Source organism: Narcine bancroftii, chromosome 14 (assembly GCF_036971445.1).
Source record: "Narcine bancroftii isolate sNarBan1 chromosome 14, sNarBan1.hap1, whole genome shotgun sequence".
In the NCBI taxonomy this organism is placed as follows: domain Eukaryota; kingdom Metazoa; phylum Chordata; class Chondrichthyes; order Torpediniformes; family Narcinidae; genus Narcine; species Narcine bancroftii.
The window spans coordinates 43,575,033-43,699,208 of NC_091482.1; the positions used below are offsets into that span (position 1 = coordinate 43,575,033).

The 124,176-nt window shown below is 42.6% G+C and overlaps 2 protein-coding genes across 7 annotated transcripts; both read right to left on the reverse strand.

Moving 5' to 3' along the window:
* Nucleotides 1-15,385: 15,385 nt before the first annotated feature.
* LOC138749275 (protein PIGBOS1) lies at nt 15,386-16,105 on the reverse strand. The gene has a single exon (XM_069910451.1). The coding sequence runs from the start codon at nt 15,999-16,001 to the stop codon at nt 15,795-15,797; it is 207 nt and encodes a 68-aa protein (XP_069766552.1). The 5' UTR covers nt 16,002-16,105; the 3' UTR covers nt 15,386-15,794.
* A 20,474-nt stretch (nt 16,106-36,579) lies between these two features.
* On the reverse strand, nt 36,580-121,606 carry ccpg1 (cell cycle progression 1). Of its 6 annotated transcripts, none has more exons than XM_069910631.1 (13): nt 121,399-121,606; nt 114,858-115,124; nt 105,967-106,042; nt 97,890-97,989; nt 96,165-96,247; nt 84,727-84,937; nt 76,023-76,265; nt 74,844-74,867; nt 68,311-68,349; nt 65,941-66,062; nt 57,284-57,409; nt 47,134-48,569; nt 36,580-37,553 (listed from the first exon to the last, which is right to left on the reverse strand). In XM_069910631.1, exons 3-13 carry the CDS (start codon nt 106,024-106,026, stop codon nt 37,367-37,369), a joined length of 2,631 nt encoding a protein of 876 aa, XP_069766732.1. In that variant the 5' UTR covers nt 106,027-106,042; nt 114,858-115,124; nt 121,399-121,606; the 3' UTR covers nt 36,580-37,366. The 6 variants fall into 6 exon arrangements, with proteins under 6 accessions (XP_069766732.1, XP_069766731.1, XP_069766735.1 ...); XM_069910630.1 differs by lacking the exon at nt 114,858-115,124 and adding an exon at nt 118,517-118,632; XM_069910634.1 differs by lacking the exons at nt 57,284-57,409; nt 114,858-115,124 and adding an exon at nt 118,517-118,632.
* Between the last annotated feature and the right edge of the window lie 2,570 nt (nt 121,607-124,176).

Here is a 124,176-nt window from a genome sequence, read left to right on the forward strand (position 1 = left end):
AGGATACATTTTTAGGTTTTACTTTTGCACAGTCTGTGAGTCTACGAAGCTTTCAGTAGAGCCCTTGTTGATCAGGCATTTAGTGGAATGTCCATTTACCTTCATGGTCACTATGGAGTTCCTGAGCTGGTGAGGTCTGTCCTGATCTAGGACCATTAAGGCTAGGCCCCTGGAGACTCCGTACTCTTCACTTGAGTGGTTCCCACCGTCCTGGGTTGCCTGCGTGGATAAGATGGCGTCAACCTCATGGTGTGGTAAGATGGCCGCCCTCCTTCCTCCGACGATGATAGTGCTGAGTTTGACTTTGAGTCATGGCAAGATGGCCACCGAACCTTTTTGCACCGTTTCCTCATCGTCACCCTCCATTGGTGTGTAGTGCAGCAAGTGGATTCGGGTGAATTCGGGGCAGATGGCTTGGGATTGGAATTGGATCTGGGAGCAGTGTAGGCTGCGGACATCCCCAGGCTTCCCCTCATGTGACAAACCCTTGCCCAACAAACCCTCGCCCAATGCCCTTTCTTGCCACAGCTGGAACACACTGAGTCTTTTGCCGGGCAACAAGATCAGGGACGCTGGCTCTTGCCACAGAAAAAGCCCTCTTTAGCATGGGAAGCGGCATCTGTTGGGGCTGGGGTAGTGGGAGCAGCCGGTCCTTGAAGGGGTCGCTTGGGTGAGTGAACTTGCTGGCTTCAAGATCATCGTTCTCGAGCTTGGCTGTTCCAGCAATTTGGCCAGTTTAATGTGGCTAGCCAGGTCCTAGTGCCTCATGTACCTCGAGCAGACCCCCGTGACTAGAGTATCCCGGATCTGTTCTTCCTCACGAACGTGGCCCGTAGCTGCTTCATACTTGCACTTCTCGGTAAGCGTCCACAGATCCAGCAGCTAGTCAATGATGGTCTCTCCTGGCCGCTGGTGACGTAGAGCAAGTCAGTGCCTCGCTAGGTCCTCGTTTTGCAACTTCAGGTACTTAGCCTTCAACACCTCGATGGCAGCGTCCCTGATGACTGCATATCTTTTCGATCCTACCCTCGAAACAAGTGTGGACCTCCTGATGTCATCGGTGTGAAGATGTCTCTGATCAAGTTCAGGTAGTCCTGGAAGCAGTCTAGCCAGTATGTGAACTCCTCAGCCGTGTCGAGGGACGGAGGGTCTATCAGTAGCATACATGGCTTGAGTAGAGCTTCCATCATTAGGGAATAAGCTAATAAAATTGTAGCACGAATAAAAGCTCTCACGACAGGATGGAGAACAAACACTTTTACTAGCTTATAACTAAAGGTAGAGTCTTACAGTAGTCTTCAGAAGGGTTCTGGGTTTAGGTAGGAAATCAGGGTTATAAGTGAGCCGATGGGGGCGGAGCCAGCCATCAGCAAAACACACTACCAGTGAATCCCAGTTCACTTCAGGGCCACAATAACGTAAATCACCACCAACAAACACAAGTTTAAACATGATAATTTGAGGTACATTGAATGGGGGAGGGCGAGAAATTACTACCATGTCATGCCACTCTGGCTCGTAGCGGCAGCCCAATGTGGGAGTGCAGAGCAATGCCCGTCTTCCTTACCCGTAATCCCCCATGCCACTAGAACCGCTCTGCTGCAAACCAGAGCGGCATTGGGGCAGCAGCAAATCATGCCCCCCCCCCCCCACTTCAGCCAGGGGTTTCACTGTGATGCACACAAGCGCTGATGTCTCCAGAGTAACCGGGACAGCCAGTTCCCCTTTCAATTTGCTGGAGCAGGACACCGGGTCCAGGTTGACCCGGTTGGACCCTTTCAAATGGTTATATACCTGGGTCGTCAACTGAGCAAATTGCCTGGTTTTTTTTTTTTTAAATTTTTTTATTTTTCACACCATAAATCACATTAGCCATGATATACACAATTTCTTTTTCACACATATACAGTGACTTTTTCTCCCCACCCCCCTTTCCTCCCAAACCACCCCCCCACCCCCCCCTCTCATCCATTTTAGGTATACAATCTAGGTTGCATTAAGCCAGTCAGACAATGTTGTCATTCAACAAAATTACACCAGAAATTCTACTGAGTCCATTCTTTTCTTTCCTTCTCCTTCCATCAACTTAGGTAATGTTTGTCCCCAGTAGGTTTTCGCTATTGTATTTAATGTAAGGCTCCTATACTTGTTCGAATATTTCAATATTATTTCTTAACCAATATGTTATTTTTTCTAATGGAATACATTTATTCATTTAAATTTGGTAGTTTATTCCTTTTAATTTGGTTATGTATTCCATTAATATTTAAAGACATATAGTTCAGCGTAGACCTTTTATATTTTGTTTATCTTCTCTTTCCGTTTTTCCATCATTACCTTTCCTCCTTTTCCATTTCTGTTTTCTTATTTTCAACTCTTTATAAGACAACATTCCTACAACATCCAACATTTTCCTTATTCTCCTATTTCTATCTTATTTATCCCCAATCTCCCCTTCACCTCCTGAGTTGTCCTTTATCCCTTGTCGGACAACCACATCTCCCCTCTCCATTTGGATTTGCGAATCCACTCGCAAGCGTCAACTGATTTTGCAGTGACCGCTATTTCCCCCCACCCCGCCTCCCCCAGAAAAGATTTCACTTTTCATATGTCACAAAGGTCCCTCTTTTAATTCCCTCCTTATTCTCTCTATTCCATTACCTTCCCTTATTAATTCTTGTCTATACTATCTATATTTTCCTCTAAGTACAGATACATTCATGTATGCTCCTTGTCTCTATTCACTCTTATACCTCTTTACCCGCATACATATCAATCGTGATCATTTTTACTCTCATTACCCGTCTTCATCCCTCAGTCTATTTTTGTCTTTACCCACATACATATCAATTGTGATCATTTTAACTCTCATTACCCGTCTTCCTCCCTCAGTCTATTTTTGTAATTGTTCTGCAAATTTTCGTGCTTCTTCTGGATCCGAGAATAGTCTGTTTTGTTGTCCTGGAATAAATATTTTCAATACCGCTGGATGCTTTAGTATAAATTTATACCCTTTCTTCCATAAAATCGCCTTTGCTGTATTGAACTCTTTTCTCTTCTTTAGGAGTTCAAAACTTATATCTGGATAAATGAAGATTTTTTGCCCTTTATACTCCAGTGGTTTGTTGCCCTCTCTTACTTTTTCCATTGTCTTCTCCAGTACCTTTTCTCTTGTAGTATATCTTAGGAATTTTACTACAATAGATCTTGGTTTTTGTTGTGGTTGTGGTTTAGAGGCCAATACTCTATGTGCCCTTTCTATTTCCAATTCTTGCTGTAGTTCTGGACATCCTAGGGTCTTAGGGATCCACTCTTTTATAAACTCCCTCATATTCTTGCCTTCTTCATCTTCCTTAAGGCCCACTATCTTTATGTTATTTCTTCTGTTATGGTTTTCCATTGTATCTATTTTTTGAGCTAGTAGTTCTTGTGTCTCTTTAGTTTTTTTATTAGATTTCTCCAATTTCTTTTTTAAGTCTTCTACCTCCATTTCTGCTGCTACTGCCCGCTCTTCCATCTTGTCCATTTTCTTTCCCATTTCTGTTAAGGTCATCTCCATTTTATTTATTTTCTCTTCTGTGTTGTTTATTCTTTTTCTTAAATCCTTAAATTCCTGTGTTTGCCATTCTTTAAATGACTCCATGTATCCTTTAATAAGAGCAAGTATATCCTTTACCTTGCCTTTCTTTTCTTCTTCTATTTCACCATACTCTTCCTCTTCTTCTTCCTCTGGGTTGACCATCTGTTGTTTCTTTGTTGCCCTTTCCTCCTCTTCTTTCTTGTTTCTATTGTCTTCTGTGGTCTCTTCTTGCTGCAGGTGTTCTGCAGCTGTCGTTGCCGGCTGTGGAGATCGACTCCCCAGCTGGTCCCCCCTCCCGTCGGTGTGTTTTTTTCGCGCATGCGCGGTTGCGCACTTTTACTCGGCTCTGCGAGCCATTTTTGTAGTCCATTATTTACCGACCTGAGGGAGCGGGTTTCTCTCTCCGCAGCGGGCCTCTTCGGACAGGTAAGGCCTTCACCTTTTTCCTCCTTTGTCTTCTCTTCCTCTCTTCTTACCGTTGCTTTCGACTTTTCTTTTTTTGTCGCCATCTTCTTTCCACCTTTATACTCACTTTTCTGTAACTTTTATTTCTGTGCCTTTGTGTTTTCTCTTGTTTTTCCCGACTTTTCTGGAGAGGGCTGGAGTTCACCGTCCGGCCACTACTCCATCGCGTGACTCCTTGCAAATTGCCTGGTTAACGCCATTTTATATGGCCATTTGAACCAGGTTTTAGAAAATCAATTCGACCTCAGATATTGAGGGTGATGTTTACCACAGAGGAGTCTACTCTGGGTCAGGTGTTCTTGCCAGCCTAACATTCAGCCTCAAAAATAAATACCAGCATTAGAAGAACTTTAATATAAATGTTTGAATTGTGAGTGAGATAAGAAGATAAAATCACCCATGATCTGCCAGGGGCAATTCTAACAGAACAGAACAGGAACAGGCCCTTCAGCCTACAAAGTCTGTGCTGACCGTGATCTAATTTAAAGTTATCCCATCCGTCTGCACATGGTTTCTATCCCTTCATTCCCTTCCTGTTTATGTGTCCATCTGACTGCTTCTTACATGCAGCTGTTGCAGGTTTCCAGCACCCTTCTGGGAGTGTATTCCAGGCACCCAGCCCTCTCTGAAGCCCTTTTTACACTTGTGTCCCACTAAATCGGTCGTTCAGTGTTCCGGGATAGGAATGGCATTTTTGCTGTTCACGCTTAACCACTCCTAACTGGGACATTGCACATGTTCACACTTGCAAGGAGCCATCCCCGGGGTTAAGACGGCTCTACCTGTAACATCATGATGCATTGAGCGATGGTGGAGCTGCCCTAGATCCTGATCTATGTATTATATAACCATGTAACAATTACAGTACAGAAACAGGCCATCACGGCCACTCTAGTCCGGACCGATTTAAATGAACTCCACTAGTCCAACCTCCCTGCTCCCTCCAATCCCCTCAGATCCATGCACTCATCCAACCCTCTCTTAAATGACAAAATTGACCCTGCTGCAACCACCTCTTCTGGAAGGCCATTCCACTCAGCCACCATTCTCTGAGTAAAGAAGCTTCCTCTTATGTTACTTCTAAAGTTCTGCCCCCAACCCTTAACTTATGACCTCTCGTTCCAATCTTACCTACCCTCAGGGGAAAGAGCCTATTCACATCTACTCTATCCCCCTCATAATTTTATATACCTCTATCAAATCCCCCCTCAACTTTCTACACTCCAATGAATAAAGACCCAGTCTACTCAATCTTTCTCCATACCCTGTATTCTAAATACTGCAATCCAGGCAACATTTTAGTAAATCTTCTCTGCACCCTCTCTACCTTATTGATATCCTTCCTATAATTTGGAGTCCAGAACTGCATACAATATTCCAAACTTGGCCTCACCAATGCCTTGAACAGTCTCAATATCACCTCCCAGCTCCTATATTCTATGCTTTGATTTATAAAGCCCAGCATACCAAAAGCCTTCTTCACCACCCTATCTACATGAGAATCCACTTTCAAAGAACAATGAACCATTATTCCAAGATCTCTCTGTTCCTCTGCATTCCTCAACACCTTCCCCTTCACTGCATACGTCCGGTTTAGATTATTCTTCCCAAAATGAAGCATTTCACACTTACCTACATTAAACTCCATCTGCCACATTTCAGCCCACTTTTCCTAAGCAGTCCAATTCCTTCCGCAGTCCCCAAAAACCATCCTCACTATCCACAACTCCCCCTATTTTTGTATATTTACTCACCCAATTTACCACTCCATCATCCAATTCATTAATGTAAATGAAAATCATGATCTTATATTCAAACAAAATTAATTATAACTTATTAAGCTCTGTGTACAACACTGTTTGAACCCTTGAGCCCCTGTTGTTGTTGTGTCGACCTATATAAGCCTTTACAAGGGACCGTGGGAAAGTGCTAGCAATAAATAGCAATAGCAGACAATTTTTAAACAGTGTGGGAAAGTTGATAGAGCTATCATGCACAATTTATAAAGACTGTAAGAAAAAGTGACGGCGAACCTGTAGAGAAGAGGCTATATGCAGGGCTGCATGCATGGAGCACTCACGGAGGGATTTCTCTGCCACATGGCCTTCTGGAGGGCAGGTCTGACATCACTTTTTCCCATGGTCTTTATAAATTGTGTGCTATAGCGCTACCAACTTTCCCATGCTGTTTAAAAATTGTCCTCTATTGCTATTTATTTCTTCTCTCTCCCTCTCCTGCTGCAACTTTCCCACAGAACAATTTGTACCTTATTTTTCATCTTTTCTTCCTTCACATTCCTGCACAAAAACTTGGGTCATTTCTAACCCAAGTTAGAAACTGTTCTACAGTTGCCTGATTGCAATGCCAGGGATTGTACTAGGGATCAAGGCAGTCTATCCCTACCATGAGAGGATTTTCCTTTCACAATAGACCCTTTTTTAGGCAATTGGCTGTTAATTGCTGGGACCAATTGAAAATGTGAAAGGGCCTCATATATCTCCTTTAAGCTTCCTCTTTCCTTAAATTCATACCCACCATCTTGGGAGAGACTCTATCCTATCAATGCCTCTCCATTATAAACCTCTATCTGGCCTCCCCTCAGCCTCTGACACGCCAGAGAAAACAATCCTTTCCTGCACGTTAATACCCTCTACTTCAGGCAGCATTGATGAACCCCCACCGTAACCAGAGCCTGTAGTGTGGTGACCAGAACAGATGTAACACGACTCCCTGATGTTTATACACAATGCCCCCCGACAGACGGCATTGTACGCCTCTTACATGAACTTCAGGGCGGAGGAATACAAGTGGACTGCCCTACAGAAAGGATAATCTCACTGAAATATTCCATTTGCTGCAATCAAATCATTCAAATGCAAGGCCAGGAATATGCTTCAATTATGGTTTTTTAGACTGTAATGTCAGGAAAATCGAGGAAAACATTAACATAATCACTGCCCATGTGATCGTAAACACTGGGCACTTTTTTAGACTGCAAGTACCTGAGTGCAATAGTCCCAGTGGTTGGACGTGCTGTAAAGTAGATGACTGTCACTGAATTTTTCCAGTATGATTTAGACTGCAGGCTTCCTCCAAAAAGTTGTAGGGGTCCTGCAGGATAGATCGGGGTAAAGGAATTGACTCCAAATTCCTGCACATTCTTTTTTAGACTGCCTGTGTTGGGGCAAAATTCCTTGATTTTATGCCTGCAGTCTAAAAACCATAATAGGTTGTCCACCGAGGAGAGCATATTAACAAGATTGATGTGCCCGACTCTTTGGAAGGTGGAGCTCACATCTTCCCTATTCTTATCCACTGCTGCATTCGGAGAGTTATTGAATCTTGTCCTCTTGCCAGAATCTCACTTCATGATTCCTGCTAAATGAGTCAGGGATTGAATGGGGTGAGACTTTGTTCCCTTGGCAACCAGCTGGTGACTGACCAAAGGCAGCATGTCACGTAATCATTGGCTGAGCCTTCCAATACTTGATGGTGTTGGTACAACTTGCTGCCTGCATACAACCACCACACTGCCCATTTGGAGCCTTTGCTACCAGCCGCACGGTGAACTGGCCGAGAAAAATAAATATGGGGAAGCAAAGAGGAAGGCAACTCATGCAAGTGAACAGCAAGAGGACCTGAACACAAAGAAATCCTGTAATGTGCATGTGATGCCAGCAAACAACCACCCCAATTCCCCATTTCAACCAGCTGAAACCTCATTATCCCTCTGTCACTGATCATACAAGGAAACAAGACACCAACAGTGGCAGTTGCCTTAGACATAGAGAAAGCCTTTGACAGAGTAGAATGGAATTATTTATTCAAAGTACTAGAGAAGTTCAACCTACCAGGGAAATATATTAATTGGATTAAAGCATTATATAAGGGACCATTGGTGATGGTGACAGTAAATGGATATATATCAAACCAATTTAAATTAAGCAGGTCAACTAGGCAGGGATGTCCACTATCTCCCTCACTGTTCGCGTTAACTATAGAACCCTTGGCAGAACTGATAAGAACAGAAAATAAAATAAGAGGGATAAAAATAAAAGAGAAGGAATGCATCTGTTGGTTTCAGAGATATTTGTTGTCTGTTGGACATACACACAAACTGATCTCCTTCAATCAGCCACTTGCTGATGAAACTTGCCCCCTCTTGGGTTTTCCAAAAGATAACCTCTTCTTCAGGTTACCACAGAGAGTTCTTCTTTTTACCCTGTTTCAGGAGAAACACATTAACCAGCCACTTCCTCTTGTAATTGACTACAAGGGTTTAGAATAGGCTGAACTTAGAATTCTAAACCCATCTTCAAATGGGGTCTTATAGCAGGAGTGCAAAACTTGCAGTTTCCAATACCGACTCCTGCTGTAAACTGACTGTCTCTCTCTCCAAAGAGTATGGCATGTTTTTTTTTTCTCTGGCTGTAAAACCACATGACCCTCTATGAACAACAGACTTCAACCCAACTTGTATCGCTGGCACTGGCAAAAGATTAGCCAGTTTCTAAGCCTGGACATCTGTCCCTTTAAAGACAATAGTCCATTTCAATTCCACAACATCAATCCAATTAATAATTACTTATGACATCTTCATAGGCACTCTTCAAAGTCACTGTAGACAAGGAGTCTCTACTTAGGCATAGTTCTTGCATTTCAAATGAGATGTCTTTTGTTAAATGTTGCTGAGATGTCTGTTTGTGAAGTGTTCCTAAACTAAGCTCCCATAATTTATACCTTTTAAAGATATTTTTATCATAATTTTATTAACCAATTCTGTAACAATTGTCTGCTTTAAACTCCTCAAGACTAATTATTATTTAGGACTACAAATAGTTCAAAGCAAGGTAGATTATACTTTGTGTACAGCAACTAACACTGAAAACACAGTTCTAAGAAAAATTGACATGATTAATGTTTAGTCCAAAATTGCTGGTCCTGTCAATTTGGCTGGTTTTCTGGTCAGATCCTTAATGCTCTAATGATAGGAGAATCTGTTAAGAGTGTGGATGAACAGAGGCATCTTGGGGTGCAAATCCATACATCCCTCAAGGTTGTTGGAATAATTAAGGACCTTGGGATGCTGGGATTCTTCATGGAGGGATTGAATTCAGGAGAAGAGAGCTCTACAAATCTTTGGTAAGACCGCACTTTCAGTCCTGGTCACCTCATTATACGAAGGATGTAAAAGCTATGGAGAGGGTGCAGAGGAGATTTACCAGGATGTTGCCTGGAATGAGAAACGAGTCTTATGAGGCAAGGTTAGCAGAGCTGGGACTTTACACTTTGGAGCGTAGAAGGATGAGAGGAGACTAGATGGATGTCTACAAGATTATGAGAGGCAGATAGGGTGGACAGCCAACAGCTGTTTCCCAGGGCAGGAACAGCAAACACCAGAGGACATATGTACAAAGTGAAAGGAGAGGTTTAGGGGAGACATCAGGGGTAAGTTTTTTTCTACACAGAGAGTTGTGGGGGCCTGGAATGCATGGCCAAGGATGGTGGTGGAAGCTGAAATAATTGAGGCATTTAAGAGACTCTTAGACAGGCACATGGATGGAAGGAAAATAGAGGGTTACGGGGTAGGTAGGGTTTAGAACTTTTTTTGGAAGGAATATATGAGTTGGCACAACATTGAGAGCCGAAGGGTCTGGACAGTGCTATATTGCTCTATGTTCTACATAGTGTTTGCAGCTCTGCCCTTGTCAACCTTCTTGGTCACATGTTCTCAACACTCAGATCTGTGAGACACCACCTTGTGGTTACTAAATTATAGCTGCTTTCAGGTGGAATCGCCTGGAGAATGCTGCTCCAGAGTAGGCTGCAAGGGTCTGTGAAGGAATGTTCAGGTGGCAGCGCTGAAGGAGGTGTTTTGCCATCTGAAAGGTCTGAAGCATGGAGAGGGGCCACAGAGCAAACGCCGGCTCCTGAGTCCAGGCCAGGGCAGCCATCTGACAGCTCACCTCCCCGCTGCCTGACGCCCCCCGGTGGGGACTACAGGGCTGGGGTGGCCGGCGGGGGAGTACGGAGCTGGGCAGCTGGCAGGGGAGTATGGGACTGGGTCGGCCGGTGGGGGAGTATGGGGCTGGGGCAGCCATCCCCGAGAATCATGACTTATTGAAAACTCTCACCTTTTAAATTTAGCGGGATTTTGTGTACGTGCGTAAGCCCCATAGTGTCCCGCTAGCTGCCCCATCCCCGTAGTTCCCTGTCCGCCGCCCCAACCCCGTAGTCCCACCCTGGGGGACTGTCAGGCAGTGGGGAGGGTGGGTGTCTGCAGCGGGGAGGGTAGGTGTCCGCAGCAGGGAGGGTGGCTGTCAGTGGTTCTCCAACTGACTGTCAACAGCCTGCCTGCTGCTAGGCACTTGAGCTAGTAGCAGCTTTGCCTGAGCTGTTTTCAGATGCAACGGGGGATTCTTGGAGCAGGATATTATACCTACAGGAGAAGGGTTCGGTAGGTAAATCTCCTGGCCGAGTTTTCCACTTTCAGGTGGCTATCTGACGGCCACATAGGAGTACAATAGGCTGCTTTACAGTCGGGAATTGTGGCCACCTGAAAGTGGCTTAAGCTGACTAACCTGAATCAGCCTTCGTCCATTGTCTTCTTCCTCAGAATACTCTCACACAGACATCAGGCTCTCTGGCCTGCACTTCCAATTTTCCAAGATGAGATCAAAAGTTGCCCTCTCCCTTTTGGGACCTTCCACATATTGCCAGAGAGAACTTTCTTGAACATATTTGTTGGACAAGGTGCATTTCTATTCACTAAATGACCTGGTCTTGTGTAGCAGCAGGAGATAATGGCTTTGCAAAGAAAGAAAAGGCCTGGATCTAGAACCAACACTATGTTAACGAAGACATCAACTGAATAAAGGAATACACTGTGCGTGAGTAAATAATCAAGCAGATAAGGGTTTGTCTGTAGCAACTAACCATGTACCTTCACATTTTGGTGAGAGCTGAAAACATGTACTGACGGAGAATCTCGAAACATAAAAATATCAGTGTTTGTGGACTGCTCTAATAAGCTGAACATGTCTCTCTTTCCTTGCTAGAGATAAAAGATCAATCGAATAACTATGTGACCTATGAGTGGATTATATGATCTTGCTCCAGAACCTATTCCTGCTTCTACATTCTTAAACCTGCTCAGTTTTCAATCTCTTACTCTCATCCACCAACATCCAGGGGAACAAGTGGCCTGTTTTACATTATAGAAACAAATAAAAAGATGATTTATTTGTATGGTGGTGTTTTATTATCTATTCTCAATTGTAGGATACAGCACCATTTATTGTCCATCATTAGGAAGGCAATGATCAACCTCTTTGAACCATTGGAATCATCAAACTGGGAGCAATTCCCACAGCTTTAGCCCAGCAGGGCAACGTTGTCCTCCCACAGGTACCATCCATTTATCACCCAGTAACTCCACTCTCTGCTGAGATGAAACTGCTTACAGTCTCAATGAACTTGCAAACTTCAGTGGATCTGAGAATAAACTGATTATTCTTTGGTTTGGCTTCGTGGACAAAGATTTATGGAGGTGTATGTCCACGTCTGCTGCAGGCTCGTTGGTGACTGACAAGTCCGATGCGGGACAGGCAGGCACGGTTGCAGCGGTTGCAAGGGAAAATTGGTTGGTTGGGGTTGGGTGTTGGGTTTTTCCTCCTTTGTCTTTTGTCAGTGAGGTGGGCTCTGCGGTCTTCTTCAAAGGAGGTTGCAGCCCGCCGAACTATGAGGTGTCAAGATGCACGGTTGGAGGTGATATCAGCCCACTGGCGGTGGTCAATGTGACAGGCACCAAGAGATTTCTTTAGGCGGTCCTTGTACCTCTTCTTTGGTGCACCTCTGTCTCGGTGGCCAGTGGAGAGCTCGCCATATAACACAATCTTGGGAAGGCGATGGTCCTCCATTCTGGAGACGTGACCCACCCAGCGCAGTTGGGTCTTCAGCAGCGTGGATTTAATGACTGATTATACAAATTACCTAAATACCATTTGTGCCAATACCTGCTCTCCATGGTGTTTGCTTTCTCAAATATATATTTTAAACTTATTTATATATAGAATCGTTAATTATAGCAAAATATAACAGAGCATTAAAGTAACATTATTAAACAAAATATGTTTTAAGATATGGCAATGCTTGAAAATAATTATTAAACATGGTATCTTGAAACAAGAAGGGTTTAAAACTAGGTAAAATTTTCAGTACAGGGTACTGAACAAAATGATAGGAGAAAGGGTCAGGGAGAAGAGGGAAGGAGGGGGGAGGAGAGAGGGGTCAGTCGGGGGATGTGTATGTACCTGCCTCCACCACTGTGTCTGGCACCTCCTTCCATGTGCTTGCACGCACGTCCATTTTAAACCCCACCCCTCAGCTTTTAGTTCTGCGCTCTCATCTTAGATTCTCCCACTCTGGGAAACAGACTGTCACTATTCACTTAATCTATGACCTTCATGATATTAGAGACCTCAGTAAGATCCCTCTCAACCTCCTACAGTCTCAGGAAAATCTTTAACCTTGCATTCAATCCTTTGAACATCTGAAAATGGCTTGTGAACCAGCATCAATTTTATTTAGTTGTCTCTAAAGCGTTTACTACTTTACTTTCGACTGGCAATCCTGTTTGTTTCAGAAAGACTATGAAAAGATTAGAGATAAAGTTACTTTGCAGAAAACAATAAAAAAAATTTTCTTAAAAGGAACAAAATATTATTCTCTAGTAAATCACAAAATTCTGCAGACACCATGGTTGAAGTAAAAAACATAAAACGCTGGAGAAGCTCAGCAAGTCAAACAGTGTCCTTTATATAGCAAAGGTAATGATACATAACTTAGACATTTTGGGCTTGAGCCCTTCATCAAAGTATGAGAAAATGCTGGCAAGTGTCTGAACAAAAGAGTCGGGGGGGGAGAGGAAGAGGGGTGGAAAGGCAGATGATAGGTGGAGGAAGGATTGAGGGAACAGCAGCAATGAGGGGGAGGGGAGATAGTAGGGCTGTGTGGATGAAAGAACTGGAAGGACAGGAAAAGGGGGAGGTGAAAGAAAAGGCAACTGGTTTAATGGAAAGTAGTAAAGTCAATGTTCATGCCATGTGGTTGGAGGGGGCCCAGATGGAAAATATGTTGTTCCTCCAATCTGCGGATGGCCACAGACGTGAGTGCAGGAGTGTGACTTGGAATTGTGGTGGTTGCCCACTGGGAGGCCGCTGTGGTTGCAAGCGGAGCAGCAGTGCTGAGTGAAGCGATCTCCCAGTCTCTGTAGAGAATGCCACAAAGTGTGCACTGGAGGTGAACAACTGAAAATGGCTTGTGAACCAGCAAAGGACATGAGGGGAGGTGATCAGAGGTGATGAGATAGGAGGTGGTGTTTCTTCACTTGAAAGGACCGTTTGGGGTCCTGGACAATGGTGAGAGGAGGTGTAGGTGCAAGTGTTGCACCTCCTGCGGTTACAGGGAAAGGTGCCAGAGGTGCTATGGGTGGGGAGGGATGAATGCACAAGGGAATTGCAGAGGGCATGGTCCATACAGAAGGCTGAGAGAGGAAGAGAGGGAAAAATGTGTCTGGTGGTGGGGTCTTGTAGTAAGTGCCAGAAATTCCGGTGGATGATGTGTTGGATATAGAGGCTGGTGGGGTGATAGGTGAGGATGAGGGGAGGGTTCTATGTTGGTTGTGTCTGGTGGCAGAGGGGGCCAGGGCAGTTGAGTAGGAAATGGAGGATTTGTGGGTGAGGGCTGAGTTGATAGTGGTGGAGGGGAAGCTATGTTTGTGGAAGAAGGCTGACATTTCAGAAGATCTGGTCTGGAAGGCCTTATCTTGGGAACAGATGGGCTGGAGATGGAGAAATTGAGAGGATGGAATCCTTGCAGGAGACAGGGTTTGAGGTAGTCCAGGTAGTTGTGGGAGTTAATGGGTTTGTAATATGTTGGTGGAAAGCTTGTCTCCCGAGATGGAGACAGAGAAATCCAGGAAGAGGAGAGCGTTGTTGGAGATGGACCAGGTGAATATGAGATCAGGGTGGAAGTTGTCCACAAAGTGGATGAAGTTGACAAGCTCATCATGGGTGCATGAGGCAGCCTCGATGTAATCGTTGATATACCGGAGGAAGAGTGGGGGGGGGGGAGGGTGTTCTTGCCTGTGACAGCTTGCAGCATGAATTGCTCCATGAAGCCCACAAACAGACAGGCATAGCTGGGACTTATGTGGGTACTCATGGTTACTCCTTTAATTTTGAGGAAGTTGGATAAGTTAAAGGAGAAGTTGTTTAGAGTGAGGACAAGTTCTGCCAGGTGGAGTAGGGTGGTGGTAGAGGGTGACTGGTTGGGTCTTTGGTCCAGGAAGAAGCGAAGTACTTTCAGACCTTCTGTGTGGGGTTTAAAGGGATTGGACATCCATCGTGAAGATGAGACAGTCCGGTTCAAGGAATCTGGTAATTGAGGAGATGGTGGGCATGTGAGCTGTCGTGGATGTAGGTGGGGAGGGATTGGACTGGGGAGAAGGAATAGAGTCAAAGTAGGATGAAATTAGTTCAGAGGTGCAGGAGCAGGCAGAAACAATAGGACTACCCAGATATTTGGGGTTGTGTATCTTGGGAAGAAGGTGTAAGAGAATGAGGTTGGTGGATGTGGAGGGGAGGTGATCAGAGGTGATGAGATAGGAGGTGGTGCTGAAGACAATGGCTTGATGTATAGTGGTGGGGCCCTGTGGGAGGGGACGATAGGAGGTGTCTAAGAGCTGTTGACTAGTCTCGGCAAGGGAGAGTTCAGTGGGCCAGATCACAACTGCACCACCCTTGTCTGCAGGTTTGATGGTGAGGTTGGGATTGTTGCAGAGAGAGTGGAGGGCAGAGCATTCTGAGGAGGTGAGGCTGGAGTATTTGCTCATCAAAGAGAACATGAGTGAACAAAGAGATGAAGGGCTCAGTGGCTCAGGTGCTTCTGTGGATAGAAAGGGTCTTGACCCAAAACAATGTCCACAACCATTTCTCTCTAGACGCTGCCTGACTCCCTCCAGCCTCGATTTTCTTTCAAGATTCCAGCATTTGCAATTTTTGTATTAGAACCATAAAACACTACAGCACAGAAACAGGTCCTTCTAGAGTCTGTTCTGAATTATTACACTGACCTGCACCCGGACCATATCCCTCCATACCCATCCTATCCAAGCACCTGTCCAAATTCTTCTTAAGTGTCAAAATTGAGCCCGCATTCACCACTTCATTTGGCAGCTCATTCCACACTCCCAGCACATTATGGTGATAAATGAGAAATACAACGGTTCAGTCCCACAAGTAGCCAGGTGTGATAAAAAACCATAATTGTCCAGCTGGATGACACTATCTCCTGGATCCATTTATTTAGGGCACAGAATCATTTGCAAGGTTGCAGCTTTCTGTTCTGATCTTGTTATGAGACAATCATAACAAACTTCCCTAGGATATAAAGGGATAAATACCGGCCAGGCCAGAGAGCTCTGTGGCTGGAGAGAAGTCTGCTGCTCTGTAGGGTAGTTACGACAAGATGAGGGTTGAACCAAGGCAGCAGCTCAGGTTACCCCCATACCTCCAGGAATGGGGCCTGGAGCAGACTGTGAATTCAATAGGTGAAGCCCAGAGGTACTGAACCGTCGCTCAGTAGCAGTGAGAGATGCAGTACAATCGGCGGGGAAACGCTGTACCATCAGGCCAGCGCTCTTCCATCGGCGGGGGCCGCTCTTCCATCGCCGGAGGCCGTGGTCCCATCAGTGGCGAGGTCCCGAGGCGCTGCCGCTCTCCGCGGGGACTGCCGCCTGGCAGTGGGGGCACTGACGCTCGGGATCAGGCCGCGGGCCCTTGGCCCGCTCCAGGCGGTACTGCTCGTACAGGGGTTTATAGATGTATATCCCGCCCGCCACTCCCAGAACCACCGCCAGGCACATTTGAGGGAAGGTCAGCCTGCCCGGCAGCATAACCACTCACGGGGCCTGGCGCGACCCGCTGCCTGCAGCAGGACGCATGCGCAACACACCACCTAGTCCCGTCGCCGACCCGCTGCCTGCGGAAGGACGCATGCGCAACACACCACCTGGTCCCGTCACCGACTGCGGCAGGACGCACGCACAATTTACGACGCTCCGATCACGTGCTCTGAGCCGGTGGTTTCCAGGGTCCTGAAGCTCGGGGCTGAGCAGCTGGTTGGTGTCCGTCCACTGACGAGGCCGCATGAACTCAATGATTTTACATCGTGTGTGGAAGGACCGGGGTTGCTGCTCCTCCGGTAATTGGGTACCAGGCTCCGGCCCCCCGCCCTGTCCCGGTTCCCTGGTTTCCAAATGTTGCCGACAGTTCTGTTCTGGGCCATTGCTCCTACTCGGAGCTGCCCCACAGTCCCAGGTGACATTCCCCTGCTGGGCAAGCCCTTCATAAACATTAAACACCTCGAATTTATTGGGAAGCTCTTTTTACAAAACCCATGACTATTAGGATAATTTCAAAGGCATTTTCCACTTCAACATTAAGCAATAGCTACTGTCAGAAATAAAACTTCTCACACATGAGTCTCTTTAAAACTGATGACACGACAAGCTTTATTTACAAGTCTGCAGAGTTGGACTCAACTGGTTTCTCACCAGTTAAGCCCCGATACATACAGTGCATTGATTTTTATACCTTTATTATTTGCCCTTCCCCTTCTTATTAATACTGTTTTAATTGGTTAGTATTACAAAAACATTCTAAGTATAACTGCATTATTAATTATCACGTTCGTTACGTACGCTGTGAACTCTACATTCACTGAATTCTGTTTCTCACACTTCTTATCAATCCTTTGTCTCCTGCATGTCTCTCACTATGACCATGAAAAGATAGGTTTAAAAAAAACATATTCAGCAGCTCCTTCTGTCCTTGACTGCTAGTAAACTCTCTGTCCGTTCTGGCTTCCCTGTTTATGATTAATCATCACATTTTAACTTAAGTCTTTTTAACCTAAATTCTCTATATCACAATCCACCCCTTTCTCTCTTTAAAATGTGTTGAATATATGTATAGATATGAATGGGGATTCTAAGCTAGGGAAGAGAAATGTTTTATGATACATTAATCTCACGCTGAAATAAAAGTCTTACAGGGTCTCCCATCCCCCCTGGTTGCATAGCTTGTTCGACCATGGAAATCACCAGGCTGCGTAGACAGGGAATAATACAGGGCAAAATAAGTAGGAGGAATAAAATACCTCCGATGACCCACAAGAAGGTACGCCACCAGGTTCCTCCAAACCATTTGTCCATCCAATTAAATTGTGGGAAAGGATGCCAGGTTTGAACCGGTACATGGGACAATGTACGAATATTATCAGCGATTTTACGAATGGCTTTTCCATTATCATCAATCTGTAAGCAGCAGTTAGTCAAATTAAGTTTGCCACATACACCTCCTTCCGTGGCTAGGAGATAGTCTAGGGCTAGACGGTTCTGATATATAGCAGAGCGCATTTGACCTTGCTGGGATGCAAGTAATTGCAGGGCTATAGCTGTTTGATTTGTAACAATTTCAAGCACTGCTTGTAAGCGAATTATGCGATTTAACATATATATAGGAGTACGATAACCCCAAGATCCATCTTGAGCCCATGTAGCGGGACCATAATATTGAATTATGCGCTCTGGAGGCCAATCATCTCTCCATTCTCCCAAATGTACCGTGGTAGAGCGGGGTTCACGATGTAATGTATCAAAGACCTTCACGCCTAATTTATGACCGTGATCGTGGGGTAGAAGGAAAAATTCTGGGCGGATTATTCCTAGGAAACAAGTTCCACTCCACTGTGAGGGAAGACGAGTATAAGCTTTATTACCACATACCCAGAATAATCCATTTGGGGATACTCCATACCCCCTTTCCCAAACTCTTTTAAGAACAGGATTTGATTGGTCCTGTGATGGTGGAAGTGGTACAATTCCAAAACTGAATACTGCTATTAGACAGGGGTAGGCAATTAGTTTTAAAAACAGTGGATAAGAACCAAGTCTGAGGTTTAGGAAACCAAGTGAAAACACCAGGCGAAATGCGAATCCATACAGCCTTGCAGGGACTTTCTCCTACTGGGTATTTGCCGGCTCGTGAGAGACAATAAAAACCAGAGGGGACATTAGAGAGAGACCAGGTTTCTCTTGATCTCGTTCGGTTAGTTGTCCAAATGCGGGAAATCATGGTCAATGAATTGAGAGGTTCTCCCCACCAAGGCCATTGTTCTGACATCCGTGGACCCCCGCAGACCCAACAATTAGTTACATTAAAAGTTCCTGCAATTTTAGTTGCCAGATCTACAAAAAGGTTATCTCCCCCAATTACATTACCGAAACTTACATGGTTATTTGGATGGACTCGAACTAAGTCCGGCTGTCTTAAAGGGACAGGCAATTTCGAGTGTGGAGTGTAACTTCTCATTGGAACAGTACGTTGGTGTATGCAAAACCAGAGTCCATCAGGGCATGGTGGGCTTGAGTCACCTTTCCAACCGTTAAGAGGGAAAGGAGTGGTATTAGGAATCTGTATATAATGACCCATATTATTTCCTTCTTTTTCCACACAAGGGGTATTTGGATGTTGGGTGGTATTTTCTGCCCATCATTTCTCAGGAACTGAGGTATGGGAAATGAAATTACCTTCCTTTCTTCCCCAAATGTGGTCCTGAAACAGGACCACTGTATCTCTGCATTTCTTACATTTCACACCTGATAAAGACATAGGCAAACTAAGAAAAATCAAAGAACATAACAATAACATTGTGAATTAAGTCTTTTTGCGAAATCGTAAGGTAAGAGGTTTTTCTCCAGGAATACAAGTCCAATCTGAGTTCGTATCAGGGTCCTGTGGCTCCTCTACAGGTCCCTTAAATCTGGATGCGTGTGTCCACCCCTTCTCTCTTGTTCGTGCTGCAGCTTCTGTAGTTAAGAGAACTTGGTATGGACCTTCCCACTGGGGCTGGAGTTTTTCAGTCTTCCAGGTCTTGATAAGAATCCAGTCTCCTGGTTCCACTTTGTGTAAAGAAAAGTCTAGAGGCGGTGTTTGTGCCAATAGTCCTCTCTTTCGTAAATCTGTAAGAGAGCGTGACAGTGCCTGTAAATAGTTCCTAACAAATATATCCCCTTCCCCCAAGGTGGGACACCCCTCAACTGTACTCCAGAAGGGAAGCCCAAACATCATTTCATAAGGGGACAGCCCTACATCTTTTCGTGGGGCAGTACGAATTCTCAATAAGGCTAGGGGCAGACACTTTATCCAAGGCATTTTAGTTTCCACCATTAACTTTGTCAATTGGATTTTTAGTGTTCCATTCATACGCTCGACCTTCCCTGAGCTTTGTGGATGCCAAGGGGTATGTAATTTCCAAGAGACCTGTAATGCATCACAAATCAATTGCTGGATTTTTGAAGAAAAATGTGGACCCCTGTCTGAGTCTATAGAATCCATTATACCATATCTGGGGATTATCTGCTCTAGGAGGAGGCGAGCTACTGTAGAGGCTGTAGTATTTATTGTTGGGAAGGCTTCTACCCATCGGGTAAGGTGATCTATTATCACCAACAGATATTTCCATCTTTGAACTTGAGGTAACTCTGTGAAGTCGATCTGGATACGTTGAAAAGGGCGTATGGCTAATGGTTGACCTCCCATGGTCCCTGTCCTCATTATCTTCTTATTAATTTTTGTGCATAGGTAACAATTTTGCACCTCTTGTTGGGCCAAGGTGTAGATTCCCTTACACACATATTCTCGAAGCACTGTGTCACATAAGGCTTGGGTGCCCCAGTGGCTCTGTTGATGCAGGTGTTTTAAAATATTGCGAGTTATTTCTTTATTTAGAACAATTCTTCCATCTGGTGTTTTCCATGTTCCATCAGGTAACTGGCTTGCGCCCAGCTGATCCATGTTCTTTTCTTCTTTAGCAGTGAAAATGGGAGCTGTCTTTATGCCTTGCCTTATTGGGATTAAAGTCAGCAAACGGACTTCTTGTTGCATGGCTGCTCTTTTGGCTTCTTCATCAGCCAGTCTGTTTCCAATTGCTGTCGGGTTATCTCCCCTTTGATGGCTTGGTATGTAGACCACTGCTATTTCTTGGGGTAATGTTAAGGCTTCTAGAGTCAGAGTAATCATCTGTTCGTGTGTCAATTCCTTTCCTCTTGATGTAATTAGACCACGCTCCTTCCAGATCTTACCAAAGGTATGCACTACTCCGTATGCGTATTTGGAATCTGTGTAAATCGTTCCAATTTTCTTTGCCAGTATTTTGAGGGCTCTCTGCAAGGCATATAGTTCACAGGATTGTGCTGACCAGCTTCCGGGTAGTCTCGTGGATTCTACTACTTTCCAAGTATTTCCTTCTATTATAGCATACCCATTTCTTCTCATTCCGTCAACACATCTGGCGGAGCCATCAATGTAGAATTCATATCCTTCTCCCAGTGGAGTATCGCAAAGGTCTTCTCGGGTCTTGGTCTGAAGATCTGTCAACTCGACACAGTCATGCTCCACCTCTTTCTCTGTTTCACTGCCGTATAAAAATTGAGCTGGGTTGCAGCTATTAATTTTTGCAAACTGTAAATCTTCTCCAACCATTAAAATGGTTTCATACTTTAATATGCGAGAATCAGTCAGCCATCGATGGGCAGTTTGTGTTAATAAAACACTCACAGAATGGGAGGTGTACACAGTCATCTTTCCTCCAAAAGTAAGTTTACGTGCTTCCTCTACCAACAGAGCAGCAGCCGCTACTCCCTGGATACACGTCGGCCATCCGCGAGACACTGGGTCCATCATTTTGGAAAGGAAAGCTACTGGGTGTCGCTGACCGCCTTTTTCTTGTGTTAAAACTCCCACAGCTGTTCCTTGGTTATGAGTGACAAATAGCTGGAAGGGCTGTTTTAAAGAGGGCAGAGTGAGCACTGGGGCTCGTGTTAGGCGATGTTTCAAGTCCTCGAACCATCCCTCCTCCTCCTGGGTCCATTTCAATGGATAGTCATTTTCATTTGTCAGTTTATCATACATAAACTTCACCAAAACTGAGTAGTCCTCTATCCATAACCTACAGTATCCTAAGAGTCCCAGGAATTGTCTTATTTCCTTCTTATTACGGGGTAAAGGCATTCTAGTGATTCCCGCAATTCGTTCAGGGGTAATCCGTTTCTGTCCTTTACTTATCTGGTGTCCCAGATATATCACAGTTTTCTCAACAAACTGTAACTTGTTTCTGGACACTCGTAGACCCTTTTTCCCCAGATAATTCAAGAATCTAATGGTCTCTCTCCTCATTTCTTGTTCCTTGGGTCCTGATAATAGTAAATCATCCACATACTGCATTAGTTGGGAATCATCAGATTGTGGATAGTCCATCAGGATTTGTTCTAGCATTTGTCCAAACAGGTTTGGAGATTCAGTGAACCCTTGGGGCAATACAGTCCACCGAAACTGTCTCCGTCTACCTGTCCATGGATTTTCCCATTCAAACGCAAACATATCTCTACTTTCCTCTTCTAACGGACAAGTCCAGAAGGCATCCTTCAAGTCGATAACACTAAACCACTCATGGTCTGGGGGAATCCGACTCATAATAGTATAGGGATTAGGCACCACTGGGTGGCGGGTCTGAACAATAGCATTCAAACTTCTTAGATCCTGAACTAGGCGATAGGATCCATCTGACTTTTTTACTGGGAGTATAGGGGTGTTATAAGGTGACATGCATTCTTCTAATAGTCCGTCTCGTATTAAAGTCTCAATTACCGGCTGTAGCCCTTTTCTCCCTTCCAAAGAAATAGGATACTGACGTTTCCTTACCGGCTGATGACCTGGTATTAATGTGACATGTAAAGGTGGGATGTCCAGACCTCCTCGATTTCCCTCCTTATACCAGACTCTCTCGTCAATCTGCCGTTCATCCTCTTCCTTTAAAGCGCAGAGGTGGACTCGCACTTCTCCGTCCACAGGGAGAGCACCCAAACCTAGGAGAGCCTGTAAGTCCCTTCCTAGGAGGTTAAATCCAGCCGAAGGTAATAACAAGAGGTCTTGTACCCCTTCTCTTTCTTCCAGTTTCACTGTTACTTGGGGAATTATTGATACCATTCTGGGAGCTCCTTCTATCCCAGAAATTGTCAAATTACTTTTTATAGGCTCAGTTCCGATTGGCACAGTTATTACACTACTTCGTTCCGCTCCTGTGTCCACCATAAACACCACCTCTTCTCCCTTGGGACCAATTTTTAGTTTTACCAGGGGTTCCCTCTTATATTTGGTCCCTAACATTTGGAACCCCTGACACCCCTAATCTTCTTCCATAAGTTCGAGGGCACGCAATTCCCTCTTGTATCGGGGGCATTCCCTCTTAAAGTGTCCTTCCTCATTGCAGTAATAGCACTTTTTTTTTTTTTTTTTTTTTTTAATTTTTTATTTTTCACACCATAAATCACAATAGCCATGATATACACTTTTTCTTTTCCACACATTTACAGTGACTTTTTCTCCCTCCCCCCTCCCTCCTCCCAAGCCACCCCCCCATCCCTCCCCCCTCTCATCCATTTTAGTTATACAATCTAGGTTGCATTAATTCAGTTAGACAATGTTGTCATTCAACAAAAATACACCAGAAATTCTACTGAGTCCATTTTTTTCTTCTCTTCTCCTTCCATCAACTTAGGTAATGTTTGTTCCCGGTAGGTTTTCGCTATTGTATTTAATGTAAGGCTCCCATACTTGTTCGAATATTTCAATATTATTTCTTAAACTATATGTTATTTTTTCTAATGGAATACATTTATTCATTTCTATATACCATTGTTGTATTTTCAAATTATCTTCCAATTTCCAGGTTGACATAATACATTTTTTTGCTACAGCTAGGGCTATCTTAACAAATCTTTTTTGTGCATCCTCCAAGTCAATTCCAAATTCTTTATTTTTTATGTTACTTAGGAGAAAGATCTCTGGATTCTTTGGTATATTGTTTTCTGTTATTTTATTTAATATCTGATTGAGATCATCCCAAAATTTTTCTACTCTCTCACATGTCCAGATTGCATGAATTGTTGTTCCCCTTTCTTTTTTACATCGAAAACATCTATCAGATACTGTTGGGTCCCATTTATTTAACTTTTGCGGTGTAATGTATAGTCTGTGTAACCAATTATATTGTATCATACGCAGCCTCGTATTTATTGTATTTCTCATCGTTCCAGAGCATAACTTCTCCCATGTTTCCTTTTTTATCTTTATATTTAAATCTTGTTCCCATTTTTGTTTAGTTTTACCATTTGTTTCCTCATTTTCCTTTTCTTGCAGTTTAATATACATATTTTTTATAAATCTTTTGATTAACATTGTATCTGTAATCACATATTCAAGGTTACTTCCCTCTGGTAAACTCAAGTTGCTTCCTAATTTATCTTTCAAGTAGGATCTCAGTTGGTAATATGCCAGCGCTGTATCTCCCGTTATATTGTACTTATCTCTCATTTGTTCAAAGGATAAGAATCTACTTCCTGAAAAACAATTTTCTATTCTTTTAATCCCTTTTTTTTCCCATTTTCTAAAGGCAAGGTTGTCTATTGTAAAAGGGAGTAGCTTATTTTGCGTCAATATTAGTTTTGGTATTTGGTAATTTATTTTATTTCTTTCTACATGTATCTTCTTCCATATATTGAGGAGATGGTGTAATACTGGAGAAGTTCTATGTTGTACCAATTTTTCGTCCCATTTATATAATATGTGTTCAGGTATCTTTTCCCCTATTTTATCTAATTCTAGTCTCGTCCAGTCTGGTTTTTCCCTTGTTTGATAAAAATCTGATAGGTACCTTAATTGTGCGGCTCTATAATAATTTTTGAAGTTTGGCAATTGTAAGCCTCCTTGTTTATACCATTCTGTTAATTTGTCTAGTGCTATCCTCGGTTTCCCCCCTCTCCATAAAAATCTCCTTATTATTTTCTTTAACTCTTTGAAGAATTTTTCTGTCAGTTGTATTGGCAATGCCTGAAATAAGTATAGTATCCTTGGAAAAATGTTCATTTTAATACAGTTTATCCTTCCTATCAGTGTTAGTGGTAGCTCTTTCCAATGCTCTAAATCGTCCTGTAGTTTTTTCATTAGTGGATTGTAATTGAGTTTATATAATTGGCCTAGATTTTTGTTTATTTGCACACCTAGGTATCTTATTGCCTGCGTTTGCCATCTGAATGGGGATTCCTCCTTAAATTTTGAGAAATCCGCGTTATTCATAGGCATTGCTTCACTTTTATTTACGTTTATCTTGTATCCCGACACTTCTCCATATTCCTTCAATTTCTTATATAGTTCTTTTATTGATAGTTCTGGTTCTGTTAAGTACACTATCACATCATCCGCAAACAGACTGATTTTATATTCCCTGTCTTTTATTTTTATTCCTTTTATATTATTATCTCTTCTTATCGATTCTGCTAGTGGTTCTATAGCTAGCGCAAACAATAATGGTGATAGTGGGCATCCCTGCCGCGTTGACCTGCTTAAGTTAAATTGCTTTGATACATGTCCATTTACTGTCACTTTCGCTAACGGTCCCTTATATAATGCTTTAATCCAATTAATATACTTCTCCGGTAAACTGAATTTTTGCAATACTTTGAACAAGTAATTCCATTCTACTCTGTCGAAGGCCTTCTCTGCGTCTAAAGCAACTGCTACTGCCGGTGCTTTATTTCCTTCTACTGCATGAATTAAGTTAATAAATTTACAAATATTGTCTGTTGTGCGTCTTTTTTTGATAAATCCAGTTTGGTCTAAATTTACCATTTTCGGTACCTGTTCTGCTAATCTGTTCGCTAATAGTTTAGCTATTATCTTATAATCTGTGTTTAGCAAAGATATTGGTCTATATGACGCTGGTGAGAGTGGATCTTTCCCTTGTTTTAGTATCACTGTAATTATTGCTGTTTTACATGAATCTGGTAAGTTTTGTGTCTCATCAATCTGGTTGATTACATCCAGGAGGGGCGGTATTATTAGGTCTTTAAATGTTTTGTAGAATTCTATTGGGAGTCCATCCTCTCCTGGTGTCTTATTATTTGGTAAATTTTTTATTATCTCTTGTATTTCTACTGTTCCAAATGGTTCTGTTAATTTATTTTGTTCCTCTATTTGTAGTTTTGGTAGTTCAATTTTAGTCAAAAATTCATCTATTTTCCCTTCTTTCCCTTCGTTTTCGGTTCGGTATAATTGTTCATAGAATTCTCTGAAGTTTTCCTTAATTTCTTTTGGATTATATGTAATTTGTTTGTCTTTTTTCCTTGTTGCCAATACCGTTTTCTTAGTTTGCTCTGTCTTAAGCTGCCATGCTAGGATTTTGTGTGTTTTTTCCCCTAGTTCATAATATTTCTGTTTTGTCTTCATTATATTCTTCTCCACCTTATATGTTTGTAATGTTTCATATTTTATTTTTTTATCCGCCAATTCTCTTCTTTTGGTTGTATCTTCCTTTATTGCTAATTTTTTTTCTATGTTTATTATTTCCCTTTCCAACTGCTCTGTTTCCTGATTATAGTCCTTCTTCATCTTGGTTGCATAACTTATTATTTGCCCTCTAATGAATGCTTTCATTGCGTCCCATAGTATGAACTTATCTTCCACTGATTCCGTATTTACTTCAAAGTACATTTTTAATTGTTTTTCAATAAATTCTCTAAAATCCTGTCTTTTAAGTAGCATGGGGTTTAATCTCCATCTATACATTCTTGGAGGGATGTCTTCTAGCTCTATTGCCAATAACAGGGGTGAGTGGTCCGATAATAGTCTAGCTTTATATTCCGTTTTCCTAACTCTCCCTTGTATGTGGGCTGATAACAGGAATAGGTCTATCCTTGAGTATGTTTTATGTCTAGTCGAGTAGTATGAGTATTCCTTTTCTTTTGGGTTTTGTTTCCTCCATATGTCCACAAGTTTCATTTCTTGCATTGATTTAATTATAAATTTGGTTACTTTGTTCTTCCTGTTAATTTTTTTCCCCGTTTTATCCATATTTGGATCCAAATTCAGATTGAAATCCCCTCCTATTAGTATGTTCCCTTGCGTATTAGCTACCTTCAAAAAGATATCTTGCATAAACTTTTGATCTTCTTCGTTAGGTGAATATATATTAAGTAGATTCCAAAGCTCTGAATATATCTGACATTTTATCATAACATATCTCCCTGCTGGATCTATTATTTCCTCTTCTATTTTAAATGGCACATTTTTGCTAATTAATATAGCCACTCCTCTTGCTTTTGAATTATACGATGCTGCTGTTACATGTCCTACCCAATCTCTCTTTAATTTCTTGTGCTCCAATTCAGTTAAATGTGTTTCTTGGACAAATGCTATATCTATTTTTTCCTTTTTCAGTAAATTTAGTAGTTTCTTCCTTTTAATTTGGTTATGTATTCCATTAATATTTAGAGTCATATAGTTCAGCGTAGCCATTTTATATTTTGTTTATCTTCTCTTTCCGTTTTTCCATCATTACCTTTCCTCCTTTTCCATTTCTGTTTTCTTATTTTCAACTCTTTACCAGACAACATTCCTACAACATCCAACATTTTCCTTATTCTCCTATTTCTATCTTCTTTATCCCCAATCTCCCCTTCCCCTCCTGAGTTGCCCTTTATCCCTTGTCGGACAACCACATCTCCCCTCTCCATTTGGATTTGCGAATCCACTCGCAAGCGTCAACTGATTTTGCAGTGACCACTCTTTTCCCCCCACCCAGCCCCCCCCAGAAAAGATTTCGTTTTTTATATGTCACAAAGGTCACTCTTTTAGTTCCCTCCTTATTCTCTCTATTCCATTACCTTCCCTTATTAATTCTTGTCTATACTCTCTATGTTTTCCTCTAATTACAGATACTTTCACATATGCCCATTGTCTCTATTCACTCTTATACCTCTTTACCCGCATACATATCAATCGTGGTCATTTTTACCCTCCTTACCCGTCTTCATCCCTCAGTCTATTTTTGTCTTTACCCACATACATATCAATCGTGATAATTTTTGCTCTCATTACCCGTCTTCATCCCTCAGTCTATTTTTGTAATTGTTCTGCAAATTTTCGTGCTTCTTCTGGATCCGAGAATAGTCTGTTTTGTTGTCCTGGAATAAATATTTTCAATACCGCAGGATGCTTCAATGTTAATTTATATCCTTTCTTCCATAAAATCGCTTTTGCTGCATTGAACTCTTTTCTCTTCTTTAGGAGTTCAAAGCTTATATCTGGATAAATGAAGATTTTTTGCCCTTTATACTCCAGTGGTTTGTTGCCCTCTCTTACTTTTTCCATTGTCTTCTCCAGTACCTTTTCTCTTGTAGTATATCTTAGGAATTTTACTACAATAGATCTTGGTTTTTGTTGTGGTTGTGGTTTAGGGGCCAATGCTCTATGTGCCCTTTCTATTTCCATTTCTTGCTGTAGTTCTGGACATCCTAGGGCCTTAGGGATCCATTCTTTTATAAACTCCCTCATATTCTTGCCTTCTACATCTTCCTTAAGGCCCACTATCTTTATGTTATTTCTTCTGTTATAATTTTCCATTATATCTATTTTTTGGGCTAGTAATTCTTGTGTCTCTTTAGTTTTTTTATTAGATTCCTCCAATTTCTTTTTTAAGTCTTCTACCTCCATTTCTGCTGCTATTGCCCGTTCTTCCATCTTGTCCATTTTTTTCCCCATTTCTGTTAAGGTCATATCCATTTTATTTATTTTCTTTTCTGTGTTGTTTATTCTTCTTCTTAAATCATTGAATTCCTGTGTTTGCCATTCTTTAAATGACTCCATGTATCCTCTAACAAGAGCAAGTACCTCCTTTACCTTGCCTTTCTTTTCTTCTTCTATTTCCCTGTACTCTTCCTCTTCCTCTTCTTCTTCCTCTAGGTTGACCATCTGTTGTTTCTTTGCTGCCCTTTCCTCCTCTTCTTTCTTGTTTCCATTGTCTTCTGTGGTCTCTTCTTGCTGCAGGTGTTCTGCAGCTGTCGTTGCCGGCTGTGGAGATAGACTCCCCAGCTGGTCCCCCCTCCCGTCGGTGTGTTTTTTTTCATGCGCATCGCGCATGCGCGACTCCTCGCGCATGCGCGGTTGCGCACTTTTACTCGGCTCTGTGAGCCATTGTTGTAGTTCTCTTTCTACCGACCTGAGGTAGTGGGGTCTTCTCTCCACAGCGGGCCTCTTCGGACAGGTAAGGCCTTCACCTTTTTCCTCCGTTGTCTTCTCTTCCTCTCTTCTTTCCGTTGATTTTGATTTTTCTCCTTTTGTCTCCATCTTCTTTCCACCTTTATATTCACTTTTCTTTAACTTGTATTTCTGTGCCTTTGTATTTTCTCTTGTTTTTCCCGACTTTTCTGGAGAGGGCTGGAGTTCACCGTCCGGCCACTACTCCATCACGTGACTCCCCCACCAAATGTGTCCCTTCAAGGCATTTATTCCATCTATAATAATTGGAAATATACTTAATAGTCACTCCTTGTTGGAATCAAGAGCCAAGTTAGGCCAAACAGTTCCATCTTCATAACAGGCTAATTTACTGAAGTATTTTATATTTATAGCCAACAAAAACTTTTGCACAGTAGCATAGTTCATTGATAAAGAATTGCAAGCCCACGTAACACAAGGGTTTACCTCAGTCCTTCCAAACACGTCACATATGAGCCCAGAGGACCCCAAAACTCACCAGCAATTCACCAAGACAAATGATCTTTAAACATGAAAACAGAACCACGCTAACTTATCTCTATTAACTTAACTAACCTAACTTAACCCCCTTCTAATTCTAATTGCATGTGTGTGTAAGTTCAGAAAAGTTCTTTGGTTCACAGTCCAATCTCACTTCTCATTCCTCCAAGTTCACTAGTTGCAGGCAATTCTTATACTGTGTACAGAATTTAACATTTATAAAGTTCACAAGAGGCTGTGGCTGGGGTTTCCACACGCAGTCATACTACAAGGAAGGCAACCAGAATGAAGGAAGGAATAGAAGATCCTTTGGAGAAGAAGCAGGAATCTGTTGAGCCAAAATCTCCTCCAATTGAAAATATTTTTGTGAATCTTGAATTTAAATTATCTTATACAATGCAGGGATTATCCAAGATTATGACTGAACTTGGAACTAGGTTTAATACTTTGGTGAAAATACATTCTCAACAGATGGCTGAGTTTGGAGCTTTTAAGCTTGAAGTGAGAGATAAATTTAATTCGTGTGAAGAAGATATAGACGAAATACGGGATCAAGTTTTTGATGTGACCAAAATGGTCGAAGACTTACAAACTCAAAATAAAAAATTTGGTGAAAAAGATTGATTCTTTGGAAAACCAATCCAGACGGAACAATATAAAGATTATCGGTTTGCCGGAAGGTATGGAGGGACCAGACCCAAGAAAATTTTTTACTGAATGGATTCCGCAGGTGCTGGGTCAAGAACATTTCCCGGAAGGTATAGTATTGGAATGTGCTCATAGAGCCTTGCATAGAAGACCTATTTCAGGTCAAAGTCCAAGACCTGTTTTGGTTCGTTGCTTGAATTATTACGACAGAGAAATAATTTTACGAGTGGCTATTAGAAATGCACAACAGAGAAAATCACCCTTGATGATTCAAAATAATCGAGTTTTCTTCTATGCGGATTTGAGTCAAGAAGTTATGTTCCAACGACGGGAATTCAATCCTGCTAAAGAGTTGTGGAAGAAAGGTTACAAGGCAACCTTTAGATATCCAGCTGTTTTGAAGGTTTTTCAAGATGGTTGCCAACCAAAGTTCTTTGATTCTCCAAAGGAACCTATAGCATTTGCTCAAGAGCTGCCAATTACTCAGTTTCAACAGAGACATAGTCCGCCGCGATCTCTAAGGAGACAAGAGATGGAAGAAAAGAGCCGTGCTCCAAGAAGGAATGGTTGTAATGGTGACTTGGTGTTGGAGCTGATTAAGAGTTGTCCTTTTTTTTTCTAATGTTTTTTTTTAAAAAAAGGGATATTAAATAATGAGGATGTTAGTTTAAGATGAAGTGAGAGTTGGGGGAGAGAACTGGATAGGTACTATTTCCTGAAAGTCATCTGCTACGTGTGAGTTATCTCACACCCATTTTTTTTTGGGAGTTACCGCATTGTGCGGTTTAGACGGGAGGGGGTATTTTTAACCTCCTACCCGTTTTTTTTCCTTTTTTTTGTATTATTAGATTAAAGAGTGAAGGGTTTTTTTTTTGTTTAAATATATAAAAAAAGCATAAGAAAGTATTTGATTGTTTAAAAAACTAAAAATTGATGTGGTTTTTTTTTGTAAAGTTTATTCAGTAGATAAGGAATATCTGAAATTTAAATGTGAATGGGATGGATAAGTTTTTTTCAATATTTTTTCTTTAACTTTAAGGTGAAAGGAGTGGTAATTCTGGTGTATATTATTTTGCTATTTTAGTTATAGAATGAAGGGAATAATGGTGAAAATTATAAATTGAATTGTACAATTCTTAATGAGGCTTGAATTTTGTTTGTGGTTTATGCTCCATTTGTTGAAGATATAGATTTTGTTGTAGATGTGTTTTTATTATTTGGATATCTGAATTTTAACGTAATGATTGGGGATATTTAAATGTGGTATTGGAGCTTTTATTGGATATCTATTCAAGAGTAAAAGGGAAAAATGGTGGAAGAGTACTAAAATTGAATTGTACAATGCTTAATGAGGTTTGAATTTTGTTTTAAGATGGTGGTTTATGTGACTAATATGATGATAGATGTGAAGTTAGTTGATATTTGGTGAAGGTTTATCTCTATAAAGTTTTTTTTTCATGCTACAATTTTTTTTAAGAATTGATTATTGTTTAAGAATTTTTGATAGATGTTACTAACTTTACTAATTTTTTTATATTGTTTGAGTTAAATATATGTTTAATCTTAACTCCGTTTGTTAAATATATGCATTTAAGTTTGATTTAAATGTTTTTTAAGTCTGATATCTTAGTATTAATTACTTTTCTTATTGTTAGTATTTTAATCGGTTATGTTTTTGTTTTTTTTTGTAAGTGGGTTTTTTTCTCACATATTAACTTTATTAATTCTTCACTTTATTTTGGGGGGGGGAAAGGGGGAGTTGGACTAATTTGAGTTGGGTTATTAATGTGTAATAATTATTGGGGAGGGTATAGTTTATTTAGATTACTGATATTGTATTGTAATTTTATTATTTTATTCTTAATTTTTTAAATGTAATCCTGTATGTTATTCATGTTATAAAGTCTTAAATAAAGTTTTTAAAAAAAAGTTCACCAGGCTTTGGAGCTTGAAAGGTAAATGGTTACCACTCAAAAGGTTCTTGTTGGTTTTCAGAGAGAGATTTGTTGTTCTCGGTCACCCACAACTGATTTACTTCCATCAGCCACTTCAGTGTCTTGCTGACAAAACTTGTCCCTTCAGGGTTCTCCAGATGATGATCTCTTTCTTTCAGGTCACCACAGACTTCCTTCTTGTTTAACTTATTCCAAGTGAAATATTAGACAGCCAGTCCACTCCTCTTGCATGAACCACAAGGGCTTTGACCACTCACAATCCGTCTTCCAAAATGGGGTTTTCCACAAGCTTGCCTGCTTGTCCTGTTCCAGTCCCAGCTGCTGTTGCTGACTGTAACACTGTAGAACTGATCTCTCTCTCTCTCTCTCATACACACAGAGAAAGCCTGTTTGACTCTGCTTGCAAAACATATGACCCTCCTAGAACAGCAAGTTCCCCTCCAGACTGTCTGTGGCTCCAACAAGCTCTTTCATCTGTTGCCTATTTGTAAACAACAATCCATTAGTGAAGTCTCTTGGGCAGACTCCAAAGACTATTGGCCCCGACATGTCTAGCACAAGCAGAGCTCCAGTATTTTAAATAAGATCTGTTTTAAAGTGTTTGTATGTGATCAACACTAACACACCCTGCCCCAATTTATCTCCCAAAAACATAACCATACTCTGTCACACATACCTTGCACATGCTGGTATAAATACTGAGCACAAACAGCAAAATTATATGGAAAGTACTTGAAAGAAACTGAAGACTTCAGTGGAACACAAAATTCATCAACAATAGTTTATTATTTCTGACATTAATACTTCAGTTATATCTGGAGTTTAGCAGGGATGAAATTGGGGAACAAAACATTTATTTTGTACTTTCATAATCTTCTGTAAGTCACATTTATTTACTTTTGTGTACTCCTCTCAGTTGTGTTAACTCAGTCTGCATACATGAAGAACAGAAGGTGGAACTGCTCAAGGATAAAGGAATGTGCCTGGAGGCAGAAGAGGTCCTAAACGTGTGTTAATAGCGGTTACCGTGTAAAAGTTGACATCCCCTATTTTTGGCCCTGGCTACCCTGACCACATTCTTGCCTCGACCCCGACGCCTCAAACGATGCAGGTACTTACACATACTATTTTTTGACCACCGTAATTAATGACCCCTAGATTTTACCCTAAAAATTGGCCCACAAAATTTGACTATTACACTTGTATATATGGTTCTTTGCTCCAGTGTTCACCATAGAGAGGGACTTTTGTCAATGTGAGGTTTATGAGAGGGAGCATTTTGAGGTTAAGTAAGAGGAGGTGCTTGATATTCTTAAAATCATTCAGATAGATGTCCTCAGGAGTGGATGAGATACCCCAGGTTACGACAGGAAGTGAGGGAAGAGATAGCTGGGGCGTTGGCAATGATCTTTGCATCCTCCCTGGTCACAGGGGAGGTGCTGGAGGTTTGGAGAATGGCAAATGTAGTCCCCTTGTTTAAAAAAGGGAACAGGGAGAATCCTGGGAATTATAGGCCAGGAGCCTTACATTAGTAGTGGGCAAACTATTAGAGGATTTTGTTTTGAATAGTTTTAAAAATTGGAAAGGATTCTTCGTGACAGGATTTACAAGCATTGAAAGAAGTATAGTTTTCTATACTCATTCAGGAATGAGTCTACCATATGAAGAAAGGCTAGAACGACTGGGCTTGTACTCGCTGGAGTTTAGACGATTAAGAGATTTAATAGAAACTTTCAAAATTCTTAAGGGATTTGACAGGCTAGATGCAGGAAGATTGTCCCCAATGTTGAGCAAGTCTAGAACTAGGGGTCACAGTTTAAGGATAAAGGGAAAGTCCTTTAGGACTGAGATGAGGAAGAATTTTTTCACTCAGAGGGTGGTGAATTTATGGAATTCTCTGCCACAGGAAGTGATTGAGGCCGGTTCCATAGCTATATTTAAGAGAGAGTTAGATTTATTACTTGTGACTAGGGGGATCAGGGGCTATGGAGAGAGAGCTGGAACAGGGTACTGAGTGGATGATCAGCCATGATCAAAATGAATGACGGTGTAGGCTTGAAGGGCCAAATGGCCTACTCCTACACCTATTTTCTATGTTCTAAATCATGAGGAATGGGATCCATGAAACCTTGGCTGTGTGGATTCTGAATTGGCTTGCCTGCAGGAAGCAGAGGGTAGTAGTAGATGGAACATATTCTACATAGAGGTCAGTGACCAGTGGAGTTCTACAGGAATCTGTTTTGGGCCTCTTGCTCTGTGATTTTTTCTTTTATAAATTACCTGAACAAAGTCGAAGGGTGGGTGAGTGAGTTTGCAGATGACATGAAGATTGGTGGTGGTGTGGATAATGTAGAAGATTGCTGTAAAGTTACAACAGGATATAGATAGGATGCAGAGTTGGACAAAGAAATGGCAGATGGAGTTTAATTCAGATCAAATGTGAAATGATGCATTTTAGAAGGTTAAACTTGAAGGTTGAGTACATGGTTAATGGCAGGATTCTTAACAGTGTAGAAGAACAGAGGGACCTTACCCATATTTAGGGTCCAAACCCACAGATCTCTCAAGCTTGCCATACAGATCAATAGCATAGTTAAGGCAGTTTATGGTGTGCTGGCCTTCATTAGTCAGGGGATGGTGTTCAAGAGCAGTGAGGTAATGTTGGTATGACGTCACTAGGAATAGCATTCAGTTCTGGTCATCTCCTTGCAGAAAGGGTGTGGAAGCTTTGGAGAGGGTGCAGAGATTTACCAGATTTTGCCTAGATTGGATAACAAGGTTTACAGAGTTGGGAGTTTACTCTTTGGAACAAAGAATGAGTGGTGACTTAATAGAGGTCAACAAGATTAGGCGAGGCATAGATAGGGTGACAGTAGCAAATAGCAGAGGATGTCTGTTTAAAGTGAGGGGAGGAAAGATTAAGGATGATATTAAAAAACCACAGTAGTGGTGCCTGGAATGCATTGCTGAGGTTAGTGATGGAGGCTGGTGCAATAAGGATAAAGACTCAGACATGCACATGAATGCAAGAAAATAATAGAGGGTTATGGTTTGAGGAGGGAGAACTTAGATTGTCGAGCTGGTTTTTATATAGGTTGGCACGACAGGCCCTGTACTGTGCTGAAATGTTCTATGTCCAGCCTTCCCTCTTTCCATATCCAAATTATATTCATATTGTGAATAGGACAGAAAAAAAAACCCATGCAGCACTGGTTCACAACGTTACTGACTTTTCCATCTGCCCATAACAGTAATGGCCCAGGTAGCAACAATGCAATCACTGAGCTCTACCCTAATCTTCAAAGTAGACCATGCTGATTATTGAAGAGTGTTATTTAGCTGCCCCCCACCACCCCCCATCTCCCACTCAGGAAAAGTTTTACTAAAAAATGTTTTTGTGACATCATTATGATAGGAAAAATCTCCACATGGAAGTATATTTCCCATCTAAACATGTTATTTTTAACAACATAAATGACATAAAAGACATTAGAACTTAATGAACAGCCAATGTTTGAACCATCAATTGATGTATTGATGTGTATTTAGTTGAAAATTGTTCTGTAATACAGTATGTGGCATTGCTTCATCAGAACTACAACTCTATTTTTGAGAATGTTGCAGCCTTTTCAGGATTTTCAAAATCCCAGGAGGAAAATATCAACCCTCCTGAAAATTTTAGGAACAAACATTTCCACATTTGGATAAAAGTACGAGGGTGAGAGGAGAAATTAAGCAGGAATTAACTATGTTTATCTGTACAATATAGCACCTACCTGATCACACAGAATAAAATAAAAATGGATACAACATTCACCCAGAAACAGGAGTGACCTGAACATAGGTAATTATCTGCAACTGACACTATTCAAGTAACATGATACAAAACACAAATATGCAACAAGATGAATTAGTCAATTATTCCAAGAGTGGTAGCACAATGTTGAATGACATTGAACACAAGTTGACACAATCCAAGACCAGGTGGAAAACTAAAAATAGTCAAGAGCTCGTCATAAGAAAAGTAGATCTTAATCATAACCTTAAAAGAAAATGTGGTGAGATTTTTTTTTTGAATCACATAGATCTCTTGATTAATACCATTTGGATTGTGAGAGGCATTGGTGAAAGAGGAATGACACCAGGAGTGAGTGTAGATTTGCTCACGCCAGTGGGGGGGGGGTATGGGGGGGGTGGGGAGAGACAGGGGGACAGGCTCCAGGTCCAGTGTGTCATCCAAATGTGGTTACTGATTGATATTTAACAGCAGTGGAGATGTTGTAGCTGAATGTACTTGAAACAGTTTTTATTATCAAGGAATTAATCAGAAGTGCATTACAAGCGTGTTGCAAATTGTAACTCGAAAGTAATTTAAATAAATGTATGTACTTTTAAAGACACTATGAGCATACAATATGAATAGCTCCATCAGAATGAACTTGCCTTGCTTTATAATGTAAGGTAAAACATCATGAGATGGGAATGTGTAGGGAGTTACCCTGTACAGGGCAGTAACAAGAAGGGGAGGTGTCCTTGTACTCCTGTTAGGTAAAACATCATGAGATGGGAATGTACAGGGCTGTAACAAGATGTGAATGCATCCTTGTACTTACAAGATAAGAGAGACATTGATGGATTGAGAGGCAGGAAGCTAGCAGGGAAAGGATAGCAACAGTTTTAGTCATTGGACAAGTAATGATATGATGATGTTCTAAGCACATATCCAAGGGTATAAAAAAATCACCATTTTGCTGATAACGGCAGAATGCATTCTCCGACTAACATGTTTAGTCGCAAGTGTTACAATCCGGTAATAAAGAACAAAGAACCCTGATTTCGACTCAGTCTGGTGTTTGTCTCACTCATTCATGAACAAAGCAGACCTAACAATAACCAGAGGATTCTGAATTAATGATGGCACTATAGTGATTCTTTCTGAATCTTCAACAGATGAAACCCAGGGGTACATATATCACAAATAGCAGTCAATTTAGTTTGATGTCCAAGCCTATTCAAAATGAACTCCATCAGCCTGCGAGCTTAAAAGTGTTGTGCTTTTTCCTATTAACTTTAAGCATCTATTGGTGGAAACAACATCCCATCTGTAAATATTTTGCTGCCACTATAGATTTCTCTTTGGAAATAGGTTAACTTGGAAGGTGGTCTGTTGAATCAATCAACTCAAATTATGAAGATTAAAAACACTGGACAAAACTTCAAAATTGCAGAATTTATTTTGCCAGTAACTGCCGAAATATTTAGTAAATCAGATTTATATACAGTACATGTGAAATGTTTGGGAACCCTGTAATAGTTTAATCACAAACACACCTGCAAAACAAGAGTGCTTCTTCAATAAACAGAGTAAAGCCAGCACTTCTATTATCAACTGATTTTCACATTTTAGTTAGTATACCTCTAATTATGAATTTTGTCAAATGTAGCTGCAGTGGAACAGAATTCCAATTAAAATGTCTTTACCTCAAAATCACATACAGACTATATGTTGTGTAAAACCATTCACAACACTGGGAAGGTAAAAATTAACCCATTTTTGCTGTGGAATAAAACTACAAATCTTCAAAAGAATTTTAAGAAATTCAGTACACCCTGAATAATTTATACAGTATGAATTTACATTCACATGATAGCAAATTTGTAATTTGCTAAGGAGAGAGACTTGTATTTCATGCACATACACCAGTATAAGGCAAAGACTTGGCTGATGCACTAAAGCAGCAGCAACTTTAAATCTTATTTAATCCTAAATTTTGTTTAGAACATATTTATACAACACAACTGCTGAGGAAATTTCTGACCAGCGCTTTGCAAAATGCAGATGGAAAATTATTAGCAAATCTACATCTACTGCCTTATGATTCAAAGTCAAAAGAACTGTGTATTGTTTGAAAAGAAACATCATTATTCTGAGGCTTATACCACAAAAACCAGTCAGATAAGTCTGGACATGTTCAAACACGTACTTGTGCAGAAAACACCATTTAATATTTTGGATCAAAGGGCACTGGCCCCAACTCTATTTCAACGTTTGCCATGTGCCTTCCATTGGTGCGGCCTGGCTTGTTCCATTTGCGATCCCTGTGATGGAGCTTCCTCTCAGCTCTCTGCTTCGAGCCCTGCACGTTTTTAGATGGATGCTTTCTGTATTTATCCGCTCCATAAAGGGGACTACAATGAGAAATTAATACATTACTGCTTTTCAGCGAACCCATTTCAAATTTGCATTAGAACTTGCATATTGTGCAAAAAGAATTAACAATATTTCATGCAACAGCATAATCGTATACCTGAAATGGAACAGATGAATCAATGTTTGACCCTTGGGCCTGAAGCATTGGTAGAGCAAAAAGAAACATGTTTATATCCAGAAGTGTCTGTAGACACCGTGGTTGAAGTAAAAACACTGGAGAAACTCAGCAGATCAAACAGTGGACTTTGTTTAGCAAAAATAACAATACATAATCAACATTTCAGGCTTGAGTCGTTCATCGTGGTATGTGCAAAATATAGGCAGGTGAATTAAATTCAGACGCCCGCCTACATTTTGTTCACATCTTGCTGAAGGGCTCACCTAAATGTCGGTTCTGTATCTATCTTTGCTATATAAAGGACACTGGTGAATCTGCTGTTTCTCCAGCCTTGTGTTTTTACATGTTTATACCCAGCAGCATCTGAAGAGATATTTTAATGGTCTATCAGTGAATATCATATCAATGCTTTTTTCATGCACACAGACCACACCAAGATATGCAAACTAATGAACCCCTCATTTTTTGGAGTGGAATCCTAAATGGAAGGAATTGATTTGATTAATGATCTCCTATGAGTGGACATAGACTAGGATCCAACCTGACAGCTGGATATTCAGTGACCATTGTAAGTCTTTGATGCAGACTCTTGTCTGGCCAACATAAAGGGATTTGATTCCCATCACTAATTCTTCTTAAACAGATCAGAAATCTACTGGAGTGCCTGAAGTTTGCAAAATATGAGAATGAAGTTGTAGTGTGGTTCAATTGCTGTCACATGATCCAGGAGAGAGAACTGGTCAAACAATTAAAATATACAGCTGAGTGTACACAAATCATTGGAATTGATGTTGGCCCAAACAGTCCTTCACCAGAGTAAGGAGTTCTAAAACTTACAGGTGCTGGGGCTGATGCAATACACCAACATGCTGGAGAAGCCCAGCAGACCACCTAGCAAGTAAAAGGGAACCAACATTTCGGGCCTGAGCCCTTCATCAGGTACAAGCTAGAACAGGCAGCTGCTTAAATAAAAAGGAGGGGGGAGGAGAAGGGGCAGGGGGGAGGAACACTGGCCAACAGGTGAGAGGTCATAGATGGATATGGGTAGGAGGGCAGATGAGAAAGAGGCTGAGAAGTGATGGAAAAGGGGATAGGTTTCTGAATGGAGAAGAAGGGAAGGGAGTGGGGATCTGAAGGGAAGGAGAGAGGGATAGAGAGACACTCAGGGAGGGGGGTTAATGAAAATTGGAGGTCAATGTTCATGCTTTCTGGTTGGATTTCTCTTTCTTTTCAGCATTTATTTATTTTTCCCCCCCACACTGAACCATATTGACCAAAATACACATTAACATTTCCCTCTTGAAATATAGTGTCATTTTCTTTTCCCCCTCCCTCCCCACCCACTAAACGTTCAACATATACAATACATTAAACAATGTAATTACACAATGAAAATAAACAAGAAAATTGTGTCATCTACTTTTACACACTGGGTCAGTTCATTTCATCTTCCTCTCATTCTGTCATTTTAGGAGGTGGAGGTCCGCGGTAGGACTTCTCTGTGGTGTTCCATGTACGGTTCCCAAATTTGTTCGAATACTGTGATGTTATTTCTTAAATTATATGTTATTTTTTCCAATGGAATACATTTATTCATTTCAATGTACCATTGCTGTACTCTCAGGCTATCTTCTGATTTCCAGGTTGACATTATACATTTTTTTGCTACAGCTAAGGCTATCATAATAAATTTTTTCTGTGCTTCATCCAAATCGAGGCCAAGTTCTTTACTTCTTATATTACTTAGAAGAAAGATCTCTGGATTTTTTGGTATGTTGCTTTTTGTGATTTTATTTAATACCTGATTTAGATCTTCCCAAAACTTTTCCACTTTCTCACATGCCCAAATTGCATGTACTGTTGTTGCAGTTTCCTTCTTACAGCGAAAACATCTATCTATCTGATTGTTGGGTCCCATCTATTTAACTTTTGGGGCCTGGTGTATAGCCTGTGTAACCAATTATATTGTATCACGTGTAATCTCGTGTTTAAAGTATTTCTCATAGTTCCGGAGCATAGCTTTTCCCATTTTTCATTCTTTATCTTAATGTCTACATCTTGTTCCCACTTTTGTTTGGGTTTACAGCTTATTTCATCATTCTCTTTCTCTTGCAGTTTGATGTACGTGTTTATTATAAATCTTTTAATTATCATTGTGTCTGTAATCACATATTCAAAACTGCTTCCTTCTGGTAACCTCAGTCTGCTTCCCAATTTGTCCTTCAAGTAGGTTTTCAGTTGGTGGTATGCAAACATTGTACCATGAGTTATATCATATTTGTCCTTCATTTGTTCAAAAGATAATTTCTTTTCAGCATTTAATGCTGATCTACAATCATCTTTGGGAAGTTGTGGTGAAGTATTATTTTGAACTACATTGAAGTAGTTCCAGGATTCTGTGACAATACAGAATGGAACGAATGTGCAAATTGAAGGAATACTGTACTTCCCTGCTCCAGAAATGCCATCATCAGTTTCCAGGTGATGAACATTACAAGTTTGGGAGTTCTGAAGGCACTGATGATTTGCTCCACTACATTTTCTAGATGATATACAGTGCAGACAAGGTGGACAGGGAGTAGAAGCAGCAATTGTTCAGGGTTGTGGATGTGGTCCAGAAGCACTGCAACTGTCCAGAGAAGTGGAGAGCACTGACCAGTGCTTGCATTTGCTGGGATGGCCAAGAGGGAAGAAGCAAGTCACTTGCCACAAAACCCTTATCTGCTCCTGTATCAATGAAGCCAGTTGAACTCCATTTCCGGTCAACGCAGAATGTTGGGGGAAGAGAACTTAGCAATGGTCAAAATGACTGAATATCAAAGACAGGTATTTAGACTTGCTCGTTGGAGAAGCTCATTGTTTTATGTTGGTAGCACATGTGACTTCTTCTTGTGAATCCATGCCTAATTGTTAATCCTGAAGGGTTCCTGATTGTGTCAGAAGTTTGGATCTGGAGCTCGGATTCCTGATGGATTGAACAGGGCTAAGTGCAGCTGCGGGAGGGCTGCAGGCGAATCCACGGACACTTGGTGACACTGAAGGGACTCTCTTGTGCTTCTCTTTCTCCTATTGTTAGGGGCACCGGGGCAATGCTCTTGGTGACTCTGTTTACCTTAAGGCAGGCAGAAGGAAATTTCATGTAATATTACATTTTTTTTATTAATACATGACAATAAAAGGAATTTTAAATTTTACTATGACTCCTCAAGGCCACACATGGTCAAATGATGTCATCCCATCAACTCTAAAACTTAACTGTTGAGATTGGGACCTAAGTTGGAATAAGGTCAGGACCCTTCTTGGTGGGCTGGCTGATACCGACATCTCAGCAGGCATCCTACCTATGCCCAACGTGTCTTCAGTCCATTCACCAATGGGTACATCATCTGCTTCTATATCAGACCACCAGGAAGGCACAGAAGAGTTGAAGGTGGTATGAGAGTGAGCAGGAATGGCAGTGAGTGCCCCCAACTCTGACAGCACTGGCTAGAAAATTGTGGCAGCAGATTAGTAATGCAGAATACACAGAACTGTAATTTAGCACATGGCCAGGCTGAGAGCACTCACAAATTGGAGCAGCAATTCCTCATCTTCTGCCTGGGCACCCTCCAACCAGATAGCAGTAACATTGGTCACTCCAGTTTCCATTTAAACTCTTCCCCATTCCCTTTCCCAGCTCTGTCTCTTCTTTTTTCCCCCTCGGTCTCCATTCACACAGCCAAAATCAATTCTCACCCCCAAGGAAGGCTGCAGAAGTGAACTCCTCAGCAGCACAAAGAATCCGGAATGGAACATCACCAGGTTGACAGCGAAGGACATGAGTAAAGATCCCCCGTTTTCCTGAGTCTTCATCTGAAAGGTCCTAATGGAATGCCTCAAATTTGAGGCGAAGGACATCTTTTGCCTCCAGGACATGGAGTATAACGGACACTATAAAGTGACTCCAGAGGGATGTCTGAGGATGCTCCAGGACTTCCAGGAGAAGGGGAACATGGCACCACTCTAGCTATCCAGGGTGCAGCCTACACAAAGAAATGAGTGATAATGGCACACATGTCCAACACACATGTGCCAGTCGTGGATGTGCTCATCCTCCTGGGCTGTTATGTCGAGGAAGCTGAGGAAGGAGAGCAAAGGGGCCATCATCTACCTCACTTCCGCCTTGGCGGTCACCAGAGCAGTTTTCCAGTCCATATGGCAACACAAGATGGAAAGGGTCCAGCAGGTCACCATGTACAAGTCACTGTACGGGGATAAGGGTGGACCCAATGTGGCTCTCACCCGGATAACCACCTTTGCATGTGGCTGTATCAGGCTCTGAGTGGAACCAAAGTACGAGGGTACAAATGCTGCTACGAGCTGAGGTTCTACCTGCCCCAGGTGCTGTGAAGGATGGGTCTGGCCCTGGTGCCGTGCAATGTCCCAGTCAGCTGGACTCTGCCACACCAGCTATCCTTCAACCACAAGGCCATCAGGCAGTGGTCAGCACGGAACATTCTGGAGACACACAGTCAACAACTCGATGGATCTGACTGTCCAGTGGATCGCCTCATTGCCAGGGCTCACAAACAAATAGCAGGACTTGCATGGCTGGCAGTGAAAGAAGCCCTCCCAGTCAGATCTTATATGTCCAGAACATCACCCTCCTCACACCTTGTACTGTGATTAGTGCACAATCCAAGCTACAGGAGTTCATGCTGAGGGACACACTGAGACTTGGTGCAGCCAACATGAGAGCACTGTGGTGGGGGGAAAGAAGGATCACAGTCTAGAATCCTCCCATTACCGGACACTGAGGGGCTTAAGACTGAGGGAAAGTCCCTCAAACAACAGAGGGGAAGTATCAACAAGGTGCCGCAGTGGTGATAATGGTGCATATGGAATCAAATGTAATAATGTACAGTGATGGGAATGTATGGATGTTAAACTAAGGCTGGGAACAGACTGTACAGTTTTCACTTTGCAAATAATTTATTGTGAATAAAGTCTATTTTTAGAAAATATAAGCCAATAGTTAGCGTAAGGGATAGCACAACGCTGTTTCAGCGCCAGGTGTTCATATCGGTAAGGAGTTTGTACATTCTCCCATGTCTGCGAGGTTTTCCTCAAGGAAACTACTTTTTAAAACATTCCGGGGGTTGTAGGTTAATTTGATGTAATTGGGTGGGATGGGTTCATGGGCCTAAATGGCCTTTATGTATGTAAAATAAAAACTATGCCTTTGGGCAGAAGCCTGAAATCCAGCACCTCTACATTCAAGAACAGTGTCTTTTCCCCAACAGCTACCAGGCTCTTGAACAACCCCATAACTACCCTAAGGCAGGGCCACCAAAACTAACCAACAGCTGCAACTGTGAATATCTATCTTTTCATATTTATTCTTTCTATTTTGACACATTGTTGCAACTTAATTTGCCCAATTGTAGTTGGTGTATCTTCTGCCTGTTTGGCAGCTTGTATTTTCATTGCTTTATCCTCATTGCTCTATTACACCTCCTCTGGCTAGATCGGCTTTGATTAAATAGCCTTCACCTTTATCAGCTGGCACAATGTGTCAGTGGATCTCTTGGTTTCCAAGAATTTTGGGGCATCTCTATAGAAATTGACTGTTTACAAGAAAAATACTAATCAGTAAAATGCTTTTCCATCTCGTGGAATCAGTGGAATTTGAGATGTCTTTGGCTTGGCTTGGCTTCGCGGACGAAGATTTATGGAGGGGGTAAAAAGTCCACGTCAGCTGCAGGCTCGTTTGTGGCTGACCAGTCCGATGCGGGACAGGCAGACACGATTGCAGCGGTTGCAAGGGAAAATTGGTTGGTTGGGGTTGGGTGTTGGGTTTTTCCTCCTTTGCCTTTTGTCAGTGAGGTGGGCTCTGCGGTCTTCTTCAAAGGAGGCTGCTGCCCGCCAAACTGTGAGGCGCCAAGATGCACGGTTTGAGGCGTTATCAGCCCACTGGCGGTGGTCAATGTGGCAGGCACCAAGAGATTTCTTTAGGCAGTCCTTGTACCTTTTCTTTGGTGCACCTCTGTCACGGTGGCCAGTGGAGAGCTCGCCATATAATACGATCTTGGGAAGGCGATGGTCCTCCATTCTGGAGACGTGACCCATCCAGCGCAGCTGGATCTTCAGCAGCGTGGACTCGATGCTGTCGACCTCTGCCATCTCGAGTACCTCGACGTTAGGGGTGTGAGCGCTCCAATGGATGTTGAGGATGGAGCGGAGACAACGCTGATGGAAGCGTTCTAGGAGCCGTAGGTGGTGCCGGTAGAGGACCCATGATTCGGAGCCGAACAGGAGTGTGGGTATGACAACGGCTCTGTATACGCTTATCTTTGTGAGGTTTTTCAGTTGGTTGTTTTTCCAGACTCTTTTGTGTAGTCTTCCAAAGGCGCTATTTGCCTTGGCGAGTCTGTTGTCTATCTCATTGTCGATCCTTGCATCTGATGAAATGGTGCAGCCGAGATAGGTAAACTGGTTGACCGTTTTGAGTTTTGTGTGCCCGATGGAGATGTGGGGGGGCTGGTAGTCATGGTGGGGAGCTGGCTGATGGAGGACCTCAGTTTTCTTCAGGCTGACTTCCAGGCCAAACATTTTGGCAGTTTCCGCAAAGCAGGACGTCAAGCGCTGAAGAGCTGGCTCTGAATGGGCAACTAAAGCGGCATCGTCTGCAAAGAGTAGTTCACGGACAAGTTTCTCTTGTGTCTTGGTGTGAGCTTGCAGGCGCCTCAGATTGAAGAGACTGCCATCCGTGCGGTACCGGATGTAAACAGCGTCTTCATTGTTGGGGTCTTTCATGGCTTGGTTCAGCATCATGCTGAAGAAGATTGAAAAGAGGGTTGGTGCGAGAACACAGCCTTGCTTCACGCCATTGTTAATGGAGAAAGGTTCAGAGAGCTCATTGCTGTATCTGACCCGACCTTGTTGGTTTTATAAATCACATTTTCAGAGGAGGGAAAGAGGTGGTAAGAACGTGGTGAAGGAAGTCAGAGGGTCGAGCAGCATCTGTTAATGAAGAGGAATGGTCAATGCTTTGCACAGAACCTTTCATCAGGACTGCAGCTCCTGTCTCTCGTGTCTGCAGAGAAGGATCTGACAGATGGAAACCAAGAGATCCACTGACATGTTGTGCCAGCTGATAAAGGTGAAGGCTACTTAACCAAAGCCGATCTAGCCAGAGGAGGTGCAAAAGGGCAATGAAAGCACAAGCTGTAAAACACTGCAGAAATACCCAGATTACCTCTGTGAAGAGAGAAAGCCTCATCTCCTCTGAAGAACAGGCATTCGGTATTAATGCTTCTGAGGTGAGGAGGATCCTTTCCACGGTGAACCCACACAAGACAGCAGGACCAGAGAACATACCTGGTCGGGTGCTGAGGGACTGTGCCGCCAAGCTGACGGAGGTCCTTACAGACATCATCAACATCTCACTGCAGTAATACACAGTCCCCGCAGAATTCAAGGCAGCCACCGTCACCTCAGTGTCCAAGAGTGTAACGGTAACTCGACTAAATGACTACCACCCAGTAGCACTGACCTTTATGATCATGAAGTGCTTTGAGCAACTGGTAATGAAATGCACAAAATCTCACCTTCCAGCGACATTGGACCTACCATTCAAACTGGTCCACTGATCATGCTGTAGCCTTAACATTCCACTCCATCCTGACCCACCAAGAGAATGATGCCTCATACGTCAGGCTGTTGTTCATTGACTTTACCTCAGCATTCAACACAATCAAACCTCAGAAGCTGCTAGATAAACTGTCCTTGCTGGAACTGAACATCCCTCCCTGCAAGCTGGATTCTGGAATTCTTGACTGAAAGACACAGTCTGTTTTGGTAGCAAAATCTCAAGTCGCATTGCGTTGAGCACTGGTGTACCTCAGGGCTGTGTGCTCAGCCCACTATTGTTCACGCTGCTGACCCACGACTGCATTGCCAGAATCATCGTTTGCAGATGATGCAACAGTAGTTGGCCTCATTGGCAACAATGATGAGGCGGTCCACAGAGAGGATGGAAGGCTCATAAAATGGTACAAAAACCAATCGGAATCTCAACATGCAAAAAAACAAAGGTGATGATGGAACATTTCAAGAAGACTCCTTCCTCATCAATGGTTCTGTCATGGAGAGAACAAAGTTTCTCGGTGTGCACATAAAGGATGACCCATCCTGGACCCACAGCATTTTCTCATTAGCCAGGAAGGTGCAGGAGTGCCTGTATTCCTAAGGAGGTAGAGGATGGGAAAGGCTACCAGCCGCCATCTTGACACATTTTGCACATTTGAGTGTCCTGTCTGATTACACCATTGCGTGGTACGGTAGCTGCAAAGCATTATCAAAATAGCAAAGCTCACTGGGGTGTCCCTTTACTGTACTAAGACATTTACTGGGAGCGTTGCTTAAATAGGGCTCAAATCATTATGGATGACTCTTTCCACCAGCTCACAGCATCCTTCAGGAAGGAGTTACAGGAGCATCAAAATCAGTGCTGCCAGGCTGGGAAAGAGCTTCTTCTATAGGCTGTATAACTGATAACCAGTGTCCTGTACCAAGTAAATCATCCAAAATATTTATATATATTTATTTTAAATTATATCTGATTATTATGCCCTGTGTATTGTGTGTGCAGCCTGGTCTGGTACAGTCAGATGATAATAAACTTGAAACTGATCGAAAGAGATGATTACTAGCACGAATGCACACACGGATTTGAAAGGACATCGGACACGTAGGGGAAAGGAAGAGATTAAAAAGGCAGTGTTCCATGTCGAGCGGCTACAGTGGTTAGATGCTGAGGCAGGGGAGATGGTGCACATGGAGGGGTACATCAGGAAGCTGTGGCAAAGATGCTAATCAACCCAAAATGTTGACCACTTCTCTCTCGATAGAACCCTCATGTTGAGGATTTGCCAACATATTCTGTTTTTTGTTTAAAAAAATTTCGCTGGCTTGATTTCTTATTGGCTAGAAATGAATCGTGCTGAAATAAACCTGAATAACAAGCAGTCTTTGTCTAAAGCCACCTCTTTCACACAATGGATAAACTTCCAAATAACTGGTATAATTGCACAATTTAAATAATCACAAGATCAGATTCAATAGGAGCAGAAGTTGGGCCATTGAGTCTGCTCCGCCATTAGCTGATCTATCTTCCCACTCAGCCCCACCCCCCAGCTTTCTCCCAGTAACCCTTAATGCCCTGTCAATCTCTGCCTTAAATACACCCAACAAACTTGCTTCCACAATTATCTGTGGCATCAAGTTGCATAGGCTCACAACCCTCTTTAACTAAAGAAATCTTTTAAATGGTTTTAAATGGTCACCCTTTTATCCTAAAGTGGTGCCCCCTTGTCCTAGAAGGAAAACATCCTTACCACATCGACTCTGTCCTTCAATGGATAAAAGAGTAAGCAATTTCAATATTTAAATAAACTGACCTTGGCCCAAATTGATGAATATAATTGTCACCAAACAAGTGCTGATAGATGTATCCATCCAGATCATCAAAACCATCATGGTCGCCTTCTTGGTCTTCCGCAATATCTTCAAGATAATCTTCCACATCATTGACGAAATCGGAGAATAACATTTGGTCATGTATAAAGAGCCCATTATGGAAGAACCTATTAATAAATTTCTCCAGCTCACTCCAGCGTTGGAAGTCGACCATCTCTTGTTGAAGGTAATTATGTAGAAGCTTATGGAAGTCTTCCATCTTGATAGGATCAAGAACTTTATTAAATAGACTCAAGGATTCTTGATGGGCACACTCGATAACACCAGAGCAACCCTTTGCACTCCAGCAACCTGCATGTTTGCCCAAATGATCATGATTGAATGACTCACAATTTTGAGCCTTCTCAGAGTGTTTTCTCGAATTGCTATAATGGAACTGCTTGCGAGTGGTCTCTCTGGGTTTAAACCTACAGGAATCTTTGCCTCCATGAGCACCATGCTCTCTGTATTGGTCGGTTTTACACGGGTATTCATGGTGACGCTGCTGGAATCCATGACGTTGAGCTTTATCATCCCCTTCTTCACGTCTCTTACTTTTATGAAAAAATTTTTTGGCGGAGTTTTGGAAGTTTTGGAATGTGGACTTAACAGAATCAGAGAATCTCTTAAGGTTTTCTTTTACCGCTTCTTTTGCCAGTTTAATCTTTTCTTTATGATGACGCACAAACTCTTTAGTTGAGTTTTTCACTGCATCAAATGTGCTCTTAAATGATCTTACAAAATTTCCTTTTGGTGGTTTCTTTCGATTCCTATTTCTATAAAACTCCCAATTTGCTTTCTCTTCTCCATTCTTTGCTGTTTTCTTAGATTCAGGGTGCATCTTTTCTTCCTTTGCTTCAATATAAAGTCTTTCCCACAAGTCAGAGCGTTGCTGCTCGAAATCCAGTTTTTTCTCCAGGTCTGCCAGTCTGGTTTGTAAACTTTTCGTATTTTTACCTTCTTGGGCTGTCTTCGCCGAAGACTGAAACTGACTCAAAGAATCCAGTTCCTTGCGCAACGCATCCGTTATTTCTCTTTCTTTATCCAATTCCTTTCTCAGCATCTGAGCCTCGGTCACAAGGGTCCCTTTCTGCTGAAGAAAACTGTGCACTTGCTGTTTCTCCTCTTGCAGGTGATCCTTCAGCCGCTGGTTTTCTGTGATGATTGTTTCGGCATCCATTCCCTTCCCTTCCAAAATCCGGATTTGTTCCCTCAGCTTTCGAAGCTCAGTCTGCAGCAGAGATAATGCTTTCTCTTCATGCTCCAGAGACTCCTTCATCCGCTGGTTCTCCTTGGCAAGGAGCTGCTGCTGTGACTCAACAGAAAGCTTCTCATTGACTGTTTGTTTTAACTGAGTCTCCAAGTTTTCTCCTTGTGTCTAAGAAAAATAAAAATTGTTTGGGCCATTATAAAATAGCGTGACTCATCAATACCAAATGCTACATTTCAGTAACGCTTCAGCACATGGCTGCATTTCCAAATATCCTTGTGACCATTAAAAACTCTTGACAGATGGTCCTTCTGCTGCTTGCCTTTGGATGATCACACATTTCCCAGGGAACAGAATTGCACCATACACTTTATTGTAACAAATTCTTTTTGAAAAGTAGCAACCCATTTCTGCAGCAGCTTGGTTAGCTAAACTTGTTAGCTTCCATCCCCCCAATTTGCCTGGAAATTCCCTTCTTGCAGCGTGCAATTTTTTCGGGGGGGGGGAGAAATCACCCATTTACAACATTGTTACAGCGCCAGCGAGGGACCAGCTTTTGAATCCGGCACTGTCGGTAAGGAGTTTGAACGTTCTCCCTGTGTCTGCATGGATTTTCCCCGGGTCTCTGGTTTCTTCCCACCATTTGTTGAAACTTAAGAGGGTTGTAGGTTAATTGGGCGGCACGGGCTCACGGGCAGAAAGGAAGGGCCTGTTATAGTGCTGTATGTCTAAATTTAATTTTAAATTAAAAAGTATTTTGTTCTGGTTGTTCTGATATGATGGAATTCATTCTGGATTGCAAAAATAATTTATCTTTCGTTAACAAAATAATGCTAAAAGTAAAATGGTCTCCGAATCAACTAAATATGAACAAACAATTTTATTTGTATATCACTATGGATACAAGGAAGAAATCAAAAGGCATCTTAGACTAGACATGCCTTTTCTTTTTAATTTGGAGATACAGTACAGCCCACGAGCTTGTGCCGCCCAATTACTCCCGTGACTAATTAATCTACAAACTCACGACTTTTTATAGAACAAGGGTGGCACAGTTGGCGTAGCGATTAACTCAACGCTGTTACAGCACCAGTAACCAGGGTCGAATCCTGTCTGTAAGGACCTTTTGTGTGGGTTTCCTCTGGGGTCTTCGGTTTCCTCTCACCCTTCAAAAGTGTATGGGAGGGGATGTGTTAATTGGGTGTAATTAGGCAGTACGGAGTCATGCGCTAGAAGGGCCTGTTACTGTGCTGTTTGTTTAAAATTTTAAAAATTAAAATAAATACAAATTTAAAGTGTACAGAAGCCACATACACCAAGCCTGCAGTTTAGCACCCGAATTCCTCAAGCAATTTTCCTTCACATTATTTGTGTGATGCCAGTAAAGGACCCATGATTCGGAGCCGAACAGGAGGGTGGGGTATGACAACGGCTCTGTATACGCTAATCTTTGTGAGGTTTTTCAGTTGGTTGTTTTTCCAGACTCTTTTTTCCACACTCCTGTTCGGCTCCGAATCATGGGTCCTTTACCGGCATCACCTACGGCTCCTAGAACGTTTCCACCAGCGTTGTCTCCGCTCCATCCTCAACATTCATTGGAGCAACTTCATCTCCAACATCGAAGTACTCGAGATGGCAGAGACCGACAGCATCAAATCCACGCTGCTGAAGATCCAACTGTGCTGGGTAGGTCACGTCTCCAGACTGGAGGACCATCGCCTTCCCAAGATCGTGTTATATGGCGAGCTCTCCACTGGCCACCGAGACAGAGGTGCACCAAAGAAGAGTACAAGGACTGCCTAAAGAAATCTCTTGGTGCCTGCCACATTGACCATCGCCAGTGGGCTGATATCGCCTCAAACTGCGCATCTTGGCGCCTCACAGTTCGGCGGGCAGCAACCTCCTTTGAAGAAGACCGCAGAGCCCACCTCACTGACAAAAGACAAAGGTTAAAAAACCCAACACCCAACCCCAACCAACCAATTTTCCCTTGCAACTGTGTCTGCCTATCCCGCGTCGGACTTGTGAGCCACAAACGAGCCTGCAGCTGACGTGGATATTACCCCTCCATAAATCTTCGTCCACGAAGCCAAGCCAAAGAAGATTTGTGTACATTATGGAGCACGGGGAAACCTCAGTAGTCTGTTGTTCTGTCACTGTACTCCCAGAAGATCTAGTGATGTAAAAATCACTGATGGATCTCAGCCAACAACATCCCAAATCCTCACGTCAGGCTCATCTTGCGACCAGGGAATAGCCTCAACTCCCTGAGAGCTACAGGTGGTTCAGAAGGGAGGGAGGGAGAAAAGGAGAGCAGTAGTGAGAGGGGATTCAATAGTTAAAGAGACACACAGAGATTACATGGACTTCCCGAGTGCTAGGGTCAGGGACACCTCAGATTAGGTCCATGACATCTTGAAAACAGAGGGTGAGCAGCCAGAAGGCGTGGGATATATTGGTATATAACACAAGTCCTGAAACTAGGAAGCTAGGTAAGAAGCTGAAACTCTGGAGCTCATGGAGTAATCACAGGTTTGCTGTCTGTGCCACATGCCACTGAGGGCAAGAATGGGATGATATGACAGATGAATGAGTGGCTATATAATTGGAGCAGGAGGCAGGGACTCAGTTGTTGTTATGGGAATCTGTACAAGAAGAAAGGGTTACATCTGAACTGGAAGAGGACCATATCCTGCAGAAGTCTGAGAGAACTGTTGGGGAGGGGTTAAACTAATTTGGCAGGGGGGTGAAAACCAGAATTATAGGGCAGAGAATAGAGCAGATGGTGGAAAGGTTGATGCAATGTGTAGTGAGATTGTGAGGAAGGACAGGCAGTGGAGGGAGTATAAATGAAGTCAGTTGGAAGTATTCAAACATGCTTACTTCAATGCAAGTGGTATCAGGAATGCACAAGGTGAACTTTAGAATTATGATGTTGTAACTGTGAGAGATGGGAAAATTGATCTAAAATTATGAACATGAAGGAAACTAAAATTCATACATCAGTTAATGGCTGTAACCAGTACAAACAGGATGAGCTTGGGGATTAGGATGCAGGAAAGCAGAGTCAGCACGATTAACATAAGAATCTTCTACTCTTTGTGACAAAAGCCACCATAAGACTAAGATAAGGAGTGGTAAGGAACAATAGAATGTAGGAAGTTGAGGTAGTCTGGATCAGATAAGGGTCTCTTAGCCCTGGACAGAAGTACCAAGTCCTACATATCTAATTAGCTAACCTTACACAGATTTATACATATTAAATTAGCCAACCCTAGACAGGATGAGCCAACTCTGCATACCAAGAGACTGTAGCCCGGAGAATCAGGAAGGTGTGAATAAGGACAATAACATGAAGGGACACCGACAGGATACCCCCTGGTCCTCCAAGTATACTGAAATTGCACGTAGGCAGGAAGGATTGCCTAATGCCAAACCTCTCCAGCAGGAGGCAGAAGAATGTAAGGGGGAGGGTATTCCTATACTGAAATCAACTGTATAAAAGTTGGGTGAGCCCCAGTGTATGTGTGTATTCCCAGGGTAAGGGGAAGCACCCAACTTTGCATTGTTGCTGTAATAAATGTTCTTTGTTCTCAATTTTTGTCTCGAGCAATTTCTTTAAAGGTACTTCTATTTCTAACATGACCATTACAGAGACTTGGCTGACAAGCACAAGATGGATTGTTGCATGTATCAGGGCTTAGATGTTTCAAAAGGGAGAGGAAGAAAGATAAAAGAGGGGGTGGGGAGAAGAAGCATTACTAACCAGGGATAGTGTCACAGCCGCAGAAAGGAAGGACCTTATGGAGGGAGTGCTTACCTAGTTGGTGTGGGTGCAAGTCAGAAATAGGAAAGGAATGATCACTCCATTGGGAGAATTCTGTAGACCACCAAATAGCCCTCAGAACACTGAGAAGCAGGTGAAGAGCCAGACTTTGGAATGGTACAAAAATAACGGGGTTGTTGTGATGGGAAACTTCAACTTGTACAATGTTTACTGGCACCTCCTGACTGCAAGAGGGATAGAAGGGGCAGAATTTGTCAGGTGTGTCCAAGAAGGATTCCCGACACAGTATGTGGACAAGCTGGCCAGAGGCCATATTGGATAATGAACCTGACAGACCTCTCAGTGGGGAAGCATTTCAGAGAAAGTGACCACAACTCCCTGATCTTTAGCATAGCTATGGACAAGGACAGTAGATAAACTGGTTAAGGGTTTAATTGGGGAAGGACTAATTATGATGGGTTGAAGCTGGAACTGGGGAAAGTAAACTGGGAATAGATATTCACAGGAGAAAGCACAGTAGTAACATGGAGGATGTTTAGGGAGCACTTGCCTGGAGTTCTGGATACACTTGTCTCACTGAGACATGGAAAAGATGGTTTGATAAAAGAGGTTAGACAGTTAGTTAAGAGGAAGAACGAATATAAACAAAGTTTAGGAAGCAAAAGTCAGGAAGGTCTCATGAAAATTGTGTGGTAGCCAAGAATTAACTGAAGGACTTGGGAGAGCTAAAAGGGGATATGAGAGGGCTTTGGCAAGTAGGATTAAGAAAACCCCAAGATGTTCTATGGATACATGAAGAACAGAAGAATGACAAGTGAAGATATGGTAGCTTGAGGATAAAAGAGGCTACATGTGTCTGGAGACAGGAAATAGGGAGATCCTAAATGAATACTTTACCTCAATTTTCACCAGAGAAAGGGACCTTAGTCAATGTAAGGTCAGTATAGAACATGCATGTTGATGTTTAAAAAAAATGATGTGCTAGATCTTCTTGTTAAGTCCCTGAGACCAGACAAGATTTACCCGAGGTTACTTCAGGAAGCGAGGTAAGAGATAGCTGGGGCATTGGAAATTATCTTTGTGTCCTTCATGGGCCACAGGGAAGGCAACGGAGGATGGAGAATATCAAATGTAGTCACCTTGTTTAAAAAAATCCTGGGAATTATAGACCAGCAAGTCCTACATCAGTGGTGGGAAAACTATTGGAGAGGATTTGTGAGAACAGGGTTTATGAGCATTTAGAGAAGCATAGTCTTCTCTGGGATGGTCAGGAGGTCTCTGTGGAATGTTCTATGTTTTCCACATCCTTCTCCCTGGGAATGTAGGTTGAACCTCTATTATCCAGTGCTTTGTGGTCCTGCAACTCCCATGGTCCAGCATATTTTGAATCTGCTGCTGTTGGAACAAACTCCTTACAGACACCGTGGGACTCGAACCCTGGCGCTGTAAATGTTGAATCTGGTGTGATCGGTATTATACATGTACGATTCCTCTCATGACCCTTGACTCCACACTGGATTCCTTCTTTAGCTACCCTCTTGCTTATTGGTGCAGATACCAAGGCCACCAACAAATTGGAGGACCACCACCCAACATTCTGCCTCCAGTTTCAGTTAACCCAAACCCCCCCAAGTACCTCTCTTTCTCTACAGCTCTGGATCCTTTCATCCAGCTCCCCACCCCTTTCTCTTTTCTCTTCATAGAGTAGCCCCCTCCCAAGGTCTTCGGTTCTTCTCTTCTACCCTCTCACCCATATCCACCCAAGAGCTTTTACCCCCGTTGGCCTGTCCTCCTCCCCTGCCCCTTCCTCCCTCTCCTCTTCCCACCTTTTGATTGAGGCACCTGCCTGCTTTTTGCTCCTACCTTGTCAAAGGGCTCAAGCCTGAAACGTGGATTACCCATTACTTCCTGATACTGCATGACCTGCTGAGTTTCTGCAGGACTTCTGTGAACATCCCTTAACGTTTGAGTTTCTAACCATTTTAATTGAACCACATTTTCAAGACATTGCATTTTACTCTCTCCATCAACGCCAATGACTTGTATATTCTTGTGATACATACCAATTGTTTAACGGTGAAACTCTACAGAGTAATTTAATTATAACAATACATTTGGCATTAGAGTTGAGTATCATCACACAATTTTACTTTAAATTTGCTGAAAGCACTCGATGAATGTACCTAATGATGAGGAAACGTATACTTGGGACAAGTTACATAGGTAAATGTAGCTATTCAGCTTTATGTCAAGTTGCAGAAATAAACTGGCAAATATTTGTAAAATCTATCCTTAAAATATTCCTAAAATTGACTAGTTCTCTAGTTACTGACACAAGAGATAAAAACCAATATAAAAGTGGTATTGGACAAGAGTGATTTGAAAATGACTATGATTACTGGCCCGAGTATCTGGCATTCAGCAGGATTTAGAAGAGGAAAGTAGCAAAGAAAATAATGAAAAGCTTTGTAAGGATCTTTTTGGAATGACCCAGACTTCTGGATACCCTTTTTGATCAATATTTTGATCCTTCTGAAGCTTTTTTGGGCATTTATTGGCTAATTGCAGCTGCTTCAAATGCCCTGGAGCATTTGTCTTTTATTGACAGATGCTGAAGGTCTTCGTCATTTCTCGAAATGGATACTATGGGCTCTATTTTAGAATTTTATTGGAGAATTCTGACCCTTGTGTTTTGGAAGATGCAAAACACTTTTCTTCACAGCAAATATCAATACCCTGTTCTGGATATTTTCTAGTGAGCAATGCAAGTTTTATTTTCTGCTTTTGATGAACTATTTACCGTATTCCCAGATCGCTCTATTCTACTGCACTCCTCAGTGCCCTAACATTCACCGTGTAAGTCCTTTCTTGGTTGTCATCCAAAATGCAACACCTCACACTTGTCTGCATTAAATACCATCCAGTCACAGGCCTCCAGTCTGAGAAGCAATCATCATCCACTACTCTCTGGCTTCTCTTGTTCAGCCATTGTCAAATCTACTTCATCATGAATAACTAGCATCTGAACCTTCCTGACTAACCTCCCATGTGAGAGCTCAAAGGCTTTATTAAAGTCCATGTAGGGTGGCCCTTTCTTCAACTCCTACTTTTCCTCACCTCTTACCTGAAAATGCCATCACAAGTAGATGGGGTTCCAAAGAGAGCTTTTGGCATATTGGCCTTCATAAATCAAAGTGTTGAGTATTGGAGTTGGGATGTTGTGGCAAAGTTGACAAGACATTGGTGAGGCCAAATTTGGAGTATTATGTGAAGTTTTGGTCAAGGAAAGAACAATAAGATAGAAAGAGTGCAAAGGAGAATTACTAGGATGCTGCCCGAACTTCGTAACAGGGAAAGCTCCCTGAAGCGTCGAAGAATGAGGGGAGACTTGATAGTGGGGGATAGACAGAGTAAATGAAGATAGGTTTTTTTCCACTGAGGGTAGGTGAAATAAAAACCAGAGGACATGGGTTAAGAGTGAAAGGGGAAAGGTTTAGGGAATCTTCTTCACATTGAGAGTTGGGGAAGGGGGAGAAGTAGTGTGGAATGAGCTGCCAGCTGAAGTGGTGAATATGGGCTTAATTTTCAGAAGAATTTGGACAGATACATGGATGCGTGAGGTATGGAGAGATATCCACTGGGTGCAGGTCAGTGAGACTAGACAAAAAAGTGGTTCGGTACAGACTAGACAAAAAAGTGGTTCGGTACAGACTAGACAAAAAAGTGGTTCGGTACAGACTAGACAAAAAAGTGGTTCGGTACAGACTAGACAAAAAAGTGGTTCGGTACAGACTAGACAAAAAAGTGGTTCGGTACAGACTAGACAAAAAAGTGGTTCGGTACAGACTAGACAAAAAAGTGGTTCGGTACAGACTAGACAAAAAAGTGGTTCGGTACAGACTAGACAAAAAAGTGGTTCGGTACAGACTAGACAAAAAAGTGGTTCGGTACAGACTAGACAAAAAAGTGGTTCGGTACAGACTAGACAAAAAAGTGGTTCGGTACAGACTAGACAAAAAAGTGGTTCGGTACAGACTAGAAGGGCTGAAGGGGCCTTTTTCATTTTATTTTTAGATTGATCTCTCAGTCCAGAAATAAAATCCCAAATCTGTTCTTACTAAATCACTTCCTTCTAATGTTTTCCCTTCACTGGAACATCCTCTGGACACAAGGTCCACCTCCCATAATTTTTCTTCTACTCCAGTAGATACACAGTTGTGTTTTCTCCCCCGCCCCCCCCCCCCCCCCCCCCATATTCCCAACCCTTTTTTTCCCACCCTGACTTCACAGCTGAAATTATATGTGGTTCCCTGGGCTTGAATCTTTCTGGAAATGTACCAATTAAAAAAAAACAAACTAGGATGTAAAGAGGTTTACATTGTTTTTGTGCCTGAAACACAAAACACACATCAATCAAATTAAAAAGACATGCGTTCCACTGAAATGACCTACATAAAAGAAAGCACAGTACAAACATGAATTCAAAAACACACATTTTGAACAAAGGAATGGATGATTTTTTTTGTCCATGGTTAATTTCCTCCAACATATAGAAAATAAACAGGAAAATCAATCATTTCAAAAGGGCAAGTACAACAGAATTCTGCCAAACTCAGAGGAATTACTATCAAAGGACTTTGAAAACCAATTCACTTATGAACACACTATTTATGAATTACATTTGCTGGCAGGTAAAAATGCTAATTTAACGCGAACAGAAACTATTCATAGTTCCTATATGTGAACAATTGGTTTTCTCAAAAATTTAGGTCAACATGAGAACATTGGCAGATTCAGCATTCAGCATTGCATAACATTTTACATATTTGAACACAAATAATTTGTACTTTGCAATGCAAGTAGTAAAACACGAAAAGTCTGCAGGCACTGTGGGTGAAGTAAAAACAGAAACGCTGGAGAAACTCAGCAGGTCAAAGTGTCCTTTATAGAGCCAAGATACAGAACTGATGTTTCAGGCTTGAGGCTTTCAGGGTATGATGAAATGGAGGGAGGCACCCGCTTCAGCCTGTTTGACCTGTGGGTCTCTCCAGCATGGTGTTTTTACTCGTAGCAAGTATCCAAGAGCAGTGAGTACCTGGAGCTCGGCTTGTTTTTGCTTGAGATGCTGGTTCTCGTTTCTCATTCGATCAATTTGTTCTGTCAGTGCAAGCAACATGCCGGAATGTTCCTTTCGGCCTTCTGAAAAGGCCCCCGTTAAAGCCTAATTTACAATAGGATAGCTATAACTATCAAAGCTGACAATCAATTGTATTTATTCTTATTTAAAAATTATTTGTCCTTTTGCTCCAACATTACCCAGTTCCTCAATTTTAATCTCTCCCGTGCACTCGCTGTTCTGGTATCATCCATACCTGTTGATATCATCGAACATTACAGCACAGAAACAGGCTCTTCAGCCCTCCTCATCTGTGCCAAACTATTTTTCTGCCTAGTCCCATTAACCCGCACCCAGTCCATAGCCCTCCATACCTCTCCCATTCAATTCATAGTGGCAGAGAGGATCACTGGAGTCTTCCTCCCCATTGATCTACTGTAGTGGTTCTCGACCTTTTCCTTTCCACTCACATCCCACTTTAAGTATTCCCTATGCCATCGGTGCTCTGTGATTAGTAAGGGATTGCTTAAGGTAAGATGTGGGTGGAAAGAAAAGGTTTGAAAACCTGTTTTAATCACACCTTATTGACTCGTAATGTGCACGGTTTCATAACTCCAAAGGAAAGGGGCCAATGACAATTTTTCTCAAGCAAAATATTTTAGTAACAATTAGGTCTAGAGCAGTGATTCTCAACCTTCCCACTTACATACCACTTAAGCAATCCCTTAGAGATGGCATAGGGATTACTTAAAGTGGTATGTGAGTGGAAAGAAAAAGATTGAGAACCACTGATCTACTAGGATCGTTGTCTGAAGAGGGTCCACAAAATTATTGAGGACCCCTTCCCTCCTTCACACAGCATCTTTCAGCTGCTCCCATCGGGGAGGAGATACAGGAGGATCAGAGCCAGCATCACCAGGCTGAGGAACAGCTTATTCCCACGGGCAGTGAGGATACTGAATGACCAAAGCAACCACATATACTAACCATCCGAGGCTCTCATATGTACAAAACAATATTTATTTTTATAGATATAATACTTGTCCTGTAAATGTATTGTCTGTACGTGTGTTATGTCTGGTTGTGTGGCTGTATGTTTTGCACTGATGACCAGAGAATGCTGTTTCGTTGGGTTGTACTTGTACAATCAGATGACAAAAACTTGACTACCTGTCCAAATTCTTCTTAAATGTTAAAATTGAGCTCACATTCATCACTTCAGCTGGAAGCTCGTTCCACACTCCCACCACTCTGTGTGAGGTTCCCCCTAAACTTTTACCCTTCACCCTCGACATCCACTCTCATAGAAGGATGTACTACGTGGACAACATGCCTAGCCTAATTCACTTCCAGTCGGGAAACAACAACTGGAGAAACTGGGATCTTTAACTACTTTTTCTTCATCCCCTCTCCACACATGCACAACTGCCATCAGCTTCATCCACTGCCAGGGTGAGGCCAAACCCAAACAATTATTACATTCCTCTTGGATAGTGTAACAACAAATAACACAGAATGATACAGTACAGGAACAGGCCTTCCTACCCATACCTTTGCTGAACATGATGCCCAAATCAAACCAAACCTCTGCTGCTTGCACCCAACACATTCATATAACCATCTTCTTTGGCTTGGCTTCGCGGACGAAGATTTATGGAGGGGGTAAAAAGTCCACATCAGCTGCAGGCTCGTTTGTGGCTGACCAGTCCGATGCGGGACAGGCAGACACGATTGCAGCGGTTGCAAGGGAAAATTGGTTGGTTGGGGTTGGGTGTTGGGTTTTTCCTCCTTTGCCTTTTGTCAGTGAGGTGGGCTCTGCGGTCTTCTTCAAAGGAGGCTGCTGCCCGCCAAACTGTGAGGCGCCAAGATGCACGGTTTGAGGCGTTATCAGCCCACTGGCGGTGGTCAATGTGGCAGGCACCAAGAGATTTCTTTAGGCAGTCCTTGTACCTTTTCTTTGGTGCACCTCTGTCACGGTGGCCAGTGGAGAGCTCGCCATATAACCATATACAGCACAGAACAGGCCAGTTTGGCCCTACTAGGGCATGCCGGAACAAATTCCCACCCTCCTAGTCCCACTGACTAGCACCTGGTCCATACCTCTCCAATCCTCTCCCCTCCAAGTAACTATCCAGTCTTTCCTTAAATATAAATAACGTCCTTGCTTCAGCAACCTCTGCCGGAAGCTTATTCCACATCCCAACCACCCTTTGCGTGAAGAAATTTCCCCTCATGTTCCCCTTACAATTTTCCCCCTGCAATCTCAAACCATGGCCTCTGGTTTGAATATCCCCCACTCTTAATTGAAAAAGCCTATCCACGTTGACTCTCTCTGTCCCTTTTAAAATCTTGAACACCTCCATCAAATCCCCCCTCAATCTTCTACGCTCCAGAGAAAAAAGCCCCAGGCTGCTCAACCTTTCTCTGTAACTCAAACCCTGACATCCTGTCAACATTCTCGTGAACTCTCTCTATTTTGTTTATATCCTTCCTATAATTCGGTGACCATAACTGCACACAGTATTCCAAACTTGGTCTCACCAATGCTTTGTACAATTTCATCATAACATCCCAACTCTTGAATTCAATACTCCAATTTATGAAGACCAACATTCCAAATGCCTTCTTCATCTACCTGAGTATCAACTTTGAGGGTTCTATTTATCATAACTCCTAAATCACTTTGTTGCTCTGCACTCCTCAATTGTCCACCATTCAATGAATATGACCCATTTAGATTTGCCTTTCCAAAATGCAAAACTTCACACTTATCCGTATTAAATTCCATCAGCCATTTCTCAGCCCACTCCTCTAGCTTTCCTATATCTCTTTTTAAGCTACGGTAATCTTCCTCACTGTCCACAATACCACCAATCTTTGTATCATCTGCAAACTTACTTATCCAATTTACCACCCCTTCTTCCAGATCATTAATATATATATATAACAAACAGGACCAATCCCTGAGGAACTCCACTAGTCACCGGCCTCCAATTTGACAAACAATTTTCTACCAGTACTCTCTGACACCTCCCATCCAACCATTGCTGAATCCATTTCACTACCTCCTTATTTATACCTAATGCCTCCACCTTTTTACCTAACCTCCTGTGGGGAACTTTGTCAAAAGCTTTACTAAAATCTAAATAGACAACATCCACAGCCTTCCCTTCATCAATCTTTTTTGTAACCCCCTCGAAAAACTCTAAGGTTTGTTAAGCATGATCTACCCCTGACAAAACCATGCTGACTACTTCCTATCAATCCCTGTTCTTCCAAATGTTTGTAAATGCCATCCCTCAGAACACTTTCCATCATCTTACCCACCACAGATGTCAGACTCACAGGACTATAATTTCCAAGCTTACATTTGGACCCTTTCTTAAACAGCAGAACAACATGAGCCACCCTCCAATCCTCTAGCACTACCCCCGTGACCAGTGACATCCTAAATATCTCTGTTAATGGCCCCACTATCTGTACACTAGTCTCCCTGAGTGTCCTTGGGAATACATTGTCTGGACCCGGAGATTTGTCCACCTTTATCTTTTTTAACACTGCCATCACGACCTCCTCAGTTATCCTTATATGATTCATGACCTCCCCACTATTTTTCTTTACTTCAACTGGTACAGTATTTTTTTTCCCTAGTGAATACCGAGGAAAAGAAATCATTTAAAATTTCCCCCATCTCCTCCGACTTTTCACATAGCCTTCCCTCCCTATCTACAAGGGGTCCAATTTTATCTTTTATTTTTAATGTACCTATAGAAACCCTTTGGATTTATTCTTTCTCTGCCTGCCAAAGCCTCTTCGTGCCTCATTTTGGCCTTTCTAATCTTTTTCTTAAGATTTTTTCTACACTCCTTGTAGTCCTCTTTCAATTTCTCATCACCCTGCTGTTTATACCTCTTGTACACCTCCCACTTTCTCCTAACCAAATTTCTAATATTCCTCGAAAACCAAGGCTCCCCATGACTTCCAGGCTTTCCTTTGATCCTCACTGAGACATTATCTACTCTGTACTTTGAATATTCTCCATTTTTCATTTACATCCTTTCCTGAAAAAAATCATGTCCCACTCAATACTCCCCAAAGCCATTCTCATTCCTTCGAAATTTGCTTTTCTCCAATCCAGAACCTCAACCTTAGGCCCTTCTTTGCTCTTCCTTAAAACTACCCTAAAACTAATAAGAGTTGTGATCACTCAACCCAATTTGTTCTCCAACATTAACCTCAGACACCTGACCTATCTCATTCCCTAACAGGAGATCCAGTATTACACCATCCCGAGTCGGTTCCTCTACGTATTGATTAAGAAAACTATCTTGCACACATTTGACAAACTCTAGCCCATCTAGCCCTCTTACTGTATGGGTATGCTAATCAATGTGAGGGAAGTTAAAATCTCCCATGATCACTACCTTATGTTTATTACACATATATGGTATCTCCTTACAAATTTGTTCTTCCAATTTTTTTGGCCCATTTGGTGGTCTATAATACACTCCTATTAGTACCCTCATTCCTCCTCCACCCCTCAATTCCACCCAAACAGCCTCACTGGATGATCCCTCCAAACCATCCTGCCACCTCACGGCAGTAATGTCCTCCTTAACAAGCAGAGCAACTCCTCCCCCTTTTTTACCCCCTGACCTATCACATCTAAAACATTTGTATTCCGGAATATTTAAGTTGCCAGTCCTGACCCTCCTGTAACCAGGTTTCATTAATTGCCACAACATAATGATTCCAAGTGCCAATCCATGCTCTAAGCTCATCTACCTTGTTCATTATGCTTCTTGCATTAAAGTACACGCATTTCAGAGAATGACCCTCACATATTCCCTATTCTATCTTTTACCTTAACCTCCATCCTTCTTTTGTTACCCCTATCATTCTTAACTAGGTGGCCATGCACCCTAGACACTGCTCGCAAACTCTGCTCCCCATCCCCCTGCCAAACTAGTTCAAACCCTTCCCCACAGCTCTAGCAAATCTGCTTGTCAGGATATTGGTCCCCCTCCAGTTCAAGTGGAGTACGTCCCTTTTGTACAGGTCCGACTTTCCCCAGAAGAGATCCCAATGATCCAAAAATCTTATCCCCTGCCGCCTGCATCAGCTCTTTAGCCACGCATTCATCCTCCACAACCTCCTATTACTACCCTCTCTAGCGTGTGGCACTGGCAGCAATCCAGAGATTACTACCTTAGAGGTCCTGTTTTTTTAACTTCCTGCCTAATTCTATGTATTCCTGTTTCAGGATCTCATCCCCACTTCTAACTAAGTCATTGGTCCCCACATGCACCACGACTTCTGGCTGCTCACCTTCCCCTTGAAAAATTCTGTGAACTCGATCAGAGACATCCTTGACCCTAGCACCGGGGAGGCAACAGACCAACCTGGATCTCCGATCTCATCCAACAAACCTCCTATCTGTCCCTCTGACAAGTGAGTCCCCAACCACAATTACCCTGTTCTTATCCCCCCCCTGTGCCAGAGACCTGACCCCCTCGACTCACCCCTGATAGGCTGCTCCCCCCAGCAGTATCCAATGCCGAATACATGTTGCTGAGGGGCACTTCCACAGGGGTACTCTGCACTGGCACTCTCCCCCCTTTCCTCACAGTCACCCAATTCCCTGACTCCTGCCTTCTAGGGGTGACTGTCTCCCTGTAACTCCTCTCTATCACTGCCTCTGCTTCCCTTATGATCCTCAGTTCATCCAATTGCAACTCAAGCTCCCCAACACGGTCACTCATGAGTTGCAATTGGATGCACCTTTTGCAGGTGTAGTCGTCAGGAACAGCTGTGGTGTCTCTGACTTCCACATCCCATAACTGGAGCACTTGACTACCCCAGCTGACTCCATTACCTCCTTTCTTAATATATATAAGGTTACTTAAAAGAAAAACTAAACAAATAATACTAAAGGCTAACCAAAAAGGACACCTTACCACACAGGGAGTTCCTTCTTACCAAAGTCCCTCGAGCCAAGACCCAAGTCTCCACTCCTTCACTGCCCTACTCCTCACTGGCTGTTCCCTCCCCTTACACTCTTTTTATCGGCCCCTTGACCAATTAACCCCGTCACTTTCACCAAGCTCCTCCTCCTCCTCCTCCTCCGACTCCCAGCCGAACCAAGTAGGCTCAAGCCCCGATAAGCCCTCGACTTTTATAGTTTACCTTCTCGTTACTTTCACTAAGCTCCTCCTCCTCCAACTCACAGCCCGACTCTCTCCGAGCTCCTCCTCCGACTCACAGCCGAACCAAGTAGGCCCAAGCCCCGGTAAGCCTCCGACTTTTATAGCTTACTTTCTCGTCACTTTCACCAATGATCACTTTCATTCAGAAGTCAGTCAAATGCCACAATTATATCTGCTTCCCACACTACTCCTGGCAGCAGGTTGCAGGCACCCATCCCTCTGTGTAAAATACTTGTCCTGCACATCTCCCTTAAATTTCCTTCCCCTCACCTCAAATGGCATTAACATTGGGCTTTGCAAGTTTAGGTGATCCTCACCTGGATCTGGTTCTATTGTTTCTATCTCTCCTGTTCTACTTTGCCCAAACTTTACCTCAGCCCAAATGGTCTGTCTTCCTCTACCGGTCTCTCCACTTTCGCGCAATGACCATTTCCTCCACGGATGCTGCTGACCTGTGAAGTTCCTCTGGCTTTTCTTTGTTCACTCCCAGTGGGGATTGATAGAGTGGATGGCAAACAAACATCCTGTGCCCAGAACTCTTACCTTTTAATATATCACCATGCAAGATTTCTGACCCTTTCTCCTAGTCCGCACTGTAAGATTTACTAATTTCTTTTTACTTGCTAATTATTGTCACATGTACAGAGATACAGCAAAAAGATTTTTTGTGAGCTTATACAGAGGCTGGCAGAGTCAGTATGCTCCAGTGCCACCTTGCATAAAAAGAATGTGTGCCCATTCAGAATTAGCAAATAGTTGAGGGTTATGCTGCCTACTCCGACATCATCGGCCGCTTCTGGATGCCAAGCTCAAGTCTAACCCCCTCTCCACCATCCCCACTGCAAACACCTGCCACTGCCGCAAACATCCACCCTCCATCACAAACATCTCCCCTGCCACAAGCACCCACCCCCGCACCCCAACCTTGTGTCCCCGCTCCAAAATCCCCCACCCCCAAACCCTCCGCTGTTAACCCCCGCCCCTTCGCCTCCTGCAGCAAACACTTCCCCTGCTGTAAACTCCCACCCTGCCACAAACATCTCCCTCCACTGTAAACCCACATCACAAACACCTCCGTCCCGTTGTAAACCGCTCCGCAAACACCTCCCCCCACTGTAAGCCCCATTTCCATTCCCCATCGCAAACACCTGCCCCCATTGCAAAGCCCCACTCCCCGTCGCAAACACCTTCCCCTGCCATAAACCCTCTACTGTGCTGAATGGCTAATATTAAAAAAAATTACGCTTCCATTTTAATGGATTGTATAGACTGGAGGAACTGGTCACAGTTAACATTTAACATTTCACACAAGCACAAGTCACAGCCCAGTGATAATTTGATACATTGCAAGAACCAAGGGAAGGTTTGTCACAGTCTGTTCCAAATTCAATACATTTACAAAGACATTGTGATTTTGCTAGGAGAACCATCCTGACTGCTGAAGAGAAACAGCTGTTTGAAGCAGCTCTTGTGGCCAGCCATTTCTGTGGAATTCAGAGCAAAGCCGGCTCTGTGAATGACTGGGCCTTTTCGGTGGATTGACCTGTGCCAGGAGGGTCTTTTTGGGAAGCAAAGTGCTTCATTTGATTGTGACTAGCAGGTCACCTGGAGAGACTGCTTCATTTTAAGTGTGACTGGCAGTGAAGTTACTTGGAGAAACCAGTGCTGGGGTCTTGGAAGCTTCGTGGATGCTGCCCAGGTCGAGTCTAATCTACAAAAGGACCACAGCTCATGTGGTTGGACATTTTTTCCAAAGGGAATTCGTGAGTCTGTAGCACCCACAACTCGTCTTCCCCATCAGTTCCACATTAATACTGGGCATCAAATTTCAACACTGATTGAACTTTGAAGTAACTTTCTAGATTTTGGCCTGGACTGTAATTGTTTGGGTATAACACACACACTAGACACCTGTACGTAGCTGGCGATAGATTTAGTGTTAACGATAGTTTAAGAGTTAGAAATTAGTGTTTTAAAACTAAACTCTGTCTGGTTCATTGCTGCTCATTACGCATGGTTCGTAACATAAAAACAACCCTGTTATTTTTGAACCTTTCCAAAAACTGCAATTTCTCCAACCCCCACCCCCCAGGTTTTTCTGGAGGACCTCCTCATCAATACATCTCAACAAATTCAGACAAATTTTGAAAGTAAAAGCCATAAAAAAGATATTCAACACTTCATGTTTTTGCTGAAAAGTGGTGTCAGTAATTACACACCAGTACACTAATTTATTTGCTTCTTGAAATACTGAATGCAGATATAAATGCTTTGATTGCGCTGAAGGGTCCAGTAGAATCGCATCAATGTATTAGAATTTTGTCGACACTTTACAACATTAAAGATTTTAGTTCTCTCTGCTAGGAATGATATACATAATGGAACCTTGTGCCTGCCAACCAGAATGACTTGCGCTTGCTTACTACCCACCTCACTGTCTTCATACGACTCTTGATCCTTTTGGCACTGAAAGAGATCATCCTTCACATCATTCAGTTCATCTTCATGGAATTTTTTCACCAGCTTCTGCTGTTCCTGTATTTGGGTTGTTCCTGCAATGAGCAAAAACATAGCATTGGACTATGAAAACCAGACGATTAAATCTTCCCTTACCAATCTATTACTGATAGTTACACGAGGATCATATGCAAATGATGAAATAATGATTTGTGAAATGTAATCCAAAGCACTGTCATCACTGAACTTTGCAAACATTTTCTTCATACAAATGTTACATATATCCTATTAGTTCTATAATTTTATACTTTAAACCTTCACTTCCCTCAGCCTTAAAATGATTAACAGTGTACGTTGATCATACAAATTGTGCAAAATGATCATAATGTGCAGGTAGATGTTAAATTACAAACACAAAATTACTCTACACTATTGACAAGATGGAATGTTAACTTTATTTCTCTCTCCACAGATGTGGTCCGATTTACTGAATGTTGTTTGGTTTCAGGTTGCCAACAAGGATATTATTTTGCTTACACATACAAAATCAGATTTGAGACTGGCACGATCCAATTTTAATGTCAGGTACAAAACTACATTGCAAAGTGCAACAGGTCCTTTGAGGAGTCAATCATTTATTCCTTTACATGTCAGATAAAATCCATCTGGCACAAACTTTACTATTCTAGTTCAAATGATAAATTTTTACTTGAACCAAATTATATTTACCCAAATATTTGGTTCTATTTTTTTCCCTGATCTTTAAATTAGTATTTTTTTTAAAAACTACAAATTCATTCATTTGTTTTCCCAGTCAACCCATGCTTATATTTCTGCTACCAAGATCCAAGTGGTCACCCACTAGACTTTCTTTGCCCACTTTAATACGAGATGATACCCCATCTGGCAAATCTCTCATCCCGGCAGCTGATTCATGTTAGTGTTCTGTGTTATTTTTATGTTCTATATTAATGCATCTATTTAGGTCATTTAAACACGCATGAAGGAATAGGCAGCTCACATTAATTAGCAGGTGGACGAAAAGAGCTGCTGTGGACGTCCACAATGTACAATACCTGCTGCACACTATACAAGCAGTGGCATCACATTTCTGGGAGAATATGGAGGTTGGCACCCAAATTAACTTGGCTCTTAGGAGTATTAATATGACTGCATGACATAGCCTGAATTCCAAGACTGCATAAATAATATGCCATTTTATACAAATGGCACCATCATGTCTCAATTATTTTTGTTTCTATATTTAGCAATATTGTGATTTTTTACAATATTCCTGAATGATTCATTGAATAACTGTCTCTCCAACACTGAACTATTAAACCCACAAGGCAAACAAATAATTCACAGATTCAAATGGCACTTGAGCATCAGAATGCAGGTTTCTTGGACTATTGAATAAAAATTACTCTTAGATAAAGCACAAAGCCAGACGCAAACTCGATGGACTCCATTTGCACCAATTGAAGGGAGTGCCCGGTTTGGCCCCACTTCCCAGAGAGGTGGCAGCAACTACAAGAGGGCAGGACAAGGTAACAGAGGGGGAAAATATTAACACATCTAGTAAATTATGCAAATTATATTAAAATCAGGAATAGTGGAAATTAATGAAGTTGGGTCACATGAGCTTGATTAATTTTTTTCTAATTTTGTACCAAATACTGTATATTTTGTACTTTAAAAAATGTAAAGTATCTTCTATAATTCAACAATCCAACTCAAACCTAGTGGCAATAAGAATTACCATTTGTTACCAAACAAATTAGACTAATGAAAAATGAAATCAGGTGGGACAGGGAAAGGGCTGCTTTTTTAGATGTTGATTTTACTTGAGGTTGCCCGAGGGGTCAGAAGCCTCTTCTACCAACTTAAAGAGACTTAAAATGTAAAAATGAGCACTCCTTTGCCAATTTCTGGTCTGCATGAAGTGCACATGTCAACAGAGCCCACAACTTGGTATGCATTATGGAACTAACTTAAAAAGATTTTCATGTTCATGTGAGAGTGAATGCAAATTGCTGGAGTAGAACCAGTGCAGGAAATAAATACTGCAACACCGGAGATAAATCACCTCATTCAAGTGAACATAAACATGACAGTAAGTTTGAGAGAAATTAAGCGCACAGGCACACAGTTCAGGTTGCTACATCTATTTCCAAGTAATAAGCAATCACCAGATGCACTAATCTTTTTGAAATTCTAAGTGTAAACTTAAAATATACATTTAAAGCATTTTTTTTTAAAAGAAAGCGTTTAATGGGGGGTTATCAAGAGCAAGGATGGCCTTCTCATACTCCCCATAATTTCACATGAGCTTCGTCTCACCCCTCTTCAGAGGTAACTGGCTGCCATCTTGAAAGTCTCCTAAATGGGATTAAGTATTAAATTTGTTGGTTAGTCTCAACCCCAAATTCATTTCAACAGAGATGATACAAATGATGTTAATACATGCGCAAGTTAACAGAAACATGCTCTACTGCCTTAGCTCAACATGGCAGACAAATGAAAATGTAGCAGTGTTGTGTCAGTTACTATTACATTTCACCTTCTAACCTAGAGTGATAATCAAAAGCATACACCAATAAAGGGACTACGGACTGGTGTAACATTGCAACTCTGCCCTGTGGGTCACAATTCAACAACGTAACATTTGGATTTATATGCTCTCTACTTCACTAATAACACAAATCAAATAGATCAAAATATATAACTCACCACTAATTACAATTGCCCACAAATATTATAGCTTCAGAAATAGTCTTTTGGGTGGCTATTTGGATACAGAACATGAATATGGAGGATGTTATAAAACAAGCATTCTTAATCGATGACAAATCTAATGTGTTCAAATAATTAAAAGGATAATATTAAGGATCCTTTTCTTCACTAGAAATTCTCTTTATGGCTTGCATCATTTTTGAATGTGTACTGATTCACACTACAGCTGAAGGATAGCTTTTCAACAGACAAGCTGAAATTGAGAACAACTCACAAATCCTTCATAAGAAATACAGGATTACATAATGAAATCCGAAAGGGAAAAACAAATGCAAATAAATCCAAGCAAAATTTAATATTGCTTAATACCAATATTATATGTACCTCGTTCATTTTCACTCGCACACCCCCCCCCATTAATGCAAACAAATATTCAATAGCATTTTCCATTCTTAAAATGTCAAACACTATACTTTTGTAGGTGTTCAACTTCATCAAAGTTCATGCACATACATTTAAAGTAAACCATGAAAATCAAACATTAAAACTGCAAATCTGAAGATACTTTTTTTGTTGCATGCTTCAGGAAGTGTCGATATAGGACATGTTTACCAATTTGTCAGCATGTACATGCTTTAGCAATCAAAGTTCAACAAAAACGTCAGGGACATTTGTTCTAAATAGGCAACCAATATTAAACTAATTTTACATGCTCTGATGTTTCCAAGTTGTTGACTCAAATCCTGAGCTTCAAAGCAGAGAAATACATCTTAACTACTGCATGCATTAACACTAGCTTAAATGGAAAACCGTTGTAAGCACCATTTATAAAAACAATAATGAACTACTCAGTACATGTGAAGAAACACCTGGTGCTTTGAAGAGATAGAATGTAGACCCAATCACACCCATTCCTGTTGCTATCAGGAACACTGATGTTTTTATTCATAGAGGGTGCATTAAAAAAATGTCACACTCACCAAGATACCACAAAAATAGGGGCAAGCAAAACGCTTTTGGCACATTGAATGCTCTCCATAAATATACAAGATGAAATCTAAGAACATTGTGGGAGCGGCCAGTGCAAGAGTGGAACTGTGAGGCTTCGGTGAGCAGAGGTTAAGGAAGTGGTGCAGGTGACATTGGTCCCTTGAGGGAAAAGGCAAGGTCAGTTCTTATTGTACAGTCAGAGCAGTGGGAATGGCAACCAGGGCAGTGATAACCTGCTCCTCTTGCAGGTTGTGGGAAACCTGGGACAGCACACGTCCCTGATGACTGCATCTGTGAAAGGTGGACCCAGCTGCAGCTCCGCAGAATTCAAGAACTGGAGCTGGATGAATTCCAGATCATTCAGGAGACAGAGGTGGGTGATAGACAACAGTATAGGGAAGCAATCATACCTAGGACAAAGAAGCAGGTAGGAGGGTGACTGTAAGGAGAGGGAAAGGAAATAGGCAGTTAGAGAAGGGTACCCCTGTGTCTATTCTCCTTAAAAACAAGTGGGAAATATCCTACTAGGAACAAGTCACAGCGGCCAGGTCTTCAGAACAGAGTCTGGCTCGGTGTTTCAGAAGTGGAAGGGGAGAGAGGAGGAGAGCAACAATAGACAGGAGATTCTGTGGACGGGATTGAGACTCTCAGATGTTCTGTTGCCTCCCAGATGGCAGGCTTAGATGTCTCTGAGCAAATCTGTTGGATTCTTGAGAGGGAGCGTGAGTGACCGGAAAACCAATAACGTTGAGAGGAAAAGGGAAGAATTCATGAAAGGTGAATATAGGGAGTTGGGCAGGAAGCTAATCTCTGGATTACATGGTAGTGAGGCTGCAACAGGTAGATGAATGAGTGGCTAAGGAGTTGGTGCAGGGGTTCATGTTTGTTGCCTATTGAGATCTCCTCTGTACAAAAAGAACCTTAACTGGAGAGGGACCGATATCCTGGTGGGCAGGTTTGTAGGGGAGGGTTTAAACTAGTTAAGGAGAGGAATGGGATCAGAGTGATAGGTCAGATAATGGAACAGCTGGGGAAATGGTAGACGCTACATGTAGTGAAACTGGGAGGAAGGACAGGCAGAACATAAATGCAGTAAGTTGGATGGGTTGAAAGAGTATTAGGAATAGAGCAGATGACCTTGGGGCAAAACATGGAACAATGACAGTGGCCATTACAGAGACTTGGCTGTCTCAGGGGCAGGAAGGACTGCTGAATGTTGAAAAAAGGAAAGGGAGGGAAGTAAAAGACGTGGGGAGAGGCATTTCTGATCAGGGATGCTATCATGATGCAGGAAGTGGGGGGGGGGGGCATGTAGTGGAGGGATTGTCTACTGAGACAGTGTAGATGGAAGTTAGGAACAGAAGGGGGCAATAACTCTAGTGAGCTTATATTATAGACTCCCCAATAGTAACAGAGACATTGAGTAGACTGGGAGGCAGATTCGAGAAAGGTGCAAAAAAAAAACAAACAAAAAAACCAAGGTTGTAGTGAAAGGGGATTTTAACTTTTCTATTACTAATCGGCACCATCTTAGATTGAATGATTTGGATTGAGGAGAATTTGTTAGATGTGTTCAGGAAGTTTTCCCAACATGATATGTAGATAGACCAACTACAGTAGTGACTATTTCCAACCTGGCTTTGCAAAATTAACCAGGTTGGGTTCAGATCTCTCAGTGGACAAACATTTGCAAAACATGAATTTCATGACTTGTTCTGATACTGATCATAATGTCCTCTACTTTACCACAGTGCTGGAGAAGGACAAGAATACACAATTTGGGAAAATGTTTAATTGGGGGAGGGGGAAATTTTAGGCAGGTGCTTTGGAGCACAAATTGAGATACAAATATTCCCTAGCATACATCTGAGTTCCGTTCTGACTGACTGGTCATATCTCATGTAGAAATGTGGCAGATGTTCATAGAACAATTGTATAGCGCTCTGCAGCACAAGAAAATTCCATTGAAGCACAGAAAGGATAGTAAGGTGAAAGAACCATGGTGTACAAGGGATGTATACAATCTAGTTAAGAAAAATGTACAAGAAGTTTAAGAAGATAGCAACTCAGACCTCTAAAGAATTACAAGATTGCCAGAAAAGAACTTGATAAAGAAGGGGCCATGAGGCCTTGGTGAGAAAGATTAAGAAAAACCCCAAAGCATTCTCCAATTATAGGTATGTGAAAAACAAGAGGATAAGTTGTGTGTAGATAGGATCCATTAAGGGGTGATAGTGGAAATGTGTGCATGGATTCAGAGGTAGTGTTGGTCCTTAACGAATGCTTTGCTTCAGTATTCACCAAAGAATAGGACCTTGGCAATTGTGAGGATTATTTACAGCAGACTGAAGTGCTTGAGCATGTTAACATTGGAGCTTTTGAAAAGTTGGAGAAGTCACCTGCTCTCAGACAAGATTTACCCAAGGCTACTGTGGGAAGCAAGGGAGGAGATTGCTGAGTCACTGACAATAATCCTCACATCATCACTTGGGACAGGAGAAGTACCAGAGGAATGGAAGTTTGCAAATGTTGTTCCCCGTTCAAGAAAGGGAGTGGAGATAACCCAGGAAATTATACACCAGTGGGTCTTACTTCAGTGGAGGGCAAGCTGTTGGAGAAGATTCTGAGAGACAAGATTTACTAGCCTTTAGTGAGGCATAATCTGACCAGGGATAATCAGCAGGCCTTCATTAGGGGAAGGTCATGTTTCTTGAGCCTAAATGAATTCTTTGAGGATGTAACAATGCACATTGATGAAGATAGAGCGGTGGATGGAGTATATATGGATTTTGCTAAGGCATACAGATAAGTGTGAGGTGTTACATTTTGGAAAGGCAAATCTAAATAGGTCATATGCATTAAATGGTAGGCTATTGAGATGTGCAGAGCAACAACGGGATTTAGGAGTGATGGTAAATAGTACCCTCAAGGCTGATACTCAGGTAGATGGTGTGGTGAAGAAGGCATTTAGAATGTTGGCTTTCATAAATCGGAGTATTGAATTCAAGAGTAGGGAGGTTATGATGAAATTGTACAAGGCATTGGTGAGGCCAAATTTGGAGTACTGTGTACAGTTTTGGTCACCAAATTATAGGAAAAATAGAAACAAAATAGAGAAGGTTTACGAGAATGTTGACAGGATTTCAAGGTTTGAGCAGACTGGAGCTTTTTTCTCTGGAGCGTAGAAGATTGAGAGGGGACTTGATAGAGATGTTTAAAATTTTAAAAGGGACAGAGAGTAAACGTGGATAGGCTTTTTCAATTAAGAGTGGGGGAGATTCAAACTAGAGGGCATGGTTTAAGATTGAAGGGGGAAAATTATAAGGGGAACATGAGGGGAAATTTCTTTATGCAAAGGGTGGTAGGGATGTGGAATGAGCTTCCGACAGACGTGGTCGAGGCAGGATCATTGGTTACATTTAAGGAAAGACTGGATAGTTACATGGATAGGAGAGGACTGGAGGAGTATGGACTGGGTGCTGGTCAGTGGGACTAGGAGGGTGGGGATTTGTTACGGCATGGACTAGTAGGGCCGAACTGGCCTGTTCTGTGCTGTAAATGGTTATATGGTTATTTGATAAGGCTTCCCATGCAAACCTTTTCAGAAAGTAAGGAGACATGGAATCCAAGGAGGCCTTGCTTTTTGATACAGATTGGCTTGCCCAGAGAAGGGTAATTGTAGATGGTTTGTATTCTGCATGGAGGTCAGTGACACAAGTGGTGTTCTGTAATGAATTGAAGGAGGAAGTAGAAGGGTGGGTTTGTAAGTTTGCGGAGGACACACAAGTCAGTGGTGTTATGTAAAATCTGAAGGGTGGTCAGAGGTTACAGAAGAGGCTGGGATGAGAAGTGACAGATGGAGTTTAACCCAGAAAAGTGTGAAGTGGTTCATTTCAGTACGTAACATTTGAAGGCAGAATACAATTTTAATGGGAGAACTATGAACAGTGTGGATGAACTGAGAAATCTTATTGTCCACATCTCCAGGACACTCAAAGCTGCTGCACAGGTTGATAATGTTATGAAGAAGGCACATGGTATATTGTCCTTCATTAACCAAGGGTTTAAGTCAAAAGACGGGAGGTAATATTGCAGCTGTACAAGACCTTAGTTAGGCCACTTGGAATATTGTATTCAGCTCTGGTCATCACTATATGAAAGATGTAGAGAGGAGATTTCCAAGGACGCTGCCTGGATTGGAGCCCATGCCTTATGAAGACAAATTGAGTGAACTTGGTCTTTTCTCCTTGGAGCGACAGAGGATAAGGGGTGACCTGACAGAGGTGTACAAGATGATGAGATGGATGGCCAGAAGCTTTTCCCCACTGCTGAAATGGCCAACACGAGGGGGTGTTATTTTATGGTAAGTATAGTGGGAATGTAAGAGGTATGTTTTTCCACAGAGTGGTGGGTGACCAGAATGTGCTGCTAGCGACAGTGGGAGAGGCAGGTATAATAGGATCTTTTAAGAGACTATTAGATAGTTATGAGAGAACAACGGAGGGTTAAACAGTAGAGAAATTCTAGGCAGTTGTTAGAGGAAGTTATTAGGTTGGCAGGGCCTGCTCTATGCTGTAGATTTCTACGTTCTAACAAAAAAGTAAATGCAGCACAATGGTGAGTCTACTGGGACCTGCTACCTCACAGCTCCCATGATCTGGGTTCAATCCTGAGATTTTCCACAGGAGTCTGCTTTCTTACAACATCCGAAAAGAGGAGAAAGTTGGATTGTCAGAGCCAGCCTTGTGGAGGACAAGGTTCCCACTTTGTACAACTCCAGAAGTTGCACATGTCTGCAATGCATGCATTTAAACAGCAAGAACTGGGCTTTTTCCATTAGCAACAAATTAAAAATTTTCCTTTAAAGCATGCATTTAAAATCTGGACATTTTAATTTGAGATTTTAATCTGAGAGCAGTTATAGCAATAAAGTTTGCAGCAGGGGTGCAGTGCCAATTTTTTTTTTAAGGTGCTGGAGCTCACCAAAAATGGCGACAAGGAGGTGCTGGAGCGGCACCCCAGTGAGCTCCAGCAGCTCTGCACTTCTGGTTTGTAGTGTCAAGCAAGGTTCTTCATCTTTAGTTACCACTGCATGTAAATTTGATAAAATATTTCCAAACAATTCTAATGGCTTTGACTGCTGTACTCACTGTCTTCCTTAGCTTCAAATTCACCTGAAAGTACACAGAAACTAACTATAAGCCACAAGATAGAACGCCTTCAAAGTAAATGCATCATGTTAAAAAACATTCTGGAAAATATGCAAGCTCAGCTCCCCCAGCTCTCAAAAACAAACAACAATCATTCCTTCTGCAGCACAATTCACCATTTAGTGTCAAGGCTGAGTGATTGTACTTTGTTTTAAAGATCTGCTCTGCAACAGTGATCATACTATTCACCTTCGTAATTAAAAAAAACCCTTTCATTTTACCCTTCAGCAAAAGATATGCTAAAGACAGCTCCAGAAAACCAGGAACAAAGTGCAGTATAACAAATAGTGATAAAGGGTTCAGAGCCGAACCATTGACTGACCATGACCACCCAGGAATGCCAGTACTTCAGCCCACAGTGTTGTGCCAACCTAATAACCTCCCCTAACAACTGCCTAGAATTTCTCTACTGTTTAACCCTCCATTGTTCTAACTATCTAATAGTCTCTCAAAAGATCCTATTACACCTGCCTCCACCAATTCTTCGTCTGCTCAAGATTCCTGCATCTGCAGCTTTTGTGTTTGTCTGACAAAAAATCTGTTGGACACAAGTTTGTCATCCAACTTGTATATTGTTGAAAACTATCAAAATAAATATTTAATTGAAGTGAATTCTATTCACAATTTCATAAATACATTTATCTCATCCACCTTCAACAACAAATGTAGCCAAATACAGTACAGTCCTCTGGTCAATAAATCTCCTTCATCCTAACTCAGCATGAAGTGCACACTCCACATACATCTTTACAACGCTGTCCTAATTCCTTCCTGAACTAATGTAACTTTTTAAATATAAAGTTTACATGCTTCCTCAATTGACAGGTAAAGGATGTAAGCAAACAGAATGCAGAACTACAAAAATTTGCATTACTAGAGGATTCATGAACTGGAATGACAGGAATGCACCCATCCAAAGTTACAGAACCATATACCATCCTCTCTTCCACAGATTATGCAGAAGTATTCAAGAGTTTGTCCTAAACCTTTCTCCAATGCTCCTCCACTCTTGACTTTCAAAAGCTTTCTCAAAATTTCTCTTCCCAATTTCTCTTTTGTGAACCAGTTTTAGGTATCGACTATGAACTACATAGAGACAAGGTGACAAGTTGAACTTACCATAGAAGTGCCCAAATCCCATGCTGAGAGCAATAACCAGTGCAAGTAAAATGCATTTATTTAGAGTGGTATTGAACCGATGTTGTTGCTGCTCCCCATCACCCACATCCTCCCCTGGCTTCTCCTCTGGTTCAGAAGACGAGAGAGTTCTTTTCCGAATGCGCCGTTTTCGGTGAGTAGGGCTGGATTTACCACTGGTTTCGTCACTGCTTGATTCATCTCTGCTTCCTTCCAGTGCAGATACTGAAAGAGGAAATCCATGATAAAGATTATGCACATCCTGCACAATATGTTCAAAATCGTACATCCATGATTATGAATTACAAAAGTTGGTGAAACAATACAAAAGGGTATCCAAAAATGAAGGAGTCCACTCCAGCACATCTATTGCATTTTGAAACCGAACACTCTCCAAGAAAGATCAGTTAAGATTCTATTCAACAGTTAGGATCACATTGCTATTGACCAACTCTATTCTGAAGCAAAGAACTTACAGAAGTCCATCTGAAAACACAAATGCTGGAGAAACTCAGCAGTTCAAACAGTGTAGCAAAGATACATAACCAACGTTTCAGGCTTGAGCCCTTCATCGTTTCTCCAGCATTTGTGTTTTTACTTCAACCACAGTGCCTACAGACTTTAATGTTTTATGAAAGCCCATCATTGTCGAGAACACTGGATATTAAAAACAGATGGCACACCATTGCAATGGTAACAATGACTTGCCTTTGAAAGAATAAAGTATTTTGCAGCGAGTGGGAGAATTGCACTGTATCCACCAATGGGGGTGTTTCTACTGAGCCGGGAAAGCGCGGTGATGCGAGGTGAAACACGGTGATGCATAGTGACACCTCGAATCTGGCCGCACTGTAAACACATCCGGTTGTGGCCGACGTGTGGCGATTCAAGGTGCTCCGGTATCCTACTTTTGAGGTGGTCGATGCGGGGTGATGCGAGGGACGACCTCGCAGTGGAAACACCGGAAGTCGCCATTTTTCACCCGCGGTTTTCAATTGCTCATCGGACTTCCTGGTCACCTCGCATTCCTCACGTATTCATCGCTCAGTAGAAACAGTTCAGGTAGTCCTAAAATGCGCGGTGATGCGAGGGACAAAAAAAATCACGGTGATGCGAGATGTCCTTAGTATAAAAACACACAAAGTTCCACGCAGAAAGTAGCTCAATTAATTTATCACAAGCATTTAGCATCTCTCAGTTTCCCTTTCAATGCTTGAATAAACGAAAAAATGTCCCTTATTTTTCTCCTTGTACGAGATACTTCACAAGAAACAATATATACTCTACACATCTCATTGCAAATTTACACAGGGAAAAACTATTTGGCAATGTCACAGTGGTTTATTTTGTCCTCAGAGTGGGTGTTGGGGTTGGACTAAATTACAGTAAAATGCTGTCAATGCCCTGCATTCCCAACATTGAAAGGCAAACTATACCAAGGCACAACACAACAAGCTCAATAAACAAATTGGTGAAAATGGTCAAAAAAGTAGCAGGAGACACAGCACATCAATGATTTTGCAAATGGATCAAAATTATTTCTAAACAAAGACAAGAACTTGAAATTAATTCAGTGGATGAAGGAGCATTGAGATGGGGATGACAGGTGGATGAGGCAGGAATATTGCATGATGGAGCACAAGAACAGTGGTTGCAATAAGCTGGAAATTGTGTTTGGAACCTGCAGTGTCCTGGGCAATCCAAATCACTTACAAGAGTCCAGAGGAAGGATAAAGAGGGATTAATAATGTCAGGTGGTAATAAGTAGTTTGATAATAAGCTTAACACTCAACAGTCATTGAGGATAGATTTTGCACTGACTGTTCATCCTGAGAGGAGATGGAAGTGGAAAACATGTGACCAATGTCTGTTATTACTGGCTTTGCTTAGCTGCAGTGGGACAAGTTAAAAATACAAACATTGCTCTCATGAATCATTATTAGTCATCCTGGGGAAATAAAGCCAACTGGTTTAGACTGACCATGCTACTTGGAAAAACCAGACTGCCCACCAGATGCTCTCTCAGCTAATCACTCCATCTGGGACCTCACAAAACTGCTGCAGCCTGCATCCTTTCACATCCACTTAAAGATATGTATGGTTTATGTTTCAAGTGAAGAAAATCAACTACAGCATTTTGGTTTAAACAGGAGTATTGGAAAGCTTCATAAATAAGAGATAATACAAATGTTCTTGTCCAGCACAATAACAGGCAGTTTCAACTTCCCTGTTAGAATAGATGGTCAGAATACTGAGGTGGGAAACTAAGCTTTATAATGTAGAGCTCATTGAAAGAATCAAAGACTTGTTGATCCAAACCAAGGCTTTTATTAGCAAAAGACAGGAGCTCTTCACAAGTGGCCGACCAGTCCGGAATGATCTGACCTGGCTAGGGACACAACCCTTTAAGGCCCAGACAATAGGTGTGGCTTAGCTCTCAGCCAATCGCTGTAAGCACAGTCTAGATACAGTAACTATATACACTATGTACATTGGTGATAGATCTGTACTATCACTCACCCCTTCTTGGAGAACTGACCCTGGGAAAAAAAAACAAAAACGAGGGAGAGAATAAAGGAAGGGGTAGGTCGAGGACTGTAGCGGTCAGGGGGTCTGACCATCCGGCGTGACCGCCGTGGTGCCGGGATTGGGGTCACTGGAGTGGTGTCGCCAGAGGGCTCATCGGGTGCGACTGCTCCGTCGCTCAATTCCCCAGTCGTGTTGTCGGCAGGGTGGCCCAGGTCGTTGGGGTGCTGTTGGTCCTTCTGTTGCGGCACAGGGCCTGGGGAATAAAGAGTTGGGGAAGGTTGGGTTGGGGGGTTTGCTGGGTCTACCGTGTCCTGAGCTAGGTCCCGCACCGAAACAGTGTCCTCCCGCCCATCTGAGAACTCAACGTAGGCGTAATGTGGGTTTGCGTGGAGTAGAGTCACTCGGTCGACCAAGGGGTCGTTCTTTGAGTGCTGGACGTGGCGTCGCAAAAGGACGGGGCCAGGGACGGTGAGCCATGCCGGTACAGTGGTTCCTGATTCGGATTTCCTCAGGAAAAGGAACATCCTTTTGTGGGGGGTGGCATTTGTTGCAGTACATAGGAGGGAGCGGATGGAGTGTAAGGCACTAGTGAGAACCTCCTGCCAGTGAGAGGTGGGGAGACCTTTAGACCGGAGAGCCAGTGTAACCGCTCTCCATATGGTGGGATTCTCCCTCTTGACCTGGCCGTTACCGCGTGGGTTATAGCTTGTGGTCCTGCTTGAAGCGATACCATTAATGAAAGGTTTTGTTTTTACTCGTGGGATGAGAGAGTTTCTATGCTAACTGTGATTACACATGCATGTAGTGGCCCACTCCGCAGGCTGACACAGGAAACGGCCATCAAACTCGGCGATCGAGCAAGTGGTACACAGGATGAGAGAGCCACTCCCATAGGTCGCAGTAAAAGCAAGAGTTCACAGGGATGGTCAATTTTTATCATTCGCATTATACCTGCTGCAGCCTGAATCGTGAGCCCTTTATTCCCCCTCATGATAAGACAATAGACAATAGGAGCTGGAGTTGGCCCTTTAGCCCATCGAGCCAGCACCGCCATTTTACAGATCATGGCTGATCACAACCCCTTTCCAGCCTTATCTCCATAACCCTTAACTCCTTTGCCCACTAGAGTCTTATCTAACTCTCTTTTGAACATAATCAGCGAATCTGCCTCTACCACCCTCTGTGGCAGAGTATTCCACAGATTCACACTTCTCTGGGTAAAAAAATGTTTTCTCATCTCCGTCCTAAAGGGCCTACCCTGTATTCTTAAACTATGCCCTCTAGTCCTCGTCTCCCCCATCATTGGGAACAAGTAATCCGACTTCACCCTGTCTATCCCCCTGATAATTTTATATACCTCAATTATGTCCCCCCTCATCCTTCTAAACTCCATTGGATACAAGTCCACTTTTTCTAGCCTTTCAGCATATGTAAACCCCGCCATCTCCGGAACTAACCTTGTAAATCTGCGCTGCACACCCTCTATAGCTAGTATGTCCTTCCTCAAAATTGGAGACCAGAACTGGACGCAATACTCCAGGTGGGGTCTCACCAGGGCCCTGTACAACTGCAGAAGGGCGTCTCTGTTCCTATACTCCAATCCCCTCTTTATGAAAGCCAACATGCCATTTGCCTTCTTCACAGCTTTCTGAACCTGCATGTTAGCCTTCAGTGACCGGTGAACAAGTACACCCAGATCCATTTGCACCTCCCCACTCCCTAGCTTGTCTCCATTTAAATAATACTCAGCTTTTCTATTATTGCCCCCAAAATGGATAACCTCACATTTGCTCACATTGAACGTCATCTTCCATTCAGCAGCCCACTCCCCCAACCTGTCCAAGTCCCTCTGCATTTTCCTGACATCCTCCTCACACCCCACACCGCCACCCAGTTTAGTGTCATCTGCAAATTTGCTCATGTTATTAATAATCCCCTCATCCAAATCATTTACATAAATTACAAACAACTGAGGACCCAATACCGATCCCTGCGGCACTCCACTCATCACATCCTGCCATCCTGAAAAAGACCCGCTTACTCCAACCCTTTGTTTCCTATTTCTTAACCAATTTCCTATCCATGTCAGCACCTTACCTCCAATACCATGCTCCCTGATCTTGCCCACTAGTCTCCCGTGCGGTACCTTATCAAAGGCCTTCTGGAAGTCCAAATACACCACATCCACTGGCTCTCCCAAGTCCACCCTCTTTGTTACATCCTCGAAAAATTCAAGAAGGTTAGTCAAGCATGACTTACCCTTAAGGAATCCATGCTGACTAGCCCTTATACTATTATTTCTGCCTGTGTTCTGCTATTACTCCTTTTATGATAGATTCCAATATCTATCGAACCAATTTCTTCCTCTTCACATATTTAAAAAAGCTTTTGCTATCCTCCATTATATTATTTGCTAATTTCCTCTCGTACTTCATTTTCCCCTTTCTTATGACTTTCTTAGTTACCCTCTGATGCTCTTTGAAGGTTTCCCAATCCTCTAACTTCCCACTCCGCTTCGCTATCTTATACTTACTCCCTTTGGATTTGATATTGCACTTGATTTCATTAGTTAGCCACGGCTGCCATTTGCATCTCCTAGAGCCTTTCCTCCACTTTGGAATAAATTTGTCCTGAATCCTGTGAAAAATGTCCAAAAATACCTGCCATTTTTCCCCAGTTGTCCTCCCAGCTAGTGTATCTTTCCATTTTATTTTGGCTAGCTCCTCCCTCATAGCTGCATAATCCCCTTTATTTAACTGCAGTACAGATGCTTCCGACTTCTTTCTTTTTCCCTTTCTAATTGCAGCTCAAAAGTAACCATAATAACATGGTCACTATTCCCTAATGGCTCCCCTACATAGAGGTCACTTATTAACTCTGCGTCGCTGCACAGCACCAAGTCCAGAATCGACTTCCCCCTGGTAGGTTCCTCCACTAGCTACTCCAAGAAAGTATCTCGTAGACATTCAATAAACTCACTCTCTTGTGTTCCTGTCCCCATCTGATTATCCCAGTCCACCTTCATGTTGAAGTCCCCCATAACTACCGTATTTCTACCACTTTGACATGCCACTCTTAATTCCTGATTTATACTTCTACCGATATCTGAGCTACTTTTCGGAGGCCTGTAAATGACCCCCATTATGGTCCTCATGCCTTTACAATTTCTTAATTCTATCCAAACAGACTCTACCCCACCTGTTTCAAAGTCTTTCCTTTCAAATGCCTGAATTTCATTTCTTACCAACAGAGCTACCCCACCTCCTCTTCCTAACTTTCTGTCTTTTCTATTGGACGTGTACCCGGGAACATTTATTTCCCAATCCTGCCCTTCCTGCAGCCATATCTCCGTTACTCTGACAATGTCATAACCTCCCATTGCCATTTGCGCCTCAAGCTCATCCATTTTATTCCTTACACTCCATGCATTCATACACAATATCTTGATACCATATCTCCTTTCTCCCTCCACCTTTGTTCTTGATGCACTTGCCCCTACTCTCCTATCACTTTTAGTTCCCTTTTTCCTTATTGTTTCAACGTCTAACGGAACCACCCCTATATTCACTCTCCTATCTGCTTCCCTATCAGTCCAGTTCCCTTCCCCCTGCCAAATTAGTTTAAATCAAATCCGACAGCATTATTAAACCTAACTGCCAGTATATTGGCCCCCGTTGCATTCAGGTGTAAACCATCCCTCCTGTAGAGGTCTTGTCTTCCCCAGAAGAGATCCCAATGGTCAATGAACCTGAATCCCTGCACTCTGCACCATTCCTCCAGCCACACATTTAACCTCCTGATTTTATTATTTTTGCCCCCACCCACGCACAGCACAGGTAGCAGCCCCAAGATTACAATCCTGGAGGTCCTGCTTCTTAACCTCCTTCCGAGCTCACGGTAGTCCCTCTTCAGGATCACCTCCTTCATCTTATCCACGTAATTTGTACCCACGTGTATCAGGACTTCAATGGGCACAGGAGGCGACCAAGGCTTTAAAAGCAACTAAAGATGCCCTAGCCAAAGCCACCAACCTTGTGCGGCCGAGGACAGCCGCCCTCATGGGTAGATGCCTCCAGCACAGTGGTCGGGTGGGTACTTGAGCAACTGGTTAATGGACAGTGGCAGCCACTGGCCTTCATCAGTAAACACCTCAGGGCATCAGAGCCTTTGATAGGGAGCTGTTAGTGTTCTACCTGGCAATTCGGCATTTCCGTTACTTCCTGGAGGGCAGGAAGTTCAAAATCTGCACATACCACAAGCCACCCACCTTTGTTTTCAGCAAGGTTTCAGACCCGTGGACAACCAGGCATCAGTGGCACCTGTCCTATATATCTGAATTTTCAACAGATATTGAACACATAGCTGTCAAGTCCAATGTGGTAGCCGATGCCCTATCCTGTCCGGCTGTCCTGGTGGTGCATGACCCCATCCCGGGTATCGAATATGCGGCGCTGGCAAATGTGCAGAAGGCAGACCCTGACATACTGGCGTACCAGACAGCACTTACCGGCTTTCAACTAGAGGGCATCCAGATCGCCCCAGGTAACCATACACTGCTCTGGGCTACCTCGACTGGCAAACCGCGCCCTGTCATTCCATCCGCATGGAGGAGGCGAGTTTTCGATTCGGTCCACAAGTTGGCTTACCCCCTTATCAGGACTACAGTTAAAATGGTGGCCAATAGGAATGCCTAGCACAGCCTCCGTAAAGGGGTCACTCAATGGGCCAAGACATGCACTCAGTGGCAGGGATCCAAGGTCCAGACCCACATTAAGACCTCTTCACAACCCTTCGAACCAGTACGCCGCCATTTCAGCCATGAGCACGTAGACATTGTGAGGCCCCTACCTATATCCAGAGATACACGTTATCTGTTGACCATGGTCGACCGGCTGACCAGATGGTCACTACCTGAAATCTCTAGAGGCGTGTGCCCGGGCATTACTGAATACCTGGGTGGCACATTTTAGGGTTCCTGAACACGACATCTGACAGGGGGGCCCAATTCACTTCCAGGCTATGGACTGCCTTAGCAAACACCCTGGGGACCCAACTCCACCATACCACAGCATACCACCCACAGGCCAACAGTTTGGTGGAGAGGTTTTACATGCACCCGAGGACAACCCTTTTGGCCCAACTCACTAGACCAACGAACTCTCTTGGGTCCTGCTCAGCATCCATACAGTCCCAAAGGAGAATCTCGAGGCATCCCTTGCTGAGTTGATCTAATGGCGCTCCTCTAGTCCTCCTGGATGAATTTATGGCTGCTTCTGAGAATATGGGGCACCTCTTGGCAGCCACCTTGTCTCGACTGTGAGCGCACCTGGGCACACTGGCCCCAGTCCAGCCCAGAGCCCATGGTCAAGACGGCACTTTTGCAGACTGTCACTACGCATTTGTCTGACACAGGGTGCACCAGCCACCTCTCCAGCGGCCGTACGAAAGGCCATACCACATTGTCAGACACAACGGCTCCACTTGCGTGTTGGACATTGGCAGCTCAACCAGCTGAAACCAGCCCACTTGGTTTAACCAGGTGGTCACTCACCCGACTCCCATCCAGCACCAATTCCCTAACTCGGCTGGATGCACTTCTCATAGATGAAGTCATCAGGGATACTGGTGGCTTCCCTGACGACCCACATTTTGCAAGAGGAGCATTCCACTGCCTTGGCTGCCATTCCCAGTCTATGACTAGATGAACAAAATCTATGAAATCTTAAAAAACCTGCCCTTACCTGGGCCTACCTGCTGAATCCTTTTTGTTCCTCGAATAGGGTGGCCCTTTCTGACTTCAACTCCGACTATTCCTCGGCTCTTACCTATTCTCGCCGAAGACTGTTGAGCCAAAGCCTTACCACTCTGACTCTGCCCACTCCGACGATGACCACACCCTCGATGACATGTATGTACTGATAATAAATCTAAACTTTGAACAATGGAAGTCGCAAGCATCTTGTATTAGAATAATAAAGCAATTATCTTTCAATCTTAATACATGGGTCATAATATTCGAAAACAGCTAAACATTACAAGCTGATATTATACTGTGAAATCAACACCCCAATCAAAATCTTCAATGCAGATTTAAAGTCAATGAAGAGACCCGTTGTTACCTTGAATTCAAGCTCTAATCTAATTGACCTGTTCTTACCAGTTTCTGGAGGAGAAAAGGTGTACTGGCTGCTGGAGGATGATCCAAGGTTCAAGTCATCATCATTTGTCTGTTCTATTTCCTCATCCTCAGTTGATTCTTTAATAGACTGAAGATCTTCCACAGGTGATGACTCAAGAGTAACAATATCTGAATCATCGCTGGTCGCACCAACAAAAGTACCGTCATTTGTCAATTCTTCTTTCGGTACCTAATTAGAATTTTAAAAAAATTTTAAAAAACCTTTCATGATTATTTCTGTAATTTCAACTTCACAATATCCATCTTGTACCCAAATGTTTAAAGTGCACGTTTAATTCTGGCATAATAGTTCTGAAACTTTTTCAAAAAATATAGAATACAAACTTTAAATACATTAGTATGAAAATGTTAGGTTTCAACACATTTTTATTGTCCATCCTTCAAATTTGTTTTGACAGTTACTAACCCCATCCAGTCCCAACTAAATACTTTGCTCTATAAGTCAGATTTCACCCAACTTGGATATTTATCTAGTTATCTTTTCTTACCTGCAAGATCCACTAGCCACAAGTAGCAGGCCTGTATCTGAGCACAGAAATAATACATTTCCTCTGGATGCAGCAAGTATATCTGAAACATACCAACCAACCAGAGCAAAACCCCTGGGATTCTGCCCCTACAGGGATTGATAGATGCTGGCTAACTGTTTTTTCTGGTTGCTTGAGACTCACTCTTACAATGCCTAACCAATACACCTGCAGTAAGACAAAATGCTATAATGTACTTACAACTGAACAAACATCACTTGCATGAACATCTAAGCCGTAAAGAATTTTACTTTATTTTCAGTTACATTCTTTGAAAATATTTAATCATTGCTGCATCTGCAGGTTCCTCCCCTCCAAAGAACTGTCCAAAAGACAAATATCATAGTTAATTAATCCTTGTCTGAGTAAAAGATAAAGCCTTACTCATATACTTTTTTTTTTAAATTTTTTTATTTTTCACACCATAAACCACATTAACCCTGATACATACTTTTTCCTTTTCAAATATATACAGTGCCATTTTCTCCCCCCCCCACTCCTCCCATCCCACCCTCCCTACCTCCCCCCTCCCGTCCATTTAAAGTACAAAATCTAGGATACATTAAACCAGTCAAACAATGTTGTCATACAATAAAAATAAACAAGAAATTCCACTGAGTCAATTCTTTTCATTTCCTTCTCCTTTCGTTAATTTAGGTAGTGAATGTCCCCAGTAGGTTTTCACTATTGTGTTTAATGTAAGGCTCCCATATTTGTTCAAATATTTCAATATTATTTCTTAAACTAGATGTTATTTTTTCTAATGGAATACATTTATTCATTTCTATATACCATTGTTGTATTTTCAAATTATCTTCCGATTTCCAGGTTGACATAATACATTTTTTTGCTACGGCTAGAGATATCTTAACAAATCTTTTTTGCGCATCCTCCAAATCAATTCCAAATTCTTTGTTTTTTATGTTACTTAGGAGGAAGATCTCTGGATTCTTTGGTATATTGTTTTCTGTAATTTTATTTAATATTTGGTTTAGATCTTCCCTATCCTTGGAAAAATGTTCATTTTTATACAGTTTATCCTTCCTATTAGTGTTAGTGCTAAATCTTTCCAATGCTCTAAATCGTCCTGTAATTTTTTTCATTAGTGGATAATAATTGAGTTTATATAGTTGGCCGAGATTTTTATTTATTTGTATACCTAGATATCTTATTGCTTGCATTTGCCATCTGAATGGTGATTCCTTCTTAAATTTTGAGAAATCCGCATTATTCATAGGCATTGCTTCACTTTTATTTACGTTAATCTTGTAACCCGACACTTCTCCATATTCCTTCAATTTCTTATATAATTCTTTTATTGATAGTTCTGATTCTGTTAAGTATACTATAACATCATCCACAAATAAACTGATTTTATATTCCTTGTCTTTTATTTTTATCCCTTTTATATTATTTTCTGTTCTTATCAATTAATAAATCTTTAAATGTTTTATAGAATTCTATTGGGAATTCATCCTCTCCTGGTGTTTTATTATTTGGTAATTTTTTTATTATCTCTTGTATTTCTACTATTCCAAATGGTTCTGTTAATTTATTTTGTTCCTCTATTTGTAGTTTTGGTAGTTCAATTTTAGTTAGAAATTCATCTATTTTCCCTTCTTTCCCTTCGTTTTCAGTTTGGTATAATTGTTCATAGAATTCTCTAAAGTTTTCCTTGATCTCCTTTGGATTATATGTGATTTGTTTGTCTTTTTTCCTTGATGCCAATACCATTTTCTTAGCTTGTTCTGTCTCAAGCTGCCATGCTAGAATTTTGTGCGTTTTTTCCCCTAGCTCATATTTCTGTTTTGTCTTCATTATATTCTTCTCCACCTTATATGTTTATAGTGTTTCATATTTTATTTTTTATCTGCCAATTCTCTTCTTTTAGTTGTATCTTCCTTCACTGCTAATTCTTTTTCTATATTTACTATTTCCCTTTCCAACTGCTCTGTTTCCTGATTATAGTCCTTCTTCATCTTGGTTAAATAACTTATTATTTGCCCTCTAATGAACGCTTTCATTGCATCCCATAGTATAAACTTATCTTTCACTGATTCCGTGTTTATTTCAAAATACATTTTAATTTGTCTTTCAATGAATTCTCTAAAATCCTGCCTTTTGAGTAACATGGAGTTTAATCTCCATCTATACATTCTTGGAGGGATGTCCTCTAACTTTATTGTCAATATTGAGGGTGAATGGTCCGATAATATTCTAGCTTTATATTCTGTTTTTCTTACTCTATCTTGCATACGAGCTGATAACAAAAATAGGTCTATTCTTGAGTATGTTTTATGTCTAGCCGAGTAATATGAATATTCCTTTTCCTTTGGGTGTTGTTTCCTCCATATATCCAAAAGTTGCATTTCTTCCATCGATTTAATTATAAATTTCGTTACTTTGTTCTTTCTGTTAATTTTTTTCCCAGTTTTGTCCATATTTGAATCCAAATTCAGGTTGAAATCCCCTCCTATTAATATGTTCCCTTGCGTATCTGCTATCTTCAAAAAAAATATTGCATAAACTTTTGATCTTCTTCGTTAGGTGAATATACATTGAGTAGATTCCAAAACTCCGAATATATCTGAATTTTATCATTACATATCTCCCTGCTGGATCTATTATTTCCTCTTCTATTTTAATTGGCACATTTTTACTAATTAATATAGCTACTCCTCTTGCTTTTGAATTATACGACGCTGCTGTTACGTGTCCTACCCAATCTCTCTTTAATTTCTTGTGCTCCAATTCAGTTAAATGTGTTTCTTGCACAAATGCTATATCAATTTTTTCTTTTTCAGTAAATTTAGCAGTTTCTTCCTTTTAATTTGGTTATGTATTCCATTAATATTTAAAGTCATATAGTTCAGCGTAGCCATTTTATACTTTGTTCATCTTCCCTTCCCGTTTCTCCATCATTACCTTTCCTTCTTATCCATTTCTTGTTTTGAACACTTTATAAGACAACATTTCTAAAACAAACATTTTCCCTATTCTCCTATTTAAAACTTCTTTAACCCCAATCTCCCCTCCTCCTACTGAGTTGTCCTTTATCCCTTGTCGGACAACCACATCTCCCCTCTCCATTTGGATTTGCGAATACACTCGCAAACGTCAGCTGATTTTGCAGTGACCGTAACTCCTCCCCACCCAGTCCCCCCAGAAAAGATTTCAATTTTCATATGTAACCAAGGTCACTCTTTTAATTCCCTCCTTATTCCCTCTATTCCATTTCCCTCCCTTATTAATTCTTGTCTATACTCTATATATTTTCCTCTAAATACGGATACATTCATGTATGCACACTATATATATACACACACACATATACCCCTTTACACACATACATATAGATCGTGGTCATGTACTCTTATTACATGTCTTCATCTCTCTGCTTGTTTTGTAGTTGTTCTGCAAATTTCCTTGCTTCCTCTGGATCCGAGAATAGTCTGTTTTGTTGCCCTGGAATAATTATTTTAAGTACCGCTGGGTACCTTAACATAAATTTATATCCTTTTTTCCCATAAGATCGTTTTTGCTGTATTGAACTCCTTCCTCTTCTTCAGGAGTTCAAAACTTATGTCTGGATAGAAAAAAATTTTTTGACCTTTATATTCCAGTGGTTTTTTGTCCTCTCTTACTTTCTTCAATGCTTTCTCCAATATATTTTCTCTTGTTGTATATCTTAAGAATTTTACTAAAATGGATCTTGGTTTTTGCTGTGGTTGTGGTTTCGGGGCTAAAGTTCTATGTGCCCTCTCTATTTCCATTTCTTCCTGTAATTCTGGTCTTCCCAGGACCCTGGGGATCCAATCTTTTATAAATTCTCTCATATTCTTGCCTTCTTCATCTTCCTTAAGGCCCACTATTTTTATATTATTTCTTCTATTATAGTTTTCTATCATATCTATCTTCTGAGCTAACAGCTCCTGTGCTTCTTTAGCTTTTTTATTAGATTCTTCTAATTTCTCTTTTAAGTCTTTTACTTCCATATCTACAAATGTTTCTCGTTTTTTCCATATTTTCCACTCTTTTTGCCAATTCTGATATGGCCATTTCCATTTTATTCATTCTTTCTTCTGCATTCTTAATTCTTCTTTTTATTTCATCAAATTCTTGTAATTGCCATTCTTTCACTGATTCCATATATTCTTTAAAAAAAGCTACATCCATTGTCTTGCTTTCCTCTTCTTCTTCCTCTGGGTTGACCATCTGTTGTTTCCTTGTTTTCTTTTTACCCTCTTCTTTCTTGTTGTCGTTATTGTCTGTGTTCTGCACCTGCTGCTGTGCTGCAGGTGTCTCTCTCAGCTGTGGAGATCGACTCCGCAGCTGTTCCCCCCTCCCGTCGGTGTGTTTTTTTTCATGTGCGGTTGCGCATTTTTACTCGGCTCTGCGAGCCATTTTTGTAGTCCCGAGCCCGGGACCTCCACTGACCTGTGGGAGCGGGCCTCTCTCTCCGCGGCGGGCCTCTTCAGACAGGTAAGGCCTTCACCTTCTTCCAACGTCTTTCCTTCTTCTTTTCTTCCCGTTGTTTTTGGTTTTTCTTTCTTCGCTGCCATTTTCTTCACACTTTTACTTTCACTTTGTTTTGGTTTTTAAGTTTGTGCCTTTGCTTTTTCTCTATTTTTTTTTAAACTTTTCTGGAGAGGGCTGGAGTTCCCCTACCGGCCACTACTCCATCACGTAACTCCCCCCCCTTACTAATATACTTAATAAAATACTAATAAAGACTGTTGGTTAACAGGGTTAAGGAAACCTTTAAGAGAGTCACCCCAACAGTGAGCGACATCAATTAACTTTTCATCCTGGCAAAGCCATTGGTATTTCTCTTGACTTTATTCAAACAGCTACTACGAGCAAAGCACATCCAAGGCCCTCCACTGGCTGAATATTTGCTTCCATCTTCACCAAAGGTTTATGTGTTACTTCAGAGATCATATACAATTTAAAATTTTTATTTATTCTTTTTATTTTCTTTCCTCAATATTTTCTGCCAGTTGCTTGAGTTCTGGATAACAGGTTTTACTGCTTTTAAACTTAGCAAAATGAGTGAAAAACTGAGACACAGAGGGTCGAATATTATCCAAAATAAAAAGCCTGAAAAATGGGTAGTGTCTTGGTTTAAAAAAAAACATTTCAAACACAAGCATCAAGTCCCACTGCCAAAAACATTAAACCACTGAATATGTTGACCAAAGAGGCATTTAGCTTTATAATAGAAATTCTATGAACATTTTCCCCTCCGTTGAGCTTGATTTCCAGATGATTTTTTACAGAACTTTGATACAGATCTATTTTTTTTAATTGTCCTCTAGTACAGGCAGATTTTCTTTCCCCAAAGTATTGGTAAACTAATATTGAGATTCTTCATCTTATTTGCCTTTTATTTTCCCAGAATATGTGCACAAGTACATTGAGTTCACTGAAAACAGCTTGACATAGAAGCCTTTGCAAAACAGCAATATTTTAGACTTTGTCCGCTCCTGAAGCAATTCAAATGATCCCAAAATTGGCAAATTTCCATAACTACGTTCAAAATGAGTGGCTGCCATGATATGCAGTTCAGAATGATCATGCTTAGTTATGCAATTTCAACAATATCCACCACTCAAACACACATCCTGCTGGAAACAGCTTTTGATCTAGGTGGAAAAGTTGATACAAGCCTACCTGCATTGATGATTCCAATCAAAAGTTTCTTTCTTATTCAAGAGAAAAAGATATGAACTACTTTGAAGCTTTCAAATTTTCAAGGAGGACCTCTACATTATCTGGTAGCAGGAAGCAGACTCCTCTAGTCATTACCTAAATATAAATTACCGTGCCTCTTTGGAATGTTAAATCTACATTGCTTTCATATCCAGGCAGAGTAAATGGTTTTCTCTGCATACCAGGGGAAAACACACTATTCAACAGGGCCATGACATGGCAATCAATGGTGAATGACTGTCTCCCTGACAACAGCCTCATTTCGAATGAGGCCAAAGCAGACCTCAGGCCTTCTTTGTACTATTCCTTGAAGATGTCTGTTTTGTAGTTAGGTCCATGATGCCTCAATGCACAAAACAATTTTATACACAAGATACACATAAGTTTGTTGCCATATGTATTGTACAATGTACATATGCACCAAAATTCTTATTTGCAGCATCCAAACAGGTATTTGTAAAAAAACTATAATAGTAAATTCATTTAATTTCAAAGATTGATCGATCATAAATATTCACAGTAATTCTAGTGCAAAAAGTAACTATATATCAGCTTTCATGTTGTTGGAACAGTCTATGATTGATGCCACAAGGGAAGGTTAATGAACCCGACAGGCTTGAAAGGCTCCTTTTATAAAGTTGGAGTTCCCGCCGTTTGATTAATTGGCTGACATCAGCCGCATGAATAACAATAGTGGGCAGGAACATTCTTGCATGTGAATACCCTTCTTCCCCAGCCTATTATTGATCCGTTAGCTGGGCAGCTTGGCCATTTTAGGGATGCTGATGTTATACTGCTCCAGCTTTCAACTGTGCCGGTTTGCTGTGTTTAGGGACGTGTTACAATGTGTTATGCTGCTGTTTATTACTGCATGCACCACGCAGGCCACCACATGACCCCCCCCATAACCGGCACTGCAGTTCATAGCATCCTTGGATGCAGTCCCCAATGTCTTTGGTGGTCTGCCTCTGTGTTGAGGTGTTGACATCTCCACAGGTTGTGTCAGGTCGGTGTGTGCTGTCTTGAGCTCGTCTGCGGTGAAGACCTCTGGTTTGCCACCGAAATCCAGTTCAAAGGTGCCCCCGTTATTCCGGATGACTCGGAAGTGGCCTTCATTGGGCTTCTGTACTGGTGGATGATGTGGCCCTCTGCTCACAAACATATACTCAGTCTTGGAGTTCTTTAGGGATGTTGAACTTGGCTTGCCCATATCTGGAGGGTGGGATCGGAGCCAGGTTACCGACCTTTTCCCGCAGCCTGTCCAGGTAGGTGGTTGTATCCTCCTGTTGGGACGAAATCCCCGGGGACCATGAGTGGAGTTCCGTAAATGAGCTCGGCAGAGGATGTGAGGAGGTCTTCCTTCAGGGCTGTGGGTGGTATTCTGTCGTGTTATGTAGCCGAGCACCCCACAGGTTGGCAATATCGGTTCACAGGCTGGAGGTAAATTGTGCGCCTCTGTTGGAGGTTATGTGGTATGGTAGCCCAAACCTTGCTACCAGGACGAGACGAGTGCCTTGGCGCAGGACCTGATGGATGTGTTGGCCACTGGGTGAAACGGTTGACCTCCGTGAGCAAGTACGGAAACCCTGTGAGACTGGTAAGGGTCCCGCTATGTCCACGTGAATGTGGTCAAACCTTTGTTCCGTTGGCTTGACATGGGGGGACCTTGGTGTGCAGCTGTACCTTGGCTGTTTGGCACTGCATGCATGTCTTGGCCCATCTGCAACATGCCACGCGCACTTGCTGGCCATCAACCAGACCACGATCTTGATTGATAGATGTGCAAGCCCATGAATGGATTCGAAAACTCACACAGGAGGGTAGTGTTAGCTGTGCCAACTGGGATGTCTTGAAGCTGTAGCTCTGTGATGGTGGTCCTGTACTGAGGTATCTTATCGTCCTGCTGCTGTGCCTCCGCCAGTGCCACAAAATCCAATCCGTTAGTCAGAGAGTGGATGCTCTGTCTCGACAAGGCGTCCGTAATCACATTGTCTTTTCTCGAAATGTGCCGTACGTCAGTGGTGTACTCCGAGACGCAAGACAAGTGTCTCTGCTGGTGGGCTGACCAGGGGTCAGAGATCTTGGCCAGGGCTAATGTCAGTGGCTTGTGATCCATGAAAGCCCTTCCCTCTAGGAAATACCAGAAGTGGCAGATGACTAAGTACAGCCCCAGTACAGTCGAAAGCACTGTACTTTAGCTCAAGGGGCGACAGATGATTGCTGAAGAAAGTTAGCGGATGCCAACTTCCTTCCATCTGCTGCTCCAGAACTCCACCAATCGTTGTTCCTGAGGCATCGACCGTGAGGATCGTCTGACCTGGGGTGAGCCAGGAGTGCAGCATTAGCCAGGGCTTCCATCGCTTCCACGAGTTGTCATCCCAGGTCAAGTCCTTCAGGGTGAAGAGTGGGCACATCGTTCTAGACACTGCGGGGATGAATCTGCGATAAAAGTTGACCACCCCCACTAACTCCTGCAGTCCTTTGGTCGAACTGGGCCTCAGGAAGTTGAGGATGGCCTCCACCTTTTTGGATAGTGGTGGGGTCCCACATTTGGTAATCCTGTGGCCCAGGAAGTCAATTGTGCTCAGCTCAAACTGGCATTTAGCCAGGTTGATAGTGAGGCCGAACTCGCGTAGGTGGCTGTTGAGGTTTCGGAGGTGTTGTAGATGTTCCTGCCTGGTTCTGCTTGCCACCAAGATATCATTTAAGTAGACAAAGGTGCCATCCAGGTCTCACCCACCGTGTCAATCAGTTGCTGGAAGGTCTGTGCCATGTTCTTGAGCCCGAATGGCATTCTCAGGAACTCGAACAGCCCAAATGGAGTGATGATGGCCATCTTGGGGATGTCGTCAGGGTGCACCGCGATTTGGTGGTAACCTCGCAACAAGTCCACTTTGGAGATCATCGCTCCATGCAGGTTTGCCGCAAACTACTGGATATGCAGCACGGGGTAACAATCTGAAGTGATGGACTCGTTAAGCTGACGGTAGTCGCCGCATGGTCTCCAGCCCCCAAATGCTTTAGGTACCATGTGCAGGGGAGATGTCCATGGACTGTGCAACCGCCAAACGATGCCCAACTCCTCAAGCTTGCGTAACTCCTCCTTGGCCAGTTGGAGCTTCTCCAGAGGAAGTCATCTCGCCCTTGCATGGAGAGGTGGACCCTTGGTAAGGATGTGATGCCCAACACCATGTCGGGGCAACACCACCATGAACTGAGGGTAAAGTATTGCCAGAAACTCAGCCAGCACCTTGGAGAACTCATTGTCTGAGCTGTGGATGGAGTCCATGTACAGCCCTGGGAGCCCGGCACCCCTCAGTGCAAAGGTTTGCACATCTCCACAGGAAGTCCGCTCCGAGGAGTGGCTGTTCCACTGTAGCCAGTGTGAACTCCCATGAGAAATGACCGCCTCCGAACTGCAGCTCTGCCCTGTGAGTGCCGTAGGTCCATGTGCTGCTATTGTTGGCATCTCAACGTGGGGCCTGCTTGCCTGCATCTAGTGTCCAAACCTGTCGGGGCATCATGCTGACCTCCGCTCCTGTATCCATCAAGAATTGTCCACTGGAAAGGCGATCCCATACATACAGGAGGCTTCCTCGATGGCCAGCTGCCATGACCAACAGAGCAACTGGCATCGATGGGCCTTGGTGCCCTATCTTTGGTGGTAGAGAAATCATCTCTCCTTGGACTCATCCCTGCCACTCCTTTCCTGGGCCTGCCTTGGTCTGATTGCAAGACTTCTTGACAAGCCCCAAGAGAGCAGAGCACTTCTGTTTCTGCTTCCACAGAATGTCTGCCTGTGCTGCGACGTTCCGGGGGTCGCTGAAATCTGCGTCAGCCAGCAGTTGGATGTCCTCGAGCAGCTGTTCCAAGAATGCCTGCTTGAACATGATGCCGGATTTGTGGACTCCCAGGAGGGCCAGCATCTTGTTCATGAGCGCTGATGGGATCTGTCCCCTAGCCCATCCAGGTGGAGCAGCTGTGCCCCTCTCTCTTGCCGCGAGAGCCCAAAGATCTCGGTTAATAGCTCTTTGAAGGCAGTGTAAGTGCTTTCCAATGGTGACCTGTTGGTGAAGTTGGCCACTCTATCTGCGCTGACCACGTGGTAGTATTGTGTGGTCTCGGATGTGATGCTCCGAATCTGAGCCTCAGCCTGGTCGAACCACATGCCAGATCGAACTGTCCAGAAGGTCGGGAGTTTGAGGCTAACTGCGCTGATCGCTGCTTCATTATCCATCGCTGTGTTTAGATGCTATCTAAACCATTGGGTCCCCAATTGTAGCCGCCTGCTACGAAGAAACACATACACTCACAGTGTGGGAGGTTCAGCTCTGGAATTTATTGAGGCTGGAAAGGCTTCTTTTATTGAGTTGGAGTTCCCGTCGTTTGTTTGATTGGCTGACATCAGGTGCATGAATAACAATAGTGGGCGAGAACATTCTTGCATGTGAATACCCTTCTTCCCCAGCCTGTTATTGATCTGTCAGTTGGACAGCTTGGCCAGCGCCATTTTAGGGCTGCTGGTCTTGAACTGCTCCAGCTTTCAACCGCGCAGGTTCATTGTGTTAAGGGACACGTTACAGTGTGTTATGCTGGTGTTTACTACTGCGTGCGCCACACGATGTGCCGGCTTGATCTCCGCGATGGCAGGCGCCACTCTTTGTTCTTAAACCGAAATGTGCTTGTTTTCAAGGTTCTGCATGAGAAGGTTTCTTCTATGAGAAAAAACTGAATAGAAATCTAGAAAAGTATGAAATATTCACAGGCTTAGCCATCCAAGTTTTGACTATTACAAAGGCAATGAAAACAATGGGCTAGAATATCTAGACCACTGAAAACACCAGTGAAAATCTTTCAAAACCTCATTTGCCAATCAACATGTGCTGATTTTGAAAGCTGACTTCCAAGAGCGAGCTTCAAAGGACGTAGTTTTAAATCAGCTACATACACTATAACTTTTGACAAAATCATATGGCATAGAAAAATGCAAGGGTTTGTGTAACAGAAAAGTGGTTGTTTTGAAATCATTATTCAAACTAGTGAATTTTATTCCATTCTATTATATTCATAGTTCAAGGACCACTTTACAAACTGTTAATGACTTCAACTTTACAGCTTAATGTTAGTTCATAAAAGACAACTAGTCTATAACCTCACCTTGGACACCAATTCCCGTTCCTCAGATGTAACTGAAGTGCAGGGATTTTCCACTTTTGACTCTACATGTTCAGTGGCCTTTTCTGCAAACCAAATTGTGGAGAGTAAAATGTTTCAGTCCCTTTGAGAAAGTTAAAAAGCACACAAAATTATTTCCCAGTTAGTTAAGTTGGTGAAGCAGTAGTCTGAGTATCTGGAGATGATTATTTCTTCTCTATTTGCACAAGTCAGCAATCTGGGACGAGTTTTCAAGAAAGCAATATTGCAGAGCTGCATAAGAAAAACTAACAGGATCCAACACAAATCTACTGGACCTGGTTTTGATATTATAATGACACTAAAACTATGGACGATCCCTCTTGCTACAGGATTTTCACGTGTTCAGTTTAATACCAATATCCCAAAGATGTTGTCAGAGAACAAGTGGATCTCCCAGATGACAGATCCTGTGCCAAATCAATCTCATCAATTTTCAGTCCATTCCAAAAACTAGGTAAAGGAAGTGAATGAGCCTCCATGACTCTGCCCATCTGGAATTCATCTGATATAGGAAATCAATTTACTGATCCAAAAGACACAGATATTAACCACTCCATAAAACCAAAGGAGGATTTAACTTGCACAATTTTCTCAACTTATGGAACAAGTGAGCCATACGCTGGGAGAAATAGACATACAGCATGGTAACAGGTTCTTCCAACTCATGAGCCCATGCTCCCCAAATAAACCAACTAACCTATAACCCTCTAGGTTTAAAGGGAAGAAACCAAACACCTGGAGGAAACCAACGCAGACATGGAGAGAACGTACAAACTCCTTACAGACAGCAATGGATTCGAATCCAGATCACTGGCGCTAATCATATGTACTAATTTGGGGGCAGAAGCCATATTTCTTGTGATTGAATTACTTTTTCCCCTTAAGATTTTGGTAGTTTAACTTTGTCTGATGGAATAGAAACTTGAACTTTCAAATTCCCAAAATCATCTGACCTTTAATGTTGGAGGCTGTGGCTGCAGGCAGAAACAAGTGAGGTCCTTTCCCGATCAATAACATCCTAAATTGTGAGAGAACAAAATTCTAGCAATCTGATCAGTGCATGTGAAACTGCAGTAAACCTTATCAGACTTGAGATACACCAGGGCAAGATCCCTGCAGGAATAGTGGTGAGGAAGTCATTGAGTAAGAGTCTACACCATCAGGCACCCATTTATACACTAACCATATCCTAATGCATTTCATTCTTACACCAGAGTATCGTGCACATCCTTGTCACCGAGCTATAAGGAGGATGTGAGAAAAGATTCATGAGAATATTATCGAGATAGTGGTGTTTATATAAAAGTCTAGATAGGGCCAAACACAGTCAAATGCAACTAGCTTGGGTTCATAACTTGATTGTGAGAGACCAGCTGGGCCAAAGGGCCTGCTTCTGTACTATTGGCAGTGTCCATCAGATCCTATCACTCAACTATACACGAGGCAATTCACAGAAATAACCTATCAAGCCGCACATTTTCGGGAGGCAAGAGGAGAACAGAGCTCCTGGAGGAGGAAGAGCATACAAACTCCTTCCCCAACGTCAGGATAGCTCCACCTCTGCTCCATCCTCAAGAAAGGAGGTTGGAGAAGAGGCAGTTTTTGTACATGCACGTATACAGAAACACGTTTAGCAGAAAAATCTAAAGACTATATCTGTAAATGTGTATCAGTGATTGTGTTTACCTTGCGATTCAAGTGGCTTGTCAACCTGTTGATTTGTTGAAGGCTGCAAAGTGCATTGAGCTTCTCCTTTGTCTGAACTGAGGACCTCCACATCAGAACCCTAACCAAAAGGAGATCAATTAACAAGTAGCAATTCAAACAATTCAAAAGTTATCATGTAGAGTTTGAGTGTTTAGTGTGCACATTATGTGCGTCCTGATCACTGCCTACATAGTGCTCCCATTTCCTGCAGCAAATGGTGCAAGTTTAACTACACCATATTTACAGTGATATCCAGACATCAGACTCCCTCCAAACTAAATGATCCCATGTGCAACTATATTATTCTGTACTCCTCAAATTACAGGGTGAACATTCTCTTTCACTTTATGAACCCAGCAATTAACATCCAAACAGTATTTTAACATTGAATATGACACCACATATTTAGTCTTCTGTATCAACACACCAAATGTTAGAGTTAACTTGGCAGACTGCTCACAAAACCCTTTTTCCAGCTATGTGACAAAGCTAAATTGTGATAACAGCCTCCTGAGCATTCTCTCAACACAACTCGATCATTTGAATCATCAGCACAGACTTGAAGCCCAGTTAATCCAGGCCTTCTGCTTGGATGCAGAATCCAACTCCCCATTCTGTCCAATAGATACTTCGACAAACTTCTTGCTAAATTATTTAGAAACATCAGAACAAAATGACAGAATTATTTTCATAAGCTTTCAAACAACTCTTTAAAAAGCCATTGGAGTCAGTCAGAAATGTGGTCAGAGGATCATCAAAGATGGTGTTAAAGAGAAGCCCAGTGTATCTAATCTCTTCTGGACTGAACCTACATCAGTGCCTCAATTTGAGTGGACGTGGTGATGACAACAACGTTTGGCATACTTGTTTTCATCGGGTAGGGTCAAGAGTACAAAAAGAAAACACGAAAGTCTGCAAACACAACGTTGGAGAAACTCAGCAGATCAAAGAATGTACTTTAAATAGCAGCGGTAAAGTTACATAACCAACGTTTCGCGTTTTGAGCCATTATCAAGGCATGAGCAAAATGTGGGCAGCTGCCCAAACCGGGCTCAAGCCTGAAATGTTTGTTCTGTATCTTGCCCAAAATAGTTATGCACAAAAATCTTTGCTAGATAAAGTACACTGTTTAACCTGCTGACTTTCTCTAGCACTGTGTCTTTACTATAGAGTACTAAAGGTGGGACTACATGATTCAGCTGTACAACACATTGGTGAGACCACATAAAATGCTGTGTGCAGTTCTGATTTACATCAATAAATTGGACAGGGTGGAGAGGAGGCTCACCAGGAGGCTGCATGGCTGGAGGGAGATGGATAGGCTGGTAAAAGTGAAGACAGAGGTGATCTTATTGAGGTTTACAAAATCATGAGGCATGAATAATGTTCACAGACTTTTTGCCCAAAGTCGATGATTTGGTTTAGAGGTTTAAGGCAAGAGGGAAAAGATTTAAGAGGAACCCAAGAGGCAGCTTTTTCACTCAGAGGGTAGGCCATGTCTGGAACAAACTGCTGGAGGAAATTGATGGAATGAGCAGAATTACATTCAAAACCCATTTGGACAAATAGGAGGGACAGAAGGATTATTGATCAAATCCAGGGAAAAGGAACAAGCCCAGAATGCTAACTTGATCAGCGTGGACAAGTTGGGCCAAAGGGCCTGATCTACACTGTACAACTCCATGACAGTATCAAAGATTCATTGACAAAAGTCATTTCGCACATTAACACTCTTTCAGGCATGCATCAACTTTCATAACAGAAAGTCTATTCAACTTCTTACAAATAATTCCAAACAATTTGCTTCAGTAAAGGAAATACAATTTGCAATTAATATTAAAAGCATTTTATCCAATAATGTGAATGGTAAAAGTTAACCATTAACAATCTGATTATAGTCACCAATAAGTCATCCTCAAAGTATAATGAATGATCTACAATAATGATTGGTCAAAAACATCCTGGCACTTCAACATTACATACCATCAATCCAATTAGCCTCCATCCATTTGACAGAAAATATGACAGACCCTTTACATTTTGCATAACCCATGAATACACTGTCAGGTCAGAATTATTCTAAGCTTGGGGCAACACCAGTATAAGAAGTCTTGCACAAGGAATTTTTCTTTTTTTTTGGAACATGTCAGAACCTCCATGCAAAAAATTCTTCCATCTTAAGCACCCTTTTGATTTATGCCTGATGAAACTCCATCTAGCTCATTTACACAGTTTGACTACATGCAAAAGAACAAATGTAATTGTTGGGCACTGCAGACTACTCTCCAGATGTCTTAGGTGCCACATGCCGTGGTGATGCCCAAGGGCTGTCAGAACAATGAACAATCCCCATTTCTGCCATGTGTTGGAATGAGTCTTTAGCCAATCGCAATTAATCCGGAGGTAGCCTGCGCGCTTGAGCATGCAGAGGATATCCACGAGTCAGAATGTGGTGCTGTACTTTATGTTTCGGTTGAGCCGTTGAGAACCGTGGAGTAATAATGCTAGGGAATTCCACTTGGATTCTGGCATATTTATTGTCAGAGAGCATCACCGAGTTGAGGTGAAGTGAAGGCAATGCCGCGGGGTGCAAGGTGAGGGGCTCAAAAGTCTTCAAGTGAACTAGCTGGCAACCTTTGCAATCCACTAGAAGGGAGTGTGCTCACAAAAAAAACTAATCGCCCACAAGTGGCTGTGATACATCAACAATGGTGAAGGACCACCTGAACCACGATAAGCCGAAATGTCTGTGACCTGTACATCTGGATGCTGCTGCTGTTGGTGGCTTGTGAGAGGAGGGCCTTTCTTTCCTGAATGTGTGTCTGCACAGGAGGAGGGAAAAACACTAACCTCCTCTCTAGTGTCAACCAAGAATCAACTGGCTGAGTGTCAATCCCAGAGGGAAAGGAGGTTGTTTTTGAGTCTGGCCGTCGCAGCCACCACCATCAGCTGGCCACACATTTTCCTCGATGTGTGCGGGGGGGGACAGCAGCAGCAGGCTGCAGCTCCCCATCTCTGACTGTAATAGCACCACTGCCCTGTCTGCACTGCATCCGGTCAAGTCTGACAATGCACAGCTATCTGAAGTGGGCAGGGTTCGTGCCCTTTGCTGAGGCACTGCTACTCTCTACCATGCTGCTTAACATGCCACAACTCATCTGCACTGGCTGCTAAGTGACGGGGGTTGTTAAAGTCTTCGACTGCAAGCAGCAAACTGATGTCTTCTGGCATTTGTGTGAGAAAAAGCTGCTCGAAAAGCAGACAGGGCTTGTGTTCATTCATGAGCGCCAGCATCTCGTTCATTAATTTGGGAGGAGTGTGGTTGCCCAGGCCATCCCTTTGGAGAAGTTGTGCTTCCCTGTTGCATCGGGAAAAGCCAAAAATATATACAAGCAAGACTTTGATGGCTTCATACCTGCCGTTGGCTGGCATTAAAAAATCAACAATACACCCCACGGTTGTATCTTGGTCCAGCGATACAACAACATTGTAGTACTTTGTTGCATCAACAGTAATCTGGCATAGATGGAACTAGGCAAACAAGACCTGTGGCTGTGAAGACAAAAATACTGGAAGTTTGAACACAACAGCTTTCTGTGCATCCATAGTGAGGTCCAAAATATAATTTGGACCGTCAGGATCACCAATGTTGTGAGTGGTGCAGCGAATAAAACATAACAGAAGTTGTGAGCTCAAGCAACAGAACTGATTAATGGAATCTTCATAGGAGTTTAAATAATTACAGTTGGCATGTTATCACAATCACCTGACCTCTGAAATCATGCACCTCCCAGAGTACTTTGTGCCCCCGGGCACTGGGAACTCCTGATTGTGCGGATTGTCCACCATGAACTGTTTTCCTTCAGATGTATATAATTTTTTATAAGATGAATAAAATTCATTATTAATCTCACAAGGTTTAAGAGAATTCCATCTAATAGCATTAATAGTCCTCGATATCTGTTCTTTAATTGCCACGCCAGTACCTTGTGTGCTTTCTCTCCCCATTCGTAATACCGTTTAGTCCTATTAATCACACATTCAAATTGATAAGATTGCAAGGTAATATATTTCAATTTCAACCTAGATAATTCTATTTTCTGATCTTCTGTAGCATCTTTCTGAAATTCCTTTTCTAACTCATCGATCTCTCTAATTCAAGACTCTGATTTAATTGATTCTTTTTTTATTTTAGAAGTATAACTAATTATTTGTCCTCTCAAATAGCCTTTCATAGCATCCCATAATACAAACTTTGAACAGATTTAGAATTTTCTTTCAAAAAAATTAATTTGTTTTTTCAAAAAATCAATAAATTCCGTATTTTTTAACAACAATGTATTAAATCTCCAACGATAACCTATTTGAATTTTCTCAGAAGTTTCATATGTAAAATATAACAGAGAATGATCTGAAATCACCCTACTTTTATATTCCGCTTGTTGTATTTTCCCTTGTAAATGTGCCGATATTAAAAATAAATCAATCCTTGAAAACGATTCATGTCTAGATGAATAAAAGGAAAAATCTTTCTCTGTCGGATTAAGACGTCTCCAAATATCTACTAAATTAAGATCTTTCATCAACGCTTGGACCTGGATTGCCATCTTGGATTTTTTAACTTTCTTCAGAGACTTATCTAATAAAGGTTCCAAAACACAATTAAAATCACCACCAACTAAAATATTATCATTAGCTTGACCCAAACATAAAAATGCATCCAAAATAAATACTTCATCATCTGCATTTGGAGCATAAATATTAAGTCCAAAATTCACTAAAAATCTTACAATTCAATTTAAAAATACATCCTGCCTTTTCCTCCATTGATTGTAATTCAAAAGATCATTTTTATGTATCAAAATTGCTACACCTTTAGCTCTAGAATTAAATGAAGAAAAATATACATGCCCAACCCAATTCTTTTTAATTTTACACTTTCCTTCACATTCAGATGTGTTTCTTGTAAAAAGGCAATATTAATTTTCATTTTCTTAATATACGCCAAGACACTCTTACATTTAATCGGACTATTTAATCCTCGAACATTAAAAGTAGCAAACCTCAACTTTGACATATCTACTATTATTACTAAATACCAATAATATCTTTATATAAAAACTCAAATCAACATATATAGGCCCTCCAATAAAAAAAATCTCAAATTAAAAACTAAGAAAAAAGTTTTAAAAAAATTTAAAAATCCCCCCCCCCCCAAAAAAAACAACCAAAAGGTAGTAATCCCCTAAACAAAAATTGGGTGTGGATCACCCACCAGTGGCTGATGACTAGTAAAGAACTTAATGCAAATCTCCCCCTCCCCAGCCAAACAATCACTAACATCCAAAAAGAAATAAAATAAGAAAATTCTTATTTTCATCCAAAAGACTCCAGTCTCGAAGATTCCATTTCGAAAGGAAATGCCATAAAAGGCATTTTAAAAGATTTACTGCGGGTCTGGACTCCCAGCGACTGAATCCCGACTTCTTCAGGGAGTCGCCGCTGGTCTCCCCCCGCATCTTGTTGTCTTCTCATCCATTCGCGAAGAAAAATGACTTCTTCAGATTGTAATGCTGCCTGATGCATTTCCTTTTCAGCCTCCACAGGCGATCCTCGGGATTTAGGCAATGAAGAAATTGAGCCTGGGGCTGCTTCAAGTCATCTAGGCCCCAAATCTTCAGCACTTCAAAAATGTATTTTCTTTTGAACTTGACATTTAGCCTTTTTACCATTAGTGGCCATAATAATTCCTTAATACTTTAAACTAAAATTAAAAAAAATTAAACTTGGAAACAAAGGGTTAAAAAACGGGTATTTAAAAAAGTCTGGCCAGAGAGGTCGAGATTGCACGTCTAGACTCTACGTCATCTTGCCACGCCCCGTTTCTAAGCTTTTGATCATCTTTGGAGTCTGTTGTTGCCATTTTTCAACATGAGGACCAGAATTGTGCCAATGAATGTCAAAGATACCATTATGAGGCTGAAAAAAAAATCACCAAAATCAAGAGATTGGAACATCTTTAAAAAGAGAAAGCAAACTGGTGAGCTCTGTAATTGCAAAGGGACCAAGGAATTGTGACATCACACACCACCAGATTCAAGGACAGTTTTCTTCCTGCTGTTATCAGACTTGAATAACAATACAAAAATTATTTCGACATTGCTCTCTAAATCCTGATCTCTCTCTAACTCTGCACTGGTGTACTCTCTTAACTTTAAATGTTTTAAAATGCAGCACAATAACAGGCCCTTCTAGCCCAATTACACCAATTAAACCCTGTATGATATTTTTGGAAGGGTGGGAAAAAATTGGAGCACCTGGAGGATACCCACAAGGTCACGGGAGAATGGTCAAACTCCTCATAGACAGTGCCAGATTTGAACCCAGACTGTAATAGTGTTGCACTATCCACTATGGTAACCATACCACTCCTTTGCTATTTGAGATGTTAAGCTGACTGAAAAACCAATTTTATCAGTGAACCCGGGAAAATGTGACGGTGAACCTGCAAACATTTTGTATAAGTTGGTCATGAAATTCCTGCCTTGAGTTATAAAGTTTTTAGAGACACTTCACATGTATATTAAGGAAACCTTCCAAGTATTGTATGTGATAATAGTGAAATGAAGCCACGTAATTTCAGTTTCAAAGTACTTCATCACAATGCCTCCAGTAGATATTAATGTGTATGGATAATTAGAAGATGGGAAAATCAATGGAGATAACCAGGTCAGGGGGCACTGAGATTTACACTATAATAGCCTGTGCTAATTTTAAGGTTGTGGCAAAGCGTGCCACTCCACTAACTGTCCTTGAATCTGGTGGTGTGTGATGTCACAATTCCTTGGTCTACCAGTCCCTTTGCAATCACAGAGCTCATCAGTTTGCTTTTTCTTTTTAATGATGTTCCAATCTCTTGATTTTGGTGATTCTTTTTTCAACCTCATAATGGTATCTTTGACATTCATTGGCACAATTCTGGTCCTCATGTTGAAAAATGGCAACAACAGACTCCAAAGATGATCAAAAGCTTAGAAACAAGCCTAGTTCTCTTATACCTGCACTAATGAAGCAATTAAACAGACCTGAGTACTCACAAACACCTGTGAAATCAAATATCCCAAACATTATGGTGCCCTGAAATGAGGGGACTAAGTATAAAAAATGCTGTAATTTCTACATGGTCAAAATAAAATGTATACGAATAACTATGAATAAAATCTGGAATGGGCAATTTAGTTACATGTGAATTGTTTTGATTATAATTGTAAAACTGAGGAGTACAGGGACAAATAAAAGAAGAAAGTATCTTTGTCCCAAACATTACAGAGGGCACTGTATATATACATATATAACTTTAATCAGTTAATCAGAATCTCCCAAGCCCTTACCCAATCCCACTGTGGGGCCCCTAATTCACAATCACTGCAGAGATTCGCACCTTACTAAAAATTAATGCTTAGACAATTATATGCTGGCCTGTCTGAAATGTCAACGTCCCTTCATGAATAATTAGGAATATACAACTTGGAAAGGAATGTGAAAATATTTTCCATTTCTATTGATATGTATTAAAATAATAAGAGGACAACTTCAGGATTGAAGGGCATCCATTTAAAACAAAGATACAGAGGAATTTCTTTACGAACCTCTGGAATTTGCTACTATCGGCGGCTGTAGAGGCCAGATTATAGGGTGTATTTAAGTCAGAGGTTGATAGGTATCTGAATAGTCAGGGATTCAAAGGTTAATTGGGGAAGGCAGGGGAATGGGGCTGAGTAGGAGAATGAATCAGCTCATGATGGAATGGCAGAGTGAACTTGATGGGCTGAATGGCCTACTTCTGTTCCAATGTCTTATGGTTTTAATATATCTATTTAGCAAAGACTGGTGACAGGTACACAAAATTAACTTCCCTTTTTGTGCAAGAACAGGGTTTTTAAAAATAGCTTTAAGCATCTTTTGATTTTTTTTAAAATTTCACAAATGTACAAATGTACACAAATTCAAATATTATTTACACAGTTCAAAATAAAACAGAAGAAAAATTGTTTACTTCATGGTTAATTATGGTCCAACCACAGGATGATTCACTATCGCTGGAATTCTCTGACATCTTTAAGGCCAGATAACTGCAAGACAAAGATGTATCAAAATTAATAAAAGATCCAATAAAATCATGGAGTACAAGAGTAAGATATCAGGGAGCAGCTGTACAAAACATTGGTTATATCATGCTGAAACTGTTCAGTACAGTTCTTGTCACCAGACTACAAGGTGCAGAGAAGAGAAGTGCAGTGAAGAGAACATTCACCAAGATGTTGCTTGGAGAGGAGGACTGAAGAATGAGAAGAGATTTGAAAGGCTGAGTTTATTCTCACAGTGGCACAGGGATTGAGTGCTACCTTACAGTACACAGTTATGAGCAGCATACATAGGATAGTTCGTCAGAGCCATTCTCCCAAGCATGGCTGGAGAGAACCAGAGTGCACAAGGTGAGAGGGGAGAAAGTTTAAGGAAATCTGAGGGCCACATTTATCCACAGAGGGTGGTGGATATTTGGAAGTAGCTGCCAGGGTTGGTCGTGGAGGAGGATAGATTATCATGGCACAGTACAGGACCTCCATCCCACGATGTTGTGCCAACCTATATAAACCTACTCAACAATCTAAACTTTCCCTACCTCACACCATAACCCTTTATTTTTCTTACATCCATGGGCCTATCCAAGAGTCTTTTGAATGTCCCTGTTGTACCAGCCTCCACCCACCCCTGGCAATGCATTCCAGGCACCCATCACTGTGTTTAAAAAAAAAAAAAAAATTACCCCAACATCTCCCCTGAACTTTCATCCCTTCACCTTAAACTGATGTCCTCTGATATTTGCTACTGCCCCCTGGGAAAAAGGCACTGGCTGTTCACCCTATCTATGCCTCTTATAATTATGTCTCCTCTCATCCTTCGTCACTCCAAAGAAAAAGCCCAAGTTCTGTTAACTTTGCCTCATAAAACATTCTCCAATTCAGGCCATATCCTGGCAAATCTCCTCTGCACCCTGTCCAAACCTTCCACATTCTTCCTGTAATAAGACAACCAGATCATAATAATCCATGTGTGGTCCACCCAGAGTTTTATAGAGCTACATTACCTCATGGCTCTTCAACTCAATTCCCCAACTATCGAAGGCCAGCATACCATAGACCTTCTTATCTACCCTAACAACCTGTGCGCAGCCTTTAGATATCTATGGACACCTGGACCCCAAAATCCCTGTTCCTTCACACTGTTAAGAATTCTGCTGTTAACCACGTATTCAACCTTTCAAAGTACATGTCTTCACACTTATCTGGATTGCACTCCCTCTGCTACATTCCACCCATCTCTGCATTTTATTGTAACCTACAACCTTCTACGCAATTCACAGCACCTCGAACCTTCGCGTTATTTGCAAACTTACAGGCCCATCCTTCCACTTCTTCGTCCAGGTCATTTATTAAAATCACAAAGAGCAGGAATCCCAGAACAGATCCTTGCAGAATGCCATGACATGTAGTCATACATGTAGAATACATTCCATCTTGTTAATAACCTCTGCTTTCTACAAGCAAGCCAATTTTTAATCCACCCAGCCAAGTTTCTATGCCTTATGAATTTCTGAACGAGTCCATCATAGGGGATCTTGTCAAATGCCTTAATAAAATCTAGAAACACCACATCTACTGCTCATCTTCATCAATTTCTTTAAAGCAGGTCCCACAGTGTCTATAAGAGGTAAAGATATATAACTGATACCACTTCAATTTTTTTCACCACCTCAAAACAGTCATTTTGGCTCGTGAGGCATGACCTGCCCTTCACAAAACTTTGCAGATGATCCTGGAGAAGACTATGCTCTTAAAAAAAAATGCTAGTAAATCCTGTCCCCACGAATCCTCTCCAATAGTTTGGTCACCATTGACACAAGACTCACTGGTCTTTAATTGCTTCCTAAAGCTCTTCCTCTTAACTAACTTCTCACCTCTTTTGTCAGCCATGGTTCCCTTATCCTACCATGTTTTTCCTGGCTCAGTATCCAGATCACAGCGCAAATGGCCCCAAACATCCTCCACCTTACTTCTGTGCTTTTCCTCCCCGCAAGAACATCTTTTCCCAATTTAGTCTCACCAGTTCCTGCCTAACCATCGTAATTCACCCTTCCCCAATTAAACACTTTACCATTGGCTAAGAAAGGTTTACGGGATCAAATTGGGTAAATGGAATCAGCTTGGATAGGCATCACAGTTGGCCTGGCCAAGGTGGGCTATAGGGGCAGGTTTCTGTGCTGTACGCTTCAGTGATTTCAGGTTCAAAATTTAACAGTTTGCAGCATGACAATTCGCCCAAACTGATGCGACAATCGTTTTGTCTGGTCATTTGATAACGATACTGTCAACTATCCACATGCTGCAAACTTTTTAAAATGGGGATTCTGCCAGTATGTAGCCAATTCAGAAACTTCTAAAAATAAGCCAATAGAAATCTAGTTTAAACTGTTTAATTCATAGATTTGGATAAATTAAATTTCAATTATGAAAATTACAGTAAAATTGTTGACTTAATGACAGATTATCATGCAAAGGCAGATTGTTTGTGTTCCAGCAACCATTTGACCCATCTTTCCAAGCTGCCTTTTATCCGGAAGGCAAGGACCTATTTCGTAAACAGCTGCGAACATAGTGTCAGCTTCATATAAACATGGAGTTTCCAGCACAATATACCTGATAAATGCCTTGTTGGTACACCATTATTCTAGGTCAATATCCAAGACAAAAAAAAACTAAAACTCACCAGCATTCTATCAGTTTTCATTATCATCCTGAATTTGAAGCTTCAGACAACCATTTGTTTTAAATGTAATATATCCCCACAATTCATTTTACTTTTTCATTCTAAATATCATTAGCCAGATACAGCATGCCCTTTCGCTGACCAATCCTTGATCCACATTCCAACCACAAACCCCATGTTGGTTTTATTTTATTGAGATGACCTCTTGCCCATTAAAAATATGAACCACATTGGAAACTCAATGACATTGTTAAAACATTAGATACTTTGTTTCAAAGATAACTATCTATTGACTTTTCTTTGCATACAAAGTCATGTAATTTACCATACAATGTAGCTTTAAGCTTTTGACACGAGGTTCTTGAAAACATATTCCAATAGTAACCATGGGAGATGAAAACCTACTATCTGATACAGCAGATGGCAAAACACCATGCTGCTCTCAAGGCATTTATAAAATAGTATATTTCTGCCTTATGAAATTGTCAGGAACAAAAAAATGGATTTTGTAGTTGTCCGCTAACTGGGATATGACCTGGTACTAGATAGCCAACGAATGTGGCGACCTTTATACCAGGAAACAATGAGCAATGGCGGGAATGCTGGCCAATCCGAGGCCAGTGCTACTGTGACATCACTACTGTTGTCAGCAGCGAGGAGAGAATACAAGTAGAGTTACCAGTGCAATTAATCAGTCTTCAACTTCTTGGGTATTTTCAAAAGTCGACCTCATCAGGGGCTATCATCAGATCCAGGTCCATCCCAATTTCTTCTTCTTTGGCTTGGCTTCGCGGACAAAGATTTACGGAGGAGGTAAAAGTCCACGTCAGCTGCAGGCTCGTTTGTGGCTGACAAGTCCGATGCGGGACAGGCAGACACGGTTGCAGGGGAAAATTGGTTGGTTGGGGTTGGGTGTTGGGTTTTTCCTCCTTTGCCTTTTGTCAGTGAGGTGGGCTCTGTGGTCTTCTTCAAAGGAGGTTGCTGCCCGCCAAACTGAGGCACCAAGATGCACGGTTTGAGGCGATATCAGCCCACTGGCGGTGGTCAATGTGGCAGGCACCAAGAGATTTCTTTAGGCAGTCCTTGTACCTTTTCTTTGGTGCACCTCTGTCACGGTGGCCAGTGGAGAGCTCGCCATATAACACGATCTTGGGAAGGCGATGGTCCTCCATTCTGGAGACGTGACCCACCCAGCGCAGCTGGATCTTCAGCAGCGTGGACTCGATGTTGTCGACCTCTGCCATCTCGAGTACTTCGACGTTAGGGATGAAAGCGCTCCAATGAATGTTGAGGATGGAGCGGAGACAACGCTGGTGGAAGCGTTCTAGGAGCCGCAGGTGATGCCGGTAGAGGACCCATGATTCGGAGCTGAACAGGTGTGTGGGTATGACAACGGCTCTGTATACGCTTATCTTTGTGAGGTTTTTCAGTTGGTTGTTTTTCCAGACTCTTTTGTGTAGTCTTCCAAAGGCGCTATTTGCCTCGGCGAGTCTGTTGTCTATCTCGTTGTCGATCCTTGCATCTGATGAAATGGTGCAGCTGAGATAGGTAAACTGGTTGACCGTTTTGAGTTTTGTGTGCCCGATGGAGATATGGGGGGGCTGGTAGTCATGGTGGGGAGCTGGCTGATGGAAGACCTCAATGCGATGCACATCCCTAAAACTGCCATCATAACCCTTTTTGGACTCTTTGAATTTCTGAGAATGCCCTTTGGACTGAAGAATGCAGCCCAGACCTTCCAGAGGCTGATGAATGTGGTGGGCCGGGATCTCCCATTCACGTTCATCTACTTGGACGATCTTCTCATCACCAGCCACAATCATACAGAACAAATGGCCCATCTAAGGCGACAGTGCACCTGGCTGCAGGAATTCGGACTAACTACAAACCCTGCTAAGTTCCAGTCGGGTTGAAAATCATAGATTTTCTGGGGCATTGAATCAACAGGCATGGAGCAAAACCCCTGCCAGAAAAGGTAGAGGCTGTTCGGCTGTTCAGCCCCGCTCAGTGATGGGGCTGCAAGAATTCACCAGTATGATTAATTTTTTTAAAATCACCGATTCATACCGGCAGCAGCCCGTATCATGCACCTCCTGTGCACCCATGGTGGAGAAAGGTAAAGTTATTACCTGGGACAATGAGGCCCTTGGAGGCATTCCAGAAGGCCAAAGACACACTGGCCAACACCACCCTTCTGGTACACCCCAGACCAGACGGTCTCACATTAGACGCCTCCAGGACAGCAGTAGGAAATGTACTGGAACAATTCATTGAAGCCCAATGGCAGCCCTTGGCCTTCTTTAGCAGGTACCTTTGGCCACCCGAACTGAAATATAGCACCTTTGACCAGGAGCTATTGCCACTGTACCTGGCAGGCACTTTAGGTTTTTTTTTAAAAGGTAAACAATTCAGGGTCTTCATGGACCATAACCTTTGCCTTCCATAAAGTGTCAGACTCGTGGAAATTCAGGCAGCTGCAACACCTCTCATATGTGTCTGAGTTCACCATGGACATCCAATACATCATGGGTAAGACCACACTGACCCGCCCCATGATAGAATATGTGCAGGCCCTGTCCCAAGAAATAGATTGCTCTGCCCTAGCAAGGGCACAGCAAGAAGACCCTGAGATCCTGACATACAGAACAGCAGCTTCCGGGATCAGGATAGATGACATCACCATCGGCCCTGGAACCAGATACTCCTCTGTGACGTCTCCACTGGCAAACCCCCATCCCATCATGCTGTCAGCATAGAGACGGTAGGTTTTCAATGCGATGCACGACTTGGTCCACCCAGTCATCAGAACATCTGTCAAAATGGTGGCCAGTAGGTTCATCTGGCACGGCCTCTGGAAATAGGTCAGTGGGCCAAGACCTTCATGCTCTGCCAGATGTCCAAAGTGTAGATACACAATAAGGCACCCCCCCATCCCAGACTTTCAAGCCAGCACGACGTAGGTTCAACCACATCTATATTGACATTGTAGAGTTTCTACTGGTTTTCTGCAGGACAAGGCATCTCCTCACCATGATTGACCACGCCAAGAGGTGGCCTGAAGCAATCCCACTGGCTGACATCACCACCAAGACCTGTTCCATGGCACTGATAACACTTGGATGTCAAGATTCAGAGTCCCAGAGCATATGACCTCTGATAGAGGTACACTGTTCACTTCGGGACTCTGGCCAACACTGGCCAATTTGCTGGGAACCACCCTCAGGCCAATGGGTTGATGGAGTGGTAACACAGGCACTTAAATACGGCCTTGATGTTGGGCTCAAGCAGCCAAACTGGGCAGACAAGCTAACCTGTGTCCTCTTGGGATCTGCACCACGCCAAAAGAACATTTCATCGTCTCAGTAGCCGAGAAGGTGTATGGTGCCTCATTGGTAATATTGGACAAGTTCTCAGCCACTGCCAGGGACCTAGAGGATCCAATGGCTTCGTTGACTAAGCTGAGGGAAAGAATGGGTACTCTAGCCCCTCCACAGCCACTGCTACATGGCCAGGTCAAGTTCTATGTCCCCAAAAGAGGCCTGTGAGTACTTTTTTGTTCAGAGGGGAACACACTGGAGATCTCTGCAATGGCTGTATGAGGAGCCATATAAAGTAGTCAGACACAATGGATTGACATGTGTGCTGGATATCAGCAGTAAGGAAGAGACTTTCACCATTCACCGCCTCAAGCCAGCACATCTGGACATTAGCCAACCGGTTTCCACGACGCAGAGGTAGGCCACCAAAAGCAGCGAACAGTGCTCCAATTGCCTGTTCCAGGGTGGGGAGGGGGTTCGTGTTCCGGCCTGCTAACCAGGATGCAATCTGGTACACAACTGAGGCGACCGCATAGCGGGTGCTAACGACCTTCAACCCAGGTGGCCACCTCAATGGCAGGAAACAACAAGCAATGGCGGAATACCGACCAATTCGAGGCAGGTGCTCTTGTTGTCAGCAGTGGGAAAATACCAGCAGAGATGCCAGTGCAATAAATCAGTCTTCCACTTGTTGGGTGTGTGGTAGCGCGCACACTACATTGTCACCAATTTTCTTTTTCCCTTCAAAGATTTTATTACATACAAAATAAACTTTAAGATACTTGGCATGTCAGTATGAAGATTCTGATCACAAAATTATACATTTTTGTATAATGAAAACCACAGGGCTAGTAAGAAAATAATCCATGCAGTCAATTTTCAGGAAGAGCATACTAAAGGCAAGAATGGGGAAAGATCAGCAAGAATTTAAATGTTGCCTCCAGACTATTTTTACATTCTAAGCAATCACAACTGTACCTTCCTCTTCTAAATTCAATTGGAATCCTGATCAAGCTACAATAAATGGGGATTAATTTAGCATTACCTAAAACCAAAGTGGAATTGAAAGGATATGAAGATTTCATGGATAAAGAATTCAGGAAATTCATTGGTGTTGGTTTTGCCACCAACACAGCAAATTTGGTTGACTCCCTCTGTGCTAGGAATTATTAAGGCAGTGAAACAATACTTGATGGAGGCTCTGCTGCACCTGATGTTCCTAGGCGGTCTGATCTCGGAAACCAAGTAGGCTCAGGAACACCAGGTGCTGTGGGTTTCTGTGAGGGGCGCTGGAGAAAATGGCAACTCTCTGTCTGCCTTACGGTAGACAAAAGTTAAAAGAATTTCATGTACGTTACATTCTAAATGTAGAATTATGTGACAACATGGAACCTTGACCTTTATGTACATTAAAAGCTGAGTCAAGCTAAAAAGGCTTTTAGCACCCGCAACTGGGGTTCAAATCCAGTTCTGTCTGTAAGGAGTTCTCGCCATGACCTGTGTGAGTTTCCTCCAGGTGCTCCAATTTCCTCAACTCTCCAAAAACTGAAGCTTAAAAACATGTGGAGTAAACCATACTAGAAGCCTACACAGACAAGGCTCTTCAACTCTTCCTCCGCTATGTCGATGACTACTCATGATGAGCTCATCAACTTTATCCACTTTGCTGCTATCCTCAAATTCACTTGGTCCATCTCTGCCAATACACTCTCCTTTATCTGTTTGCAGCTCAAGAGAAACTCTTGCCATTTTTTTACAAATCCAACAACTCCCACAGCTACCTTGACTACACCTCTTCACACCCTATCCCCGGATTCCATTCGTTTCCCTAAATTCTTAAGTCTCCATCACAGGACAAGGTCTTCCATTCCATATCATTCTTCTTCAAAAAACGTGGCTTCCCCTCCACCATCAATTCATCTTTCACCATCTTTTTCGATTTTTCACATCTACCCTGGCCCCTCTGCCCCTTACTCTCACCTACCACCCCACTGGCCTCCTTATCCATTTTTATCCTCTGGAATTTCTGCCACCTACAACATGATCCAACAATCAGACACATCTTCCCCTTTCCACCTTATGTAGAGAACAATCCTTTAACAATCTCATTCCTTCCAACTAAACGCCCCCTTTGGTATCCATCCCTGTGACTGTAGAAAATACTATTCTGCACCCACCACCCCCCACCCCCCCTCAGGGTCCCAACACAATCCTCCTTCACTTGTGAACCTGCAAGGATCCTCTACTGCAAGGGTATCAAACTCAAATTCACGGAGGGCCAAAATTAAAAACTTGGACTAAGTCGAGGGCCGAACTAAATATTTATTGAAAAATTTCAACAACATCGGCATGTTTTCTCTTCTTTCAACATATGTAATGTTAAACTTTTTCTTATTAAAATAAATGTTTAATAATAGTTTTGGATAAACTCTTTCCAGAAGCATTAACAAATGAGAAATAAAATATTCCATAAATAATATTTCTCTATAGAGGATTTGTCAAATGTTGCTAGTGTGCTGTCGAATAGTAAAATCTGAGGGCTATTGAGAATGTGGGAGAATAACACGATTCCTGAAACAATCAAATGGGTGACTGATTGTGGGCATGAACTCTAGCAGGGTTATTTGCCATGCCCTTTTTCCATTGGTACAAATATCCTTTGATTTACACACTTTTCAAATTTTATGCCTAATGAGCTTGTATCCAGGTGCAGGACCATTTTTAACCAGGAATATATTTATCACTGTGACATGAAACTATTGGAAGATCGTTTTATCCTGAGATTAAAGTTCATAATACTTACTCAGGCCTGTGTGCGGGAGGGCGGGGTTTGCGAGCGATCGGGTTGGACAACGACAGTGCGGGGGCATCGGCTCTCGCTGCAGGGCAGCATCTCGGTGGATCAGCGGCCCCGTCACCGTGAGTCGCAGATCGGCCTGCGGCAGGGAGGGGGAGTGGGCAATGGTCCTGGCGAGGTCAGGCCCGAGGCCTCCAGTTCTGGGCGCTGGGAAGCGGCCTTGGCTTCCCCTGACACCGGCCAGGCCCCAAAACCAGAGTCCACGGTGAGACCCTGCAACATAAACAGAGCAGGTGGGGGCAATTAGCAGGCTGACGCCAATGCATTCTGGGATTTGTTGTATTACTGTGCATGCGCTATACTGGCGCGGCGGCCAGCGGGCCACCTCTAATACATTTTTGAAATGATCTTGCGGGCCAAATATAATTATATTACGGGCCAAATTTGGCCCGCGGGCCAGAGTTTGACATGTGTGCTCTACTGCATGCCAGTGCTCCTATTGTGGCCTCCTCTACATCAGACTGTGAGATCACTTTGTTCCGTACCCTCGCTCTGTCTGCTGAAATAGAGGGGACCTACTAGTAGTCAACCATTTCAGTTCCATGCATCACAGCCATGCCGATATGTCTGCCCATGGCCTCGTAAATTGGAGGAACAACATCTAATGATCCATCTGGGCACTCTCCAACCAGGTGGCATGTACATTCATTTCTCTGCTTTTTGTTAGGCCCCTCCCCATCTCCAAATTCTTCCTTATCTCTCTGCTTCCTTTCCTCCAGGTTCCCAAGAGTCATCCCTCCCTCTATTACTTCCCAGCTTTTTTCTCCTGCCCTCCCATCAATATCCACCTATGGCCTCTTGCCTGTGCTTCACCCCCCCCCCCCACCTCTTCTACCCCAAAGGGCTCAGGCTAAAAAGTTGGGTATTTTTCTTTGCTACATGAAGAATGCTGCATGACCTGCTGAGTTTCTCCAGCACTTCTGTGCTTTCAATTATAATCACCACGTCTGAAGGTTCCATCTTAAAAATACTGACTCTTTCTAAAAATACTTCCATTTTCTTGACAGTCTGTCAACTTTGAACCATTGCTAACAAAGCATGTTCTAATAACTTCCTGCAATATGACTCAAGAGGGCAACATCAAATGTTCAGGATGCAGTTATACAATTTATGAAATTCAATAGTTCACATTTTCAACATAGCCGTGAGACTTCAGTTTTGTGAGAGATAATAGAATATAGGAAGTAAAGCTAGTATGAATGAAATAAGGAATACTAGACTAGATTAGAGGAAGTTAAGTAAGTGCTGAGTAGGGATTCATCCGATAAGAGTGTGAGGAAGTATAATAGAATAAGGGTCTTATAGTGATAGAAAGAATTAGCAAGTTCTGCATAGAATTAGTAAGTCCTGGGGGTTGAGATGTGTGAATAAGGACAAAGGCAGATTCATGAATAAGGACAATGACATGATGGGACCCAGACAGAATACCCCCCATGGTCTTTCAAGTTTACAGAAACTGCACGTAGGCAGACAGAATTACTAAATGCCAAACCAATCCAGGAGGCAGAAGAATGTTAAGGGGGGGGGGGGAGGGTACCTCTACACTGAAATGAACTGTATAAAAGTTGGGTGAGCCCCAGTATGTGTGTGTATTTCCATGGTAAGGGGAAGCACCCAACTTTGCACTGTTGTACAATTAATGTTCTTTGTTCTCAATTTTTGTCTCGAGCGAAATCTGTGAAGGTACTTCTGTTTCTCACAGTGTCAATGTTTTCCTGTTGACAATGAAATTGCAATTTACATTACTGTTGCAATTTTAATTATTTGCTCAGATAACTATTTTGCTTTTAAAAATTAGTTCTTAAATTAAAGCTTGGACAAAGTGCCACAGCACTGTGAAACTATACCCTGGTTAAAATGTAGAACTAGCTTGACAATGCTAGGGCAGGATTACATCACATTTTATAACTAGCTGCATTACTACATAAAGTACGCCAAAATAACTTTTACCAATATAAAATATATACATTTGAATTACTTCGTGTTTAACTTTTCACCTTAATTTGACCAAAATAGATCAGCATTGCCTCCCACAAAATTGAAGATGATGCAACCCATCATCCCTGAAACCCACGACTGACAAATGCGAATGTAACCAATTCCTCCGACACACTGAACATTTATTGGGCATGCATCTAGGTTGTATCCACTTCAGATCCCATCATTCAGAAAGTTGTTCTCAACTACAGGGTGAACCAAAGGCACAAACAGGAAAAATTGAATAAAACAAAATGCAGAAAACATTCAGGTGAAGAAGAGAAAATGAGAAAACAAAATAAAACTGAAAATGACCATTTTCAATTCCAAAATGAAGATTATTTATTTGAAAACAAGACCACAATTTAAATTTGAGTTTCATGTCCTTCTTTGTACAGCTTTCATTTTACATTAGCATGATGTAACCAGCATTTTTTTGGGTTTGGACTAGTATGGGTCTATTTTTAGAACAAATTTCTACCAATAGCCCCACTGCTTTTAAATAAAGATTGCTTTCATTTCCACATTTAACAGCATATTGTGAGAGATGGGAAAATTGATCTAAAATTATGAACATGGAAGAAACTAAAGTTCATCAGTAAAATGGCTGTAACCAGTTCAAACAGGATAAGCTTGGGGCTTAGGATGCAGGAAAGCAGAGTCAGCACATTAACATAAGAATCTTCTAGTCTTTGTGACAAGACCATAGGACTAAGATAAGGAATGGTAAGGTACAATAGAATGTAGGAAGTTGAGGTAGTCTGGATCAGATAAGGGTCTCCTAGCCCTGGACAGAAGTACCAAGTCATACATTTCTAATTAGCTAACCATACACAGATTTATACATATGAAATTAGCCAACCCTAGATAGAATGAGTCAACTCTGCATATCAAGAGACTGTAGCCCAGAGAATCAGGAAGGTGTGAATAAGGACAATGACATGATGGGGCACCCACAGGATACCCCCTGGTCCTCCAAGTGTACTGAAACTGCACGTAGGCAGGAAGGATTACCTATGCCAAACCCATCCAGGGGGGCAGAAGAATGTAAGGGGGAGGGCATTCTGATACTGAAATTGACTGTATAAAAGTTGGGTGAGCCCCAGTATGTGTGTGTATTCCCAGGGTAAGGGAAAGCACCCAACTTTGCATTGTTGTAGTAATAAATGTTCTTTGTTCTCAATTTTTGTCTCGAGCAATTTCTTTAAAGGTACTTTAATTTCTAATAATATGAAGAAAAAGAAAAATACTTGAACCAAAGAAACAGTACAGCAGGAAAAGTGACAAATTAGAATGAAGACAAAGTGGCACAACATGGAGGTCATCTAGAACGCAGTCAGTGCTGCAGCCCAGCCACTCTCAGGCAGGAATCTGGCACACACTGGGTGAAAAATGGCTCTCAGAATCTCTTTCCCCAAACCCATGTCCTCGAAAACAGGGGAGTGTTTCCTGCAGCTTTTCATGCAAATAAGGCAAAAATCTAAGGATTAAGAATGTAAAATTATCAAGTACAAAAGGGGTGAGCCACATGAAAATGGTTTACAGGTTAAATTAACATTAAAAATCAAACCAAAACATCACAGGATTTTGCAAGTTCACTCTTAGCAGTCAATGAAATCAGGATCTACCTCATCGACTTTCTTGCACATAAAGTGATAAAGTTCAAAATACAGTATCTATGAATCTTAACTCTGAATGTCGACACTCAACAAGAACCTCCTTTTGCAGCTGCAAGATGAGGAATCTAGAAAACAAAGTCATGAAAATTATTTTAACCAGTCTTCAATTGGGTTGAAGAGAAAACCAAACAGGGATAAATGATCAGACTTGTGAATGGGAATTGAGTCAATGAACCTGCCAGTCTAAATAAGCCCCTCCTCTTATTCTCATTCAAGAAAAATCCAAAGTAGGGAATCACATCCATGGTGTGCTTTCCAGGTGAGGTTGGGATGAACATGCATCTCCTCCCACCGCGTCTGTTGCATTCATCGCGCTCATTTTGGAGAGAACAAGTGCAGACAAGATGAACACTTTACAAGGCATCTCATCTATCTACAATAGAAACATTGATCACTACAGCACAGAAACAGGCCCTTTGGCCCAACTTGTCTATACCAAACTATTATTCTGCCTAGTTCCACTGGCCTTCCCCCAGACCATAACCCTCCATATCCCTCATCCATATACCTATCCAAATTTTTCTTGTTAAAATTCACCCTGCATTCACCATTTCAGCACACAGCTTGTTACACAATCTAACCAGTCTCTGCATGGTTCTCCCTCATGTTCCACTTTAACATCTCACCTTCACCCATGTCCTTTAGTTCTTGTCACTCCTAACCCGAGTGGAAAAGCCTAGTTGCATTTACTCCACCCATTACCCTCATAATTTTGTAGACCTCTATCAAATCTCCCCTCATTCTTCGACACTCCAGGGAATAAAGTCCTAATCTGTTTATCCTTTCCCTGAAACTCAGTTCCTGAAGTTCAGTCAACATCCTAGTAAATCTTCTCTACCCTCTTTCTATCTTATTGATATCTTTCTTGTCAAAGTTGCAAACAATTCTCCAAATTTGGGCTCACCAATGTTTCATACAACTTTACCATAACATCTCAATTGCTACACTCAAATCTTTGATTGATGAAGGCCAATATGCCAAAAGCTCCCTTTCCGACCCTATCTACCTGTGATGCCACTTTCAAGGAATTATGGATCTGTATTCCCAGATCCCTCTATTCCGCCACACCCCTCAGTGCCCTACCCAATATCCACCTGGTTCCATTTTTACTCCCCACCCCACTGTCCTGTCTGTCCTTGACCTTCTCCACTGCCAGGGGGAGGCAAAATACAAACAAGAGGAAGAGCACTTCATACTCCACCTGTCTAGAAATCAACACAGAAACTTTAACTTTGTGTAACCCACATTAGCTCTGTTCCTTTCTCTCTCCTGATCCACCCTGCTCCTCTTGCACACCCCATTCCCCTCCTCTGTACACATTCTCTTATTCCATCCCCTTGCCCATCTACCTTTATCTGATTCATCACTTTTTCCCCCCCAGAAGAGATTCCATAATTCAAATCCCTTTGTTGTCTCCACTTATCATCTTCCAGCCTCTGTCACTATCTCCTATTTGTTCACTAATCCTTCTTCACCTGGATCCAGCTCCTATATTCTCCCCCCCCCCCCGCCCCCCCCACCTGGCCACTTTATATTGACCATCTCCCATTTTGCCTCCACAGGTCTTGCCCGACCACTGAATTCCACCCGCAGTTTGTTCTTTACTCTGGATTCCAGTTCAGTTTCTACAACATCACTGCCATTCAATTATTCAAATAAACATTGTATTGATAAACATGAAAAATGGTTCATACAAAAATTCCTTTGCTAAATTGTAGTATGCAGATAGAGTTGATGTGGACAGGCTTTTTCCACTGAGAGTGGGGGAGATTCAAACAAAAGGGCACGGATTGAGAGTAAAAGGGGAAAAGATTAAGGGGGAATTTCTTCACGCAGAGGGCTGTGGGGGTAGGGAATGAACAGTGGTGATAGAAGTGAGATCGATGCTAATATTCAAGGAAAAGACGGGAGAGGTGTGGAGGGTTATATACCAAATGTGGGTCAGTGGGACGAGGTGGGAGAAGATGTTCAGCACAGACTGGTAGGGCCAAAATGGCCTGTTTCTGAGCTGTAAACAGTTATATGGAATTACTGTAGCATTTCCAGCATCGCTGGCCTTAACTATTATGGAATACAGATTTGGCACTTTACATTAGACACCAGTTATACAAGAGAGATGTTTATTATTGCCCAGCAGCTTCTGCTGATCACGTGATATTCTGACCAGAGGAACCCTCTGGGCAAAGTGAACCACGCTGTCCATGTTTCTGGCTGCCCAACGCCCGGTTACATTCCCATCACATCCCGTGGATCCACAGCCCGGTGAGCTGCCAACAGTGAGTGCCGGGCTCCAAGGTACCTTCACCCCTTCTCCCCGGCCCCGCCGCCCACACTGGGCCCCGGCCCCGCCGCCCACACTGGGCCCCGGCCCCGCCGCCCACACTGGGCCCCGGCCCCGCCGCCCACACTGGGCCCCGGCCCCGCCGCCCACACTGGGCCCCGGCCCCGCCGCCCACACTGGGCCCCGGCCCCGCCGCCCACACTGGGCCCCGGCCCCGCCGCCCACACTGGGCCCCGGCCCCGCCGCCCACACTGGGCCCCGGCCCCGCCGCCCACACTGGGCCCCGGCCCCGCCGCCCACACTGGGCCCCGGCCCCGCCGCCCACACTGGGCCCCGGCCCCGCCGCCCACACTGGGCCCCGGCCCCGCCGCCCACACTGGGCCCCGGCCCCGCCGCCCACACTGGGCCCCGGCCCCGCCGCCCACACTGGGCCCCGGCCCCGCCGCCCACACTGGGCCCCGGCCCCGCCGCCCACACTGGGCCCCGGCCCCGCCGCCCACACTGGGCCCCGGCCCCGCCGCCCACACTGGGCCCCGGCCCCCAGCCTCACCTGCTCGCGGCGACCAGCCTCACGCACTGCGGATGGGCTCCACCACCTCGGCTCTTGTGATGTTTTGACTGACGAGCGGTGACGTCGCGGTGCGAAGCGTCAACAAGCCCCACGAGCGCGTGGGCCGCGCTGCTTTGTGGGACCTGAAGTCCTTCCCTCTCAGCAGGCCGTGGGCCGCCACCAATGAGCACTACAATTCCCGGAATGTACCGCGACGAACCCGCACTGGTGGACGTCACTTTCAAATCGCCCAATCACAGGTGGTTGCCAGGGCAACGCAGCCTCAACAAAGCCAGGAGCGGTGGGCTGAGGAGATGTGGCTATGGCTGGGCATCACGCCGCAGCGGCAACTCCAAGGCTCCAGTGGCCGAGGCCCGAGGGCGCAGAGTGGTGGTGGTGCCCTAGGTACTGACCACAGCACAACAGCCGATTCGGAGGGCTGCGTGCGACCGGCTACCTTCCTTCTTCGGCCAGGTGGCTGATCACGGGTTGGCCGGGTCGTGGCACGATGATCGTCCCCGGAACGGAGCGCCCGGACACCGGCGGACACGCTGCTACCCAGGAGGGAGCTAGAGACGGCGGTCCCGGTGCCGATCTCGGGGAGCCGGGAGACAGGACGCCGCGGGGTCCCTGTGCCGGAGACGTGGAGCCGGGGGACAGGACGCCGCGGGGTCCCTGTGCCGGAGACGTGGAACCAGGGGACAGGACGCCGCGGGGTCCCTGTTCTGGAGTCATAGAGCCGGGGAACAGGACGCCGATGGGTCCCTGTCCCGGAGTCGTGGAATCGGTGGACAGGACTCCGCGGGGTCACTGTGCCAACCCCGGGAATCCCGTCTTCTCCTGCATGGCGCCGACACATTTCTTGCTCTACCGGACCACATCGGCCGCTTACGGGGCCGGAGAACCAACCTGCGCCACGGCTCCATCTGTCTACAGACCTCTCTCGCAAGCCTTCTCGAAAGCGCAGTGTACCGGGGGCATGTACCGCAACCGCTCCCTCAACACCAGCCTGGATGAGGAGAGGGTCCATCGCTTCGGCCGCCGCTGAGTTCTGGTTCAATCCCGGACCTAAATATCACAGCAACGACAAACATTCCTGTTTATCTGTCAGCAGTCTGGGGAGAAAGGGATCAACCAGAGAGAACTGGAATGTGTGTGTTAAATCCTGTGCGCGTTTTATAAAAGTTTAAATAATTTTTGTGGGAATATATGTTGATCTTTAATATAAACCTTTTCATAACATGCCCTTTTTGGTCATTTGTATTCATTGGGCACGTTACATCTGTATCCAAACACAAAATAGTCATAGAAATTTTAGGACTGATGAGGCCATCTTATCATCACTCAATCTAGCTCTCCAAGAGACTAAGATGGAAGGGTAGATCCAAGGACATTTAAATGGACTAAAAGTTCCTGCTCATTGGGTAGTGAGTTCTAATTGGAATGAGCTGCCAGAGGAAGTGGTAGAGGTAGATACAATCAAGTATTCCTAATACAGCAAGAAGGGAGTTTCATGATATTTAGAGATATTTATATAAGAGATATTTAGGATGTCACTGGCCACGGGGGTGGTACCAAAGGATTGGAGGGTGGCGCATGTGGTTCCTCTGTTTAAGAAAGGGTCCAAATGCAAACCTGGGAATTATAGGCCTGTAAGTCTGACGTCTGTAGTGGGCAAGTTGATGGAAAGTGTTCTGAGGGATGCTATTTACAAATTTTTGGAGGTACAGGGATTGATAGGGAGTAATCAGCATGGTTTTGTCAGGGGTAGATCATGCTTGACAAACCTGATTGAGTTCTTCGAGGGGGTTGCAAAAAAGGTTGATGAAGGGAAAGTTGTTGATGTTGTCTATTTGGACTTTAGTAAAGCTTTTGACAAAGTTCCCCACAGGAGGTTAGGAAAAAAGGTGGAGGCATTAGGTATAAATAAGGAGGTAGTGAAATGGATTCAGCAGTGGTTGGATGGGAGGTGTCAGAGAGTAGTGGTAGAAAATTGTTTGTCCAATTGGAGGCCGGTGACTAGTGGAGTTCCTCAGGGTTCGGTCGTGGGTCCACTATTATTTGTTATATATATTAACCATCTGGATGTAGGGGTAGAGAATTGGATAAGCAAGTTTGCGGATGACACAAAGATTGGTGGTGTTGTAGACAGTGAGGTAGATTACCGTAGATTAAAATGTGATTTAGGAAGGCTGGAGTGTGGGCTGAGAAATGGCTGATGGAATTTAATACAGATAAATGTGAGGTGCTGCATTTTGGAAAGGCAAATTTAAATAGGTCATATACATTGAATGGTAGACAATTGAGGAGTGCAGAGCAACAAAGGGATTTAGGAGTTATGGTAAATAGTACCCTCAAGGCTGATACTCAGGTGGATGGTGTGAAGAAGGCATTTGGAATGTTGGCCTTCATAAATCGGAGTATTGAATTCAAGAGTAGGGAGGTTATGATGAAATTGTACAAGGCATTGGTGAGGCCATATTTGGAGTACTGTGTACAGTTTTGGTCACCAAATTATAGGAAAGATAGAAACAAAATAGAGAGAGTGCAGAGAAGGTTCACGAGAATGTTGACAGGATTTCAGGGTCTGAGTTACAGGGAAAGGTTATGCAGACTGGGGCTTTTTTCTCTGGAGCATAGAAGATTGAGAGGGGACTTGATAGAGGTGTTTAAGATTTTAAAAGGGACAGACAGAGTAAATGTGGATAGGCTTTTTCAATTAAGAAAGGGGGAGATTCAAACTAGAGGACATGGTTTAAGATTGAAGGGGGAAAATTT

Bases quoted from the DNA above. Each gene is read 5' to 3' on its own strand.
- LOC138749275 (XM_069910451.1), bottom strand. From the start codon at position 16,001: ATGCTGCCGGGCAGGCTGACCTTCCCTCAAATGTGCCTGGCGGTGGTT.
- ccpg1 (XM_069910630.1), bottom strand. The intron at 96,248-97,889 runs GTAAACACAATC...TTTGGTTTGCAG, and splicing joins CAAGCCACTTGAATCGCAAG to AAAAGGCCACTGAACATGTA. The intron at 68,350-74,843 runs GTGAGTACAGCA...AATCCCATTTAG, and splicing joins ATTTGAAGCTAAGGAAGACA to GAGACTTTCAAGATGGCAGC.